This window comes from Amblyomma americanum, chromosome 5 (genome assembly GCF_052857255.1).
Source record: "Amblyomma americanum isolate KBUSLIRL-KWMA chromosome 5, ASM5285725v1, whole genome shotgun sequence".
Lineage (NCBI taxonomy): Eukaryota > Metazoa > Arthropoda > Arachnida > Ixodida > Ixodidae > Amblyomma > Amblyomma americanum.
Window position 1 is genome coordinate 60,246,941 of NC_135501.1, and position 144,179 is coordinate 60,391,119.

The 144,179-nt window shown below is 45.7% G+C and overlaps 2 protein-coding genes and 1 pseudogene across 2 annotated transcripts; 1 reads left to right on the forward strand and 2 right to left on the reverse strand.

Annotated features, from left to right (window-relative positions):
• The first annotated feature begins 30,770 nt into the window (after nucleotides 1–30,770).
• LOC144132485 (putative oxidoreductase YjmC) lies at nucleotides 30,771–80,931 on the forward strand. The gene is made up of 11 exons (XM_077664932.1): nucleotides 30,771–31,209; nucleotides 32,451–32,639; nucleotides 46,246–46,307; nucleotides 46,622–46,675; nucleotides 51,874–51,972; nucleotides 55,508–55,573; nucleotides 59,991–60,060; nucleotides 70,503–70,621; nucleotides 73,770–73,865; nucleotides 77,174–77,284; nucleotides 80,775–80,931. Exons 1-11 carry the CDS (start codon nucleotides 30,894–30,896, stop codon nucleotides 80,820–80,822), a joined length of 1,230 nt encoding a protein of 409 aa, XP_077521058.1. The 5' UTR covers nucleotides 30,771–30,893; the 3' UTR covers nucleotides 80,823–80,931.
• Nucleotides 80,932–81,488: 557 nt separating this feature from the next.
• Nucleotides 81,489–85,412, reverse strand: LOC144133911 (uncharacterized; annotated as a pseudogene).
• Nucleotides 85,413–97,024: 11,612 nt separating this feature from the next.
• Nucleotides 97,025–122,752, reverse strand: LOC144133912 (uncharacterized). The gene is made up of 8 exons (XM_077666968.1): nucleotides 122,633–122,752; nucleotides 120,013–120,288; nucleotides 115,599–115,844; nucleotides 109,911–110,135; nucleotides 106,761–107,135; nucleotides 101,812–102,134; nucleotides 100,418–100,772; nucleotides 97,025–97,331 (listed from the first exon to the last, which is right to left on the reverse strand). The coding sequence occupies exons 1-8, from the start codon at nucleotides 122,750–122,752 to the stop codon at nucleotides 97,098–97,100; spliced, it is 2,154 nt and encodes a 717-aa protein (XP_077523094.1). The 3' UTR covers nucleotides 97,025–97,097.
• Between the last annotated feature and the right edge of the window lie 21,427 nt (nucleotides 122,753–144,179).

Sequence of the window (144,179 nt, forward strand, 5' to 3'; positions counted from 1 at the left end):
AGAATATACCTACAAGTTTTGGGTAATTTGAAACTCCGAGGTTGGGAACAAAATTTCTCGAAACCAAGGAGTAACTAACGCAAAGAGGATATTTGCACGCCCATGTTTCACCTCATGAGGGCCAATATAAGACGAAGAACTTGTTGGTTGTGTATGTACACTCACCATCGCGGGAGTACTTGGCCTAGTGGAAGGCGCGAAGTGTATTAACCTCATTCAAACTCCTACAGAATACGTGTAAACATGCTTTATGTATCGTGGTAAAGCGAAAAATAGAATAAGTAAATTGAATTTCAAAACAATGAAAATTGCTTTCCGCGCTCGGAAAGACACTACAGAGATACAAAGAGATTTCTGCGGATATTAGAGAAAAAAACTACAGAGACGTGCTAGATAAACCAATGAGAGTTCCTGATCACCTCAAGTGAACCGGAACTAGGGTAGTATGCTGGAATCGTGCTGTTTAATCGAAAAAGGGGTATTCAAGGATAAAAACAAATAATTGACTGATTTTTTATTGTCACTTTATCGCAATATATGAGCAAAGGTAATCGCTAAAATGATTACAAAAATCTTTCATTGACTTCAGTGAATCAGAACAACAGGTGGGTTTTAGAAACACGTGCTCTAAAGCACACGGATATCAAATTGTTAATCAGATGACATATAAATGCTCAAAACGTTAGGCTTCCTTTACTCAGAAGTCAAGGCGTAATTACACATTAGCATCTATCCAAGCGCACCCGTGCGGCTGCAAAAGAAAGCTATACAGCTTTCACAGAAATTTCGCAGTATGTCATGTTAACTTTGTTAAGTGACTGCCCCAGACAGTCGGTCATCCCGTCTTCAAACCACGATTCAGGGCAAATTTTTTTTTTGCATACAAAGTTTCTTTTAAAGCTGTCTTTCTTTCCTTTGTAGCCATATGGCTGCGCTTTGATGAATGCGAAGAGTTACGGCTCCCTTATTACAAATCTGCTCTACATTAAGGGATTCTTCTAAACATTAGGTTAGTCCAAGGACGCAACCTTGATAGATTGCAAAAACATATTTTTTAACCTATCTTCGCGTGGGGTACAGGTCTGAGTTTAAAATTAAATTTTAAGAAGGACGTAGCGCATCTAGGGCGGCTTATCTATGGCGGATTTCGTCCACCTGTAGTCGCCAGGTACTTGGGCTGGCGACTTCCTCCACACGGCAATGTTATGCAAGCTAAGCAGCGCACGTGATACCCCTCCTTTCTTTCTCCACTTAGGAGCTCACACCTCTCTTCTTAGTTGTACAGCGCTCTGAGCTTCCTTCGCCCTTTTTCGTGCTCTTGACAGGCTGGCGCGTGCAGCCCATTTATTTATTTAGTGCATGGCACCGTCCTCAGCGTCTTCGCTGCTTTTGCATGTCGACTCGCTACAGCGCAGCGTTTGTTCACTCTTCACCGGAATTAGCAAATGTTCGCATTTCCGAACGAACGGATGAAACTTGAATATGAAGATTTAGAATGCACAGAGCATGCGGCTGCCGTATCGAACACGTAGCGCGAGAGGCGGCGGAGATGGTCGAGTGGTCTACGGTATCGGGGAAAACAAAGGTTCTCTGGTTGCGTCGCCGTTGGTTCCAGTCCTGCTCGGGAGTATAGTATGATCAATTTTTCAGCGAGCCCTCCTTGGCGGATTCACAGCGTGCAAAGTCAAAATCTGGTCACGTGACCGGCGTCACCGATGCACACTTGTCGCGTGCGCTCCCAGACACGCTTAGAGCGTGTAAGGGCAGCTGTTCCGGTCTCTGAGGAGCTGCGCTCGACTCAGCGTTACAAGCTCAGCCAGGAACCAGCGCCCAAGTAAAAACGGGGGGTGAAAGGGTGTCAGTAAGTTAGGTTGTCACCCAGGGTGGCGCAATCTCGCCGCAGGTATTAACTGCGTGCATCCGAGATAAATTCAGGCCTGTTGGAGAGGTAAAATTGATGGTGCAAGTTCAGTCAAACTCCGACTTTTTGAACTCGAAGGGGTTCGCGAAACAGTTCAACATTTCGTCTGTTCGATATAGAATAAATAATCAATAGATACGCTTCTATATAACCCATAAGCAAGGGCACACTGCAACCAGAGTTCTGACGCACTCCTTGCATCAACATGCCGCGCGCCGGTGCGCTGGCAGTGCACTATTCGCTAGGTGTTGCAAGGCCTAACTCACCTCGCATCGAAGTCGTAGTGGACGGATCTAAGGACCAATCATAATGGATCTATTCTTGCTACCAGTACACTGTAAATGTAATAATGTCTTATTTACAGTGAGGTACAGTTGGTTTCCGCAACGCCTTCAGCAGCGAAGCACACCAGGAGAGGGGCGCCGCTAAGCTTTGTTAGGTTGGCTTCGTCACAAGAAAGCAACTGTTAACTAAAAATACTTTCGATACAAAACTCAAGCTAACCATATGTTCACCTCGTCACACGGTTTCACATCCACAGCTCAGCTAGCAGCTGCCCAAGTTCGCGGAGGCGAAAATCCCCGCAAGTAAGAAGCCATCGATGAGCGCAGTTAGGACAAGGGCCTCTTAGAAGAGTGCGGCGCGCAGTTCGATATAATGTGCAATCGCAGAAATTAGATATGCTGCACGATTTTCCTGTACTTTTGCTCAGGATTTTCGAGACGATAATCTGGATGTTGTATGTAGCCAACAATTCGAAACATCTAGGCTCTTAATATACTACATCGGCATAATAGTGAAGAATCTTAGTAATATTCGATTTACTGATGCCATTCTCTTCGCATGAAATTGGATAACAAATACTCCACGTCAAAAATTACAACTTAATGTGGTTCTCCGCATTTTTACGGTGGAATTAATCATGGTCGCGACCCAGGCGTTAATTTTAGCGGGCTCTTTGCTAGACACCTCTATGTCTGAAAAAAGTAATGGCACGCTTTCAGTAAAAATGCTAATTTATAATTCCAGCTGTCAAAGGAGAGGTTTAATTGGAGATACATGGCAGAGACCTTTTCTCTGCAGTTGGTTTGGTCAGGCTAATGATGATGATGATGATGAAAATTCCAGCCGAAATCATTGTGTCTTCTTCAAAATAGTTGCCTTCGGAAGCGATTCAGACCCTAGACGTTCTTTCCACTCTTTACAGTAGTGCTGGCATGTAGAAGCCAAAATGGCTTTCAGCAGGCCGCTCGGAGTTGCCCTGTCTCGCTTCTTTCAATAGTGTTGAGTTTGCAGTGTGCCACTCCTTACTTTGACGATTTCTTTCTAGATCGTACTCAAAAATTTATGGTTTATCACCGGTGACACGTTTTCTAGAAAATCTGGACAATTTTCAATCCACTACAGAAGGTCACAGGACACATCCTACCTTTTGTCTTTTTGCACAAATATGAGGCTTTTGGGGCCTAGTTTTGCACATTTTTTTTTCTAATCGCAAATGGTCGGTCAAAACGTGATGAATGGTTGTGGGGTTCACATTCAGCTCATCTGCAATCGATCTGACGGTTAAACCACTGTCATGTCACTGGAGGTTTCTGATTCGCTCCATGTTGGCGCCAGTGCTTGACGGTGACGGTTTTCCTGACCGCGCGTCATCTTCAACGAATTGTCGGCCTTCTAAAAATGCTATGAACCATCAAAAGACGATTTTTATTATGCCTGCTGAAGTTTTCAAATGTTTTAGTTTTCCTAGATCGAAACAAAACTTGATCGTACAGCGTTGCTCGTTATTCAGTTCAATCATTACCGGAATGCACAAAAAGCATGACTTTCCGAAAATCGCAATCAAAATCCACAGGTTAACGTGACGAGGTTATCGTTTAACTGAAGGTATATGGGTAACCGACCTGAGATCCCAGGCTAGGAGATACGCCCTGCTGTTGCCAGATAAAATACCATGATAGCTGTCTCATTAATTCATTTGCACACTTCGTAGAAGTCCTCTTCTGTGAACTTCCTCTTAAATTCAGCAGTTGCAGTTGTAGATGGCGCCAGTACGGCCACCTCATTCTCCAAGCCACGCCATGCTCCCGAGAGTTAACGCCTAATGAGCTGCGCTCCCGCTGCTGCTTGCTATGAGGCAGAGCAGAGACGGTTTTATGTAGGATGTTAAATTTACGGTTGAATTCAGTAGCACAGATGGCCTGTCTCTTCAAGGACCTGTGAAATACCAAGCTGGCAGTCGAATATTGCACTTCTACACGCAGCAGAGAACCCACAATGGCGCGCAAAAGTTGGCGAGCCCTTTCGGGCGATTTTTTCATGCTTCCGCCCTCTCCCGCTTCACGTTCCAACGTATTTCTGTCCAGAGATGGTTTCAATCTTTCAGGCGTCACGCAGTTATCATGGCATTGGCCAATAAGCTGCGTTGCTCCAAAGTACGAGGGGTCAGAAAGATGCTCCACAGAGGAAATCCCGCACGCGTCGGATGGCGGTGGTAGTAGTAAACACTTATTATTATGTGCAAAGAGGTGTTTGGGCACAGGCAGATTCGCCCAGATGCTCACAAATCACGGTGTAGCTCCTATTCCGGAGTCCATAGGCGTCTAGCGTCGCTTGTGCCCTTGCGACCAAGGTCCATTGGGACTTTAGGTCACGGCATCTGAGCAGTGCCGCCTCCCAGGCTGCCGGTGGTGGGGCCGATTTGGTAGGTCTTGTAGAGGAGTGCCTATCTTTCACTGCGCAAAAAGTGAGGATAGCGAAAGGCGCGCTGAAATTAAAAGTTGGAGAACAGGGAAGTCAGCTTTTCCACTATGCATTAACAAAACTCTTGCTGGAGAATATTCGTGAAGCGGCGTCATTTAAGATCACAGGATAACCGAAACTTTATTAAGAGACCCTTTCAGAGCCATTTAAAAAGTAAAGACGTACATCAAATTTTGGTCCCATGTTGTCTTCTTTGAAATGTTGTGCAAGACATTACTATACATAAATCGCCATTGGTATTTACCTACCACCGCTGATTAAGTTGTTTATATGAATTTCTTCTCTCACCTCTTTTCTTTTCAACAGCCGGGTGGTGGCTATGTCTTCAGAGCTCATTACACGTCACGTGCGGCAGGTTTACTTTAGTGCTTTATTGAAATAAATTGACAAAGCAGCAATTATATAGCCCCATTTTCAAGCCTCAGGCGACCTATACTTCCCTATGACGTCATAGTAGTCGCTGGGCTGATGAAACCGAAATCGGTGAAAGAAGAAATATGATTATAGAATATTTAGAGGTTGTAGGCGAGCACCACGTAGTGATCTACGCATACTAAAGCCTTGCGCATTAATAAATATAGAAAACACACAACCAAGAATTTGGTGCTTATACTTTAATTTCTGATAAGAGCGGACAGGTAGGTAGGACCAGCAGCAATGCTTCATGTATTTCAGTGACAGTTACTGAGGCTTACTTATGTAGTCATCAGCTGTGCAGAGTCAATTTCCATCATTCAGAGATGTGCAATGAGCATTTTCCGCCTTCTCCAGGACGACGTTGCCCAAAAGCTGGGTGTTGAACCGCCGAAAAGGAAGTGACTACATCAGCGACGTTGAAATTCTGAGAAGAAGGCATTTTTAAGCAAATCAGTCGTTGTCAGCTTCCTCTAATTCACTAAAATGATGGACGAGAGGCTGTTTTTCACCCATACAACCGTATTGTCAAAGTTGGTACAGGCGTATGCTGAAACAGCAGCAATAAAAACATGTCAGTTTGGTTTATAGCAACAAAATGCAAATCTTTGACTATATACCATATATTCACTGCGCAAAACTACTCGCAACACTGTTGCAAAAGGATAATTTTCTTGAAAAAGCACCGGCACAAATTTAATAGACATTGGTTAGAGCTGTAAAACAACTATTTCTCTGATTTCTGGATTAAACAAAATTACTGGAAGAATTTGCTCTATTGAACTAACCAAAAGAATTCCGAATTTAGAAACTTTACATTAAAGAGAAGCTGAAGCACTTTTCGAAAAAAAAAATGAGTTCTCTACGTCATTTTATAGCTTTTAGTCCGCTCAAAAAGAATATCTCATTCGAAAAGAGAGGAAAAAAACGCAAAAAGTTGTTTTTTAGAAGAAAACGCGTCCCACCGGCTCAGGGCGCCGAGCGAACGCCGCTCCTGCCCGCGATTGGTCGGGACCGTCATGACGTCATCCACGGGGACCTCCGGCCGTCACCGACGGCGTTGCTGCGTAGCGCGTTGCTTCAGCTGGCTTTGAAGGACTACGTTCTGGAAATTATGGATAATTGAAGCAGTGTTTAACAGTTTGGACTTTCACCATACATGTTCGAGCCATCAGCAGCTTCAGAAAACGGCAGAACCAACGATGCCGCGGAGTGCACCGGCAGCGAAAGTCAAGCCGCGACATTTTCACGTGTTGGAAATCTCGACTGGATGGATGGGTGCATGACAGTTTTTATTTCCACCGGAAATGAAGACCTCTTACTACTCACCGCCCCCGGCAAGCAGGCCTGGAGGGCGGGGGCCGGAGCCTCCGTGACTAAAGGTTAACAAAGAGATTTTATCTCCTCGCGGCATCAGCCGCTAGGTGGATTGGCTTGTTCCTGCCGAGCGGGTTCTTCGCTGCGCAGCAGGGCTTCCCAGCTTTCTCTGCTGTCAATATCTTCGTCGACTCCGGGGTAGTCGGCGCATTCCCATATTCTCTGCATCCGGGTAACTGTGGAACCGCCGGACTGTCGGAACCTGAACGAGCGCAAACCTATTCCTCAAATCGTTGAAAACTACACAGACTAAACAGAAAACTGGTGCCACCGCCTGATAAGAAGATAAGTAATTGAGAAGCGACCGCATGGCAGCGCCTGCAAGCCGGAAATTTCGTTAACCCAGTATGGGCCTTTTACGTCCAACCATGGTAACACAAGAACCAAATCTCGGCTGATACGTATGTTTTGCGTAATTGCATGCGCGTGCATATCTTTTGTGTAGGTGCAAATGGCAATAAAAAAAAGTAAATTGCGTCGAAACGTTTTTGTGTACTGCTGCTGCATAAAACCTGGCCACCAACTTCTTGTAACGCCTCTAAACATGATCTAATTCAGATCACCGTCAAGCTTACACGAGTCACGAGAGGTAAAGCATTGGCTTGTTCATTTATTTATAGTTACTTGCCTAATTACTCCCGAACGCCTTTTAGAACTACAAAAGAATGCCAAACTGGATGAGTTGGAGTGGGTTCACTGCTGTACTGCAGCGCGAAGAGACGAGGTGACCGGGAGGAAGCTCCCATGTGCGCTTTCCTTCTGTCGCATGTTCGGGCTACTACTGTTCAACCATGACTCTTCTGCACTTAACACCGTACGTTGTTTTTTTTTTTGCATGCTGAACACACTTTTGAACAATAATTATGGCTGCGTTTCGGAGCTCGCAGTGCTGCTCATCAAAACTAGTGTGCTGCAAGATATATATGGTTGCTGCTGTTGCGTGTCGAGATAACTGGCCGCATTGCTTGTGGCAGATATATGCGTACCGCGGCTCGACAACTTTTCCGTTCTGACTCAAGGACAAATTTGCATGAATTCTGGCGCCATTGTTGATCGTCAGCCATGACCAAGCGCTCATGAATGCAAATGTTTGCTTTGCTCAAGTATACTAGGCTTATATAATCGGTTTTTTGTTCAGTTAGGTGCAGCTGCATGTGCTCCGCGCTGATGAAAGATTAAGAGAATTGCTTGTGCTGCCACGAGGTGCAAGCTGTCAGGAAAAAGCCGAAAGGCACACAGTGCGTAACGAGCTCAAAAGAGTTTAAGACTGTGTGCATCAAAGACAGTGCCGGAAGTGGCCTTAGCTCAGCATGGATGTGAACCAGCTGGAAAAGGCAAAGCGTTTACAAACAGGTAAGAAAGTAATATAACTAAAAGAGAAATATTGATGCACATAATTTGTGCAGGCAGCTTCGACATGCTGCGTACCTCCAGATTGTCTGGTTAACGTGGGAGAGGCTTGGGGAGAACAACCAACGGATTCTACCACGCTGTGTGCTGAGTGCTGTTCGAAAGAAGTACCATGCCAAACCTGGTTTATATACAGGCTTGAGGCATTACACGGAACGCCCGAACGAGAGAAAGTAAACGGTACTGGCAGAAGATTACATTGATCTGTGGTTCCGTAAAGCGCGGGCCGCAGCGAAGCAAGCGCAGCCGGACGGCCGGCCGACTCTCCGTGAATGGCGTCACTTCCGCCAGTTCTCCCTCTCTGCCGTCCCCCCACCCGGCGCTTCTCGAAGCGACGAGGGCGTGCCGGCGGAGGGTTTTTAAGAAGCGATTGCAGCTCTGTTCGCGGATAGAATCGGGAAAAAATTTACACACATGATTTTCAATGTCCTTTCTTCCCAACAAGAGCGTTTCATGCGATTTGAAAACCGTTTCAGCTTCCCTTTAATTAAATATTACTGCAGACAGCTTTCAGTAGAATTGATATTAATTGCTCTCAAAGAAGTCTATATTCATGTTATCGAGAAATCACACCGTCCTGCAAAACTGTGAAAATTACCGTGGAGGACTCCTGATAACGGTAATCCGGTGGCTTTGTAGCAGAACCCAGATAACAACGTATATTTGTATGCCCTTTAGGTGCAGCAGATACGAGCCGACTCTAATAAATAACTCCAACAACTATGACCTTCATTAGCTTTTCCTGTGTGTCCTGAATACCAGGTCGCAGCATGAAGTTCAAAGATGTCCAATCATGCTCAGTAACGGCAGGATTTGAATGCGCTAGCAAGCAGCTTACCTAACTAACGATTGCCTGGCTATTTTTCAAACAACTCCAAACTACTTTAGTCGGCCATTGAAAACGCCTTCTATTGCTCACTCTTAACTTCTGCTGAACCACCGCTACCACCGTCTAGTTCACACCGCCTCATTTTTCTTTTGTTGCTTTTATTCGCTACAAGGCCGTGTTTATGACACTCTTTAAGACAACCAAGGCATTCTTCGTTTTGTGCTGTTCATGTTGCCGTGACCACCATGCGACAAGGGGACGCGCGGAAGTTTTATAGGCGAGCGCGCGGTAGCTATCCACGACGTCAACGGAGACTGAGTTTGTATGCGTCATCCATCTTCTGTTCGCTTCCGCCCCTGCTGCTTCCTTGCCGCAGAGACTATGTAACCTCTCTCTATCAGGTAACACGGTACTCGTTGTGACTGTCAAGAGTGGAGCCTTGTTACATCTGCGCGAAATTTAATACGGCAAAGCAGGCCTGTGGCTGCCTGATCACGATGTCGCCAGATGTGCAGTCTTTGTCATAAGTACAGAGCTCAAGGGGTCTGATCCTGAGCCCTGCCGCGCTGCTCCTGTTGCATACTCCGGGACCTCATTCTCACGAACGCGAGATGAACTTAGCTGCTTAGCTGTCAACGCCAATAAACCAGTGGTTATGTGCCTTTTCCTTTTCTTTCGCGACTATCTCAGAGGGTTCACGAAGACGAATCGGAATACTCAATTTCCACAATCTCCAACATCTACACCGCATTCACCCAACATTATCGGCAGATGCATGATGCTGGTGTGGTGTTGTTTCTACATTCACACACGGCCAACCACTTTAAGCCGCCTAACGCGGTGCTGGAGCAGTCGGAGGTTATGCTGGTCAGCGGCACCCTGCAAGACCAAGAGGCGCTAGTCTTCATCGCCAACAGTGTTGACAGAGGCTGCAGTAGTCCAGGACTGAAGACACCACCTTCAATCCATTGCGTTCTTCTTTTATAGAATAAAATTTCATTCTCTTTCCCTCTCCCTTCCCTCTCTCTTCACATGTGGATATTGCAGGGTAGGAGGCTTATGTGCTTTCGCAACAAAAATTGCTTCTCCATAAAAGCTGCTTTCAAGACATTGCCATTACACTACTGTTCACACTGAATCTGCTGTCAAACGCAGCATAAGTGTGCCAATATATGTAAGCTTAAGAAAGAGCACCGAATAAGCATTGTGAGGCTCACTGCTTAGAGTGATGTATGTTGACGATAGCCTGCCGAAGTCAGCATGAAGTAGAACTTCTAACATCCCTAAGTCACGAAGTGTATAGCAGTCTGAAAACATGTTTTAAAGCAGTGTAGTTGTATTTTGATGTCATTATAAAGAATCAGCGGCATCTCCGTACTCAGAATCTCCTATAAACTTTATACTATTTCTTATAGGACCACTCAAGGACCTTTTTTTGAAAAATAGAAAAGCTAAAATAAGCACAAAATGTGTTATGCACATGTCATTAACGGCCAATTTAAAGGTTCTACCCCAAGTGCCTCCAACATTGGACAGGGTTTAGGTCCCTTAGCCTGCCTTAGGCAAAAGGTATTCAACGAACTTTTTGTTTGCATATTTACATGACATTGGACACCTCGGCAAGCTGTAATGTTACCTTTCATGTTACCCTCATGTATCCTTCACGCTATGAAATTTGTCACCCCATTTGTGAGACTATGCACTTCACCAATTTATTTAGCATCATTTCTCGCCGATGCACCTTAGTACGCTATTAATAACCACATTTTCTTTATTTTATTCTACCTTTTCCGTACCGCTCTCCATCGGAATTTATTTCTCATAATCTCTTTTTACACGCCGGCTAAATTCTCAGTCTTTCATTTAAGAGCTTCTATTCTTCTTTATCGACCATTTTTTTCTTGCTCAGTTAAAAGCTCCTTGCCCAAATAAACTAATACCCGGCTATGGCACTCACAAACGCAGCACAACAATTTAAAGCCTATTTTTATGGTGGTATCACTTTCTGTAGTGATACGGAGTCGGTAAGGCCTGACATCAGGGACACAATATACGCATGCTCCAAATTATTCACTAGATATTTTTATTTTAAATGTGGTAGACTCGACAGTGCGGTTTGTGCATCTGGATTCTATAGCATGGCGAGAATAATGTAGCCGATGCGCTCTATAGTTAAACGGTGAAGTAATTAAATTTAGCTTATCAACTTTATAATTTTGATTTCAGGGGCCAAGATTATATGGGAAAGTTGACGGCCAGCCAGACTGAAATTTTCTTAAATGGCAATCTGGTTCCAAATATTCACAAATTTATATATGGTTCGAAACTTCACAAATGCGCATTTTAATGCTCGTTGACTTGGCTTTGACGCATTACGCATCTATGAAATGTCGCTCGCATTTCTTACGCCGCAAATAATAAAGCTGTTTGCGTTTTTAATGTAGTAAAAAGATTTAAAGTGATTTCCGCAAAAATACTGCGTGCAGCGACGGCTTTTTTTTTTAATTTAATGTGTGAAACCCAACTCAACAATTTTAGAATTAGTATTTTTTATGTTCGATATTGTCACGAAGTGGTGAGTGCAGTCCGGAGAGCAGAAAGGCTGCAAAAATGGCGTCTAAACAAAACTCTTTATTTGGGCCGACTTGTGCCCACAGTGGACTGAATCATTCGGCGGCGGTGTAGCAACAAGCGTGCTCGGCGGTCATCGAACAGAATTGATGCCCGCCGCTGTCGGCCACACGTCAAGTTCTTTGACACTACTTCGAATATGCTGCGTCAAACAGGTGGCCCCGAAAGTATTTGCAAATTGTGGTCCAGGGTGTCCAATTTTGATGGCCGCTTTAGTGGCGCATATATACAAATTGAAAGTATAAATATCAAAAGAGGCGCTACGCGCCCACTGTTGTTATGTGTGGTCACATGGTAGCTGTTTTGGTCAATTTGGCCTTCATTGAAAATAGACGAGTCCTTGAGAAACGTAAGTAATAAGAGCTAACGCTCTTAAAAGCTCGGCAGAAAAACATCTGACTTTTCAATCACTTTTGTCCAATTCGGGGTCATGAATTCATCGCGTATGCTACGGCAGCTGGCGAAATTCAAACGACGCATTATCTCGACAAGATGGAGGTGGTCCTGAACAGAATTTTCTATTATCCATGTCTATACGTCATGTAGCCGCTGCTGTAGCGGGTGCCTGTACTGTTTCCAGAATGGAGTAAATTGAATTTATTCACCCATCTGATCTTAAATTAACCAGTCAATCTGACATATCTATATTGCACCTTAGTGCACGCTCCATGGGCAAAAAGCGTGACTAGTCCGATGAACTGTTGCCAGGACTTACATTCATGTTTAGAATCCTGATGATATCTAAAACATGGTGTAATTATGCATGTGACATCCTTACACTTCAAGGTTACCAACATTTATTTCAAAATCGCATCGGTAGACGTAGCGGTGACTTGGTACTTTACGTTGGCACAGAATTGCATTGTGAACTAATGACCAAATTTTCCGCAATAAATGTAAACTCTTCAGTGCAGACGATAAATACCTGCAAAGAAATCATCAGCGCTGTGTACCGACCTCGGTGTGCTAATCTGGAAGATTTTTTCACGTTTTTTTTTTTGACAACCTAATGAATTACGTTTCTCAGTATAGGTAATCTTTCACTCGAGACGGTGATTTTAACACTGATCTCATGAACGGAAGAAATAATTACGACTTCGGTGTTAGACTACTCTCAACCGGTTACAAAAATGTCATTACGACGTGTTAAACCTTCCCGTTCATCAACACTTGACCTTCTTATCACTTCTCTATACAGATATCCGGAGTGCGGGCACAATCGCATCCGAAAGAGGCGATCATTGCCGAGCTTTCGTTACCTTTCCCGGTCCGAAAAAAAAATATTTTTCCTGTGAGTTCACATATCAGCCTATTTCCGAAAGTACTTTGGAATCATTTAAGCTGGACGTTACTGCGTATAACTGGAAATTTGTATTCCATCAAACAAACTCTAACAGGGCTTATTCAGCCTTTCTTGAAGCTTTCCTTTTAATTATCTATATTAAACATTTCCCCCTTAAAGCTGCAAAGCGATTACGGAAAAGTAAGAAACCATGGGTGACCTCAAAACACATCAAACTTGTCAAAGAACTGAACAGACTCTATCAGGCCTTCTTGCGTTCGGGATGTCAATACAAGCTATGGAAATTTAAGAATGTACGAAACAGGCTAAATGCTATTCTTAAACACGCAAAAAATTCACGCAACGAAAACCTTTTCACTGAAATTTTAACTAAGAATCCACCTGCAGTATGGAATATTGTAAGTCATATTTTTGGTAGAAGGAAGATTGCTCCCCCCAAAACGATGCTTCAAATAGCGTAGAGTTGTGTGGCGTACAACTTGCAGATCACTTAAACCGGCATTTTGTTAATATTGCCCAGGCAGCTAATTTAAGCCCACCAATGATAAGCACAGTAAGCCTTAATCCCCCTCACAGTTTGTTTCTTGATCCCATGGACACTGATGTCCATCATACATTTATTAGCATAAAAAACAGTAAAGCGTTATATCCCAATAACATTCTTATGAGGCCAATAAAGTTTGTAATAGAATATATCGCTCCCGTTTTAGCCCACATTTTTTATTTAGCTCTGGAACCCAGCATTTTCATCAATGACATTAAAAAGGCTAGAATTACTGCAGTTCACAAGAGATGCAATATAACTGTCGCGAATAATTAATGGTCAATATCCATCCCTCCATTTTATCAGAATGGCTTGAAAAGGTTATATTTCATATATTTAATAACTTCCTTGAGAAAAAACAACATAATAGCCGCCTCCCAATATGGGTTTAGGAAGGGACGATCGAAAGAAATGGCACTGTTTCTATTTAAAGAACAGATAGTTCAAAGTATAGTTCTGGTCTCTTTACTCTTGGCCTGTTCATTGACTTCTGTAAAGCTTTTGACTCTGTCAACCATAATGTTTTGCAAGGTTAGTTACCACAGTATGAAATACGGGGTGGGTCCCTCAATTTAACTAAGTCCTACCTGAAAGACAGAGTCCACTCCGTCCGTATCCATATTGTTGAGTCATTACTGGTGCCCCTACAAAGCAGAATACCCCAAGGTAGTGTTTTAGGCCCACTATTACTTAATCTATATATTGTCAAGCGCCTTCTTAGAGCACCAAGGGAAGAGGAAGAAGATCAACGGTTGGACGAATAGGCAGACGAAAAAGAGGAGGAAGGGCAGAATGACGCTTGTAGGCTCTGCCGCGGTTCTGCCAAGGTAGATGTACACTGGTAGCGAAGGCTCCATAGACGCCCATTGGTCCAAAAAATGGCGGCTCGTGGGCACTCCAGCGCCCCCTGGATTTTGGGGGGCAAACTACGCAAACGTGACGTAGAATGACGTCACGCATACGTATGCTTTTGGCGCGAATTATAAAGCGGTCTTTCTGTAGAATCCGCGTTTTCGAGCCCGTACCTCTCGAAGGTTGCTGCCTTTCAGCGCGCCCCAACCTTTGCCAGTCAAATGTGCTCGAGTTCCTGCTAGTTATGGCCTTGTTAATGTGCTATTGGGAACGCAATGAAAGTGACTGGTAAAGGAGGGGCCGCATAGAAAGGCAGCAACACTTCCAGACACTGGCGAAGCATGCATGATTCGTAGTGCAAATACTGGTGCTAGTACTTTTGAGAGCTTTTGAGTACAGCAAGGTATGATGCAAGGTATGATGCACAAAGCACTGGCTCAAGTGCACAGTTCGCAATAGAGTGGACGGCAAGTATGGTTTTCATAGTTTCATATTCATTGTTTATTGCAGCAACCAAACAAATACAGTCACAAAGCACACCCTTGGCACACAAACAAAAAATACATGTCACAGGCAGCACAAGCAGTATTGTTTAAGATGGCTAATCATCTCAATAGTCACAGTGCAGAAGGAAAAAGCCCTGAAGTGCCACGAACGTTGTCAGTTAGGAAATTGAAAAGTATAGAAAACAATGCTACGACAGCTTCAATTGAAGCAAACATAACATGACATAAGTAGGCGCATCAACACAGACCATAGAGCACACTGGGATTATTCTTCACATTTAATTTCTTCAGCTGAAAGAATATAGCAGGTGCGTTTACATCTGCAAGGCAATGTTAAAGCCAGCTTTAGCACCCTCAAACGTGCTCAACGTAGGAGCAAATACCATACATTAAAAAAGACATGAAGCCAAGTACGCACGAACGGGTTACAGCTATGAAACACGAGCGAACAGCCCGGCGAAACCATATCGAAGCTATCGCGCATACCTAGAGCAGACGACACACCTGTGAAAGTCCAGCGGGAATCGGTGTAGCGTGACACCAATGGTACTATCCACGCTGTCGCAGTGTACCGCCTTGGTGTACCACGGAGCATCGTTTCTTCACATGCCGCAAGCTCATCTTGAAATGAAGCGCTAAGCGCTTCAAAAGAAGAGCGCGAAGCGTGCAAAGACGGAAAAAGACTTCGCACTGGCCGCACGCCGAAGGAAACGACAAAACCGAGAAAACTGCCGCAGCGGTGCAGCGGGGTGCAAATCTTACCGAACGGTGACAAAGAAGCGACGTGCAAGGACGACGAAAACTTCGCAAAAGGAGCATTTTGAGACCGGCGAGCTAAATTTATACGCTTTACCAGGCGCGCCATCGCAGACAGCTGGCGATAAGAAATCGCTTCGTAAGCTCCCGCCACTGTGGCCGGGTTAGCCGGGTATCGAAACAAGGCCTGCAAAGACGCGCTGTAATGCACCGCACACTCATGAATAGGGGGCAGGTCAAGAGTGTTGAAAAAATACAAAATTTGCCAGGTTTTAATAAAATGACTTACCTCTTTCACAAAACAAGATGCTAATATATTTTTTCTTTTCTATTGGCAGATTACATTCCAATTTTGTAGCTTTATTATTTCTTTATATGAGTGTTTTGCCCCCCATCCTCTGGTTGTGCTGCAGTCGTGCTAAACCACTTTTCGGCCCAGCCTTCGCCACCACTTTAAATCCGCCTTGGTTCTGCTTCGGCCGATCCCTCTGTAAATAAACCCCGTGTGTACTAAGCACGTAAGAAAATTAATTACGTAGTTCTTAATATTCAGTAAGCTAAATCGTTTATATATGCTGATGACAGTAGCATTCTTTAAATTTAAAGGCGAAGATCCAAAATGATTTAGCTTTGCACTGCAACCGAACGCTTTAATCACCATCAGGGTGGTCCCTGTCTAACTGAAGCAATCTTACTCTTACACGTGTCACACGTGCAGTCTAACCATGGTTAAGCTTGACTGCGTTTAAGGCTAACCGCAGTTACGGACATTCATACGATAAACCTAACTGCAGTTACTTTGCCAACCATGGTTACCGCAAACTGAGGTTGGCCACACCAGACAGGCCCACTAACTGACAAAATGGCGGCCCCCATGTCCGACGCAAGTAGCTCGCGTTCCTGCGAAACGTCCTCCCAAAAGCGTATTAACTGGTTTGTGGCTACCACACAGGCCTAAATATGCATTTTGGAAACAATTTCAGCGCATTGCGCTCAAATACGTGCAATTCGCGCATATACCGCGTTATGGCGGAAGCATGGAGCATGAGCCTGCCCGCGGGTGAAGGCCCATATACGCCGAAACAAGTTCGGCGGAAGCTGGAAAACCTAAATAAGCAGTACCGGTGAGTAGTATGCTCCTACTCGAGTAAAGAAATTATAAATTCTGTCACCCTCTGCGTACTGTGTTGGAACAGGCGCCCGAGAGATGCTTGCCGCACTGTTACCACTAGTACAATTTAAGCCTTGCCCGGCCGTCTCAACAACGCGCGGACGAGTTGAGAACGGAAGATGCACACCTTTTCTAGACTCAGTTTTCTTCCATTTACAGTGTTATTATCTCATTTCAAGGCATCTGTGTATGCTTCATTCCTTTATCGGCAGCCGCCAATTAACTCTGTGTAGTTAGCTCGATTTGAGCTCGTACGCGAAACTCTCGTGAAGGCGACGAGCGCGGTGCCCTTTCAGCCACAGATCCGGACAACGGAAAGACTGCGCCCCGCTTGTCTCTTGCCACCGTAATTTATGCATAGATGCAGGTGTCCTTAAAACTGATTGGACGATACGTATTCAGGTCAGGGCATCGGTGCGCCGGAGAAAAATGGTTGATTTCACGTAACGAAGGAGTAATTACAAATTGTGCCATTCCCCTTCTGTAAATATTTATGTACTCTTACAGGTATAAAAATGCGTATTAAAAATGCATGTCCTGATCAATTTCGCAATGCCTAATGTTTTTGCTCCGGACTCAAAAGGTAGGCGGGTGCCTCACTCCTTTCCAGTACTTACATGCAAGGCAGCCTCTTTGTTTTCAATACATTACCTCTCATAAAAATATAAACACCGCAAATGCACGTATTTGCATGCTGCATAATTTCATGCATTTATAAAAATTTTCTTTGCAGAAAGCTGAGGCGCTGTGGAACAACAGGGGCCAAGGGCATTGAAAGGCACTTTACTAGAGCCTCCATTCTTTTCTTGGCTCACTGCCAATAAATGACACGGACATTGTCTAAGAAAATTTGGAGGTAACCAGATGTTTTCATTATTATACTAGTACTGTTCATTGCGCAGCTAATGCTATAAGCTGAATATATATATATATATATATATATATATATATATATATATATATATATATATATATATATATATATATATATATATATATATATATATTTCTATGTAATATCAGAAAAGAGTACTATTCTGGAAAACATTGGAACAGTACTGTCAAAATTGCCGTTTGGGCGAGTTGGTGCGACATGATTCGAAAACGGCCAGCGCCGAAACAGACGGGGATACAAGAAAAAACACTGACGACAGGACGAGCGCTAAATAACAACTCTTTATTGTCGAAGAACACCCAGAACAATATATGCCAAAACACCACGTGACCGTCAAGGGGCCAAAGATTACAACCTAATCCACAGTCATCATGGGGCGGCCAACACTTGCATGAACCAGAAGGAAAAAACACAAAAAAATTTAAAAAGGCGTGAAACTTTATGAAGTGAACATATCAAAAACCACTTTAACCAGCAAAAACAAAGGAAAATACACGTGCCAAACAACATCGTGGCCAAAGGGCGGTGTCAAGAACACTTAAACAGCAACAACGAGCGAGCCTGAAAGTGCCCAAGCAAGCGAAGCAAAAGCAGTCAGAAATCTAAAATCAGATAAAACGTCATACAACTATACGGATGCCACAAACAACTAAAAACAAACGAAAAAACCTATAATGGAGCAAAAAAACTTGTCAACGCCAAGAAGGTAAGAGGTAAAAACAGTCTACAATGTAAAACACAATGTGGACCATTACCACTTATGAACCGCACCAAAAACCTGAGGAGAAGAATGAGCAGAGGCTAACATAAGAAAGCTTCATAAGCAAACGGGAAGTGGCAGGCGAACGTGAAAAATCAGGAATCTTTAGGCATCGTCAAGGAAGCGCATTTCTTTCTCCTGCTGTGAAATTGAGGGCGCGCTTACGCAACAGTCCCCTGCCTTAGAAATAAAGTAGGCCTCAATGACCTCCCTTTCTGTTTTGTTTTTTGATGTTGCTAAGAACCTTGTGTTCTCTAATATAGGTTTACACTTGTGGCGAGGCTGGTTTCAGGGGTCTGCTAGATTACTTCCAGACCCTCTATCTACGTTGAGGAAGTGCTCCCTGGCCCTGACATTAAAGCATCTTCCCGTCTGGCCTATGTACACACTACCGCACGTTAGGGGTATCTGATAGACAACCCCAGGCCGGCAGTGTGTGTACCGTTGCCCGTGTCTCGTAGTGCAGGTCGCCTGGCTTGCCTTGTTGTTCAAGACACATATTTTCGAAAGCTTGCACGTTGCGGAAAAGACGACCTGGGCGTTAAACCATCCTGCTATCTTTCTTACGTTGTGGGACATCTTGTGAAGGTACGGTATGATTGCAATGCGTTTCTTCTCTCGCTCCTTCCTAACCTGCCTCCCCTCTAACTTTATAACCATCGCCTCACATATATTAGCTACTAATGAAGGCGTGTACCCCGCAGAGTAGAGGCGCTCTACCTGGTTCTCAAAGCTTGATTTTGCCATGTGCACACAGCTCTTGGCTAACGACGCCTGAAGTGCACTTGTTACTATCATTCTTTTTACTTGCGTGCTGTCAAATGGTAGAAAACTCTTTCTAGACCTTGCGTCGTAATACAGGCAAACATGGTCGTAATTAAAAAGAAGCAACACGTCTAAAAACTAGATGCTGTTATTCACAGGCAATTTAATGGTGAAATTCAGACCACCAGACAAGGCTTCGAACAGTTCGGAGATACCACTAGCGGCCTCTGGCAAATGGTCAATGGCAGCTGTGTCCATAACCACAAGGTAGTCATCCACATACCTTTAAACTTTCACGACATGTTTATCCTTCACTTTTTTTATTAATATTTCTATCCATTGGAGCCAGATAAATATCGGACAATACCGGGGCAACTGACGACCAATACAAATCCCGGATTTCTGGGTCAAAAATCAAATCAAAAGCTCGCGCTTTTGAAGCAGTGCCAGCTAGATGGTTTTGCAAACAAAGTGGACGCTGCAAAAACCGGGTGCCTGGAAATATTTTTACAGGAAAGACGCACAAACCGGAATGCCCGCTTAGATCAATTGTCTCAGAAAAGGGTGCGTGGCAGGAGCATGTAGGACATTATCTAAGAGACAATTTCAAGAGCTTGCCGGGAGAAGATCCGTTCCAGATTCGCAGCTCATTTTAACCTGTGAATGATCTGAGAGCCGGCATAATGGGAGCGGCGACTGCCTTCTCGCTAGACGTTGAGGACTTGTTTTACTCTGTTCCGCATGATGGTCTCTACAACGCAGTTCGCCAGAGGACAGACGACACTGGATTCGTGGTATTTAAGAATACACCCGGCATAAGAGTGGACAGTTTGATGGAGCTCCTGAGCTTTTACCCCTCGTCCACTGTCGTTTATTTCAGTGGTCGATTTTTGACCCAGAAATCCGGGATTTGTATTGGCTCGTCAGTTGCCCCGGTATTGTGCGATATTTATCTGGCTGCAATGGATAGAAACATTCATAAGAAACTGAAGGATAAACATGTCGTGAAAGTTTACAGGTATGTGGATGACTACCTTATAGTCATGGACACAGCTGCCATTGACCATTTGCCGGAGTCCGCTGTTCGAAGCCTTGTCTGGTGGTGAATTTCACCATTGAATTGCCTGTGAATAACAGCATCCAGTTTTTAGACGTGATGCTTCTTTTTAATAAGGATGACCATGTTTGCTGGTATTACAACGTAAGGTCTAGAAAGAGTCCGCTACCATTTGACAGCGCGCACTCTAAGTTAGTAAAAGGAATGACGGTAACAAGCGCACTTCAGGCGGCGTTAGCCAAGACCTGTGTGCATATGGCAAAATCAACCTTTGAGAAGCAGGTACAGCGCCGCTACTCTGCCGGGTACACGCCTTCATTAGTAGCTAATATATGTGAGGCGATGGTTAAAAAGTTAAAGGAGGGGAGGAAGGTTAGGAAGGAGGGAGAGAAGAAACGCATTGCAATCATACCGTACCTTCACAAGATGTCCTACAACGTAAGAAAGATAGCAGGACGGTATAACGTCCAGGTCGTCTTTTCTGCACCGTGCATGCTTTCGAAGATATGTGTCTTGAACAACAAGGCAAGACAGGCGAAGTGCACTACGAGACACGGGCAACGGTACACGCACTGCCGGACTGGGGTTGTCTATGAGATACCCCTAACGTGCGGTAGTGTGTACATAGGCCAGACGGGAAGGTGCTTTCATGTCACGGCCAGGGAGCACTTCCTCAACGTAGATACAGGGTCTGAAAGTAATCTAGCAGACCACGGCAACCAGTCTCGCCACATGTGTAAACCTATATTAGAGAACACAAGGTTCTTAGCAACATCAAAAAACAAAACGGAAAGGGAGGTCATTGAGGCCTACTTTATTGCTAAGGCCGGGGACCGTTGCGTAAGCACGCCCTGAATTTCACTGCACGAGAAAGAAATGCGCTTCTTTGACCATGCCTAAAGATTCCTGATTTTGCATGTTCGCCTGCCACTTCCAGTTTGCTCATGAAGTTTTCTTATGTTAGCCTCTGCGCATTCTTCTCCTCAGGTTTTTGGTGCGGCTCATAAGTGGTAATTGTCCAAATTGTGTTTTTCATGTAGACTGTTTTTACCTCTTACCTTCTTTGCGTTGAAAAGTTTTTTTGCTCCATTATAGGTTTTTTCGTTTGTTTTTAGTTGTTTGTGGCATCCGTAATGTTGAATGACGTTTTATCTGAATTTAGATTTCTTACTCTGCTTTGGCTTCGCTTGCTTGGACCCTTTAAGGCTCGCTCGTTGTTGCTGTTTAAGTGTTCTTGACACCGCCCTTTGGCCACGATGTTGTTTGGCACGTGTGTTTTCCTTCGTTTTTGCTGGTTAAAGTGCTTTTTTATATGTTCACTTCATAAAGTTTCACCCCTTTTTCAATTTTTGTGGTTTTTTTCTTCTGGTTCATGCATGTGTTGGCCACCCCTTGATGACTGTGGATTAGGTTGTAATCTTTGACCCCCTTACTGTCACGTGGTATTTTGGCATATATTGTGCTGGGTGATCCTCGACAATAAAGTGGTTTTTGTCAGCGCTCGTCCTGTCGTGAGTGTTTTTTCTTATCCTGTCCTCGTCTGTTTCCGCGCTGGTCTTTTTAGAACAGTACTGTGCCTGTAAACGTCATTTTTTCTTTGTGATTGGTTTTGTGTATCTAACCGTTACCCGCAAGGTGGCAAGGAAAGTTGGTTATCCTCATACACATGCACGAATACTACACATTTGATTTAAAGAAAAGCATTCCTCATGCAAGGTGGGGTGGGAAGTGAACGCCCAATAGCTTCCTACACTATAATTAACACAAATAAAGAATGTACCAATGCCTCCAACGCACTGTGATGCCAAAGATGCATAATGTAGAGTGCCGCACCTGAAGACAAGAGCCTGGCCCTTGAATACAGAGAACGTTATCTGGGACTCGCTCAATGCTTGCGCTTTTTCTAAACTGGAACAATTTCTGTATTACACTCATTTACTTTCCTGAGTCCGGTTTTGACAACCGCCTTGATGACTGAGAACGGAAAGTCTGCTGCGAGCAACCTCTCGACTTGCTGTGTCAGGCTAGCGGCCTTGCGGTGGCAGCAGCTCTTTCGCCCTGCATCATGAAGGCGTCTCAACGCTACACCCTTCCTGGCCAGATTGGATTTGATTCTTGCTGAAACAGTGCATTCTCTGTTCGGTGTGAGAACATCAAGCCGATATGATGATTGTCCTTGAAAGTTAGATGTCAGCCGAGGAACCTAATAGTCTTGTCAATCAGGAATTTGATAGTAAAATTTAGCCCTCGAGAGCAGGCCTTAAAAACAGATAAAACACTTTGTTCTACACCTTCTACCGTATCTCCTGGGGAGACCGTTAAAAAGATTAAAAAATCATCAACATACCTGAACACATGGTCAGATGATCCCTGCTCAGGGCTTTTGGAAATGAGGTCAATTTTTGCTAAGAACAAGCAGCAAGGAGCAGGAGTGACGCTGAACCAGATATATATTCCTTTCTTTTCTACAAACATGCGAGCCTAATATCGACCAGCGTGGACTCCAAACAACAAGACAACCCCTCCAGAAACGCTTCTACACTCATGCCTATTTGGGTTTGAAACTGGACGTCCCCACTGAGTCCTGTTGCCTCACGCACTGCTGCAAACAATTCGTCCTGGGGGGATCGAGTAATAGACATCTTTTATATCCAACGAAAACGCCGTACTTGCTCCAAGAAGTCCCTCCTTTAATACTTCCACCATGTACCTTGAACTTCGGAGTGCGAATGGGTTCGCTGAAACCAAGGAGTTCAGATGACGGTGAAGGAAGCTGCTCACTGTTTTTCCACGATCCACTTTCCGTCACAATAGCTCTGAGCGGGCAGTCCACCTTATGGCTAGGTAGAACGTTTAGTGAGGCTAGTTGGTAGAGATGCATCATTTGTAAAACAGCGCTGACAATGTCGGACAAGAACAAGCAGGGCAGCCCTCGTCCCGTGTCCTTGTTTTTTTTTTGTTCGACGTTGCTCGCGCTGTTTTACATAAGATCCACCTTATGGGTCTTCGCCGCGAAGAACACTCGAAGTCGGCCGCTACCGCAACCTTCTGCAGGTTTAGCCAACCATTCTTGGTTGCACTTCTTCAAAAGGCTGACTGCTTTCTTTTTTGCTTGGGCAGGTTCGATTGAAGCCAGCCTGAAGTGTTTTTCTATTGCCCTGTTGGCTCTTTTGCCAAAGCGATCCGTTTTCTGAACAACGGAACCACCCTCCTTGTCTGACTGTAGCAGGTCAGCCCCTTTTTGACGCAAATGGTCTACCACTGGGTGAAAACATTCTTCTTTCCTTTCTGTGACCGGTACTTCAATGCACATCAGTCTACGCATTCCGAAAGGCATCAGGCCTTGTTCTCCCGAGGGCCATTACCTGCGACTGAACGAACCCAAGTAAGCTGCTTGTGCTTCTCGACACGCGGAGGTAGACTCTACTTAGGACCCTTTCTGAGGAGAACATCCAAGGCCGGTGGTAAAGTGGTGCCGCACTGGTGCAGTACGTAGCCATTCTGAGGAGGCGCCTTCTTTTCCTTAAAGGTGGGGGCGCATCATGCGCTAGTAAAACTCACTGAGGCATGCAGACATGCGGGGCTGATCCTCAAACTGTTGCATGTGACTACAAACTTGGTGTTCTGTGATACAGATACACCTCAGCCATTCTTTCAGATGTCTCACCTGTCTCCAATATTCCGATTTGAGGAATCTGCACCTGCGTCTCTTGTGACCAAGTAAGGGCCGCAGAAGGCCCAACAGCCCACTGGCCTCTTGCGGTGGGTAATCTCATTTTAGGCAGTGTGACAGGAACGAATCCTCGCACGAAATGTAGACGATAACAGAGACAGAAACGTCGGAACGGTCTTGCGAAGGCATAACAGTCAAAAAAGAGCCCAATGAAGTAGAGATGAGACGCAATAGCGTTAGCTCTGGGGCCAGTTGGTGAATGTTTAACTTGAAAAAAAAACGGACTGCCAGAGAAAACGCAACGATGTAACACAGGAAAAAAGTGATACACACGGACGAATGCTCGACTTGCAACAGCGTTTTATTGAAATAGACACTGCCGCACAATGGCTGGCCTGCGTGTTGTGATTGGGAATGAGGGAAGGAAGAAAAGCGAGTGCAAGGTCAAACATGTGAAAACCTTTTGTCGCGTGCAGTACTGGTGTTGTTTATTGCTTTCATCTGGCCTGCGGAAAAGTGGATATAGGCCATAGAGGCAGATGTTTTAACAGGCGACTGCAAGAAAACAACACATCATTTCGGGGAGTGGGCGAACGGAGTAGGCATTTGCCATCTCACTGTCGCAGCGGCGCTAAGTGCGAACAGCATTTGCCTCTGTTCAGTCGTGTGACAGTTCTGGGGAGGGGAAGGACCCGGTATGAGCGTAAACTCTTAGAAGCCTTTCACATCGGCAGAGAGAAAGAAAGCTGCGTTAGTCATACTTGCTTCTTTATTACGAAGAAGAAATGTGCATATCTAGAGGGCTGATAAAGGTTTACATGATTGCAAGTGACAGGAGGATGTCAAGATGCGCATGCGTCGGAAGGATTGTGTGGCAGTGTTCGTTTCAATAAAGCACAGCTGAAATTTCAGCGTCCATCCGTGTGTACCCTCTTTTCCTTGTGTTTTCGCTGGCACGCCGTTTCCTTCAAGTTTAGCAGATGGTCTGGGGGAGTAAATAAAAACCTTGCATGCGAAGTGCCATATTGCCTGTATTTAGCTGTCGCATTTTTATCAGAACGTATTGCTCTTAAGAGCAAAATACGGTGATTTTGCTGTCATATGTTTTTGTAACAAGCTGTGGTAAGCTGTAATGCGTACACACAGCGGCCCGAATCGCGTTTTTGACCAGAAAAATAAGCACCCGCCGTGGTGGCTCAGCGGTTAGTGCGCTCGGCTACTGATCCGGAGTACCAGCGTTCGAACCCGACCGCGGCCGCCGAGTTTCCATGGAGGCGAAACGCAAAGGCGCCCGTGTGCTGTACGAGGTCAGGGCACGTTAAATATCCCCAGTTGGTCGAAACTATTCCGGAGCCCTCCACTACGGTACCTATCTTTTCCTTTCTTCTATCAGTCCCTCCTTATCCCTTCCCTTACGGCGCGGTTAAGGTGTTTGCAGAGATGTGAGACAGATACTGCGCCGTTTCCTTTCCCAAGCAACAAATATTTATCATTACTAAAAATAAGGGCTGAACTGTGCACACATTACGACAGGTACTTCACGGCAATAGCAGTTGTCTTCTTTTCGTTTCTTTTTCGAATTAGGTGGTCTTCTTTCTGGCAATTGCGAGCTGAACATTACAGCCTGTTGAAAACAATTACAGACGGCTTTGGTTCACTTCGTTATTTGTTTGGTGAACAGCGGTGCAAGGGAATTGTCTGCTTGCCATTCACCGTTGCACTACGTATCGTCGGTACATACAGCGTAGTCCCAACAACACACGCCTCAAGGATAATTTCAGGTTGTTTAGAATTAAAGTTACTGCCATGACTCGAGCCTCGAAACGTAACTACTTCAATTCGGCTTTTCATAACAACCAACATTCCTCACGTCAAACTTGGTTAACTATCGATTGCCTTTTTGGACGGAACCCAAAACAATCCATTAGCGATTCATTTGCCAAATCCTTAAAAGACTTGCGCTCTGCGGCCGCTGAGCTTAATGCAATTTTCTCTCAGGTTTCCAGGAAGTTTCCTTTATCCCACTACGACGTTCCGCGGTCTTTATACTGCACAGGTTCTTCAGCTTTTCTCCCCTCTAATGCACCCCAGGATCTTCATAGCATAATCTTCATCTTGAATTCGAAGAAAGCTGGAGGTATTGACAATATCAGAATGAGTGACCTCCAACGTAAGTTTGTGAAAAATCAGTCGGTACTTCTTTGTATGTTGAACACTTTTATTACTGAATGTTTCATTCCACACAATTTAAAAGTTGCCATAGTTAAGCCATTACATAAAAGTGGCTCTTTAAAGGCTATTGAAAATTACGGGCCTATTTCAATTCTACCTGCGATTGCGCGGATTCTTGAAAAGCACCTATTCCGAGTAAATACCCTAATAATATCCTATCAGAGGCGCAGTTTGGTTTCATTGAAGGTAAAGGAACTGTTTTGCTATTAGAAAGTATTACTGATATTATTTACTCAAGGTTTGATAAATAACTATTTCGCATGTGGTTTGTTTTTGGAAGCTAGCAAAGCTTTGGATTGTGTTCGGCATGACTTTCTGCTAGAGAAACTTGATGTCATAGGATTTAGGGGTCCTTTTAATGATTTGCTGAAAGACTACTTTTCTAATGGGGTCATGTTGTTGAAATGAGCGGGCATCGAAGTTCTGAATCATTTTTGGCGGCAGGTGCTCCATGGGGCTCTGTTTTATCGTCTTTGCTTTTCAATTTATTAGTAAATGACTTATCAAATGCTGTAGCAAAATGTTACATTTTTCAATACGCCTATGACACGCTATTGTTGTCAACAAATGCTTCGCTGCCTCCGGCCATGGATGCTCTTAGAACAGATGTGATGCATGTTATGGACTGGTTCCTAAATAATTCTATTTCAATTATTCAACCTCATTAACCTCATTTGTATTCATAATACTCGTGAAAAGCTTTCCTTTGTTGAACTTTTTTTACATTCTTCGCATTGTCTTAATTGTTGTTGCATTCCTATTAATTTTTCAAATAGTGTCAAGTACCTCCGTATACTTTTTCACAGGGATCTGTCTTCTAACAGTCATCTTACCGTAGTATGTAACAAGCTTCGTGGTTTATCATGTGTACTATACAATGTTCGATATTTATTACCTTTTCAGACTCACAAGCTTATTGCACATGCTATTATTTATGGTATCCTCAGACATGGAGTCACTTTGTATTATCACTGCTCAAAGACATGGCGAATGAAATTAAATGCTATACTAAGGAACATCCTTCGTTCGATCCGTGGCATACAACACGGATGTTTCACCTGACTGCAATTTATTTTTGTTTTTACAGCTGCCCTCTTTTGCTGCCCGTTTCCATCACGTATTTATTAGTGCTCACTTTTGGGAGTGTGAATTTTTATTTGATTTGATTTGATTTGTGAGGGTTTAACGTCCCAAAGCGACTCAGGCTATAAGGGACGCCGTAGTGGAGGGCTCTGTAAATTTCGACCACCTGGGGTTCTTTAACGTGCACTGACAGCGCACAGTACACGGGCCTCTAAAATTTCGCTTCCATCGAAATTCGACCGCCGCGGACGGGATCGAACCCGCGTCTTTCGGTACAGCAGCTGAGTGCCATAACCACTGAGCTACCGCGGCGGCTAGTGTGAATTTTTGGTTCCTTTCATTTTTGTTCGTCCTTTGCGACTGCACCCCCGTTTTACGGTACCTCGCTGCTATACTCATTATGGCCACTTCCTCGTAATTCTTATATACTGAAAATTTTTAATTCTCTGCCTGATTCGATATTCTCAGTTTCTTCGCTGCCACAATTAAAGCATTTCTTAAAAACTCATATGTCGGTAACGTAAACTGTTTGTTCTTGTTTGCTTTCGGTATTAAGGTTTATGTTTGCTTGCTTTGTCACGCCTGTTTTTCAATACATTTGTCATTCACCGACTGCCGGGTACTGCCCTACAAGCCTACATGGCTTGGGCAGACGTGTATTAAAGATTGTAATTATTTTTTCTGAAAATAAAGGTGCTTATATTTATTATTATACAGAGCATCACATAAGATCGTAAACAAGCGGCAACGGTATAAAATTATGTGTACTTGCTTAACCCTAACCTTTACAACTCAGATTGGACATATTGAACCTTGTAGTACTTGTATATGCAGTTGCACAGCTGCCGGCCGTTTCGGTTGCACGAAGCTTTTTCTCATGCAAAATGTCCATCCGGTTCGTCACGGGCAGCGGCGGTGCACTTACTGTCCTCAGACGACATCATGCGCTTCAAACTTCGAGTGCTATTGCATTCTAGGTCTTCTGGCGAGATTTCTCGCAAGATTTTTGCGTGCTGCTAGACTGCGATACCTCCCCCCCTCCCCCCGTTAGTCTCTTGCACAGCAGTTAAGTCTGTTGACTTTGCGCACAGCGCGCATTTTGGGCAATAAGAGTGTCGTGTGCAAATTTGAGGAGTAACGGGGCGTTTCGAGCACTAAAATTGTCTTCCCTCCCCCTGGGCCGGTTTTTTTCTTATAGAGGGTATGGCAGCAGATGAAGCCAAAAAGACCACGCATACAGCCCGGACGCAATTCATGCGCGCATCCAGGCTTTGTGGTTGAAGCCGGCCCGGTGCCATAATGATAGCAGTGCCCCGCCGCGAGCCGGTCGGAGCGCCTTCTGGTTTCAAGAGCCCTGCACGAAACAAATGCAGTTGTGCCCCTTAATTAGTCGTAGGGTGTCTCGATGGGCCACGAGGCACGTGCGTTGCTGTACATCGCTTTAGGTGAGGCGACCAGCACAAGCTGGTGGCCAGAGATAGGGGAGCCGGCCACTGCACCCACAAGGTATGGGAGGGAGAGATGGAGGGGTGTTTATGAATGCTCGCGAACCCAAATAGCACGTGGTAGTTCAAGAACTCGAGCAGATATGACATGGAAAGTGGAGCCTACCTAGAAAGTTGTAGAAGAGGGGAAGGAAGCATGCTAAATATAGCTCTGAAAGACCGCATAGCGAACACTGCAACCTCGAGGGAGAACCTCCGCAATAAAATTGGGTGTTTCTAAAAGAGAAGCGCGAACATCCGCGCTCATCTCCTCATCGACGTTGAAATCGACCGCGCCAACGGGAACAGTAACCACGTGATCATCGTTCCAAACAGCAATGTGGCCAGCGGCGACGGAGGGGCGATCGACGTTGTGGTGTTGCGTCCTATGCACATTATTTTATTGATTTATTAACTCCTGTTGAAGGAGTTGCGGCAGAGGCGCGTTTACATCATTGCACAGAAAAGGCAAAAAAAAAAGAAACCAACTGTTGCAACAATACCAACAAACATTCGTACGTCGCTGTGAGGGTCTTAACATCATCACAGAAACAGTTTACTACAACACCAGAATCCCGCCATGTTGACAATACATCCGAAAAACACTGCAGCAGGCATAAATGGAAAAGGGTTCCACTCTCCAGGGGGACGTGCACACAAGCGGTACGTAAATACAGTACGGAGTTTCCGCCCCTTGCGTTACAACGTTGCTGGCGCTTGACAGGCGAGGTAAACAAGTCAGGTCAACTGCCTGTCTCGCAGGTGCCAAGATCTCAGTGCGGCAAGGTGAAGTTCTCGGCTACGTCACTACCTCTGTCTCTGTTGCGCGGCATAGCATGTTCGGCTCACCTCGCACTCGTTGGAGGTTAGCTCCTGGTTAGCAGATCACACCACGCACATCACGCTGACCATCAGTGCACGCATCACGCCGACGTGGTTAGCACATCGCGCGTGGTGTATCGTAAACGCCCCGAAAGACCTAACATCGAAAACGAGAAATGAAACCGGAAGAACCATAAATATTACTTCATGATATCGCCCCGCCTATGCGATTAGCTATCTTCCATGTTCATTAGATGCTACTGATCGTTTTCAAAGTATTTAAAGAATCAAGAAGCAGGAAAATATCATTTGGTGTTCTGGTAGCCACCCCATATCTCGACTGACCGTAAATGCTCCCTGTGTTTCATTTTATATTCGCCTTCCGAGCAGCCGAACGAAGTAATGCTAATAAAATTGTTTTATGCCGTTTCTTTTGCAATGTCAGGAGTTTTCATTAAAATGCGTGATTTTATGCGCAAAGCACGCGGGTAGCACTTAGCTACAGAACAGCTATTTCTATTTTCGGGCTGTTAGAATTCAGATCTTCTCGTGTGTGCATTCATAAGGCACTGCCACAATGTTCACCTGAAGTTGCAAGTTTGTGTCTTGTCCTGGTGTCTCACTGACTTTCCTTTGCATTTGTCCGGGTACTTTGGAGCCATCTTGCTCTTGATTTATTGGCCATTTGGTGTCCTCTTTTATCATGTGTCTCAAAGCAGTATTTATTCTACCGAAGGCCTCTTGCACCGCAACGTGGTCTTGTTGGCTCGCAAAGAATTTTTAACAAGGCTTCTCCACAGGTCTATAATGACTGTTTATGGTTCTGAAAGGCTAATTAAACGTTTCGGTGTGTAGGTTGATTGCTTACAGGAATAAGATTGACGCTTCCATTCTAGGGGGCCGCTTTAACATAGGATATAGCTTTCACAACAACATCCTGTATGTTTCACGGGCAGAGTCGTGAGGAAAATCCACTTTGCAGGTACCGTCTCAAGACAGCAGCCTGCAGGTAGTATAGGCAAACAGTTCGAATGTAAAAAAAATAGCAGTGAAAAGTAAAAAAAAGGTGGTGTTGCAACATCTTCTTGCAAGCTGTCGAGTGGCGGCATGCATTTCGCCGAGGATACTTCTCCGCGGAGAGGTTTTTATCTGCCTTTTATTGCTGATTCGCGTGCTCTATGTCGCCAGCAGGCAGAGGGGTGGTAACTTTGTGCTTCTGATTTTTTTTTTCACTCCCAGCGCATTTGCTGTGGGCTCCGACGTGAAGTATATCGCTGACATAGACATCGCAAGCTGGCGCGACATGATAAGCGGAGCGATCGACCCCATTCCAGCCAAGGCTGTTATCTTCCTTATCAGGAAGATAAGAGTGCTCCGCTGCGAAACAGATCGTAGAAAGCCCGTTCTTGGATGAGAGTAAAACTAGCGTCTGCTTTGAGAGAACATCGTCAAACCGAAGTACGAAAGAACAATGGAAAAAATAACGGATGGCTTAGGTTACATTCTCCTGCCTTTGCTTTGCTGCTCGCTGCGGTATGCGCCTACACATGTGCTTCGCCGGAGAGGAGAGCGAGCGTTCCGTTTAGGAGAGAGCGTGTACGCGCAAGCTGCTTGACTCGTGTGTGCCGAAGCAGGGCAGCAGATGTCGCCAGCGTCGCCGCCGCTGTGGTTATTGGGGCGCCTGTTGGGAGCGGCGCGACCGCCTTTCGTAGGACGTGGATTTCTGGTGCTGCAGGAGTCGCTCCCAGCGTCGCTCAGAGCTTATTCCTTGAGAATGGCGGCGACGTCAATGGCGCACCAAGACGCGGGCATCGTGGTGCCCAAGCAGGAGATGGAGGCCTTCATCGTCCGATGCATGCGCAAGGTGGGCACGGACCAGGAGCACGCCGAATCACTGGCCGAGGTCCTCGTCGCTGGCGACTACCGGGGCCACTTCAGCCACGGGCTGAATCGACTGCGTAAGGCATGCTTATCTCGTTCGTTTTATACATTAAACCAGGGCCGGGCAAGAAGTGTCGTAGGGTGCACGCTGATCTAGCATATTTTTTTGGATGGTCGCAGAAGGCAGTTGTTGGACGTTTCGAAAATATTGCTTTAAAACAAATGCCTGCTGCTCACCCGAGCTTGTGATATGAAATTTGAATGTCCCCGCTTCAGCGCGGGGCTCTGTAACAAATCCCGTGGGGCACCTAAAACGGCTCAGTCAGACGCAATCACTGGATGTGGGCGTGAGGCGGCGCACAAATATTGTTCGTTTAGTTCATTTCTGCACTTTGAAGGTTTCCTTTTACACTGAGAAAAAATTGTTCAGAACTCTGCGGTCCACACAGTTGAGAAATATATGATACACTTCATATGTGTTTATTAAGGTACGTTCGATGCACAAAGTTCATTGTCAGAAAAGGTACGGCGGACGTCCCTGTAGGCGCATACCCAAAGTCACGTCCCTGACATGCCTGTCTTTCTCGTAATTATTCTCGCAACGCGCCCATTCTCGCGAAGTGCATGAAATTTGTGTTTTGCGACTTTTGAGCAGATGAGAAGAGACGTTCACCCATTCGCCCATGGGTGCGGCTGTTTGTTGGCAGTTGGCGAGTGCTTTGAAGAAGAGTTTGTTAAAGTGGGTGCTACATCATTTCGATTGTATCTTTTTAATGCATCATAATAAACGTTCGTTGTGCAGTCGGGCATAATCCAAAAAGGCGCTGTATCGCCTGGGTGTTTCCCGGAATCTCACAAGCTTGTCATGTAGTGCGGCATGCTATCGTGTGCGCTGCATTTCGTGACTAATAGATTCACTCAAACAAGACAGTCTAGACAGTATTACCTGAAAAGGCAGTTCTCAAACACCATGGCATGTGCAATAAAGAGAAGCCCGCACTGCAGCAGACCGCGCCGCAACGATACCCCCGGCCGCCTACGGCAACCGCCAGTGCCACCTATATGTGTGTAATCACGGTGTTAGTCTTCAGCGACAGTGCGCCGTTCCTTGAATGTGCTGGAGGCCTGTCTTTCATGACTGCCTTGCCACCGAATGAACGGCAGTTTTTTCGAGGGAATGTAGCGTGCGCAGCAGAAATATAACTTCCGAAACTATCCCGTTCCACAGATGAGCTCGCATTATGATATTCTCTGCACTGCTGTGATTTTTTTCTGAAAGCACTCCAATCACCTGTTTTAATTTTCTTCTTTTCAACAGAAATGTACGTGACAGATATTCAAAAGGGAGTCTGCGAGCGCTCTGGTTCGCCGGTGATTGTCAATGAGCTGGCAGCCACAGCCCTTGTCGACGGCAAGAATGTTCTCGGTCCCGTCGTCGGCAAGTTCTGCATGGAGCTGGCCATGCGCAAGGCGCAGCAAGCTGGCATCGGATGGGTTGTTGCACGAGGTAATGAACTGCAGTCTTGGTTTCCATAGAGTCTGTGATAATCACATTCCATGGAAGCTTCAATTAGGGGTCAAACAGGTATTCAGTTTGCTATGCATGTGATTGTACTCGTATTGTTCAACTGCAATAACGCTACGCGCATGCAATCTGTGCATGACAGTGTGAGATCTGTCATATGAAGTAATCTATTGGAATCTTGCTCTCCAGAGTTTGTTAACTGCATTTCATAACTAAAATCTTATTGTGGGAGTGTACTCTAACTACATCTCAGAAATCATCCAACATGGCGTTCCTTATACAGCGTAACTGGCGAGGACTCATAAATAACTGCACTGACATAAAAGAGTTTTTCAACACACTGTCCCCGGTGACTGTATGCATACAGGAGACTAATATAAGTCATAAAGAAAAATATATTTTATACAAGTGTAATTTTTTAGTGTGACCGAGAGCAAGCGAGTAAATTGTGTGGAGGTGTCCCTATTGTCATCCAGACTGTTGTTGCAACCCGCGAGATCGAACTCAAAACCAAATACCAAGCCGTCACAGTCACCATCCTTCGTTTTTATAAGAATCACATTATGTATCATATATCTCGAGCCAGACCTAACAGTAACACTTCATGAATTAGAAACTCTTTTAGAACTGCTACCAGAGCCATATCGGCTAGTTGGCGAGTGTAATGCCCACTCCGTTTTTTGCGGAAGCGCAATCACTGATGCCAGGGGTCATATTTTCGAAGATCTTATGCTAAGTAATATTATTTGCCTCCTAAACACTGGCAAACGCTCGCACTGCTCTCCGAGCGCGTGAAAAATGAGTTCCATAGATCTGCCTTTTAGTTCACCCTTTGTTTTCAGCAATTTTAAATGGGATGTCATCGACAACTCATACGGCAGCGATCACCGCCCTGTATTAATAAGCCTAACATCCCCACCGCAGGCCATCCCAACAATACCACGACGTTGGAAGTTAAATTTAGCCGACTGGGCATTGCTTCGACAAAAGCCATCCTAGATAAAATAGGTTCAGATAATTTCAGCATAGACGAACCGACCGAATGTATCACAAAGTGTCGTCTGGAGTAGTAAAACAGAATCACAAAATTTGCTACACACAAAAATGCCGAAACGCAAAAAAGAAACAAAACAATGCCTGGGGAATTTTCCACAGTTACCCAACGCAGGAGAATTTCATAAACTTCAAAAAGTCCAGAACAAAAGCCCGATATATTCGCCGTAACGCCGAAAGAACTTGATGGCAAGGTTACGTGTTGTCTATAAACACCTCAACTACATTAAAACAAATGTCAGAAATGGTAAAAAAAAGATAAATGGCACCTACTCCCCATTCACAGATCCGTTTCTCTTAGCCCTTGTATACAGACAAGTATAGAAAAGGCAGACATTTGGGGTGAATATTTTTCTGCAGCCTCCACTCACTACACATAATCTTTCCTAAATACAAAAACACGGCTGAAAAACAAATATTGCCGACAAGTTGCGCAACAAATGGATCCTATAATAATTTACTTAGAGTTCAAGAAATTAATAAATTACAGGCCACCGTTACGCAAACAGCACCTGGCCCTGATGAAACACATCATCAAATGTTGGCTCATCTCTCTGAACCGGCTGTGGAGACACTATGAAGATTTTTTAATAAAGCTTGGTTATAAGGGAAAATTCCCGAAGCCTGGAAGAAGGCCATTATTGTTCCATTTTTAACACCCAGAAAACCACGTACCCTTCCTAGCAGCTATAAGTCCATAGCCCTGACTAGCTGTCTAGTAAAATAATTTGAAAGTGTAAAGTGTAAGACTAACGTTCCTGCTAGAAGGCTGGTATCTTCTGGATGTGCACCCAAGTGTTTTTAAAAAAGGCGTGCTCCACCGCCGACCTCCTGGTTTGTCTTGAAAATACTGTCTGTGAAGCTTTTATACACAGACAACACTGTCTTGCTGTCGTCTTCGATTTAGGCAAGCCATATGACATAACGTGGAGGATTCGGCTTATTGAGGACCTGGCTTAACTGGGCATCCGCGGCAGGATTTTGAACAAACTTTAATACTTTTTGTCTAACCATTCGTTTCATGCCCACCTAGGCTCAACCCTTTTTAGAAATTTTATTCAGGAAAACGGAGTGCCACAAGGATGTATTTTCAGCACAACAGTTTATATTGTAAAACTAAATTCTATCAGAAAAATAATTCCAAAGTCTGTTATGTATTCTGTCTACGTAGACGATCTCCAGATAGCTTGCACTTCCTCCAATCTTTGGTCAACATGCGAACGACAAATACAATTAACAATAATTAAACTGGCAACATGAGCAGACAGAAACAGCTTCAGTTTTTCGACACAGAAGTCGGTGGACATTCTTTTCTCACTCAGACGAGGCATGCGGACAGATCCCACCCTACATCTGAACTAAATTGAGTTACCCGTAAAAATTAACATAAATTTCTAGGTATAACACCTGACGGAAGGCTCACTTTCCTGTCTCACTTAAACGCGTTGAAAAAGAAACCCTCTCTATCTCTGAACATACTAAAAGTGCTGTCGAAAAAGCACTGGGGAGCCGATAGGACATGTCTGCTACAAATTTACTGCTCTGTGGTACGCTCCACCCGGGATTATGTATGTATAGTGTATGGGTCACCGAGACCATCGTAACTTAAACGACTGGATCTAGTACGTAGTTTAGGTTTTCGTCTCTCAACTGGTGCATACAGGACATCACCCATAAACAGTCTCTATGTAGAAACCAACGAACCATCATTTACTGAGAGATCCATGCTCACATGCTCGTACATTCTAAAAACCCGTCCACTGCATAAGCATCTGTGCTGCAGGTACTGGATAGGCTACATTCAGTTCTTTTGGTTCAGCTGAACTGCAGCCCTTCGGGGTGCAGTTGAGTTTATCAGCCAATAAAGTCAACCACTGGAATTGCTGACAGCTTTTTGCGGTAGAGAGACCCGCTGTGTCATGCTCTGGACCGCCTGGATCATCACCTATTCACAGAGGATAATATCCTCGCACCGTGGCTGCAGCAGTCGACTGCCTTCATGGCCTACTACACCATTCGTGAACGCGATTGGCTTGAATGACAAAATCTGACTCTGCTCCTCACCTTTTCTCTATTTCTCTTTGCAGTCCCCTCATCCCTCCTCCGCAGTGCAGGGTAGCCAACCGGAACGCCCTTCTCGTTAACATCCCTGCCTTCCTTCTTCCTCGTTATCTCTATATCTATGTCACCCTATCGAGACAAAGTGCCTTTCTAGAACACACTAACAACAAGCCGCAAGCAACCCGGCCACTCCTCTTGCGATTTCAATGGATGTGCGAGAACCTAGATGTTCTACACATATTGCCAAGCATTGCTGCAAAGCGAGGTCCATTGCCGTCATGGTTCAATTTTCCTGAAATCTGTGATTTCACTCATACGCAGTTCCATAAAAAACCAGTTCCGCAACAACACAAAATACCAGAATTCCTTACACTTGAAAAGTACAGTACTTTCACAGCTCTTTATACAGATGGTTTAAAAACAGATGCCTATGCTGGAAGCGCAGTGCTCCAAGGGAATTTGAATAAAATAGTAAGACTTCGACAGTGTGCCTACATCTTCACTGAGGAATGTTACGCCGTCTGTGTAGCCATAGAAATAATAGTAAATGAGAACCTCGCCAACAGTTTTAATCACACATACTCGCTAAGAGTGCTTACAACCCTTCATTCTAGAAATTCAATAACTGCGCTGCTTGGCGACCACATACACAACATTACAACAACCATAGCTCAAGGACAAAATATAAGACTGCGCTCGGTACCAAGTCATGCCGGCATAAAAGGCAACGAAAGAGCAGGTTTGTGAGTTGTTCAAGCTTGTAGCAAGCAAATTAAAAATGTAAATACGTCCATAAGGATTTCTTGAAGTTACCATATTGTAAAACAAGAAAACAACTCGCTGTCCGCTTGGAACAACCAAGTCAATAACAAACTGCACTTAATAAAACGAGTTCTAAGTGAATAGAAGTCACGTACGCACGAGAAATGTTTCAAGGAAGTTTTATCTGCCGTCTCCGTATAGGCTACTAACACATTACACACAACTTCCTGCTTACGAAAAAAGACAAACCACTTTGTACATGCGGAGATGAAGTTACAGTCCACCACATTTTAATTTCATGCTCGAAACCGGAAAACCTACGGAAAAATTGCTTTTCTCCGTTTTATAACCACTACATCCCTTTTCACTTAGCACTGCTCTTGGCGGTAATGCAATTGTGGGCATGTCTTGCGTTTTTACATTTCTAACACAAGCTGGTTTTCTTTTAAAACAATGGAAACCATGACCGAGTGCTGCACCCGATGCACCTCAGCCACTTTCTCATTCCTGAGGAAAAGGCTGAAAGTTTTATTTGATTGGTTGGGGGCCTCCAGGTCCTTGCCCAGCCAAGGATGGCTGCTGAGATACTCGACCTCCTTTAAAGCCTTTATTATTAGCCATATAAAAATATTATTTTGGCCTTCATTACTAGGTAGAAGGAAATAACCTTCTAAGCTTTCTGCACCAATATGTTTTCGCATATTTGCAACAATCTGCAGAAAACAATTTTCTTATAATTTGAGCTTGGCGCATGATAGCCTTAGCTGCTTATGCGCCATTAAACCCAACACAACACAACACATCTTGAATAGTGCTTCCGCGCTAAAACTGCTTCAAGCGCGTGTAATGTTTAAACACATCCTACCGCGGCGCTTTCCAAGCTCTCCAGGGCCTTCATGTTCTCCACACGGGGACCCTTTCTGCCAAATATACGCTTTAGGGGCGGGGTATAAGAAACCGTGGCTCGAGCGTCTACGGCCGCTCGTAGCACGTCAGCCGCATTAATCAAATTTCTAGTAGTTGGGGAGTGCTCATACTTTGCGGACAACGGTTCCGCCGGAGTATGGCTCTGAAATGTCGTCTCCGCACGAGCGTAGTCATCCGCGTCAACATCCGGCTACCTATGAATCAACAATGTGTTGCCACAAATCTGCATGCGTCTATTCTCGCCTGTTTTAGAGAGTGTCATCTAACGTTCCTGGACACATGTGGCAACGAAAGCAGAGAAGCTTTCATGCGCCCAGCTGCACTGTCTGCTATTTGGTGTTGCTTGTACGTACATGGCAGCAGAACAGTAGGTGAACCGACTGGGCAAGCGGCGCATACCACACCGTGGCCAGTAAGGCACTCTCAAATATCAGAAATCTCTGCCGTTTGTTCAGCAATTGTCATGCGCAGTAGGTTCTGCTTGCATTCGGATGCTTTGACGAGCCGGTGCACAGGCAGGCCATGATTGTCCTTGTAGGCGATCGGCGTGTGTTTCTCCGGCTTTTAGCGACAGTTTCAATGGTGTCTTTGTATTTTATGTCCGTGGCGGTGTTGGTGTGAAAGAGAGACGCTCCTTGCTCTCTGCGCTTGCTGGATGCATGAGTTGTTCAACTTCAGGGCCAAATTTGAAACGCCTCCACGCTCCCATAATCGAGCTATGTGGGCGCAGTTTTTCGATGTATGTGAGTCGAATTGTCATTGCCCTAATACATATTGTGGCGGAAGCACCGGAAGCGCTCTTAATAAACGAGCGTTCGGTAAATCTGTGGATATTATAAGTGCGCTCGCCTGTGTATGTGTATTAAACAGGTTTATGTGATGTTTCAAGGAAGTTCACCACTAATTTCTTACAATATGCTTTTTGAGTTATAAAGATGGCTTCTGCGGCAAAGTAATATTGGATTTGGCACACATGAGAAATGAAAGGAATAATCTTGCCGAGTTTGCTGTTGCCTATTACTCATAAAATTTTGACTATCTCAGTAAGGCAACGCCGGCGCGGTGCCCGAGTAGTTATGCCGCTCAGCTGCTGGCCCGAGAGACGCGGGTTTGATCCCTACCGCGGCGGTCGAATTTCGATGGAGGCGAAATTCTAGAGAACCCTGTACTGTTAGATGTCAGTGCCCGTTAAAGAACGCCAGATTGTTGAAATTTCCGGAGCCCTTCAATACGGCGGCCCTGATAGCCTGACTAGCTTTGGGACGTTAAATCTCCATATGCCGTAAACAATGCGGCAACTCGTTATAATTACAGATTTTTAGTCGGTGGCAAGTAAAAGCTATAATAGTTTTCAGAATTTCTAAAACGCAGTTATCCTCGGCACTGCGGCCCAACAAATTTTGACTTCATCGTGAAAAATACAGGCACTTTCTGAAAGCATTAAGGCAAACCAATCCCAGTAGTGCAAGAAACTACTCTAAATAACGAAATTTTCTGGAGCTGTGGCACCAATGAAATTCGCGTTTTTCTACAAGCGTTTATGGCTAATAATAACGACCAACTACGATACTCTAACCGCAGCGAAGTGTCTAATTGTAGCACTTAAAAAGGTAATTATCAAAACTTAGTTAAGCGGCTAACTAGACAACATTTGTTTAGAAGTCAGCGCGAAAATACGGACGAGGGACTGAGGAGAGGACACAAAAAGAGGTGGACATCTTTTTGTGTCCTCTCCTCAGTCCCTCATCCGTATATTTTCGCTGCATTCTAAACATGCATCACCAACTATCCCAGCATTGCTCTCTTAGACAACATCATTCACACGTCTTCTAATGCCCGCCGAAGCAGGTATTATTGTGCCACAGAAGCCGCCTTCATACCACAAAGAGCCTATATTTAAAAATTAGTGGCTGCCGTCCATGAACAACCGTGTATAGTGTAAGTTGTCAGCTTTCCTTGCCTCCTAGTGGGAACCTCAGATTATTCACGTTAATTTGGGAATAATACTTTTGACCCGAAACCTCTTCAGAAAAAGCTTCATTTGCATCGGCTTGGAAATTAAAATTGATTTTTCGCTTGTAGCTGCATAAAGAACACTCTCTTTTTCATATCCAGAATTTTGCCTGATGTACGCAGGGACCATGATCTTTCTTGCATGTAAAACAATAACGGATTTTGCTCTTCTGTTCAGTACTTTTTATGAGTCAACTGTTTTCTGTTGTTCTGGTGCTGTGTGCTTCGTACTCGGTCGTAGAAAATTGTGTGGGTTGCCTGTGTGTCCGCAATTGTAGAGTGAAAATTAGCGCATATGACAAGGGCGCTAATTGATCGGCGGTGCAAGGATTTGTAAACAATTCGAAAAGTGCATTAGAATGTGCAGATGGTAGAAGAACCCAGTGCTTGCTGGTGATCGCTGCACAATATTGTGGCTATTTATCGTGGAGCACTTTAATGAAGCTAACTTCAACGTTTGTTAAACTGAAATTTAAACGTTCAGAAAATTCACAAGCGAGTGGAAGCTTCTTGAGCTAACACAATCAAATTGCTCTGAAAAATAAATACCGCCACAGTTCTGGGAGCTGCATGGAGTGTTGTAAAATGCTTGAATGTTTACGGATATGTTTTTCTATTAATTTCTGGCTGTTGTATAGGGGTTGCGGCAGCATTTGCAGATTTACTTGAAGGCAGAAATTTGAGTCTGGCTTGAGTATGGTTCATGAGTAGGCCTATATAAGCGCAGAGCATATTGTCCTAAAAAAAGAATGCTTTCTCTCTTTTGGGTGGTAATCTAATCTTCCCTTTTTTTATACATCACGATAGAGGTTCGTCTATTTCCATCCTAGGGGCTGTTTTCTATTTGATCATGTGAAGAAGTGCGCCAGACTTAGTTAACACGTGGCACTACTTCCGTGCATGGTTCAACTGCAATGTATTTAGCCAGCTCGAAACTTTGTATAACCAGGATTTTCTAAATGATGCCTTCGCAGTGTTATCGCAGTAATAAAATCATTATAAATCTAATTTACTCTATTGGATCACCCCAACCCGAGCTTGCCTAGCCCATAACAATGTGGACTTCTATTTTTTTGGTCGCTCTTCAGCTGCTGTGAGCTCAATTTCAACGTGTGCAAAGTGACGTTTTTGACCTGATAGGAAATACGCTTCGCAGCTGCCGGCATGTGCACCGAATATAGGTGACCGATTGCAGGATGTATCATGCATGTGACATGAATACAGGCAGGAGTGTGAAAATGCGTTTTTATGTTATTAGCATTTATCTTCAAAAGGAACGGTTTGCTGCGCTCCACACTGCCTTTTATTGGATTTAATATAGTTCCCAGTGGTGGTATGCTTTTACTTCTTGCCAGTTTTCTCAATTTGTGACATATTATGGTCTCGGTGAAGAAACGTGAAATAGGCTGGAATCTTAAGATGCGCAGTGAAAAATATCGCCCATGTTTTTTTGGCAAAGAAACGTAAGCTGCAGTATGAAATATAAAAAGAGCAGTATCAGCTAATTCAAATCATTAGTTCAGAAACATTGTTTCTTGACTGTAATTTTAGCGAAGGAAGATTTTTACTTTATGTAACTTTGGTTGCTTTTCACTTCCTCGTCTACTGTGGTGGCTCAGTAGTTGTGGCGAATGGATCCTATGCAGATATATATGGGTCTAATGCTGGCTGCGGTGCAACATTTTGATGGAAAGAGAAAGCAAAAACACGAGGGCTGAGATTTTTCTGGTGTTTAAGAAAGCCTGAATTTTTAATTTGAAATCAGTCCGGTGCCTCCTGTGCAGCGTGCTTCAGTTTCCTCAGTAATGCCTTGCCGCTCAAGAATCTGGTAAAAGCATTTACGTACGGCAACTTTTTCATTCAGTAACCATTGGGTATAAATGCTTATTTTTTTTAATTAGGAACACAAGACGTAGGTAGACTGACTAAGGAAGTGTTTGACATGTATGCTAGTCTCACGCTCTTGAATGAGAAAGTCGAAAAGTTCAGAGTATTCAAGCGTATCTTTTGGCCGCAAACAAAGCGCTTAAACTCGAGAGTGAAATGATAAAAATTAAAATCGCCAATAAGGATCAATATTCCAGAATAAATAATGTTGAAATGAAAGGTGTCCCTTGCACAGGGGGAGAGCACTATGTTGCAATTGCGGCGTCGATTGGAGAGAAAATAAGCTGCCCTGTTGACATTGCCGACCTAGACATTGTTCATCGGGTGTCCGCTCAGTCAGCGCAGAACATCATTTCTCGCTTTATTTCCCGCGCTAAACGAAACGACTCTTGGGATAAAGCTCGTAAGTCACGGCTTGGCACCGGTACGTTAGATTTCCCAGGCGAAGTAAAGGAGCCAGTTTATGTAAATGACCACCTTACTGTGGAAAACAATAAACTTCTCAGTAAGGCACGAACACTGAAGAAAGAAAAGGGGTGGCTGTTTATCTGGACAAAAAAATGCCAAATTTTGTCACATAAGGCAGAGACAAGGCATGTTTTCCGCATTAAATATGAATCCGACCTTTCCATTTTTACTGGAGATAATGCATTTTTCTTCCAATCTCGTCCATGAATATGGCCTCATACTTTACGCCTTTAAATCTAAAATCTTATCTTTACCCTTCTTGCAGACCTTTCATTCATTTTAATGCGCGAAGTACACGAAAACATTCGGATGACTTTACTAACCTATTGTCATCCACTGAACAACAATTCCTAATCTGCCTTCTCACTTCTCAGTAAGGCACGAACACTGAAGAAAGAAAAGGGGTGGCTGTTTCTCTGGATGAAAAACTGCCAAATTTTGTCACGTAAGACAGATACCAGCCATGTTTTCAGCATTAAATCTGAATCCGACCTTTCTATTTTCACTTGAGATAATGCATTGAGACAAGCGAAACTTGGCTGTCTGCTGCCGACAAGACTTGTTTTCAGACAGCCAAGGATACCAACTTGGCTGTCAGATACTGCTATCGTAGCGATAGCGCACATGGTGGCACATCGATCTTTATTTCCTCTTGCTATCACTAACGTCGCCGACTTGATCTATCTCTAAATGTGAGAAATTGTGAATCTATATGGATCAGACCAGACGAAATTTTCTTTTCACTAGACACAAAAAATATAGTCATTGGCTGCATATACCGGTCAGCCTCGTCCCATGTCAAAGATTTCTGCTCAGCTCTACACTCAGTCTTAGGGGTATTGTCAATGGAACGCAGAAATGTTGTAATAATGGGTGACATCAATATTAACCCATTAGATCCCAACTGCTCCTCGCAAGTAGATTATACGGAAGCTTTAAATACTCATGGCATTGAAAATCTTATGAACATTCCCACACGCATTTCTGCTAATGGTTCAAGCTCCCTCATAGATCACGCTTTATCTAACCTAATCTCCGGCCCTGATGCAGCTGTCATAGAAGCAGATATAACTGATCACTAGCCTATTTTTATACAGTTGGATAACTGTGTTAATCATGTTAGGCATACTCAGTCCATTAAAAAAAAACTTTGAACTCTGCATTATTCCTTGAACCGGTTGCTGGTATTGACTGGTCAGGGATTAAGGCTCTTGAGGACGCTGATATTGCATTACATCAGATCTTTCGTATTATCTAAAATACTATCGATGATTGTTTTACAATATATAATGGCAATAAGAAATTTTCAACTCCAAATAATCCCGGGATGACTTCTAGCCTTTAAAGCAGCTTGAGAAAGAACGATAACCTCTATAGAAAACGCAAAAAGCGACCATTGAACTTACGGCTTTTAGCGCGTTGTAAGAAATATTCTAATGAATTAGGCTTGCTGCTTAAAACAGCGAAGAGAAAGTACTATGAAAGAGAAATCAATCGTGCCGAAATTAATGTTCAGAAGCAATGGAAACTTATTAATTCCTTCCTCAACAGAAACAAATGGAAAGCTTCCATATCAACAATTACTTCCTGTAAGGAAACATATGCCGATCCCTCAGACATTGCTGAAGCCTTTCGTGATTCATTTGCTCTAGCCTCAGAAGTTTTAAATACTGCCGGTAATAGAACATTAAAACGATTTCCCCATAGCATTTTCCTTTTCCCTGTCTCTAATAATAATTGGTTTTGGGGGGAAAGGAAATGGCGCAGTATCTGTCTCATATATCGTTGGACACCTGAACCGCGCCGTAAGGGAAGGGTAAAGGAGGGAGTGAAAGAAGAAAGGAAGAGAGAGGTGCTGTAGTGGAGGGCTCCGGAATAATTTCGACCACCTGGGGATCTTTAACGTGCACTGACATCGCACAGCACACGGGCGCCTTAGCGTTTTTCCTCCATAAAAACGCAGCCGCCGCGGTCGGGTTCGAACCCGGGAACTCCGGATCAGTAGTCGAGCGCCCTAACCACTGAGCCACCGCGGCGGGGATGAAATCGGCAAAATAATACGCGATCTGAAAGACGCCAGTCCAGGTCCCGATAATAAACAATTATCCCATATCAAGTTAATTGCGCATCTCATTTGCGATGTCGTCGCCCATATTGTTAACCTAGTCTTAAAATCAGGCGCTTTCCCTGCTGCGTCGAAAAAGGCAGAGGTAATTCCAGTCTTCAAAAAGGGAGATAAACAAATCATTTCTAATTACCGCCCAATTGCCATTTTATCATTATTCAGCAAAATATTGAAAACCCATTCTCACCCGAATAACCAACTACTTAACAAAATTTGACAGTTCGGTTTGAGAATGGGATTCTAAACCGAATTAGCTGTGATCGCTCTCACCGATAAAACTAAATCCTGCGTCCACACAGATAATTTTGCTGGTGCATTATTTATTGACCTTTCCAAAGCTTTTGATTCCCTCAACCATGCTATTTTATTCAATAAGCTTGGTGCTATCGGCATAACTGGTCCTGCACTTTCTCTAATCAGAAGCTATTTATTCAATAGAAAACAAGCCGTGCCCATCTCAGGAACATACTCCAAATTTTAGACTACTAACGTTGGAGTTCCGTAAGGTTCTCTTCTTGGCCTTCTATTTTTATTATTTATCAATGCCCTCCCAAGGTGACTTTATAATTCCAACTGTTTTCTTCATGCTGACGACACAACAATCTTAACCTCGGATTCACACATACATAAAGTGGTTGATAAACTTAGCATTCATGCACAGAATATATTCGATTGGTACAGAAATAATTTGCTGTCGATTAATGCATCCAAATCTAGCTTTATAGTTTTCAGGTCACCTCATAAAATTCTTTGCGAAAACCCTTCTGTTAACATAGGCTCAAACTCGATCCTTTCGGCTGATCCCGTATCCTTACTGGGTGTATTACTGAACAAACATAATAAATTTCAGACTCACATCACATTCACTTCCCGAAAAATGACATGTGGTATTAGAGTACTTATTAAAAGTTGCCTGTATTTTCATGTTCCCATTGTCATTTCCCTCTATTATTCGTTGCTCCACTTCCACATTAAGTATTGCATTTCATCTTGAAGAAACACTTATCATTCGCATTTATCTTCTTTGCAAATTATGCGAAATCAAGCAATCCGCATTATCACTTATAGTCACCTATATGCAAATACTCCTCGTCTGCTCCTATCACACAATAATTTATCTTTGTCCAAAATAATCGACTACAAATTATCTACCCTTACGTACAAATATATTAAAGAGCTACTTCCTTTTTCGCTAACTACCAGTGACCAAAATCCGCGTAGCAACGACACACGTTTTGCTAATCACAATAACTTCTTGCTCCCTAAACCTAACACTAATTATGGAAAATAAACAGTTCGTTTCTCTGCTACCACATTATGGAACTCATTACCAGTTGCCATTATGCAATATCATCAATTATCTGTGCGTTCAAATCAGCTCTTCGTCAGTTTTTACAATCCCCCTAATGGTATCTTTCATAATAAAATGGTACAAACTCTGTCATTTATATCCTTCTAAGATTTTTGTTTTGTGTTGTTCTGTACGCTATTAGGTGCGTAACCGTTTTTCATTCAAGCAAGTGTTTGCATTCTTTCTCGTATCTCACTCACTGCTCTTTGCCGGTGCCAACAACATTTTTCAGATATCTGAGGCCAGTATTTAAGAACGCTCACAATTCGCACGCAATCATGGATCGCTGACGCATTCGCCGCTCCGTGGTGTTCTCCAAGCGGATATTATTTGTGGTAGTTGTGTGAGTAACTGCAGACATGGAGCAGCGAATGTATCAGTGTTGTTTGAGTGCGTTTCACTTGTGGCTGTTCGGTGTACCGGTCTGTAACGTCTAATACTACTGTTCGCACAAACTTAATCACTAGGCAAACAGCAGCGCTGTAATAAATGGTTGGAATCGCCACTGGGTATAACGTTCCCAGTTATATGATTCCTAAGTTTCCGGACGGTGTTATCAGCAAAAACAAAATGAAGAAACGGAAGCAGAGAAATTGGTCTCCTTTTGCGTCTGATGCAATTACATGGCATGTGGCATTGTTTGCGCCCTAATGTTAGAAACTCATTTTATGATTAGCTTGTTATCAAAGTTTTCCTCTTTATAGCTGCAATATGTATGTGACGTAATCTGCAAACACAATGATCGTAACAGCTGCATGTCAATAGAGACAAAGTGCAAAACTCTCTTTTGCCACTTTTGGCTCCACAGTGATTAAAGTTTTTTTTCCTATTGAGCTTTCTGTGCGTATTTTAATGCTATATGTTTCCGCGTGTAGCATAGTACAATAGAATGATATTCCTTGTGCAGGGATATTTTTAAAAGGCTCTCTTAACCCCCGCAGGATCAAATCACTATGGCATTGCTGGCTTCTACAGTATGATGGCCGCTTCAAGAGGCATGATTGTAAGGAACATTTTCACCTTTCATTCTCCCTTTCTCCTAGAGCTGCCCATATTTCTTGCTTTTCTAATTTTCTACACAGTTTCATTCGAGATTTTGGTTCAAAAACCTTTACCCATATTTCTTGCTTTTCTAATTTTCTACACAGTTTCATTCGAGATTTTGGTTCAAATAACCTACTATACCTTGTGTTTTCTAGTCAGAATCAGTGTGTGTTGATGCTTACGGGGACTTTCAATGTCAATTTCAGTTCCGCACAACTGCCTAGATGTTAGGACCGAGTCCTATGGTTACATTGTACATTGTCTCTGTTTCAGGGCATGTCTTACACAAATGCGTCTCCACTGGTGGCTCCATCTGGCGGAAAGAAGGTCGGCTTATGGTATTTCTTTTTGCATGATCCTTGTAATTCTCTCTTTCAGACAAGTCTATATGTACCTTGTAATTTATTATTCTATGTGCGACATGGAAACTGACCTTTTCAAGAATAAATTTCTTGATTGGATGTTTGTGCGATTCATACAGTTGGTAACTCAGGGGCTGCTGTTTCTTACGAGATATAAGTGCGCGAGAAGGATTCTGCTGCATTTCTATGAATATCTTTCTCTGGCCTTGCATGTAGATTCATGTACAGTCTTTGTCAAAGTCTTAAGGCCAAATGGTTTTCGCTTCAGCAGCATAAAACATTACAGCACTATTAAAGACCAAATGACCTTGAAATGCTAGCAGAAGGTTTCTTGCGTCAGAGAAGCTCCCTGCTTCACTTGTGCAATGAAGGATGCGCTATTCGAAGATTTGCAGGAACATTCATTTCGCTGCAGCTGAACGCTTTGGCCTTAAGACTTTTGAACACGGCTGTTTTTATTCTAGATTTAACAATAGCATCATGCCAACGATTCATGATAACGCAGTTGTTTTTTTTTTTGCCTTTCTTATCGCCTGCTAGGTTCAAAACTAAACCACCAAGGCCTGCGATATTATAGAGTTTTAGATTCACGTACGTATAGGGTTCACGTACGCGAACGTGAGAAGTCTACGTAGCCTGCACGCAAGTCGTTAGAAACCAATATAGTTACACGTACGCGACGCACGCCGCGGTTTGGCTATGTTTGGCTGGTTTGGGGCTCTCTCAGTTCGAGATCTCGCGAGACCGTTGCTATGACGACGACCAACACTACTTCGTCAGGCTTAACTGCTGAAAAATCGCCCTTCTGTCTGAAAAACAAAAGCTATTTGTCGCTTGAAACCTTATGCGAGGGTAATAATGGGCAAATCGAAGGCGAATACAACAGTTTAGAACACGAAATCGCGTCGAGGGATTAGCGACGAAGCTGTTATCGCTGTGAAGCGGCGGGCAGGGCGCCGCCATGTTTGTCAACGCTACGTACGCAAGCAACGCAAAGACCGCAACGTAAAAATCCGAATCTCACGTACGTACGTGAGACTCGCGCATGCGCACTGGTCCCCCGTAAGAGCTCTACGTACGTGAAGCCTCTACGTACGTGAAACTAAAACTCTCTATTCAGTCGAGCACGTAAAATCGAACGCGGGTATTTTGAGATACTGGATATTTAGCACACAAAGGTTGTCTTCTAGAAATTTCTGTGTAAAAGTATACGAAGTCGTACAGCATATCTGAATTCAACTTCTCGGATCGTTCGATATATCAAACTGCACCCGCGCATCTGCCAGTTACGCTTCGCCTACGGGCACTCTTTGACCGCATTTTACGCCCGCGGACAGGTCAGCTTCATAGCCTTGGCCTCTTGCTGGTAGCGCTAGTGCTGTGAAATCGTGCGACGAAGTTAATATGGGGTGTGCTTCGGTCTCTTGTACTGATTTTATACGCCACATCATTGTCATGCGTTTGAGCCAAACTCACTGACCAAAGTCTATAGTCGGTCCCCTCTTGGCGTGCTTCGGTAGCGTCACTGCCTTAGGCTTCGCGAATAACCAACGGCACCCCAGTTTTGATATGCGATTATTCTATATATAGTGTACTTGTAACAGTACTAGACATCTTATGATTGGTAGTCTCTGGTTCTAAAGAAACGTCCGCTGCGGCTTCGTTGCGAAGCAGGTTAGGTTTACCAACTCATGGCGAGCGGTAGGCTGCCAGCATGCCAGCTGGCAGCGCCTCGTTGGGAGAAGCAGGCCACTAGCGTGGGTTCAATGTATTCTTGGTCTGATGCTACAGATTCTTTATTATGTAGAAGTACCAATATAAAGAAGTAGTTTCCTACCCTCTTCCAGTTCGATAAATTGAGGTTCCACTCTAGATGAACTTCCGGAAGCTCTTGTTAATTTTCAAATTTCTTTATGTGCTTCTTTTGTTGCAAATAAGATGAATCTGTGAACCTTTACTGGCATGCCGCCTTGCTGTGTGAATCCAAATACGTGGTTAAACTAATTTGTTATTGATCACTTAAATCTGTAGACAGCAAGTATGTGTCTATGCTTGTAACGGTCACTCTATGTTTTTATGTAAAGGAAAACACGGCATAAACATGAAGATGCAGTAACATCTTGATGTACAGATTTGAGATAGTGAGTGCGCCCATCGCATCGGTGCTGGAGATGAGGACCAGTACCGCCCCATAACTGTCAAATTCCTCAAGTACAAAACTCAACGCATGATTCTTCCTAATGAATCTAAGCTAAAAGACGTTACGAACCCCAAGGTTCATATTGAAAAAAAGTTTTCACCTTGGATCTGATCTGCCCGGAAATAACTACAAGATTTTTCTCGTGAAAAACCGTGATTCTAACAAAAAAGCCAGGTATTTCTTTTTACGAACTTATTTTCTGGAAGAAACAGCACCAATATGATGCTTTTAGGGAGAAGATCTGCTTATGCGCTCCGCAAAGCCGCGAACCACAAGCTACAAATCGGCAACAGGATAATAAAAAAGTTTTCTTTAATCGTAGCAAATTTTGCAAGAATTAACTATGAGCAGGACCAGCTTGCCTTCATCTACACTTGCGCTACAGAGGCCATCATCTGTACAGAAACGTGGTTAACTCCAGGTACCAACAGTTCAGAACTTCCGATTTTGAGCTAGTTTTCTATCTTTCGTAACGACAGAGCAGATAAAAGTAGTGAAGGAGTGGCGCTGTCGTGACTGCTGTAAGGAACGGCATGCATACAAGACATATCACTGAAGACAGTCCACATGAATCTTTCAAGGTTTCTTGTTCTTTGCTAAATTTTACGGTAACTATCGGTGCATGTTACACGCCGCTGTATTATTCCACTCAGTTCGTTCTGCAGTTAAACAACGTTTTAACACATGCGCAGAGCAAGTACGACCAATCTCCTACTATCGTTCGGAGACTTCTACTTTTCATGCATCAGTTTGTCACCTCTTTCACTTACTTATTTTTTTAGGCCCTTGGGGCTTCTGATTTTCTTGATTTGTGGCATTTATTTCAACTGACACCGCTTGTTTATTCCCCGACCAGGGCTGATGCCATTCTTGACTTTGTTTTATAACTCAACCTGAGCGCACCACTGTAAATGAGCTTGAATGTATCAGTGACTACCGTATTGTTTTCTGCTTGTTCCAATCAGCTACTCTGAAGGTATCTGTAACTAAAAAAGCTAATTTATGATTTTGGAACAGCAGACCTAAAAAGTATTAATAACTACCTCAAGAGCTACCGTTGTTCCTACTACTGTTATCCTCCCCCCCCCCCCCTAATGAGGGCTTTTGGGGGTGTTTTGAATGAACTAATAAATAAGCAAACAAACAAATAAATAATAAATAAATGATATTGCTTCCCGCATTACATAACCAATCACATTATTTGCCGATGACTGTCAAGTCCAGCAATCATGTCCAGCTTTCATGGTCAAAAGTTTTGAATATTAGAAAATTGTAATGCTCTGTTATGAGCATATTGAAGGGAATGGGTCCTTTGTTACGATGTATAGCAATATCTTTTTTACAGTTTTTCCATCGCTCGCATCGAACAGTTAAGGCTGCCATAGCAGAACAATAGGGAACGCTTTTGACGACAACAAAAAATTAATAGCAAAAAATACAAAACCTTAATTCCTACGGGAGATATGCGGACGTACATATTGTTATAGTGAAATCTTATAATATATGAATAAATGGCGTTAATAAATGCTTTCGCGTTAAAAATGCTTTTATCCAGTATTCTAAGGTATGTACCGCCTGATTTCTTATTTTCCGTGTTATGTTACAGTTTTGAGTTGTCTAAATTAGGTGGTGCGCTGAATGGCAAATGGCTATTAGGAGTTAGAAAAAAACTAACTTAATGGATTTCAGTACGCGCTGTAACGTTTGGCGAACACCTACATCATCAGGAACACTGAAATAGTCAGTTTAATCTTTCAAGTACATTACAGTGTATTTTCTCCTAATCTGCCGTGGAGTACTTATGTCAATCTCCTTCTAACAAATATAAAACTTAGGTTTTATTCACCGGTCACTTTGCAAAGCTAACAAAGCTACACGACTAATTGCTTATACCACACTAGTCAGACCGAAGCTTGAATGTGTGTCATTCATTTGGCGTCCTCATCAGTTTTACCTTATTACCAAATTAGAGACGCTACAAAACAGTGCCAGCAAATTTATTCCTCCTCAGTAATCGCGTTACTACAATATCACTGTAATAAAGAAGAACCTTAGCCTGCCAACGTTGGAAAGCAGACGTAAGACAACACGTCTTGCATTTTTTCATAAATTATAATTTAACTCCAGACCCTAGTCTGCGCCGCTACTTAGGCCTGCCATAAGTGCATTTAATAGACTTCCCGGCAATAAAAAGTCGAACCTGCATTTGCGCGAACAGACGCAGGAAGGTTTTCTTTTTTACACCTGACAATAAGACAACGGAATGCCCTCCCACGTTCTGTAGTTAGCGGTAATGACTGTGATAAATTTATTTCAGTACTGAGGTTTATGATGTACGGAAGTTTAACGTCCCAAAGCGACTCAGGCTATGAGCGACGCCATAATGAAGGGCCCCACGAATTTCGACCACTTGGGGTTCTTACCATGCACTCACACTGCCGAGTACTTGTGCGTCCAACGTTTTGCCTCCATCTAAATGCAACCGCCACGGCCAGACCCGAACTCGCGTTATTTGGGTGAGCAGCCGAGCGCCGTGACCACTGAGCCATCGCAGAGGCTTTTTGTATGTTGTATTTCTTAACTACATGCTTCAGTTCTGGTATATTTTATTCGTGGTGTTCTCATGGTTAAGTGCTTAAACCTCTTGTTATGATGTATTCTCGCATGCTCTTTAAACGCCGCTTTATTACTTTTTTAATTGGTTCATTGTTTCCCTGGAGTGACGTCCCCACCGCCCTTCAATGAAATGCCCCAAAGGCTCTTTGGGTAAAAAAAAATGAAATAAAGAAACTGCTGGAAATCCACCTTTTAGTCAGTAAGTACTTCCAAAGAACTGAAACAAAAGTTGTTCCAAAAACGTAGGAGATAGTCCGATGGCTACCCGAAAACAATCGTAATGTACTTCGCGAATTACTGGAAAGTGTGAAATATGGAGCTGAGAAATTGTGTATTTCGGTTTACAGAAATTCCTGGGTACAAACCCAATCAGTGTGGCTGCTCCTGGAAAGGATGGCGACTCATTCGTCCTTGACATGGCAACCTCTGCTGTGGCACTTGGCAAGGCAAGTAATATACTCGCTTGTATTTGTTATTCAAGTCCCGTATGCTGAACTGTGCAATGTATTAGTTCTAAACATTAATCTGCATTTTGAGAAATAATCTAGAGAATGGTGTCCTATGTGATATAGACCTCTTTTCATCTGCAAAACGACTACGTGTAGGACGAAACAAAGGTAGTGAGTTTCTCCTAAACAGCATTATTAGAAGTTCCAACAGGGGAATCTTAATTGCATGTGCAGCCTAGTGCTATAATTTGTTATTCTGGAAACGAGTCTTGTGATTTGGATGGTGAACGATATGCAACGTTTGTCGCTAAAGTTTCGAGACTAAGTCAATTTTAAAAAAAGTGAGTTTAACATTGAAATCATTTGTGCAGCACCCCTTAGAAATAGCCTCCCTTGCAGGCGATACCTGGCTTCCAACGCTTATTGAGGTCTTGAAAACAGTTGGAAAATGCAACTTTGGGCAGGGCTGTCAGCTCCTTTTTCGTGGCATTTTGACTGGCCTCCACGCTCCCCATCTAGGGACCTTTTAGGGCTCTCTTCACACGAGAAAACAGGAAAAAATCGCATGGGGAGAGATCAGGCCAGTATGGCGGATGGGAAAGTACAGTAATGCTGTGCTTGGCGAGAAATTTTGTCGCGCTGAGAGCAGTGTGCGGCCTTGCGTTATCGTGGAGAAGGCTCCATTGTACATATGCCCATAAGTCAGGGCGACGGCGTTGCAGTGCATCATGCATATATGGAGCACGCGGATATAAATATCCTTATTCACCGCCTGCCCTTGTGGGTCGAACTCGTGGAGTGGGACACCTCTGCCATCTGAAAAAAACTATCAGCATCGTCTTTGTTTTGGTCTTCTGTCGCCGCACCTCTCGACGCCGGAGAGCTTGTGGACCGCCATTCGGCGCTCTGCCTTTTTGAGGATCGTATTGAAAACACCATGTTTCGTTTTCAGCAATGATGCTGTCGACGAATGAAGCATCCTTCTCTGCCTCGGAGAGTTAATCAGCGCTCACTGAGCCCGCGTGTGCTTCTGGTCCTGTGTGAGGGAGTGCGGCACAAATCTGCCATTCTGCTTTTGTTTCCCCAAGTTCTCACGCAAACTTTTGGTGGCATGTTGTCTTATTAATGTCGAGAGCATCTGAAAGCATGCGGACTGTAATGGTGCGGTCTTGTTGTACAATTTCCTTGATCCGAGTCACGTTTATTTTCATTCCGTGAGGTTGAAGGGCGCCCCTGCCTTGTGTCGTCTTCCACCGGCGTTCAACTCGAAACGAACCTCTTGTGCCACTTGAAAACTCGCGCCCGCGATAATGTCTCTTTTCCGTAAGCGTCACAAAGGAGCTCATACGTCGGTGTGGCTGTCTTGCCAAGCTTCACATAGAATTTTATGTTTGCACGCTGTTCGAGGTGAACGTCAATCTCTCCACATTCACTCACAGTAGATTGCGCGAACGACTAGTGACAACATATATTTCTACTTATAGTGTAATCTAGCGGCTGCCACAGCAATTAGCATAAATAGCTCAGGTTAGCCCGAAGAGATGGTGCTACACAAACTCACCAACATTTGTTTTGGGGAATCATTTCTAGAGAAGAAAATAAATCAGTCTCGAAATTTTATGGAGAAAAGTTGTATATAAAATATTTTATAGCTGAACGCTTGTGCAGTTTGTAGACCTTACAACTTCATAGGCTGTAGCCCTAGTGAATGAGTGCACACAACTGCATAGCTTTCCTATTAATAATAATAATTGGTTTTGGGGGGAAAGGAAATGGCGCAGTATCTGTCTCATATATATTTGGACACCTGAAGCGCGCCGTAAGGGAAGGGATAAAGGAGGGAGCGAAAGAAGAAAGGAAGAGAGGGGTGCCGTAGTGGAAGGCTCCGGAATAATTTCGACCACCTGGAATCTTTAACGTGCGCTGACATCGCACAGCACACGGTGTCTTAGCGTTTGTCCTCCATAAAAACGCAGCCGCCGCGTTCGGGTTCGAACCCGGGAACTCCGGATCAGTAGTCGAGCGCCCTAACCACTGAGCCACCGCGGCGCGTAGCTTTCCTATTGCCATAATGATTTTTTGTGCTTGACACATTTTGTCAACCGTTTAAAATGGTTTACAGCTGAGTGAACCTGAATTTTCCGACTTTTGGGGCTACGTGGTAACCATTGTATGCTACGTGAAGAACACAGACGGAAGCATGCTATCATGATGTCCGGAATCACTCTGACTTCTTTGTTTAGTTTTTAAGGCGAAAGCGTTTGATGGCTCATCGTTCTCGGTCTGTGCGCGAAATCTCTCACACTATAGCTGTCAGTCAAATGACGTCAACTCGATAAGGAAAGAGTCCTTATGCACGGCGGCATTGGAACTATCATCCTACCCTTCCGCAGTCGAGCTTGTTAACAACTACACTACTTCCTGCCATTGCATATGTAATTCTCCTTGGCCGGCAGGCCTTCTAATTTTTCAATCTTTTTAGGTTGCCCCAACCTAATATATGTCTAGCGTAAGGTTAAGTCCGTTATACTTTGTGGCACTGGCAGGGACACTTTATATTTCGTTCATTTTATAGCCCCGCAATAATTTTTGCTCAGCGTAAGGACGCTGGAGACTGTTTGCCGAAAGGCGTCGAATCAGCCGGATACTTCCCAAACTCCCTCTAGTGTCGCCAAGATTTAAGATTCGCAAACAATTGTGTACTTAATTAACATCTTCACTACACATCAGTGACACAAGCAGCAACACCGCGACATAGGCTTTCGCCTCACCGCATTTTAGGTCAACAAAATGCCCTCTGAATTTTTCCTCTTAGAATAGTATTATTATGGTCTGATTACTATCCTGGGCACCTGTTCAGGGCAATAGGGCTTGTCTGCAGTTTCGCCAAGACAGCATAATGCATCTCATTGTGGCACGTTCTGTCCACATGTTCGGTCCATTTCGGCGGAAGTTTCGTCACCAGCTGACAGCTATTTGGATGCGGCTAAGGAAAGAAGCTTCCGAAAGATTCCCCGCAGTAGATGACTCCAACCAGTGAGATCAACCGAATTTAACGACATTGTGGTTCGCCACGTTTAGCTTGCTCTCAGCTGTGGCACGTGTGAGGCATTTGATCACGATGCCATAAGAGCAGGCCGATGCCATTCTTTGTGGTCCTCCTTTGCGCGGCATTGTTCAGCAGGTTTACTGAGTCGAATTCGACTACATCAACGCAGCAAACCTTAGCAGACTATTGAGCAAGGCCAGCTAGTGTTAAGGTATTGTACAACAGCTGCTCTCGTGGCCTGCAAACGGACAACAAGACTGTTCCAAAGTTGTGGCACACGACTAATGTATGCAATGACATCTACGTCGTGCATTTTTCTTGCCCCATGTTTCGGGGTTTACCGTGTCATAACTCCCCAGCGTAAGTCTTTTATACCCTATGAACATCAGCCACTCTAGTTTAGTCTTCAACTTCATTATTGTGTCCTTCACATCTAAGTACCTCTTGATGAGCTATTTTAACTGCTCACGCGTCTTGCTGCAGGTTGAGCTTCAGCACCGGAAAGCAGAACAGATTCCGTCTGGCTGGGCAATAAACGGCAGTGGGGAGGTGAGTTCATGCTCTTTGGTTACGAAGACGCGTTGAATAATCGGCTTGCCTCATAAGTTCTTTATTCTTCAAATAAAATTTTAAATTAGTGAAAGTACCCTCAATGATGAATCTTTCGAGAGGCAAAATTTCAGATATCTTCGACCTTTTACAGATTAATTAAACTCTGTAATAACTCTATAATATAAAATGTGCCCGGATCCCTATGTCAAGCCGTTTCCCGCTCCACGACCAACAAGACATCGCCACTCTGATTCACTAACTCCATTCACCACCAGAACTAAACTATTTAAATACTCCTTCTTCCCTCGCACCGTTACTGAATGGGTTGCTCTACCTTTAACAGCACTACGTGGCATAGAATCCATTGAAGAAATAGAAGACTTACGCTATCACACTTATTTGGCTTTGTGTTTCGAATTTTTTAATGTTCTTGTGTATTTTCATGTTGCATTGTATTGCCCCTCCTGCTAGGACCCAGAAGGGGCTGCAGTATTCTGTAACTAAAATAAATAAAATATAATGAAGTTATCGGCCGCATTTCTTCATTTACACTGCTTGATTGTTCAGAATTTTTTCAGTCCCTTTCAAATACAAAAACTGGTAGGCATGAAGATGCATTCAATGTAGTTTCACTGCTTATCAGATGTGGAACGTCTACTCTGCTGGCAAACAAAGTGGCTGTTTTTATGCTTTAATTGCAATGGTCCTTTGCTCATTAAACCACTGTTCGCGTTTTTCCTTTTTGTGACATCCCTCCTACAACGATGCCTATGGGTGGTTTGTTGTACCGTGATAAACAAAATAAAATAAAATAGAGTAGCGATCTAATCCACTGAGTTAACCTGCATTCTGCTGCGCGTATGTGCAGACAAATTTTAACTTGCTTGATTCTCGGAGAGCAAGGAAGCTCTACTAATAATTGTTATATTTGGCTGAACATACTTCTGGACCTTGCCTTTTATTTGTTTTCAGGTTCACTCATTTAACACGTGAGAACGCAGTCAGCGCATATTGTTCCAAGTGAACCGAACTTTTTCTTTCACCTAGAACTATATGCACTGCCTGCGTTCTCACAAGAACGAGATCGCAAACGAGCCCGCCAACACTAGGAAATGCATCAACTCCGCTATTGCCACAGTCCGACACGAATTCATATCTAAACTCAACGAGTGCACTTCCTAAACAGGAGATTCAAAAACGCCGTCAAGAACACCTTTCCAGAAGAAGACTAATAAGGACCATGGCACATACGGGACAGAAAACAGTAATGTGGCAATAGAATTGTCTGGGATTCAAAAAGAAAAAGCAAGCCTTCAACTTTTTATCGACACGTCGGAGACGACACCTGCTGTAATAGTGCAAGAAGCAAATACGGTCATCAGCATGAAGGGGTACAAAACTTCCCAAAACTAGCATAGCCTAGGAATACTTGTTCACAAGAAGTTTACCGCAAGGCTGCAAGAACCGCTAGCCGAAAATATCGAGTATGGTTACATTGAAATTCTTCCCAAGCAGAGAGAAAAACGCAGTTTGCACATACTAAACGTGTACAGTCGCCCCACAGACTCATGTCGTCAGATAGCACGCTATTTAAGAATTTTATCGAGAGGTCAGATAAGAACCACCTCCTCATAGCCGGTGATTTCAATGCGCTCTATCAAGCATGGCGACATCGCTTTAACTCCCCGAAAGGCCGGAGGATCCTTGAAATCGGTAGCAGAGAATGACTTGCTGTATCTTGCTCTATCCCCTGCAAACCACAAGAGTGGGCAATAGCGTCAGCACAGACACCTATCCAGATCTCACGCTTGTGAAAAACTGTCTGCAGGCCACCTGGTCTAACACTGGTGAGTCCCTGGGCTGCGATCACTTCACCGTCACCTGCGCGGTTCAGAAAGTCAAATGTCGGAAACCATTTTACAAGGTTAAAATATTGAAACGGGACAAGTAGAGAGAGGAAACAGCACATCACCCGGCGAAGGTATCAGATATTGAGGCCTGGAGAGCGCTGCAGATGTCGCCAGTCATCTGCGACAGTGAACACCACGGAGGAAACCCAAGCGGTTGACCCACACCTGTTACATGTGGGAAGCCAGGAGATTTCTTACAAGGAGGTGGAAGAGGCAAAATTTAAATCAGAAGCTGAAGATCAAGATTGCACAACTCACCAAGGAGGCAGATGACTACGCACATAAACTTGCTAACCTAAACTGGCTCAAGCTGTGCTATGAACTCAATGGTAGAATGGGAACGGCTAAAGCATGGGGACTCCTCAGATCCATTATTGAGCCGAACTCAAACAACGAAGAGCCAACAGACACGCTCTGTAAGGCTCTGCACACCTATCAAGGGGACAAAGAAGCCCTCATTGCAGACCTCACACGGAAATTCCTCCACCTGGGATCCTCCTGCCCTCTTTATGCGTACACCGCAATGGAGAGATGGACCAAGACGTAATGGATAACGTTCCAAGGGCATTTCACAGGGAGCGGTCTTGTATACGCTTCTCTTTAACCTGGCCATGCGTTGGCTACCAGAAAAGCTAGACCGCATCCAATGCATTGAGCACGCTATATACGGCGATGACATTACGATCTCGTGTTGCAGCGGTAATGAAGGAGATATTCAAGACCGCCTTCAAGAAGCAGCAGATGTTGTTTTGTGCCATCATGCGGCGAGCCATGGTTTAACGTGCTCTACAGAGAAATCCCAGTTTCTCCTGATCTACCGGGGCAAGAAACACAATAAGGCACTTTCACCGTCCACTCCCCCTGTTGCTATTACGGTCCAGGGAATGAGCATTCCAATCAAGAAAGAAATCAGTATCCTGGGAGCCATCGTACCCAGCGGCAACACTAACGCCACAATAATCAGACAGCTCCAAGCTTATTCCGAGCAAGTCCCTAGGAGACTACGCCGTGTAATCAAGAAAATAAATGGGCTAAAAGACAAGGAGCGCCTAAGATTAGGTCAGGCTTTCATTCTCTCTAAGATAACATACGCGACCCCGCACTTGCGGCTAAGCAAAAAGGAGAAATACCAACTTGATATTATTATTCGAAAGGCAATTAAGACAGCGCTTAGACTCCCGTTATGCACATCCACGAAGCCTCCACTACACCTGGGGACCCACAACACCATGAGGAAATAATAGAAGCCCACCGTGTCAACGAAATTGTCAGGTTCTCAACATCTAAGCCTGGCAAGAAAATATTACAGAAGCTAAGAATCCATCCACCCTGTGAAGTCGCCAACAAAATCGACATGCCCATGTAGACGTGATCAAACATCACTTATCACCTAGTACCAAAGCACATGGATAAGGAACAAGACAGAGTATGCAGACTAGCCAGAGTAAGACACGTCTCAAAACGTTGGGATGGAAGCAAGGACCCGATCTACGTCGATGCGGCTAGACATGCTAACCGGGTCGCGGCAATTGCAGCAATTTTACTCAGGGAGGATATAATCGCAAGCAGCCTTATCAAAGCGGTGGATACCACAACAGCTGAAGAAACAGCTATCGCACTAGCGATATCAAAGAACAGCAGGCTGCGGGTATGTCCGACTCACAAGGAGCGTTACGCAATTACCTTAGTCGTCGCGTTGGCGCTCCGGGTTTGAAAATTTTGGAAACGGTTAATCCTTCGAACGTCCAGATCTTCTGGACGCCAGGGCACCTGTTAACGACGAACAATGAGGCGGCCAGCACAGCTGCTCGAGCCCTCCTCCTCTGAGCATCTGTCACGCAGCGTCTCTCCGACACAGTTAACCCTTCACCCTTACTAAGCTACGCCGAAGTTGAGTACTGTAAGATCATAAGAAGGAAATATTCTCTCCCTCACAAAAACCTAAGCAAATTTGAAGAGCACGTAGTCAGGCGGGCGACTACAAACTAATACGCCGTCCAATTCATACTTTATGAGTAACAGGTCTCCAGACATACACGATTCGTCGCGCCCCTTATGTGGGGCAGTTGGGACACTAGAACACAATTTGGGAGTGTCAAGAAAACCCATACTTGGACAGAAATCCTTATCTGACATATGAGCGCTGGAGGCAACCCTTCATAACCGCAGTCCCCTTGACCAGAAATCTTTCCTTGAGAGGGACCGGATTATGATGGCGACCAATGGGTTCTCCTAGTGAACCCACCCGGTATTTACACTCCTGAAATATGTATTTCATCCCCCTCCTCGAGGTGAAAGTTAAGTTTTAGCAAATCACAGTATCTGTATTAAAAAGCACGAAACAGTTCGAAAACTCAATTGCAGCCAAATGCACGCAAATTGAAGCTCTCATGTTAACGCCTGGGCTAAGCTATGGTTTCTTGTTTTTACCATGACAGAGAAAACTGTTGAAACAGGTTGATGAAATCATGACAGGGTTCATTACATTGATGTTGTTCCTGCAGGTGACCAACAAGCCTGAAGAAGTCCTCAGTGATGGCGCCTTACTACCACTGGGTGGAACAATTGAGACTAGTGAGTTACTGTCCAGTTGGCATGCGAAACGTTCGCTCATCGCAAAAAAAGGGACACTACATTGCACATTGTTCGACTCCTTGTAGCATCTTGACTGCTGCCACTGGTTAGCATTGCACTGTGGCAAAGTTATCACCATCATCCGAGTTTTTTTTCGTTGCAGTACAAAGGTCGCCCTCATTGATCGTAACTTTTCACTGTCTTGGAAATGTATCACTTATTGACAATATTGTCACAGGCCAGACGGAGAACAGTCGTAGACGTAGAGGGGGACCGCAGAACGGCCGAGGTTTTTTAATCGCCCAGAACAGAGCCAGCTCGAGCGCGCCTCACGCGAACGCGACCACTTCGTCCTCGTCACGGCTTAGCGCGCAGGTAGCTCGAGCCAGGTCCGTGGCATTAGTCCCCCGAAAAAGAAGAGCATCGTCCCGATGCGAGGGTATGTACAAAGCAGAAAAAGAACAAAAAGAAACAAATTAAAACGCAGAACCCGAACACAGTTTAAAGTGGAGCGTCATCGCTCTCACGCGAGAAGTATGGCTTAAGTCGCATTACATGCACAATGTCAGTGCGTGGTTGCCGACGACCGGTAGCCACAGTTCCACGTGGAACAACCTCATAATCCACGTTTCCAACACGACGGAGCCCCTCATAAGGTCCGAAATATCGGTGCAGCAGTTTTTCAGACAATCCCTTTTGGCGGACAGGGGTCCACACCCACACACGGTCACCGATGTTGTAGGTAACCTCCCTGTGGCGCTGGTTGTAACGTCTGGAGTCCGTGTCTTGTTGAGCTGTGATGTGCAAACGAGCAAGCTGGCGAGCTTGCTCGGCTTGTTCGACAAAGGAGCCCGCATCTGGTGTCAAGTCATCATCCACGCACGGGAGCATGGCGTCCAGCATCATCCGCACTTCTCTGCCGTAGACTAGACGGAATGGTGTAAAGCGGGTTGTTTCTTGAGTCGCAGTGTTGTACGCGAATGTGATGTAGGGGAGTATTTGGTCCCAGGTTCTGTGCTCCACATCCACGTACATGGAAATCATGTCGGCCAGTGTTTTATTCAGGCGTTCTGTGAGCCCATTTGTTTGGGGATGGTATGCTGTCGTTGTTCAATGGCCGGTGTGACTCAGCTCAAAGATGTCGTGGACAAGCTGAGCTGTAAATGCCTTTCCTCGGTCTGTGATGACGACGGACGGAGCGCCGTGTCGAAGCACTATTGCACGCATAAAGAAGTGCGCAACTTCGAACGCTGTGCCTTGAGGGAGAGCCTGCGTTTCGGCGTAACGCGTCAGGTAATCGGTTGCAACAGCTATCCATCTGTTTCCTCCCGACGACAAGGGAAATGGTCCGAGGAGGTCCATGCCGACTTGTTCAAAGGGTATGTTAGGAGGCATGATAGGTTGCAACATGCCAGGCGGTTTCAGAGGCGGCGTCTTCCTACGCTGGCACTCACGGCAGGTCCGAATATATCGCTTCACACATGAGGCAAGGTTGGGCCAATAGTAGTTCTGCCGCACTCTGGCAAGTGTGCGCGTGAATCCAAGGTGCCCAGAGGTCGGCTCGTCGTGGCAGGCGAGGAGGATCTCGTGGCGGAGGGCGGCTGGTATAACCAGAAGGTAACTCTTACCACTGGAGGCGGAGTTTTTCTTATACAACACTCCGCCTCGAAGACATAGGGATGGCAGCCTACGAGCCAGGTGGGAGGGTATCGAGGGATGGTGACCTTCTAGATGCTCCATGAGCAGCTTCAACTCGTTGTCCGCACGTTGTTGTGCGATGATGTCGGACGACGTGACTGCACCAAGGAATGCTTCGTCTTCTGCGTTACCTTCGTAAGGTTGCACGGGTGAACGCGACAAGCTGTCAGCGTCGGTGTGTTTGCGACCAGACTTGTAGATGATCGTGAAGTCAAATTCCTGTAAGCGTAATGCCCAACGTGCTAGGCGGCCACATGGGTCCTTCAAGATTGTCAACCAGCACAATGAGTGGTGGTTAGTAATAACCTTGAACTGCCTGCCATACAGATAGGGGCGGAACTTTGTGATGGCCCATACTACGGCCAAACATTCCTTCTCAGTTGTAGAGTAGTTACACTCTGCACGGGAAAGTGCACGGCTAGCATAAGCGATTACTTTTTCGACACCGTTCGGACGCTGGACGAGAACCGCTCCAAGACCGACGTTGCTGGCGTCCGTGTGAATTTCAGTGGCGGCATCATCGTCAAAATGGGCTAGTACTGGTGGTGATTGTAGCCGACGTCGTAGATCGTCAAAAGCAGTTTGCTGCTCGGCACCCCACAAAAATGGCTCCTCATCTCGTGTCAAGCGCGTCAGACGTCGGTAGTACGAACAAAGGCCTAGAAATCGTCGGGCGGCTTTTTTATCAGTCTGAACCGGGAAGTCCGCGACGGTAGAAATTTTGTCAGGGTCTGGCCGGATGCCCTCGGAGCTGACGACATGCCCGAGAAACTTCAATTCAGTAAATCCAAAATGGCATTTTTGCGGCTTTAGAGTAAGATGAGCTGATCGGATGGCTTCTAACACCACTATGAGCCGCTGCAAATGTTCCGAAAACGTTGTTGAAAAAATGATTACATCATCCAGGCATACTAGACATGTTTGCCATTTAAGGCCGGTGAGCACGGTATCCATCATTCGCTGGAACGTTGCTGGAGCACAGCAGAGTCCGAAGGGGAGCACACGAAATTCATAGAGGCCGTCCGGGGTGACAAAGGCGGTTTTCTCCCAGTCCCTCTCATCAACTTCTATTTGCCAATATCCGCTGCGCAGATCTACCGAAGAAAAGTATTTTGCTTGGCGCAGTCTGTCGAGGGAATCATCTATACGAGGTAGTGGATAGACATCTTTTTTTGTTACGCTGTTAAGTTTTCTGAGACGACCAGGGACTATTCGATGGCTGGATTATGCCGTCATTGAGCATCTCCTTCACTTGCGTTTGGATGGCCTCCCGCTCTCGGGGAGATACGCGATAAGGCTGTTGATGTATTGGGCGCGCGCCATCGTGCGTGACTATCCGATGCTTAGTGATGGGCGTCTGACGTACCTTAGACGACGAGGTAAAGCAGTCCTTAAACTGCAGCAACAATTCTTGCAATTGCTGCCTTTCTGCGGGCGGGAGGCCCTCGTTTATGTGAACGGCGCGTACTGCCTCTTCGTCAACTTCACCAGGCGTGTCTTCTAGGCATGCGAAACACTCAGCCACCTCTTGGACGGGGTCGACGTGGGCGATGGCTGTGCCACCAAATAAATGGCGGTGTTCATTACTGAAATTGGTCACGAGGACTTCAGTGCGACCGTCAGATAGAAAGGCGAGCCCTCTTGCTACGCAAACACCCATGGTGAGCAAAAGAGAGACATTTGGCTCAACAACACGTTGTCCGCGATGTGGCGCGTCGCAAGTGACCCTAGCCAGAATACTCGCCCGTGGAGGCACCGTTACGGCATCGTCCGATATACGCAGTGCGGCTCTGCAATTCTCGGGGGCGGGTTTGGTGGCAGCGAGTTCAGTTGAAAGTGTAACCAATCGATTTCGAAGGTCTATAGTCGCACCATTTTCTCGAAGAAAGTCGAGACCGAGAATGACGTCTCGTGAGCATTCAGGCAAAATGAGGAACGTTGCCACGAACGTGCATCCGCGCACCGTAATTCTTGCCGTACACATTCCGAGCGGCGTAACCACGTGGCCACCAGCCGTACGTATCTGTGACCCTGCCCACGGCATCATAACTTTCTTCAGCACCTTAGCCATCCTACCGCTCATTATCGAGTAGTCCGCACCCGTATCCACTAGTGCGCTAACCTCCTTAGAGTCAATCAGCACGGGTATGTCAAGGGAGACCTTGGTCTTACCAGACCCAGTCGTCGGCGCCGTCTTCGTCGTCGTCGTCGTCGTCATCGGTATCGTGGTCGTCGATTCGGGAAGGGTCAGTCGGCGCGTCGGTGGAAGCTTGTCGGCAATACGGCGTTCGGCGGCCTCGCCTCCAAAGGTCGCCTGTTCTAGTTTTCCCGGTGCGGGCTCGAGGACCCACGCTGTGCACCAGGTCCATAACCGGACTGATGAGGCAACGGATGGCGAGGTGAGGGCGATCGGGACGTTCGGCGCGGAGGAGGTGGTGAACCACGCCGGCGGGTGACGTATTCGTCAAACTCCTGAGGCTGTTCGGCATGCCGCGGACAGGGACTACCTGCAGACAAGCCTCGCAATCCCAGAGGCCAATATGGACACCGCCGGAAGATGTGACCGGCCTCGCCACAATGGTAACACAGGGGACGTCGGTCTGGCGCACGCCAAATATCGGTCTTCCTCGGCGCCTGTCCTCGAGCTTGCCAGTAGGGAACCGGCTGCTCGGCGTGTACTGCGACTACCGAAGGGGCATACGGTGGCGCGCAGGGAACCGGCGCAGGACGGCGCAGCACGTCCGCATACGTCGCTGGCGGCCAAGCAGCTGGCTGTAGTGGCGGCTCTACTGGAGCGACGGGCGATCTGAGCGCCTGCTGAACTTCCTCCCGAATGGCGCTAGTCGGAGAGTCCACAGGAAAAATCCCCTGAAGTTTCTGCAGCTCCTCACGGACCACAGAACGCACGATGTCCCGAAGGGAGCTTGTATTGGCCCCCGAAGCAGCATCCAGGGGGTGTAGAGCCGAGATAGGGTTTAGCTGCCGGTCGTAGAAATTGTACCGTTGCTGGAGCGCCCTCTCCATGAGCACAGCCTCGGAGAGGAACTCGGCGACTGTTCTGGGCGGGCTTCGCACAAGACCGCAGAACAATTGCTCTTTCACGCCTCTCATCAGGTGTCTGAGCTTTTTCTCTTCCGTCATGGTCGGGTCCGCTCGGTTGCAGAGGCGCGTCACTTCCTCCACGTACATCGCTACGTTCTCGTTTGGTAGCTGAATGCGAGCAGTCAATTCACGCTCGGCCTGTTCACGGCGATCGCTGCTGGTGTAAGTCTCCAACAGCTGGCGACGAAAGTCCTGCCACGTCGTTAGACTCGTCTCGCGGTTTTCGTACCAGATCAGAGCGGCGTCTTCTAAGCTGAAGTAAACGTTCCGGATCTTAGCACTGTCGTCCCAGCCGTTGAAACGCGCAACGCGCTCGAACTGATCAAGCCAGTCTTGGGCGTCCTCCGAGTATCCGCCGTGAAAGGGCTTCGGGATCCGGGGATTTTGCAGGCTCACAAAAGAAGCAGGTATGAACGGGGCGCTGTCTGACCTTGCTGCCGTGGTCGTAGCCATGGGTGCGCTCTCTTGAGGCTGGAGTCCGAATTCTGGAGACAAGCCGCGGAGCCTGCGGCTGACACGATGGACGGGGGTTCGCACAAGAGGCACCGGGTTTGTGCTTCGGCTCTCCAAGGAAGGATGGAGCATCAGCCGAGAATACCCAGCACCTCCACCAGATGTCACAGGCCAGACGGAGAACAGTCGTAGACGTAGAGGGGGACCGCAGAACGGCCGAGGTTTTTTAAGGAAGGAAGGAAGGAAGGCCTCAGACGTTGCTGGCACATACCCACTACGGGGGAGTGGCCAAGACACAGGCGGTTAATTACTGGATACAGGAAATTTAATCGCCCAGAACAGAGCCAGCTCGAGCGCGCCTCACGCGAACGCGACCACTTCGTCCTCGTCACGGCTTAGCGCGCAGGTAGCTCGAGCCAGGTCCGTGGCAATATGATTCCAGTGTTCAAACAGCTGGTTGAAACACTAATTTCGTCTCACCCATAAATTCCAAGTGCATAAAGTAGATTAATGAATTGTTATAAGAATAACATAGAGAAATCACATAACTGTATGAATACAATTGCAAGTTTTTCTGATGTTTAAATAAAACAAGGTGAAGCGCTGTATGGTAGTATATATGCCAGCACGGTTATTACAAGAAAATAGCTAGGGTATAATATTTACTCCAGAAGTCAAGCCCAACTCTAGCCTTATGGCTGTTTTTCATTTATTCCGAACCGTTGCTTTTAGAACAATTTAGTGCCGCATCTTAGGCGTAAAAATGTGAAGAATTGTTTTTCTTCATTAAAAAAAGCATAAGTTTTTCATCAAAGCCAGCAAGGTCACTCCTTATGCGGCAATGAATGTAATAAAAGGGATGTACGTTCGCCTGTTGTAACGTCTGCGCAATAAAAAACAGTTTCATATTTCACTAGCTTCGAAAAGGCATTATGGCTTTTATCAGATCTTCGAATTTCGCAAACATATCAAACAACCTTAGATTTTATCCTGAATCATTTCATAAAGTTTCAATATAAATTTCATGGTAACTGACTCAACAGTTGCATCAAAGCAGGCGGCGTTCGTAGACTTGCCAACTTCATTAGGTTCAAGAACTTCCCTCCAACATAAAGCAGTTTAAATGCCAACTCCGAATTTTGTTAAAGGGACACTGAGGAGAACCCTATCAAAATTTTTTTGTTAGCAATATCTGACAGTTCGGCATTTCATGGCTTTGTTGCCGCTTGTCCGGGAGCGAAAGATGTATTTATTTCAAAGAAATTTGGATTCGAAGTTGAAAAAGTTTTTCCCGCCGCTCCGATTCAAACTCGAGAACTCTTATGACGACACGGAGAACACATATGGCGCCACAGAACGGAGTGACGCGAAACGTGACGTAAACGGAGACTCCGTGATTTCTGGCGGCTAGCGGTGTGGTCTAGCAGCTGCCGAAATGAAGGCTACCGCCGCCGCACGTTCAAGGCATCTATCGTGGGTCGCTACCGTCGCTTCGTTTACGTTTGCACCGGCGTCTTGCCAGCGTTACGATGGATCCCGTTCCCGAACACGACGACGTAGTTCTCGCAAAAACTCCGGAATGCATTTCAGCGACCTAAGCTCCACAGAGCTTGCGATGCTTTTGAGAGAGCACGGTTAGATTACGCGCCGGTGGGTGGTTTCCCCCTTCCTCAGAGAGCAGCCGTTGCAAACTAAATATCATAACCCCAGCGCGGGAGTCGCAGGGGGCCAGGGCAAGGTCGGCGCCTTGCGCCCATCGGAGGCTGGCCGGGGCTATGGGGCCAACGGATTGTGATTCCTTGAACGGCGCGGTTGCACGGTGCAGCAGGCGGCGTCGAGATCTCCCACGGTTGCAAGGGCCAAGTTATTTATTTATTCTTTTCCACAAAAAACGAATGGGTAATCGAGGGCGGTCGCGTTTAAAGTCAACGCCTTGAAACCAAAGCCGGCGCACGACGCTTCAACGGCTTCCGCTAGATCCAACGGGTCCACTGGATCTGGCTCTCTCGCCAACTTGCATGTACCTTCAGATATGTACTGTGAATGGATTAAAATAGCCGAGCTCGAAAAGAACAGCTCCGTCCAACTGCCGCAGCTATTGAATATAACGCGCACCTCGCCGCGGAGCCAAATCAGTCTGGCCGGGCCGGCGGAGGCTGGCGCACTCGGCGGGAAACAGATACATGCTCCAATCTCCCCGCCAGTGCGGTCAGAGTGCGCCGAAGCCGCCGAACGCGTCGGCGGTCAAGCGCAGTTGGTGTATAGAGGGTCTCGCTTTGACCGACGTGACTTCGCCTCGCCGCAGCATAAACGCGCCTTAACAGAGCCTGCGCTTAGCCGCTTAACCACCGTATTCGGCGGCGACATCCATGGGAGCCACTGAGGCCCCGCCCACTCACTGAATAAAAGAAGAGAAGTCCTGTGCCGAGGTTCGGAATCGAGCCAGGGCCTTCGGCGTTCCAGGCGGAGACGCTACCACTCCTCCACGACGGCTCAAGTTACAGACGTCAATAAAGGCGCATCTAGTGAATGCACTCTTCTGATGCAGAAATCTCCGCGCTTTCGCTAGGTATATCCTGGCCTAACAGAGCTAGGCCATCAGCAATTTTTCTGAAATGCGTTGTACCTTGTCTCCCGTCTCGAATAAACGATTTCCGTTAAGTAGTTTGAAGTTGACTGGCACAGCCGGGAATGTTTCGCCGGGCGAGCGTACGAAGAGCACAACTCTTTATACTGCTAACTGCCTTGTACGATCACCGACCATCGTGCCATCATAGTTTTTCATCGACCGTGGCGGTCATCTGACCAGCCTTAACAGGCTCTTTCAAAGGTTAACTAGCACTTGAAGCGGCACTTGGAGTTCCTCTGCTGTTCGGCGCTTGTAAATCGAGGCCCATCAAAAACAAAACTGCGAGGCACGCAAAACTCATAGACGCGAAGCGCCATAACAAATCGAAACTTTCCTGGCCACCTGTAGCGCCGCCAAGCATCGCTTTTCTTTACTTCCAACATTCAGGTTGTCTTTTGGCTGCCTTCCTTCTGTGATAAAAGTGCACTATTGGTTTTAAAACAAAACTTACTTCAATATTGATCTGCGCAACCTACTTTTGTCGGCCTCAGAGATTCGCGAATCTGTGTAGGATGGAAAATTCCTCCAAGGTGGCGTCTCTTGTCCTATGGCGTCACCACGCTTGTACTTTCGAGATTGGCCTGTGGTGGCGATACCTGTATTTTGGTTCGTTGTATTTTCTACCTTACAAGAGCTTTGTTTTCAGTAAGGGCGGTGCTTTTGTGATCAGTTTACAAGAGCTTTGTTTTCAGTAAGGGCGGTGCTTTTGTGATCAGTAGCTGGTATTCTATCGATACAAGCAAACTTCAATTTCTCCTCAGTGTCCCTTTAACATTGTCGGTAGATAATTACATCACATTCTTTAGAGCACCCTCACTCCGGTACAAAAAAAAAAGCGTCCTTGACTATACCAATTAGAAGTATTTAAGAAAAAAAACACCAGGAAACCGAAGCGGAAACTGCGTTTCGATCAAACTATGATGTCACGGCAGAGAGTCCTATGGCGTCATGAGTACAGTGACAAAGCAATTGTTGTGCACGTTGACAGGCCACGCTGGCGACTCTAAGTGAGGTCTCGAGTTATTATTTTCAGGAATGACCAAAAGCCAGCTCTAGATTGCAACCTGCAGCAAACGCAGAGCGATTATCAACGGCAGTGCGGCTTTTTGAAGTTTTGACATTTCTTTGCGCAGCAACAAAACACCGCACCGCTGCGAAATTTGGCAGACAGGTCCAGAAAGTAGTGGGGAATATACCGTAGACGTTTAATTTATGCCAGATCATGTAAAAAGTACGCCGGAGTTGGCCTTTAACTAGACCTGCAGCGAATTGCCTCTTGTTTATAAATATTCCGGGGCTGACTGGCTCTGTACCCTGTTTGCCGTGATTAACATGGTGCAGTCATGAAATATATGAGTGTGAACACAGGAGCGCATGGCAGGTACCCTCGCACGCTATTTGTGGCGACACGCGGCGGCTGCTGTTCGCACATGGTAGAAAGGGCTCTGCTGGGTTACCTGCTTCTGAAAAACTGAAGAACGCACCTTCCTTTCCACTTCCTTTCTGAAAGCTGCCGCCAGGTATCCCTACAAGAAGGACTCGAAGCTATCTGCCACGCGCTCCTGTATTCACGCTCCTAAATTTCATGACTGTACGGCCTTCATTGCCACCTACAGCTGAGCAAAGTGCACCTCACGAAAAACACCTCTTCCAGTGATCTGCTAGAGTTATGCTTTATGTCATCTGTTGCCACCCGAGCTTGGTCGGGTGGTCACAGCACATGGATGTTTTCGCATTTCCCCTCCATTGAAATGCGGCGGATTTGGTTCGGATTCAATCGAGCCAACTTGGGACCGGCAGCCGAAATCCAACGTCTTAAGCCACAAGGGCAGGTCGATCTTAAAACTGAACTATACTGTTGCGTAATGGTATCATAGCTGAAATTAAGAAAAATAGGCTTTGGCAGGGTATGCAGTGTGAAGATATTGTTTGTTGATGATATTCTACTTCAGATCAAGAAGAAATTGGCAGGCCTTGTGATGTGAAGAGAACGAAGAAATTGGCTATTGAGGGCAACGGATGGGATTGCAAGTGAAGCCAAACATAGCAGCGGCGGCAGAGAGTCAAGTGGAGAGATTATATAGTAAATATCTTGCGTGCATGGGGTAGCCGCAGCGTCAGAGGATAGGGTTATTAGGAGGCAAGTGAGAGTATTGTTTGCCCTTTATGGAGCTTATATGGACTAGTAATAAATGTGTTTTTTAATGTGTGATTTAATCTTCTGAAACGATGCTTAGGCTCTGAAGTAGGGAGTAGATGTGTGCCCAGAAATAACATGGGATGCCTACAGTTGTGAATTGTGCGCGTAAAACGTGCAGCACACAGTCATTTTTGTGTTTCGCCTTTATCGACATAGGGCCTCCTCGACCGCGATCGACGCCACGCCATTAGAATTAGCAGTCGAACGCCGAATCCGCTGAACCACCGAACAGTGCGACTAATGATGAATGAATGATGGTGTTCTAAGTATGCAGTGAAAGCGTGCACCATTTGCCCTGCTAGTACATTATATCCTTGCAGTGATGACTTCAGATTGTTTCATTATTATCGCACATTACAGGTGGCTACAAGGGCTATGGTCTGGCCATGATGGTTGATCTATTTTGTGGAGTGCTGAGTGGAGCCCATTATGGAAGCAACATTCGCTCCTGGCTGAATGTGACAGACCCAGCAGATCTGGTTCGTAGTTATGATTTTTTTAAACCTCTCGTAATAATCGTGCGCCGCACCTAGTGTTTGCGCGAGTGCAGTATTTCCGCTAGTATTTCCTCTCCAGGAGCTAATATGTGGGTGTTTTTGTGTTGCCACCTGGGTTTTCTTGTTCGCGTTTCATTCGTTGCTGATATTACACAAAAGGCAGTTAAATGCCGGCTCCCTTCCGCGACGGTTAGACCTCATGAGTCTACATGGTGGGTGTGTGCGAATTTCGGCGACTATATAGAGTTAATTCACAAATTTTACCGAATGAAACTAGTCTCTGAGTGCAGTTTTGACAAAAGTGTTATGGACTCGAAAGTCACTTACAGAGGGGACGCTTATACACCAAGCGAAATGCGCGCCAATGCTAGAATAAGTTACTGTGTCTGCGAGCAGTGCAAGTAGAGCCACCCGCCGCATTTGGCGTCGCTTATGGAGCACGGCATCGACCATCTTAACATACGCAAGCAGTTCCGAAACCTACTCGTGAATCAGCCGATTTAAAATTGTCAGCCACATCACAGAAAGAGTACCTGAATTTCATGCCAAGCGAAGTGCGGTAGCTTTCTGCACACATAACTACCTAAATCATAGTAGCTCAGTAGTGCAGTCGTTTTCATCGACGCATTGCTGAGAGGAAACTCGCTCTCAGGCGGCAAACGTTCAGCCGTAGTATTGTCTTCAAGCACTCCTCTAGCGAACAAACGACCTGTTTACTAACCAAGCACAAAAAAAAAGATCGGTCGATATCGAAATAAACTGAGCGGGAATGCTTAGCGCCCACACGGGGCTGTTAGAGGCGGGGTGAAGTGGACGGCGTTATAGGGCGACGGCCGCTGATAGGCGGAGACAAAGAAGCCTAAACTGCGTAAAGGACCCTATCAACGCGTGCTCTGAGCCGCTGTTAAATAGTCTTGGTATCATGGCGCAGGAAATACACTAACTACGAAAACTATCGCTCTATGGCAAATGGGGCTATGCAAGCAAGGCAACGGTAGAAACGGCAACGTGTTACAGTGTATGCCGTGCGGCTTCAAACATAAGACAATTAATCGGTCCTGCCGACAGAGCAGGAGGGCGTGGTCAAAATGTATTATTAGCTGATGCTTAAATTTGGAAAGAGGATCGTGATTACTTGACTACACACCACTGCTTGCAACAACAGCAGAAGCGCTGAACTGAGGAGCAGACGAACTTCACATGTAATAGTTTTCTGAGCCACGTCATCACGAACGCTATAGCCGGTCGACCATTGCGTACGTACCCAGCAATTCCGGACAAAAGAATTTTTGAGCGGCGAACCGTTTATGAACGCAATCTTTTTTTATAATGTACGATTCCACTACAACTATCAACATATCCACAGATCACCCGACCGCAGTCTCGATTTGTTTTCTATTCACATTTTTGCTGTCGTCAAAAGTATTCATCATTGGTTTTCTATGGCATGTTTTCTATGGCTGTTCGATGCGATTGATGGAAACACTTTGAGCGAAATATTTTGCTGCCTATCAAAATAATGTACCATTCCCTTCAATGTTTCTATAGAAGCATCTTACAATTTTTCAATTTTCAAAATTTTTGCCCGAGAAAGCTGGTCGTGGAAGCTCCAGCACTAGCGTGAAAGCAAGACGAAAACTAGCAGCACAAAATTGCTGGTACATAATTACATATGCTGCACAGTAGCTAATTCAGGGCACTTTAATGATTACTAGGCCTGTAACCCGCTTTCAAGAAAAACAAAACGGACACTCAAGAACATTGCGTAAGGGTTCCTTTAAAGCAATCACCAGTGCTTAATTTTGGGCAGCATTGTTATTGAATGCACCGTCAATGATATAGCGTAACTTGGAATTTGGCACTGGCTAAATAATTTTTCAACCCGACGATAAGTTTGTGCTTGAACAGAGGTTGAGCTGCAGAAAGTTGCGCTGCGCGCGCAGAACAGGGAAGTGGCAACCCTGAGCGGTTTGAGCACTCCGTTCTTTTACGAAGAATTATCCTGATCATTGAAGGATAAGAATTTTTATACATTTTTTTATTTTTTGTCGTAGCGAGAGCTCCCGGCAGACACACAGTTGGAGCCATGTAGTATGCCAAAAGCCAGAGGTTCCAAACTGTGTTCTGTTCAACGCTGAGATTCCTTGAAGTCATTTTGGGGGTTCCCTGCTCATATTAGTCTAGCAAAGCTCCAACTCAACCTTATCCTTTATCCACTTTATTGCTGGGCTAATTATAATACAATTCTTCTGTGAAGAGTGTTGGACTGTACGGGCAGCAGTTAGTGATACGGAAAAATTCTGGATAAGTTCATTGTTACAACAGGCAGTTGTTTATGAACATAATTTTGGCACATATTTTAAGACTCCACCATAACAACCAGTATATCAGCAGATCCTTCCTCGGGACGCTAGTCGTCTTCTAGTTTTTGTACAAAAACACGCTCTCTTAGCTGTCGACGGTAGTGTTGACAACTCGAGGAGAGCGCAGGACTAAATATAAAAGCAACATTTTGCTGTACATTGGAAGGTTGGACCACTTCCAACAATGTGTTCATTAAAGAATCTTACAAGATGCCATAGTTGTCTCAAAATATAAAATGGTGTCCAAGAAATCTGGACTTGTAACTGAATCGGGACACTTCTTGGTGTGCTATGTGTGCATACTTTCCTTTGCATACGTGCCAAGCACGAAAGGAGGCAAGCTGAAACTTTCGAGATTCCACATCACCCTTTGAAAGTTGTTGATGCTCTCCGAGGCTAAAAAAGATAAGAACTCCTACAATAATTCCCCATATTTGCATAGAGAGTAGTACATTTTTTCATCAACGTTGTCAGCAGACATGTTAAATGCGCCTTCATGTTGGCTTACAGCTCTCAAAGATTGCAATAACAGCGTGCTCGGCACATCGTTCTTCTCTCTTCACCCTTGCTACTTTATCTAGGAACCTTGATTAGAAGCATGTCTTCATTAAAAGCATTTATTGTGATTTGTCCACGCTCTTTTGTGGATTAAATTGAGTCACATTGCATTTTGCGATGGCATGTTTCGGCACCCCATATTGCAGATGTTTTGAGTTTTTAATTTGAAGCATAAAATGTGCGAAACAAGTTTTTTTTTACTTTTACAGGGACAATGCTTTGTTGCAATTAACCCAGCTGCATTTGCTCCTGGCTTTGAAGACAGAATGCAGGGCCTCATGAACATGGCGCGGTCACAGGAGCCCGTAAGTGGTGCATCATGTAATTGCAAAATACCACTGAGTTTCAATGAGACAAATAAAAATTAGGAGTGGTAGTGCAAGCAAATGTGCATGATAAAAATAGTGGTTCCAAAGTATTTCTTGAAGAAATTGGAAAATTCTTCAGTGGTTTACAGTTATACAAAATGATGTATAGTAGCGAGTAGAGTTCACTGTAATATCCGGTAGCATTTGGAGTGAACGCTCTGTTTTGCCAGTTATCATGAGAAAATCGCCTGCTACTTTCACTACATATCCTCGCCTTGATAGTTGTACTTGAGACTTTGTCAGAGAAATGTCGGATAGTGCAGGTGCTGCTGTTCTGTTTTCATTTTGGAGGACGTCATTTTCATCTTGGAGGACGTCAGAAAATTTGGATTCGCCCTTTGTAATCGCTAACCATGTGAGCGTTCTCTGCGTATTCATCTTGAGCAGCCTGCCGGATAGATTACTAGGCCGAAGTTCTCATGTGTGCTTAAAGCGCGCTTCCTCCTATTATGGCGGCAGGGTAACCATAGTTACTGGCTGAATTTTCATAATTGCTATTCAACTTGAACTGCATCGCTAGGGTGGAATTGGAATGTGGCGAATTGCCTCTTTTATCAGTAAGTCTAACGCAGCTGCAGTTAAACACTGTCGCATAATATATACTTAGCAAAAAGAGCGCCTCTTTGCAGACAGAACGACTAATGACACGCCGATATTACCAATCTAAGGGAGATTTATATTTGGTCGTTAATGTTGGTTAGTGTTTGCTGGCCTCGACCAGAAATGTCAGTTTTCAGAAAAAATGAGACCCGTGTGCTCTGCTTAGTCGTAAACATTACACTGCATGAGTTTGAAATTTGTGTTTTTTTACCAGAGAATTTCCCTCGTAAATTCGAGGTGGTATGTACCCGGTCGGGACAGACCTGCCTGATGTATCGTTTGCATCGGCAAAATGTCTGGTAAAATGATAGACTGAAAACTATCCCCTATGGCTTCCAGAAAATCGTGCGTTCGTTAAATGGCATACCATTTTACTTCACGACACCACTTGCGCAGAAACAAAGAAAGGTTTGATTCTTTATGATCATTATCGGCTCCAGTCATAGTATATGTGGCAAGATTTCCATATTCAAACTCCTTGTATCATCTTACGCGGTAAGCAATGTATTAATGATGGATTTGTTAACAATTGCAAGCAAAGCTATCTTTGGCTCTCATAAACGAATTCTATATGTTATGTCTTTTAGGATAAGACATAACATATAGAATGCGTGCGTGCGTGTGTGTGTGCGTGTGTGCGTGTAAGTTTTTATTGGCACAAATTACAAAAGTACTCGGACAGAACAGAGAAAGGGCAGATTTCCTTGACAAGGTTTCTGCCCTCGTACACATGTATGGATGTACATTCACACACACAAACCCACACGCGGACAAACACACACACTAACACCGTCTGCACATGTGTAAGAGCCGCACTTGTGTGAGAACCGCCCTGCTAAACTTGGCACCCTTTAATCTGAATACGGAGATGCGGTAAATAGAAACTGTGTTTCACATCTGTAGTTTCCTTGAACGACTCGTACATCGGGTAACTACCAACATTGCAATAAGCTAACTTCATGAAAAAAATTGAAGGTGCAACTGATATCCGCAACGCTCTCGGGTGCTATGCCAGCCGTAAAGCAGATGAGGCGAGTGCCGCCCCGCACGGAGGCCGCAGGTCTCTTCATTTTATTCACCTCAATGACCGGTTTCAAGGAGTATCCAATAATGGGTGCGCTAATATAACCATCATTAACAAATACAAATACTTGCTTTGAGATATAGGCGATTAAAGAATCTAAAAATCCAGATTGGAGCAAAATGGTGATGCTGTCCGTGGGCAGGTCTTTCTAGTCCAGAAAAGTTAAGGGAAAAATGAAAACTCAAAATTTTGTAATACGAGAGAGGCTGGGCAATCTGAAACGGACGTGCAGTGTGGTGACATATGCGGGTCGAATTAGCAATGTTTTGTGCCTGATTTAGAGAGCCATGAAAAATATTTCGGAGAAAACAGAAGCTTGCGACGCGGTGTTGTGCTGCAAGGATTTCAAGACAGGAATTTTATTTTCAGAGAAGCGCGAAGGATATACGAATATGCATAATTAGCGAAGAGAATGGCGCAGCTTTGATCTGATTAGAGTGCATTTCTTACGTATATTTGATGTGAGTTCTAGACGGAACTGGTGTACTCAAGTCTCGCTCGCAAATTACCCGTTCGAACAGTCAACTAAACCTTCGTTACGGTGGGACGCCAAATCATATTTATACACACACAGACACAGATCTCCGCGTGAATTCTCAGCAGAAATAAGTTGAGGTGAGGAGACGTCCGCCAATACAGTACTCAGCCATACTTGTTTTACTGCGGACGGTTCGCGCCGGTCGTCGTACAATCCAGATTTTACAATGCATTATTAGTATGAATATTCCTTCCGGCCCTCTCCAATTCGCTATCTTATGTGGTTCGCTGCACAAACGGAATACGCGTAATCTTCGCTTCCTTTTAGTCAGAAAAATGTATTCTAAGAGTGTAACTTTTTTAAAGGTCGTACACTATCAGAATGTCAAAAAATGTGCGCAACATACTCAAATATAGTATTCTTAATACCGCGCGGAAAAGGCACGGACGTGGAGAGTTGTCATGTGCCCCTTGCCAAAAAGACTGAGCAAAAGACTTGCTTTTCAACCGAAAAGCACAGCCTTTCCGGCACCCCTAAAAACCGAAAGGTGTCACAAAATGTCGACAAGGGTTCACCCTACATTACCGAGATTCAGAGCTCAAGGGCTGCCACAAGTGGTTTGCTACAAAAAAACAAGCCGCCGTTGCATGGCTACTTCTGGCAAAGACGGCACATACAAGCGCTCGTGCGTACATCTCTTCTCTGCGTCCACGTCTTTTCCGCTGTGTTTTAGACATCTGCAACCAAATTGTCCAAGCTTCTACATTGACTAATAGAATGCTAGTGACTTGTGCAGTTTTTAGGGAAGGAGTAGTAAAAAATTCGGCGAAATTTATCAGAGCGATAGTGTGAAGCTGTAACATCGCATGATTTGCTTAGGAATATGCTGCGCTACTCCGAGCAATATTTTTTTTCTGTAGTACTGTTAAGCAGAGCAAAGTGAACAATATTATGGAGTATAGTTTTTCATGCCAACTGGCTGCACATAAGTATTGAATCATATTTATGACTTTGAAAGTTTTCCTGTACCATGAAAACGTCAGTCATTGTATGTGAACTCGCACTCTGTATCCCTGCCCGCAGGCAAATCCAGATGTTCCAGTCCAGGTGCCAGGCGATCCAGAGAGGCGGCATATGGCCAAATGTGATGCCGAAGGTGGCATCCGCTATCATGTCAACCAGATACAGTTTGCGGTATGTGAGGCGATTCAAATGAGCATCATATCAGTGGCTGCTCCATGGGAGAAATAAAAAATGTAGTTCCATTTAGTAATCTAAGTTAAAGGTTGCGTTTTGCAGCATCGGAACTTGTCCTAAAGGAGCCCATCAACATAACCTTGTCATGTTGACTCACCCATATTAAGGTTTTCGCTGTTTTCATTGGCTTGAGAAAGCAATATGCAGACACTGCTGGTCTCACTATGCAATGTAATTTAAAAGCTACAGATATTATATACCGTACAAAAAAGAGTTGGGTCATCATATTTTGCTGAACCATTGGAAATATCTTGAACTGTTGTTAAGGTAGCAGTCTCTCCCTCTATTCCAGAGGTTCAGAGTTTTCGTACCTACTCATAGCTTCAGAGCTTGCAGGCAGCCCCTTTTTGTATTCTGATTTTGCATTCGCAACATACGAGCAGCAGTGGTATATATGTGATGCGGAGCGAGTGAGCTGCGGTCGCCGCTTTCAGTGTTGCATGGAACTAGTGCCCAAGCGCAGCCTTCATCTTTGCCGGTATAGAAGTGTGGACTAAACAGAGGGTGGTCGCCATTTTAGCGTACATGGAAGTCGGCCGAAGGTGCACACATCTCTAATCGGCTGATCCCCGCCTGCTCTGGCTTGCGCTGGTGAAAAATGTGCTGCATGCCGTGATGGTGCCCGTCAAATAATATAAATCCGCCTATAACCCCCCCCCCCCCCTCCTACCCCAAAAAAATCGTATACTGAGCACTGCTGTTTAGTATCTCTCGGTTGCCATGTCCTTGATACGAAATGAACGTGATGGCAAACGTTCTTGAGGAAGCAAGCCGCCGCGGTGGCTCAGTGGTTACGGCGCTCGGCTGCTGACCCGAGAGTCGCTGGTTCGATCCCGGCAGCGGCGGTCGAATTTCTATGGAGGCGAAATTCTGGAGGCCCGTGTACCGTGCGGCTTCAGTACACGTTAAGAACCCTAGGTGGTCGAGATTTCCGGAGCCCTTCATTACGGCGCCCCCTATAACCTGAGTCGCTTGTGGACGTTAAACCCCTATAAACCAAACCATAAACCGTTCTTGAGGAAGCCTACATTGTAGTTGCAACCATGAAAATGTTGTCGTTTGTTTGTGTAAATCACGGGTGAAAACGAAGAGAGAAGCGTAACTAGCACAATGCTGCTATGCACAGTCATGCGATTTGGAGAGCGATATTCCAATTTTGAGTCTTCATAAGTAAGAGGAAACTTCGTTGCATGTCTGTCTTCTAAAATGAATTTAATAGCTTCTCTTTTTGTGCACCAGAGGATGTTTCCATTTTTGTGTCTTCATATGCTAAATTTCATGAACTCTTCAGAGGCACAGTGGTGCGTGATTCAGAGCGTATTTTAGGGGCTCTGTGAAGAGGTCCTGAACTTCAGTTTGTTCTCGTTACGCTTTGTCTGCTGCCGCATTCACCAGGAAGCTTTCGTGTCGACCTGCACGTCTCAGCGATAAGTTACATCGTCGCAGCGTCCACAGATTTGAGACGAAAAGCACTCGCTCTTTACGATTGCTATACCGTCGACATTATCATAGAGGCGTCGACATGCTGAGGAAACAAGGGTGGCCGGGTTTGTTAGCGCTAGCGGTGAGGGTAGTTGTGGGAGGCGGGCTGCCGTGGGTAACAGTTCGCAGCCGGATGCAATGGAATGAAGGTGCATCCTCCGAGAGGAGCAGGTTGAGCGGAAATTTTTAGATGTACGAGTGTTTTAAGCTTCATGGTTACTCAGACGTACTATCGTCGACCTGGTCAGCTGCGCGCTTCTGCGCGTCAGCAGGCAGATTGCCTTAATGAGCAGTGGCAGGTAGGCAACCTATACCATGTCCCGCGGAGCAGCGAGTCTGAAGTTGCAATGAACTGCTGACGAGATGAGGTGGCTGGCTGTAGTAAAACACGCTTATACCGTTTGAACAAGAAGACGAAAATATCCCGCATTTAATTCCTTCTCCCATGTTACTCATTTCCACGAAAAACTTTCATAACTACGCCACTCGCAAGAAATCCTGCAGCTTCCAAGGCGTTCTTCTGATTAGCATAGGCCCCTGTTAAAGTGCGTACGCCAAGTGCTCAGTTTTTTCTTTGTGCGGACAACAGTGCGCAAAGCCTCGGTAAAGACCTAAAGATAAAGGGTATTCCTGAGTATGATTTAGAAACTTACCATCATCAGCCAAACTACGCCCACTGCAGGACAAAGGCCTCTCCTATACGTTTCGAATTAACCCGATCCTCTTTCAGCTGCAGCCACCCTATCCCCGTGAAACTTACAGTGAGCGTGTTTCTCTCCGACTTTTGATTTCTGTGCACTTTGACGTCATGGTCAGTATGCAAACTCGCTGTAGTCACAGCGGAAAGGCGCTTTCGCCGCTCCACAGACCACTGCAGGCGCCGCGGCATAGAGCCTTTCAATGATTCAAACACGACTGAACAGCGAATGCGTCACTATAGTCTGAATGCTCGTGACGTGTACTCAGCTCTGACATTGCAACCTATTAACACCAAACCTGCAAGAAAAGAGCGTTGCAAAATAATTATCTACCGTCTAAAATACACTGCCACATATGTTTTGCCAGTTTAATGATTCCCAATAGCGCGCGCATCGTTACTAGTAAGCCAAGGGAGAACAAGAATATTTCATGTCTATAGGAGGCGGAGAAAGACGAAAGTCGGGGAAGTAAACCAGTAGAATAACCGCTTTGCTACACTGCACGAGAAAAAGGGGTGAGATGATGAGAAGATGAAGCAGAAAAGAGAATCATCTTCCAAGAAGTATGGACATGTAGTTTCGCTTGCCTGAATCTTTGTTTGTAGTTAAGCTTAAGGCATTGCTATAAATAAATCACCTACGACTGCTGAATAATTGAATTACTGCTGAATAATCACTGTATTTCTTCTATCACTTTTTCCATTTCAGCTCCGGAGTGATGGTATATGTGACGTCGAATGTAATGTCAGGATATACTGCAGTATAACTGTTCCTTCTTCATTCATTGTCCATCCGGCGCTAGAGGCAGACCATCTTTGCCGTTGTAGGCAATTTGAACATGGAAGTAGCGATTATATCGCAGTTCTATTGTGTCCCACGGATTTACACCGGTTTTCCGAATCACAGCGGTTGCTAGTGCGTTGAAACCGAAACGGAGACAGGTAATAGAAGTAATTCGATATTAAATTATTCAGCGGCAATAGGTGACTACTAACTACTTCGTGATTCATGTACACTAATGGCTTATGTATCATTACAAACACGAAAATTGAGTACCAAAATGTGATGCCTATGATCCTTGAAAACCAGCCCAGAGCGCGCAAGTGGGGCAGGTTCACGCAGCAGCGGCGTTCCTTTAAATTGTTATCGGGACAGTTACCGTGGCTTACCTGACGTACTCATTAGCTGTGAAGCGATAATTGCAATTCCTTACACATGTGCGATAACGATTCTCCGCCTTCTTCCAGGACGACGTTGCCAAGAAGCTTGGCGTCGAACCCCCGAAAAGGAAGTGATGGTATAAGCCTTTCCCTCATCACGAGAAGAAATGGGAATAGAGGTGCCTTATTTTCGGCGAAGCTGGTAAAACACCAAAACAGAATAAAGGGCGAGGTTTGTCTAGGCTGTTACGTTTTACGTAGAATGACTTCACTTTCTTTTATTTGAGGTTTCAGAAGCAGCAGGCCCAAATTAAGCGCCATTAAAACTGAAAGCTCAAAACTTAATCGGTCAGTTTCAAAGCAACAGCAGATCCGATCATTTTTCAGTTGATTTTCAAATTTCATAGACTGTTTCTTGCGCGGCTGGGACCCTGGCATCAGGGCCAAGACAACTCCGCTTGCTCCGAACAAAGCCGCAGCTGTTAATAACATGGAAAGGAATAGCCCACGGGCGACTTGGTTATTGAAATCCCCAAAATATGCGTTGCTTCCTCCAGTCCCGTGCAGTCAGCACGCACGCCGGATTTCTCCGCCTGCCTATATCCGCCTATTCTGGTGTCTCTCTTTCGGGATGCACTGCTCGCGCAGCCAGCAAAGGCTCGAGCGGAGAAAGAGGCCGCCCACGTGACGACGCTGGAGCTTATCCTCCACTTTTTCCGCGGGCCGGAAGGGGAAGGTCCACCACGTGAACGAGTTCAGGAGAATGTGCGCCACCTGGGGGGGGGGGGGGGGGGGGGGGGCGGGGAATGTTTGTCTGCGGAAGCCTCTGCCAGCTGGCCCAACATTCACGTTGGGTCTATGAGAACCTGCTCGTCGGGTTGTGGCCAGTCTGCTAGTTCACATTGTGGCCTTTACGGCCATAAATGTTCGTGGAAAAACACTCCATCACCGCGGGTGGGTATCAAACTGCAGGCGAAGCAACAGGTCTGTTTCGCTGGCCACTGCATTAGACCACTACGTTATCGCCGCAGCCGATCATCCGGCGTGTTGAACTGCCTGTTGTTGTTGTTTTTCAAGTTGTTGTTGCCCTTGAAGCAACAGCACATACGCACGGTGGGAATTGGCCGAAGTTTAGTGCAGATCCAAGCAAGAGAAAAGTTCATATAGACTAATCTCAAACGGTTCATAAATAGCACCTGAGAAATCTGGGAAAGTGGATGACAAATTTTGAGAAATTTTGAGGACATTTGAACGGAGATCGAGGAAATAAACAACAAAACAAGCGATGTGGTCGTCTTCAGCAAATTCCATCTGTATGCATTGGATCTAAATCACACCGCTATCGCACTGCCTACTCAAACCGAGCCTCGTAGCGAAACCGAAGTTAAAACTCCAGTGCGAGTGCATATAATTAGCAACTGGCCCAACCATGCTAAACCGTCCGTCATTTTTTTTTCCACTTGCATGGAGACAACAGCCACACTGAACAGTGTCACTTAGCCTCAAATAGCCAGACCGCGCCCTGATATTCTGCCGTAACCTCTCAAGACGTCATTTCACTTCAGACTACGTGCACAAGAAAATTTTAAGAGGCACACGTATTAATTAAGCAAAGCCAGTCAAAAGGATACTACGGCGCCGCATAGACCTCCTCGACCAAAGTGCGCTATTCAGTGAACTGAGGATTAACTGAACAGAGCGGTTTCGTTTTCAATTCATCATGTTGCGCTTACAGAGGCTAGAAGTCTCATGAACACTTCAAGATCACACCTCGAATGTGACAGCCCTTTATCAAAGGCACGAAAATCATTATTGTAGTGCGTGATCTCAATGTTCTTTTAGTGTGCTGGCACTGAAACCCACATTAACGAAAAGGTCCGATTGTTGGTCTAGCTCTCCTGTTAGCATGCGTGTATGCCAGCTGCCACGGCGCGCAGGTCATGACGAGTCACAAGGTCAGGGGGCCAGGACGGCAGATAGATCTCCTGCTTTTCCGCTCATATTTTACGAGGTTAGTTCAGCAGCAGAAACGGTACGCCGTACACAGAAGACACACCATGAAGCGGGTCACACAAGCACTTCTTCTTCCCTTTAGTAAGCACACAAGCACTAGCGGCACAGTCTTCGTCGACTACTCAGGGACACAACGTCGTGTTGGCTTGGCGACTGCGTACCGTAACACTACACCCCACCGCCCACCCCCCCGCGGGAGAAGTCACAGACCCGGGGAGGCCACGGGGGTTGGGTGAGTGTGGTAGGGTTTAAGACAGGCGACGTGCACCAGCTGTGTGGAGGGGGCCACGGAAGGAGAGTGGGGATGCAGCGGCGTGAGTTCATAGGTCACATCGCTCAGTTGCCTCAAAACGCGGTAAGGACCGACGTAACGAGGGAGGAGCTTCGCACACAGTCCCACAAGGCATGCAGGGAGCCAGAGGAGTACCAGGGAGCCTGGAGGGTAATGAACGTAACGATGATGAAAGTCGTAACGACGTTTTTGAGCGGTCTGAGAAGCGTGGAGACGATCCCTAGCGATTTGGCGGGTGGCGTCAGCACGGGCAATAGCGTCACAAGCATAACTGCTAGTGGAAGGGTCAGAAGGCAGTAAGCTCTCAAAGAGTAGCAACGGGTCGCGGCCAAAAAGCATGTAGGAGGGGGAGTATCCGGTGTTATTATGGCAAGAGGAATTATAGGCGAACGTCACGAAGGGAAAACTGACGTCTCAGTCACGATGGTGGTCGGAGACATTCATGGACAGCATGTCCGTCAGGGTGCGGTTAAGTCGCTCAGTAAGGCCGTTAGTTTGGGGATGGTAGGCCGTGGTGAACTTGTGACGGGTGGAGCAGGAGCGGAGAAGGTCGTAGATCACTTTAGAAACAAAGAAAGGGCCACGGTCTTTAAGCAGATGACGTGTAGCGCCATGAAGCAAGACGACGTCATGGAGGAGAAAGTCGGCGACATCGGAGGCACAGTTGGTCGGGATAGCGCGCGTGATAGCGTACTGGGTAGTGTAATTGTCGCAACGGCAATCCACTTATTCCCGGAAGTTGATGTGAGAAAAGGCCCGAGCATATCGAGACCAACACGAAAAAATGGCTCAGTCGCAATGCCGATGAGCTGAAGCGGGCCACTAGGCAGGAGCGAGGGCGTTTTCCGGCGCTGACATTGATCACAGGCAGCAACGCAACCGCGGACAGAGCGGTAAAGGCCAGGCCAGAAGAACCGCAGGCGCACGCTGTCGTACGTGCGGGACACGCCGAGGTACCCTGCAGTAGGTGCGTCATGAAGCTGGGCAAGGACGAACGGCTGAGGAAACGGCGGGTGCCACAACCTTCTTCAAACGACGGCGAAAGGAGGAGCTCAAGAAAATTTGAGCGCCAGTGTCAATCAGAGCCATAACTGGTGCCCCGTCCACGCAGATATCGAGAAGGTTGCGGCGAGGAGCGGGGCTCAGGAGAGGATTTTCGGGCCGGGTCGTCAATGCAGCGTCACCTCCGGGAGCTGCATTGGTTAGTTTTGCGAATGAGAGCAAGGTAAGGGCGGAGTGGACGGGCGTCGAAGTTGCGGCGAACGGGAGAGACGGATCTGAGGTGAAGGCGAGCGGCTGTACCTGCGTGGGGTAGGAGTGTCGTTGGCGTGTGAAAACTCGGGACGGGGAGACATCTGGCGCGGTCCGTAGTCAGCACGACGATCGTAATCAGAACGAGGTCCGTAGTCCATACGACAATCTTAATTAGAGTTAGAGGGAGTTCGGGAAAACCAACGGCTGCGGCAGTGGCAGGAAATGTGGCCGACACGCGAGCAGGTGAAGCAGATAAGCCGGTCGTCTGAGGTTCTCCAGTCCGCAGGATTCCGGTAGCAATAACTTGGTGGGATGGCCGGAGTCGGTGAAGCAGCGGCAATCAATGGAGCTCTGGTTGGTGTACAGGGCGACGCAGAGGGTAGGCCAGAATTGAGACCCACGTTCGTGAACTCCTGGCGAACAACGGCCTGGATCAGAGCAATCGTAGCGTCAGGCGGCTGAGGGGTGAAGGCGATGGGTGTCATAGCCTCCAGTTCCCTCCGCACAATTCTGGTTAAGTTGGCAGGATGGGACGGCTGTTGCAGTGTTGGCAGGTCTTCGCAGGAGGATGTCGCCGCTGTGTTCGGAAGGCGGTCGAAACGGGGAGCAATGCGGCGGTGCTTGGCTTGCTCAAACTGCCGGCATACCTGAAGGACAGAGTCGACCGTTACGCAGTCTTTGCAGAGTAGCAAGTTAAAAGCGTCGTCGGCGATCCCCTTGAGGATTTGGCCACCTTGTCGGTCTCTGACATGGCGCTGTCTACCTTACGGCAAAGAGCGAGGACGTCCTGGATGTAAGAGATGTAAGACTCGGTCGATGACTGAGCTCGAGAAGCGACGTCTTTTTTAGCGGCGAGCTTGCGTCCAATTGGCTTGCCAAATAAGTAGCGGAGCTTCTGCTTGCAGGTGTCCCTAGAGGTAAGAGGTAAGTTCTTCGTCATGCGTCTCAAACCAGACGCGCGCCGTGCCCGCCAAGTATAAGATGACGTTTGCAAGCATGAGGGTCGCGTCCCATCGATTGTGCTTACTCACACGCTCATACATGGCTAGCCAATCTTCAACATCGACGTCATCGGTGCCACAAAAGGGGCCCGGGTCACGAGGCTGTGCCACGAAAACGGTCAGCGCTGGGGTTGACGCTGTGGCCGAAGGTGCATTGTCGGCATAGCGATGGATTCAACGTGACGACCGCTGCGGAGGTCCAGGGCGTGGTGTAATACCCAGCACCTCCACCAAATATTACGAGGTTAGTTCAGCAGCAGAAACGGTACTCCGTACACAGAATACACACCATGAAACGGGTCACAAAAGCACTTCTCCTTCCCCTTAGTAAGCACACAAGCACTAGCGGCAGCGTCTTCGTCTTCGTCGACTACTCAACGACACAGCGTCGTCTTCGCTTGGCGACTGCGTACCGTAACAATATCATCATCCTCAGCCTGACTACGCCCACGGCAAGGCGATGTTTTGTCCGGTATTATTTCACCCCACTTGGTGCACCTCTGTCTCTGGCACTTGGGCCTGCGCTGCGAGTGTGTTGTTACGTTCGGCATTACCTACGACGGGGTGTGCGAAGAACTCGTACTTGCGATGAAGCAGCTGTATCTTGAAGAACCACTGTATCTTGAAGCCACTGAATTAAAGGTAACGGAATACCCGGCGCGAACAACGGGCGCCTGTCAAGAGGCGCAGGCGTCCTTGAAAAGCGAATTTGCTGTGAGCCTCTAGGGAATCAAATAAGGGCCGTCAGAGGTTCCCTTAAATTGCCTCCGCGGCAATCCTACTTTGACAACTGAGATCTAGGCGACTGACTTTGTGTAGTGGCTGTTCCTGCTATGCTCGCGTTCACACACAGGCATATATGACAGCGTTTCTAATTTTCAGGCTGGGTACATGTCATCATGATCATCAGCCTGCATGTACGTATTTAAGGGCAAACTCATCTCCCATGTCTGTCCAATTAACCCTGTCGTTTGCCATCTGCGCCCTCTATATGCCAACAAACCTCTTAATGTCATCCGCCCATCTAACTTTCTGTCGCCTTGTAAGACGAGAAGCACGAATAAAACACACGGACGCCAAGAAAGACGAAGCACAAGCGCTAACTTCCAACTGGCGTTTATTAGAAAAATCGAAAGATATATAGATACATGAAAGGTGGGAAGACAAAAACTAACAACGACAGCAGCATACAAAAAATCATGTCACTCGATACCAGCTCAGATACATCATCTCCTTTTTTGAAAGGCCGATTGATGCGTGCTTACGCAGCCACTGCCCGTCCTATCAATCTCTAGCGCCCCCGATATCTCTCTTGTGACTTGCGAATGATTCCGGTCGATAATTACAGATTGTAGCAAATCCGGAGCACAATGGCCGTCACCCTCATATTCGCAGTCACGGCAAAAAATTGCCAAAGTGTCCCGCATTTGTTTCACATTCTCGGCATGTTCTCTGAAACGCTCGTTCACGCATCGTCCACTCTGACCGACGTAAAAACGGCCGCATGTCAGTGGTATCTTATAAACGGTGCCTTCAGTACAGCCAACATACCTGTTGGCATGTCCTATCCTGCAGACTGAATCTTTCTGTCGCCTTTTGCTACGGTTGCCTTCTATTGGCATCCACTCCGTTACCCTCAAGCACCATCGGTTATCTTGCGTTCGCATTACATGCACTGCCCACTTCTTTCTACTGATTTCTACTAAGATGTCATTTACACGCGTTTGTTGACTCACCCACTCTGCCCGCTTCCGGTCTCTTAACGTTACACCTATCATTTTTCTTTCCATATTCGCTGCGTTGCCCTTAACTAAGTTTAACCCTTTTCGTTAGCCTCCACGTTTTTGCCTTGTAGGTGAGTACTGGTAAGATACAGCTGTTGTATAGTTTTCTCTTGAGAGATATTGGTAAACGGCAATTTCATGCTTTGAGAGGACCTTCCTTATGCGCTCCACCCCATTCTTATTCTTTTAGTTATTTCTCCCTCATGAACCGGGTCAGTTGTCAGTACCTGCCCTAAGTATTTCTTTACCACTTCCGGCACCTCGCTACCATTCAACTGTTAACTGCTGCTCCATTGGTAGACTGTTGAACATTACTTTGGTTTTCTGTATGTTAATTTTTCGGCCCATTGTTCTGATCTGCTTGTCTAAGTCACTGATAATGCTTTGCAATTCACATCCTGACTGAATCAGCACGACAATGTCCTCAGCGAATCGAAGATTATTCAGGTATTCTCTATTAACTCTTATCCCTAACTGTTCCCAATTCAGACCTCCGAATACCTCTTGTAAACAGGCAGCGCATAGCATTGGCGAGATCATGTCTGCTTGCCTTACGCCCTTTCTCATAGCTCTGCCACAACGACAGCAACGCCGACACAGCCAGATTTTCTGCAGAAGTGGAGCCATGCCTCATCTGCATGCATTAGGAATGGTAATAAATATTGTGTCATGTAGCTACTATGCTTCATCCACACCATGGAGACACACCCTAGACACAGAATACACTTGATATGCCACTTTATTCACATAACCATATCATGAATAACAAAGCATAACGACGACAAACAGTGCAGAACCAAGAAAACGATCAAAAACAATGGCCACACAGTGGCAACGCACACAATTCGCATATTGCCTAACAACTCAAATCGACCGTCACGTTGAATGCAATAGGATTAGGAGGGTAATGAAGGAGAAACTTGGACTGCAGCGTCGGCGTCCCTGTGAAGACTATATTAGCTAAACGGTGTTAAGGGAAATTTTCCTCTTCACCTGCCACCTGTCAAACGCCTCTCGCTCCCTTCTCCATTTATAGGGAACAGGGGGGAGGCTCCAGACGCATATTGACGAAGCAAAAACGAAAATGACTAAGAAAATGACTCACACAACAGCAGGCCTAAGCGCAGATAATGAAGCCTCCGGAATAACTATGTGTGCAAACGTCGTGTCTGTAGTAGCTATTCTTGCTAGAACTGTTCCGGAAGAGCAACATTGGTCTCGCAAACCCCTTTGGCAGCTTTGTTTCAAACTGCCACCTGCCAATGCAATGGGGTATCGCTCAACCGCAGCATACTTCGGCGGTAATGGATCTCAACAATGTGACTGAGTATGCGTATTTGCGTAGTGGGACTTGGAAAAGAATTATAAAATTTATCGGATTGGGGAGTGAAAGAAAATGGGCTTATAACTGGTATAGAATGGTCATTGGAATGTAATCAGAACAGGAATAGATTGGCGAGTTAAAGACGAATGCTTTCGCATTTCCACTGCATCAATCCAATTGGTCACCCCTAATTTTTTTTTATGAGCTAGTCGGCCGAGTATGCAAAATGCTGTATGACGGCGTAATGCGAACCATTGAACGAAGGTTCCTATTGCTAACACAGAATTTCACTGGCCGTGGCAGAAACGCCATCATGGCGCGGAGACATCCCTGTCAGGCTAATAAAAAATGTTTCCCGCAAAGCTAAATGCTTGGTTTGCTTACTTGTAAACTGAGGAATACGGCTGCCGCGGCCTACTGTTTGCTGTCCAGATCTGACTAGCATCGGCAGGAAATTAGCACTGAGCGCTAGCCTTTGAAAGCCTACGTGCTATACTTCCGGACCTGCCTAGATGCCCTAAGTCCTGCTGCAACAAGGTAAGAAAATCCTGATTTGCCGTATCTTCTAAGTTTACGTTCACGACATATCTTCGAAGTTCGCTCTGGAATCATAGCATAATCACCTATGACAGCGACGTAGCGCATATAAATACTAGTGGTGAGAACAACGTAAACGTAAATGTTTTCCTGGTAATATTAGGCACTGGTTGCCATACACCGTCGAAAACCGGTGGTGGCGATTGCCTTGAGTACAACAACCCTCCTCTCTCACCCACTCGATACGCAAGGTATATGGTGGCATCTGCGGCGCAGTAGAACTCGTACCACATAACTCAGTGAATAGCTGATACGTCAGGGAACTTTCTATTTCTTCGAGATTCACGTTGTCTCTTGGCAACTACCTAACATTCCAGCAGAATATTTACGCTTGAACCTTCATAACGCGGATGTAGTCAGAAAAAAATATCGCTGAACCTTGTGCTCCGTAAAGGAACCCGATAGCTCTATAATTAGCCGCAGGCTGGAGGCCACACTTGTGGAGGTGAAAGCCAAAATCCTGTTCATTTACCTCCACAAGGGTGCTGTGACAGTGCGTTCCACGTTCTCGGAGGTCCACTATCTTCGGCGACATCTTCCCTTTGGGGAACTCCGGACGCCCTTGAACTGTGTGACTGCAATGTGCGTCTCGGAATGCCACTCCTGCGACATCTCCCCTTTGTGGGAACGGGGATGCGCTTGGACTGAGTGATTCACACAGTCATTGAATGCACTGCGCATTCCCGGAAGAAACGCGGGGCAAAAACCCTGGAATGCTGCAGTCCCTGGCGTTGAGAGGAGGGCGAAGGAGACGCTGCTTTCTGGAAAAAGGGATCGCCGAAATTGACGCCAACAAAAAAGAGAAAAAGCCAGGCAGTTGGAGACGAGCAAGGCAGGCGATGACATCGCTCGTAGTCGGTCCTCCGAACGTAAGCGAACAAGCCCTTGGGCAGAAGGGAAGCCTGAGCGAACGAACAAGGCCCACTCCGCAGACCCTCCTTTCCCTCTGACTTCGACGCCAACGCAGCAACGCGTAAGCTTGGGCATCCCAGCCTCTGCACAAGCATTTGCTAACGTGAAATTCTTAATTATACTTGTTTTGTTTTAACTGAGTCTAACTGTGTCTCTTTGTGTCTTCGTCCCGTGTGGACCCGCGAAGTATGTGAGGTCGTCACGGTGGACTCCAGCAGGCGGCTGATAATGGTGGTATCGGCTTCGTTTATGGAGCACACGGTCCAGCGACATTTTTCCACACTGTGCACTGCCACGATGATACCTGAACCTGTTGCACCACGGCGCAAGCGTGGTATAGATTCTATGGAAACTATAGCGCCTGCGGCGGAGCCGGCGGCGTCTATGCATGGCATCATACCAAGTGCAGCGCTATTTTTGACGTTTCACGTTGAAGCTTAACACCGGAGGTCCCTTTGGATCGTTGCGCAGTTTGTAATATTTGCGCGGCACATCAATATGCGGTATTTACTAACATTAAAGTTCGGAAAACTAGGAATAAAGAACAAAACATTGCAATAATGTCACGTAGTGGTGACTGCAGTCTGGCGAGCAGGAAGACAGCAAGAATGGCTTCCAGAGGAAAGTTTCTATTTATGCTGACTTCCGCCCACAAAGAACTAAATGACTTGGCCGCGGCGTAGCAGCAACCGTGCTCGGTGGTCGTCGAACAGGCTGCCCTCCGCTCTCGGCCGTGCTCAATTTAACTGTCATAGCGAACTTACCAGATACGTCTTTCGTCACAAACAAACGATAGAGCTGCGCGAAGACACCCTGGAAGAATGAAAAAAACAGTACAAACATTCACGGCATTACTGCCCTTTCAAAGAACCATCGACCCGAAGCTTTTAAACAAAAATAAGGCGACCAGAAAAAAACGAACCGTACAGAGATAAACGGCAATATCGTATTTGTGAAGCAACGGAATCCCCAAACTGCTAACCTGCAGTTAACGCGACCGGAATAGCGCACCACGTTGAGGAGCTTGGGCAGTGCGTGAAAAACTGATCCCGAGAGAGGTGCTCCCTTTGCTTCCTGTCGCAATTTTTAACGGCATCGAAATTGCGTGCTGTCATTTTATGACGCATACGCCGGCACACTCACGGCCGCTTAAATGCTGCGGAGGACATTCAGCCCAATTCTGGGGGCAGCGCCGCAAGGCTGAGCGATGAAGAAAATGTTCGCTCCTATCAGTATTTCTGTGAAATGCGTGGAAGACGCGGTGGGACTGAGGCGGTGGGTCAAGGCCCGTTCTTGTCTTCTTAGCTTCCTTATCTAAGAATTGCTTTTGAGGCTGTATTGTAAGCTAAGGCCGCGTGAAAGCTTTGCCCAGCAAAGGTAGAAGCAATTGTCGCAGTTTGTCAACGCATGAAAGCGGCGAGAACGGACGACTTCTTGCATTCAATTTAAGGGTGCGGTTTTCCCTTTATTTGCTGACTTTGCATCGAGGCTCGAACCCGCCGCGGTAGCTCAGTGGATAGGGCGCTCGGCTACGGCACCTATTTCTTCCTTTCTTCTTTCACTCCCTCTTTTATCCCTTTCCTTACGGAGCGGTTCATGTGTCCGCCGATATATGAGACAGATACTGCGTCATTTCCTTTCCCCAAAAACCAATTGCTATTATTATTAGCCAGGCTCGCTTCAAGCCCTGACCGACCCCCGAGTTTGGAGGGTGCAATTTCTAAAAACAAGGTAACAGTAAAAAATTGGAGAGGACACTTAAGCTCCACCTAAAGGGTATGACTCGATAGCGTGATGGGTTAGGCTTTCCTATCTGAGTAGTTTCTTACCTGAGTAACACCATTGAATGCATTTTTCATTTTTTAAGTTGTTTCAGCTATTTAATTGATCAATTACACTATAATTTCTTAATTATGATCGGCAAGCATTGACTTTTTATTGTGAGCATTTTAACATTTTTTAACCCCTTTTACATTTTTTTCTTTCTTTAAGCAACCAATCAATGAATTACGATTTCGTTAACTCGTCATCGCCTATCACACGCTGATCAGTCATACATCACTGGAAACATATATTGCTCTGATAAGGTTTTTTTTTCCGCAGCTCCGGACTATTTCCGACACGGGGTGCCGACTACTACTACGCTGACTAGTTCTCGACCGAACGAGCTATATACGCTATCGCGTTTAAAACAAGTTCACCTTTACACGACCAAATACGGTACATCTACTGAACTTATTTTACATGTTCTTTTAAAAAAACCTCTAATGGCGACCATATCCAACAATTCTCGACAAAAGCATTTTCTAACGGGAAAAAGTTTATGGGAGCAATTTGTTCAGTATAACAATCAATTTATCCGCAGATCTCCCGTCAGCAGCCTAAAATCTTCTGCTTTTAACGTTTCTGCCGTCGTCAAAAGCGTTTCTCATTGATTTTCTATCGATGTCTTAACTGCTTGATGCGAGAGATGGAACCACTATAAAAAAGATTTTGCTGCATATCGAAGGAATGTACCATTACTTTCAATATTTCTGTACGAGTACCTTATAGTTTTCACAAAACCAAAATTTTTGTCGAAGAATGTGGACTCGACAAACAATCATAAGCTTTGTCATTTGCTTTCTGGAGGGGCTGCAACCAAACAAACCAAACAAAACCAGTATGGCTTAATTGCCGATTTCAAAAGAATCTTAACTGAGGCACACACATGATGACCGGCTCAATTTTCTGTTTCTTTTTTTAATAGCGGACACGCAGAAGACGATATTTCTCAGGTCATAACCTCCTGATTAGTGTTACGTAGAAGGCGACGATGAGCGTGCAGTGCCGTGGGACGAAGCGCTCGAGAGGGGGATGGGTGGAGGGGCAAGGTGAACGGGCAAGAACGCGAGCTGCAAAATCTAATCCGATGCGCAGGAATGGCGCTGCTTGGATTCAAAACATTGTCCTGCACACCTTGTAGAGGAAGAGCGGAAAAAATTTATTTCTCTAACCAGGCCCGAGTGCTTGTTTAATTCGATGAAGTGAGGCTGCAATTTGGCCCCATGGGTTAACGAACAAGTATGAGAGGAGTGGGAAACTAGATGCAGCCACAGCATTGGGCGTATTGCAGCACCAGCCCGGCTGTACCAGGCATGGGGTGCAAAGGGGAGAGATGGACATTAATTGGAAGTAGTGCAGTGATAGGTGGGTAACGCAGTAATAATCTGTGTATTATCAGGCCAGGCGCTGGCAGAACTGGCATCGGAGGTGGTGAAAGCAGTTTATTATGTGGTGGTGTTTTTGGTCAGAAGCAGAACTTTACGTAAATGATTACTTGTAATGAAGAACCGGTTTGTGTAATTTTTATCAGTTTATTGCTTTTTTTGAGACAGTAGCGTTTCGGGTAATTCGGATATGGTGTCCCTCTAATTGATTATCGGCAATGAATGACTTCTTTGCAAACCGCAGCGGTGGCCAAGTGGTCATGGCGCTCGGCTGCTGACCCGAAAGACTCGGGTTCGATCCCGCAGCGACGGTCGAATTTCGACTGAGGCGAAATTCTAGAGGCCCGAGTACCGCGCGATGTCAGTGCACGTTAAAGAACCCTAGGGTGGTCGAACTTTTATGACGTTCCTCATAGCCTGAGTCACTTTGGGACGGTAAAGCCCCATAAACCATATACCAATTACTTTGTAAAAAAAGGCTACAGATGCGAAGCGTCCGTGACGATGTGATTCCCACAAATATTTCTGCCGTATTCGTTCCTGGTGTAGCTGGCGCTATCTATGGATGCTTCATGCAATCTGTCGTGCCCAGTTAATTCGTTGTAATAAAAAAAAACTGCTTTCCTTGAACGGTTAGAAACAGCGCAAAGATAGCGTTCGCGCTGAGATGGAATACTTTCAAGACTTGCGCTGTCTACCAACTGATTCATTTAGCTTCAAGGAGACCCATTTTATAGGAACAACCACCAACCATGCACAACACTCTACCGCGCGATGAAGGGATAAACACATATTTCTCCATGCAGTCATTGCTTATAACACCGTACGCCACAGTACTAGACAGCAAAAAAACAAATAAACAAGGAAATCGATATAAAACCGGATTACAACCTAGGATAAACACCGAATAGCCTATGTTGTTCAATGCAAAACCGTATATCTATTAGCCAGGCTGCGTCTAAAGAAAAAAAAGGAAAAAGGCGAAAACAAGGAACCAGTGTAGACAGTTACAGCCGTTCTTAGAAAAGCAGGGTCAAAAAAGAAAAAAAAAGCCATCGCAGTCAAAGGTTGTTCAAGATACATGAAAATCCCAGAAAGAACGGCAGCAATCACCTTCCACAAAATGAAGCAGCCTACACGTGTCTCTCCAGAAATCGCGGCTATTTTACAAGGAGTGAAATCGAGGGTCTGCTGGCACACTTCTCTCCCGCATTAGGAATAAAATTAATGTGAATAATCCCTCGCTCTAGTCTGTCTTCGGAGTATGCAAGAAACTTTGTTTTGTTGAAGAGCGGCTTACAACCGCAGCTGTTATAGCGGTATGCCAAGAAACTGCCGGATTTATTTTTTACGTTCAACTTCCGTTCTTAAGCCCCATCCTTATACCATCTTCTAGTTTGTCTGTTATGAACACTATTTCCGGTGAGGGGGATATTATAGATAAGTTTTCTCCTGAATTTTATGCATTTCGTGACGTGGTTTTAAGAGCACAATTCGTACTTTCGATCACCAATGATTGCATAGGCCTTGAAAGCTTGTACGGGGCAAAGAAAACTAGGCTGATGTATATTTATTATCACCTTCTTTGAATTGTGCGAAAGCCCATGGAAATACAATATAACCTGGCTGTTCGCTTCGTGCTTCGCTTTTCTGTCTCTGTTTTGTTGAGCAGGCTTTCACAAATGCTGGAATTAGATGCCCTGGGATAACCAGCACTAACTAGCGGAACTACTTGCCATCTAAGCTTTGAGTTCGGTGGCCAAGTGAAAATGATGAAAAGTAACGCAATTGTAATCTATTACGGCTCTGTAATTATTCAGTTACTTTTCTAAGGCGTAATTGACCACGAAGTAATTACTCAATGGAAGATGGAGTAATTATAATTTTAATCGGTTAATTTTTTGTGTAGCGCGTGAAAGACTGGTCACAAATGGCTAATTACCTCGCACTTCTTTTTTCAAAGTAGATTGGCTGCGAGTGAGGTGTGCGGAAGTGGTAGCAAGGAAGCGGCGGGGTGGGTATAAAGTGGTTTAGGCGTTTGCGTGCAATAGGATGCTCATTCTTAGAACTGCAACCATAGGACGTGAGCGCCTTTCTCTCCTTCCGTTTTCTGGTAACCGCACCAATTCTAGTACGTGCAGATGCGGGTGCTGGTGTAGGTAGGCATTCACAGTGCTCGAATATGTCATAGGATTATGCTGGTGAACAATTAAAGAAATGGACTCGCATAAACCAGGAGATACTGTTGGCGACATGGGCGAACGAAGCGCTCGCCTGCGGCGCCAACGGCAGCTTTCTGCACAGGCACACTAAGGTGGGAGAGCGGCCGAGCACCCAAGTGCCATACAGAGTGGCCCAGCGCTATTGTGTGCAAAACAGCGAAAGCAGGCGGGACGCGGAGACCGCTCCCTAGCACGAAAAGGAAAAGTGGCTTTTGGCGCAGGTTGCTGAAGCAGCGAAAGCAGTCAGCGAGACCATGCGCCCTGCCCAGCTCGAACAGCAATTAGCAACCAGGGGTCCAGGTCAATACCGGCGTTACACAGTCATATGGATAGACGCAGATGAACTAGCATGAGCATGTGCCGAACTTAGTTATTCCCCGTACACAATCTAGCACCTAAACAATGTTCAATCACCATGCCTTTGTCTTGCGGAGTAGGATCGAACTACAAAGCAGTGTTAGGCTTTAATGACTGTGCAGCGATCCCAGCCGAATTAGCCGAGACATATCCTTGAAGGAGAAGATGCAAAAATTATTGCTTTTTACTGCTTATACTGACTGCAATGTGACGGCTACTGGGCACTATAACGGCTCTGAGAACATGCTTGATAGCTTCATTTTCAAGCTTTGAGCGCTGCTTTGGTTCTCCCTTTTATATACGCCGATGCATGTGCTTGGTACAGCTCCAGCGTTGCTGGTTACCGAATCTAAAGAACAGGTGCTTCATCCCTCGTTCATCGATTGTGTCCCAGCCAATACTAGCGTATTTTCTCTCCGCCTGCCTTTTAGCACATCTTCTGCGACAATATCTTTTGGAGTGTGTATGTAGACATTAAACATAGCGCTTCAAGTGAAAATGCAGAACCCATGACCGCGCTGCAATAAAGAAAAAGCGAAGAACTGAAAGAACGGCTATTATTGTGTAACGCGAGATTGATCGATGCATGTTTCTGGCAGGGAATATTTTTTTATTCATTACTGTTCTCTCTGGCGGAGTGCACATGACGTTAATATGCGTTCAGCCGTCACGTCAATATGTTCGGACCACTCAGTGTAAAGCGTTGCAGTAACCATGCTGAACGTGGCTCCGTTTTCATTAGTGAAGTACAGGCTTCAGTAATGTGAAACATGACATTACTTCATGCTGATAAATAAGGATGATGCAGTGTTACACCATCGCTGTATAATTGGGAAACATGCCGTTAGCAGCTCAGCTGTAAAGTGAATACATTTCGGCGTGCAGAAAATACATGGTGTATGGTCTATGACAGATACCGTAGCGGAGAATAAGGGCGTTATATAATAAGACCGCGTGTAGAATCCACGGGGAATTTTGTTCAGGATTCCGAGTACATACACTTTACGCCACTTGGCAGTGATTTGTGTGTGGTGCATCATTCTGTATGCTTTGTGCTTATGAGCACATCCTCTAACTGCAACCAAAATACTTATACCGCAAATAAAACCTTCAATTCTGCGTCGATTCAATACGAGAACATTGCAACGCGACATTTCTCTCACGCGCACAGTACACGATGGCACCTGTGAACATATTCCGTAGTAACGCTAAAAGGGTTCCATATGAAACATGACGGCTCGCATCATGAAGCTCTCTCCTTTGCTCTATAAGTTAAAATAAACGGACATGGTGTTTTCTACACACAATATCATTTCTAAGTAAACAAATCGTAGTCCGAACAACGGGGTAAGGTTTTTACGTTGGACCGGAGAGAGGCACATTCAGGAACGATGTATGCCACACAGTCTTCTCTTGGACAGATCGCGCCACATTGACGTCAACGCCTAGTTTGTCAGGTACGTGCATTTGTCTTCGCGGTTCATGGGTGAACCGGGCGAACAGTGAAACGCCGCTGAGAAGGGCGCGAAATTGCGGGCGGCCGCGTTGCAGGCAGGAGACCAGCGGCGTCCGAAGTTGTCTTCTTGGCATAATGTGAGGCACGCGGTCATGAAGAAGATTTGCTCGTCGCTGTACGCTTCCATGCCTTTCAGACGCAACTCTTCAGAGCCGCTCGCTACCTGCGCGAGAAATGAGGTGCTGAAGGAATAGGAGCACCCGATTTCGGCGTCTGTGGTACGGCCCCCGGGGTTTGGAAACATGGCAACCCAGAAAATCTGAAATTACGGCGTACAAATCCAAGACATATACAGGTTGCTTAAATATCGTTAAAGCTCTTCGTGATGCAAAAGGCAGTCATATTTGGAATGGTGCAATGCACGGGATGGTAGTCAGAGCCAACAAAACAGCTGCCTGCTAACTGTTTCGCCAATTGCACTCAATGAAATACGAATGTCGAAGAACGAGCCGAAACTTGTAATCTTTTGCAAACGGTACAGTTTATGTTGTTTTACAGCGTTGTACCTGAGCTTCCGGCTTCCAGGACATCCTGTTATACACTGTGCAGCCTGAAGGCTACTCCGTAAAACGCCTGGATTACTGTACTGCATGAAGTGCAGTAGGCAACCTTATATTCTACAAGTACAGTCTTTTTCAAGCATTTAGAGCCCGAGGTTTGCTCCTAAGACGTGTAGCGTTGCTCTTGTACAGCATCCGCGAAACGTCTTGTTTCTGAAGAGCGAGGAGTTGAGTTTGTCTCAATTTCAGGAGATATGGTGGTACGCTGGTGATGCATAATTAGCTACGCAGCATAAAAGAGAAGCGTGCATGCATTTCACAAAAGGTTTTGTCTGCTGGACATCATTTTCTGAAGGGGCCTCAAATAAACCCATAGACATTCTTCTGGGGCAGTATTCAAGCTTGTAAATGCATGGGTGTAGTTTTTGTCCAGACGATGCCCGCGTTCGAAAAGTGAGCTAGTACTGAAGCCTATATACACTCTGTAAACGTTTACAAAAGACAACAAGTCCAGCATGATCTGTAGAAGTGACGTTGGCCCACTTCGCTATGATTGGCGTCCGCACAGGTCTACAGGATAAGTGCAGGTGCAGAGCGGGGCAGAATTATTTTCACACGGCTACGCGCCTGTGTACGTGTGTGGATGAGGGAAGAAAAGTGACGTGTACTGCATCTCTTGTAAAACTGAATACACTGAACTACGAAGCAGTTAAAACATACGAGCAGCGGCAAAGACGCGGAAGTGAACGACTGCAGCTCTTAGCAGCGGCTTGACAGTGAGAGCACTTTCCGCAGCGGCGCGTGTTTGCCGCTGCTAAGAACGGCAGCCGTTCACTTCGCCACGGTCAGCGAGCACGCTCCGTTTCCTCGAAACGCCGTTGAGAGCGCTGCAATATGGTAGAGCGCTGCAATATGGTAGTGCAATATTGTACCGCATATTTCGCGGGCTTTCTTTAGATGCCCGAAAAAGGACCCCGTAGGAGATACGATGCTACAATAAACTAGACCGGTTGTTTACAAACCTGCTCTGCAACCTAAAGTAACGCTCAAGGCACTGAAATGAATATTTGAAAATTTGCATAATTCATCGTAGGTGCTTAACGAATTCAGCGGAATATAAATACATTGTGAGGAGCGCCACATGATGGCAAAAATGTATCGCTGGTTGCAGCGGGCTGCGGTTTACCGCTGTTTTAAAATCCTTGCTTCAAGTTACGTGAAACACCATGTATAAACGTGTGAGATTGAGAAGGCCCGGAGCACGCTTTATTGGTTCAGAAGCGTGAATTGTTGGGCGACTTGGTACATGTTCACGTGAAAAAAACCATCGAGAAAAGACGCAAGACCAGAGGAAGACACATTAGTCTGTGTGTATCTTCCTGTGGTCTTGCGTCTTTTCTCGCTGGTTTTTTTCACGTGAACACGCGTTATTGCCACTCGCACAAATCGTTTTAACGAAGACGACATTAGGAGATGATGATGAATTGGACAAAGGAAGATAATTCATTAAAATAATTCCTTCTAAAAAAAAAAGACATTGAGTACTCCTTTATGTTTCCAATAAAAAAAACAATATTAGCGCCTGTGTCGTTAATGTCTATCCCATCCTGTGCTTGCGCTGTTTCTTGTGCTTGCGCTAGTAATGTTACACAAAGTAGCCCCTAGAAGTACCCTCACCAATATTTGCAACTTAAATCCAATAGGCTTAAATTGAATATTTGCTTTCATTTCAAAAATGTTAGCATTTGTACTGTAAATCTTTAAAATTGGAAGGTTTAGAATAAAAGTTTTAATTTACACCTTTTGCTTAATTTGAAATTCAAATAAAAATTTAAATTATTATTTAATTTCAGTATGTAGTGTATACTTCCTTAATGTGTGATATTTCGAACTGAATTCAGCTGAAATTTGCGAAAGCAAATAACCAAGCGTCATTCGGCTTCACCGACAGCTCACGAGGCTCCCAATAGCGCCTCTCGCCTGAAACATTTGCCGGGCATTAATAATTGCGATAATAATGCGTATTTCGGGGAGAACTGAGGTTGTGAGGAAAGCCTATGAGAGCTGCAGTGTTTATTAACCCTGGCTAAGGTTGCCTTTTCCTGACTGACAGTGATGCAGTAACTGTGTGCTGAAACCAGTAGGGGTTTTTATGAGTTGAGGATGAAGTGTGTGTGTGCGTGTGCGTGCGTGCGTGCGTGCGTGTGCGTGCGTGCGTGCGTGCGTGCGTGCGTGTGTGTGTGTGTGTGTGTGTGTGTGTGTGTGTGTGTGTGTGTGTGTGTGTGTGTGTGTGTGTGTGTGTGTGTGTGTGTGTGTGTGTGTGTGTGTGTGTGTGTGTGTGTGTGTGTGTGTGTGTGTGTGTGTGTGTGTGTGTGTGTGTGTGTGTGTGTGTGTGTGTGTGTGTGTGTGTAGTAGTAGTAGTAGTAGTAAGCGTTACAGCACACCTAACATGGCCCTCAAAGATCACGCACCCATTTTCCTTCCGACGTGCAACACGCTTACTCTACGCCCCTACCGCCATGACGGCAGATAGTGGAAGAAGGGAAAGGTATAATGACGTCAAATGCTCCGGTCATTATGTCCTGACCACTTAGGGATTGACATTCTGGCCAATCAGCATGGTGCGTTGCCATGCCGCGACCCGTGGCGCCATTCATTTCTGACCGCCAGTACTGCGCGTAGTCGTGACGCCATGTGTGGCTCTCCCTTCAACGCCGACGCCAGATATGCAGCAACCGTCACTTTTCACCTGCGCATAAGCGGCGTGTGCCACAGCCAGCGCCGGCAGGTAGGGGAACGCCTCGTCCTTCTCCTTTTCGTAAGAGCAATTGAGCGCCAGAGCCAGCCGGTCCCTGTCCGAGGCCACAAGCGATGCTCGGCTTGCCGCGGCCACCGTCTTCTTGCGAACGTCCATGAACCGCAGGAGGCGCGTGGCGTACTCGAAGCCCAAGCCACCGTAGACCATGGCCGCCGTGCCTCGCCGGTAGTAGACTGGCGATTCCAGTGCGGCAGTTGCTATGGTGACTGTCTTCAGCACCGCATTGTCAGCCGACAACGACGATGGGTCTACCCTGTAGAATCGGGTGGCTGCAATCTGCGGGTTGCTGCAAAGAGACCAGCCAACTTGTGCGCCAGTCACTTTCGCTGAATGCAGAACGTTCACTATGATATCGGGAGATTGACAGGTTTTGAAAGCCCTTGCCACAATAGCGCACAGCAAGTGATGAACATGTACATATGTTTTTAACAGAGTACCGGCTTGAAGCCGTGCAATAGGCGGCGCACACGACTTGTTGATGCGACCAACTCTCTGTTATACAGCGAGCAATCGCCGCCACACTCTTCCTTTAATTCTAATATGTCTTTCTCTTTTCTCGGCAAGCCATAGGTTTAGTTTTATGAGGTGTTAACGTCCCGAACCGACTCAGGCTATGAGGGACGCCATAGTGAAGGGTTCCAAAAATATCTGCCACCTGGGGTTCTTTAACGTGCACTGAGATCGTACAGAACGCAGTCCTCTGGGATATCGCCTCCATCGAAATTAGACCGCCGCAGCCGGGATCGAGCCCGCGTTTTTCGGATCTGCAGCCGAGCGCCGTAATCACTGAGTCAGTGCGGCGGCTCTCAGCGAACAATAAACAAAAACAACCGCTTAGTCTCACCATAGCACCAGCACGAGATGAATCAAGAGGAAGAACAATTTATGTTCAGAGAAGTATGACACAAGGTTCCTTAAAGGAACCGCTGAAGGTGGGTGTGATTGGAGAATTGTATGCCGGCTTCTAGCATGTCGACTCGTGGGGCATCGTGACTCACGCACACTAGCGCCTGCGTTCCTACCTACGGATACTCTTTGGATCACAGCAATTCGCATCTGCACACATAAAATACCTATTCCAAATCTGTATTATCATAATGTGAGAATTAGTTAAAGTGAATTCCTCTGCAATTCCTGTTAGCTGCAATGGAAATGTACGCCTTTCAGATATACCTTGAATTTCAGGAGCATTCATTGTTACAATAAATGTGATGGACTGCAATGTTTCACGACTTCTAGATGAAGCTAACAAAACAAGGGAGCCCACGGCATCTCATACTTTTGAACGGTTAAAATCAGCGCAATAAAAGTAGGTTCTGCGCTACCTTCCCAAGGCACGCGCCTGCTGCTCTCTGCTCGAGTGCCAGTGGCCGAAGAAGGCCCGCGTGACGTCCGGTTTCTTGCCATACAGCCGCCTGAAGTAGAGCTCGTTGAAGTTGGGCGGCAGGGGCCACACAACTGGGTGCGTCTCGAGCAGCGTGTAATATAGGGCGTCACGGAAAGCCGCGGCCAGGTTATGCGAAGAGCGCACTTTCTTCACCACCACAGAGTGCACCATGCTGAGGATGTCTTCGACGGCCTGCCTCTCCGTAGACCGTAGCCTGTCCGCGTGAATTGAGGCCAATAGGACGTCGTACGTGATGCTGACCTGCGAGTTTGCGAAGAGGGCGCAAGGTTTTCGGTTCGAATCGTACTTAACACATACCCAATCCCCCCTTGCCTTCCATACATTAAATCTTGACAAGTTACCGCTCTTCTTTAGCGCGGAAAAAGACGCATTTTCTGGGTGGTGTGCGTAAAATTATTACATAAACATTTGTTTCGTTGCAGCACCTCATAATTCAGCTAATAGACGTGTCTTTTTAACAGACTAATTAATTGTTATTTAATTAATTTATTAAAAACACTAGATGCTCTGCTTACGAAGAAATATCTGTGATCGGCAAATTTTGAGACTCGCACACAAATTACGAATAATAAAATTAGGGAGGGCAGTTAAGACTTGTTGTGTGCCCTGCATGCAAATGTATAGTCTGATCGACAGCTATGTTGCGACATTAAATATTCCTTCCTAACACACCTGATCATTAGCATACAAGCGTAAGGAAACGTATACACTAGGTTCACCTTTATCTGCGAAGAAGCAACGTGGCTTTGTGGCCAATGGGATGCGTGCTCTGGTCGCAGTCTGAAGGCCCTTGATTCAGTTCCCCGTCACTACCTTATCTTGCACTGCTGACCATCATGAGAGAACCTGGGGACATCACTGAGGAGCTCTGTGCCATCGACGGTGACGGACGCCTGCTTTCGCGCTCATGGAACATATAATGCTTTCGCAGTAATATTACGTGCAATCAGAAATGAAAAATAGCAGATCTAGCGAAAATGTTTTATGTGGTACTGTGTCACAAACGATTATTCTGCGGAAGAACTCGTCCCGCTTATCTTTCCGATCTGTAATATATATATATATATATATACTATATTTATAATATCACCAAGAATTGAAAAACATAACGGGATTTAATTTACGACGTTTTGGCTGTGGACCAGCTTTTTTCGAGTCTGGTCCTCCAGCCGAAACGTCGTTATATAAATCCGGTTGTTTTTCAATTTTTGGTAATTTTATAATATATTGACCAAATCAACTGCCAGAAATCAATTTTGGTATATATATATATATATATATATATATATATATATATATATATATATATATATATATATATATATATATATATATATATATATATATATATATATATATATATATATATATATATATAGTTGCTGGCGCCAACTGCCTTCGGCTATTCCTCAGAGCAGTGCCGATTTAGTCACTGGGCCGTCTTGGAGAAAACTGAACCGGCTAGACTGTGGCTGTCACTGAAGCATCAAAAACGTGTCATAACTTTTTAGAGGCTCGGAAAGCAGCCAATCTGCTCGGCACCGGCGAGAACTAAAGGTAAAGGCGGGCACCTATCGATAGTTCGGGCTCACTGGAGCAGTCATCACCGTCTGAACTAAATTCATACAAACCAAAATTATTTGTTCACACAAAACTAGTATCCTATTACAAAGCGAAACGGCGATGCTACCGACTGGCGAGAAAATCCCCTTCGGTACGAGACGAGGATGGCACCTTGAAAGCATTACTCGCCGTGATCACTCTTCGTTAACAGGTTTCACGGGAGGTTAAAAAACACTCCCTCAAGCGACTCACTAAAAAAAAATCCCATACTCAAATAAAAAAAATCAAAGTTCTGCAAAACAACGCAAGACGTTACTTAAGCAGCCCGCACCGTGAGAAAAGGTTATTTCACGCCATATTTAGTTCAAACTAAACCATTTGACTAGTCGTGGGATGGAAAGAGTTAAGCACGCGCGCACTAAAGTCAGCAACTGTGAAACTAGTTTTTAGGCATACAAGCATTGCATGCGTATCTATCTGCCTATCTGCTTAAGCACGCTGTGGTTTTTGCAGATCAAGCAGCAGGTCAAGAAATAGTTTGAAATATCGAATCAAGTTTCGCAGGCAGGTTTATTGTCTAAATACGAAGGGCAACATCACTCTTCTGGCAGTACAGAAAAATTTGCAATAAAACCAGTAACATTGTACGCAAGGCAAAAAAATTCACACACAAATCTCATTTGCACGCTACCAACGATGAACGCTTGGCACTGATGAAGGCAAGTTATCTTGTCGGAACTTTGGCTAAGGAACAAGAGGTACCACTCTCTTCTCCATTTTCATTGTGTTGTCAACAAACTCATTATCATGCCCTCTGTCTGCGTGGACATCGTCCTACTCTGGTTTATTTTTGAATGACAAAAATCATGCTGAATGTCATTCAATGTATCCTGTACACAGTTATTTCAAATTTTCAGCATAATTTCTATGAATTTATTTAACAAAAGGTTGTTTTCTATTCATCTGCCTAATAGCACCGTGTGAACACAAAATTTAAAACAATTTACAGATCTGGAGGTTGCCTTCTTCCTGCTTCTATGTCCTGTCAGTCTAGTGTAAATTGATGCCCTAAATCCGTGTTCGCTATTCTCCTAAGTACCAGCCGCGGTGGCTCAGTGGTTAGGGCGCTCGGCTACTGATCCGGAGTTCCCGGGTTCGAACCCGACCGCGGCGGCTGCGTTTTTATGGAGGCAAAACGCTAAGGCGCCCTTGTGCTGTGCGATGTCAGTGCACGTTAAAGATCACCAGGTGGTCGAAATTATTCCGGAGCCCTCCACTACGGCACCTTTATCTTCCTTTCTTCTTTCACTCCTTCCTTTATACCTTAACCTTACGGCGCGGTTCAGGTGTCCCACGATATATGAGACAGATATTGCGCCATTTCCCTTCCCCGAAAACCAATTATTAACTAATATTCTCCTCAGTATAGCATTTTTTAAAGCCTGCCAGTTGAAATCTGAGGAATTACTATGAATAGGGTCAAATTTCAAAACACATTCCACTAATTTTGTCGAGATAACTCTCAGAAGACGATGTAGATATTTTACACGAAAGTGACGCTTTATGCCCGCAATGGCCCAAATCTTTGTAGAGAGGGAGGCGATGTGGCTGCTCCATTTTAGAGGCTGCTCAAAGTGGATGCCCAGATATTTAACAATTCTCTCTATTTGCACGCCTTCGCTTTCGCATAGGTCACAGTCAGATGAGTGCGAAAATAAAGGTTAACAAAAAATAATCAATTAAAGTGTTTGTTAAAGACTGCCAGTTTGGCTTCGTGAAGGGTCATAAGGTTGCAAATTTGAGGCAGCTTCTCGACCATATTCATTAACATCTATCTCTAACTCTTGAACGCCTGTAAAATATTCACTGACTTTAAGTACAAGTGCTATAGAATTAGTGTATTATATCTGCGATTTAAGAGTAAGTAAGCGATACCCTAGAGTTTTAAACAGGTCCAGTCGATGTGCGCACTTTAGGCGACCAAATTTTGATGTGTAAATGTAAACATGCTGGAAGGAAAAGCCGTTTAGCATAGAACGCTGTTGGCGCAGTGGGCCCATCATCCAATGCGCTCTCTCCTCGCCCTGCAGTAGCGGTGAACGGCTAAGGCATGGCTAAGAGGCGTAACAACACCTGTTTTTTTTTACGTTCGAAAGCATTGTAATAATACTGGGACTGTAGTAAACCAGAGTTTTCGCGTCCAATTTTTTTCGACTTGCAGAAAAGCAATCCAGAAAACTACAGAAAACATAGGCCAAGATATGATGAGTTATTAATTTTCTTTGAGAAAAAAACTAAATTAAAATCAGCTGTTCCAGTTTTTTCCAGAAAACTTTAGCGCGCAAAAAAGTTTACTTCATTCGCGCACAAGTACGAATTTTTCCTAGCTCCAAACGCCTACTACTTTTTTTCGGTGCTTATGGTGCTCGGCTGCAGACCCGAAAGATGCGGGCTCGATCCCGGCCATGGAGGTTCAATTTCGATAGAGGCGAAATTGTAGAGTCCCGTGTATTGTGCGATGTCAGTGCATGTTAAAGAACCCCAGGTGGTCTCAGTTTCCGGAGTCCTTAACTACAGTGTCCCTCATGCCTTGAGACGCTTTGGGACATTAACCACCCATAAACCAAAACCAACCATAAACCGAACCATTATTATACTGAAACTGAAGTTCTACGAACGTTATATTTTTGAGCAATGTTTGCCACCTTTTCGCTTTGAAACTATAATTTCTCGCAGCTTTACAATACAAAAGTTCGCAGAGAGCTGGATAAAATGCAGGTTGAGAAAATTTTAGCCCTCTTTCAGCACATCCAAATATGTACTTGTATATATTGTAAGATGAGTTGGAAAAAATCTATTTGATTTCTTACATTAGAAAGGTCCACCCTTTTTGTTGACGCTCTTGTGAAACACATATATTAATTTCACTCAAAACTAAATATAGTCATAGGACCTTGATTATACAATGTTTATCTTTTTTTATAAAGGCCATTGTCGCAATCAATACCAAAATATATGAGAGAAAAATTAACCAACAAAAATTATGTAATTTATCATTCTTGTAAATTCAATATTATTATAGATGCTTTAAGCTGTTGTTTAGGCTTCTACTCTTCTCAGCGTGGTTTTCGCAAATCATTAAGTAACATAATATATGCTTCAAGTAAAAATCAATCTAGCCCACCTTGACATCAGGTACAAAATTTTGCGACAGCTGCAGACCTTATCGCCGCTGGCCTGCCCATGCACTCAGCAGGATATCAACTGCAACAGTGTCCTTCGTTGCTTTCCACTGCGCCTCACCTGGATGCTGCAAAGAAGAGCCTGAGAAATGTTGCCCCTTTCGCCGAAGGCCGCGCCGGTCGCCGCGAAGAGTGCGTTGCTGGTGAGCGAGCCGATCTGCTGGACCAACCACCAGATGGTGTGGTAGACCAGTTCAAGGGCCGACATGGAGTTAACCAGTCGGTTAATGGAGTGCAGGAGCTCGCGGGAGCTGACATTGACGGGAAACGTCTCGTTTATCCCCTCCAGCCCAGACCCGTACGCTTTGGACACCGCCGCCGCCCAGGCGTCACCGGTGAACTTAGGCGTGAAGGCGCCCAGGTCATCAAGTTTGCCCGCCACGGGCATCGGGGTTACGGTTCCCTGGGCCATGCTTAGTATTTCGAAGACGCTGGCCTGAAAGTTCAAGAGAATGAAAGAGGGGAGCTTAAGCGCGGTTTTCAAAGCGGGAAGTGTCTAACTTCGAAGCAGTGTGCAGCGTCACGCCTCCTGTTTTGGGGGCAGAAGACGAGACATTGCACGCCCTCGTAATTCAAACACTGCATGTCCTCTAAGGCGCCTTCAAGACACCCAAAACACTTTAGCCTCTGACATATCACCTTCCAATATTCAGCGAGTTATAACAAAGCAAATGGGTCTTATGAAACTATATGACCACTGCGCAAGAGAACACAAGTAAGGAGAGAGCACAGACATGGACCAAAGCGACCTATTCTTCGCATTAGCCGGGACCCAGTGCTTTCCCCCGAAGGTTGATTTTAGGAGTGGCTGATGAAAAGAAGGAATTGCAAAAGAAGCTCGCTAATGCATGCAGTACGTTTCATGAACAGACCCTTACTAATTTCATGAAAAAATCCGGTTTAACATTCAGGCGCTTCTGATCACACTGCAAGAAGAGTGTCGAAAAGTTAAGAATTAACAGGCACGCAAGCTGCGAGCTTAGGAGCATCGTGAAGTGATTTGCGAAATACGAACTTGGGTCAGTCAAAAGACTCAACGCCCATACCAGACCTTGCTACTATTCTGGAAGGTTAATTTTCCTACTAATAAACTTTAAGACGAAGTCATTTGGCGCTAACAGTATACCACATGCTTTCCTAAAGCGGTGTGCGGAAGTGCTGTCATATTGCCTTTGTGTTGTTTTTGTTGTATCACTTCATCAACTTTCTCTACCAAATGACTCGCCAAGGCTAAAGTAGTTCAGCTGTTCAATTCAGGGGACGGTTTGCATGTTGTAATTACAGACGTTTTTCTTTAGTATGCACTTGCCGCAGAATGCTTGTTATGAATAGGTCACCACATATAAAATCATATGGAATCAAAGAAATACTTTGTTAAATGTCAACGTGGTTCCCGCAACCATGTTTCAGCAACTATGCAAAGTTCTCTCCCTTAATCACGACTTTGCTTTAAGCATATATAGCGTGAACAGTTTCAAGAAAGTTTTTATGTTTATTGAAAACGTTGGGAAGTGTAACGCACTTATTTTTTCTAAATTGCCTACGATAAGCAGTAATTCCTAAAACCCTGGTTAATTGGCTTCGGGCATAATAAAACCACACCGCATATGTTCAGAGTGCATGCGTTAATCCTGATGAGCTACGTGTGTTGTCTCGTTCCGCTGAGGTCTGTGCTCGGGCCCTCGCTGATTTCCTTTATCTGAGTTGCATTGCTAAAATATGGACGGCGACGTCGATAAACTTAAGTGTTATAAAGGTATCCAGAGCAAAACTACACTCAATGAGAATCTGTTTAAACTCGGGGACTCGTGCGAACAACACGGCAAGCAAATTAACTTTAAGAAAACAATCTCTATGACAGCGACAAAAAAAAAGAAAACCTGTTGTCTCACTCCTATAATTTTCCAAACCCGCATATTTGTCACTCTCGTCTGTGAAGTGTCTAGGATTAACAATAAAAATGACCTCAATACGGAGGAGCGCAGTAATATTCTTTGTGCTGAAATATTTGCTGAAGTAGGATTCCTTTGCAGAAAAGTAAATCGTGCCCCGTTGAACTAGAGAGGGGAGCCTACCGATCGTTATGTCAACCAGTTCTGGAGTATGGATCTATTCAATGGGATCCTTATTTTGCTAAAAGCATGTCAAGCTGGACAGCGTTCAGCATCTCGCTGCCCGAATTATTTTATCCGATTTCAGATAACCTCCGCCACCGACACGTTAAACGACCAAAAATTTATACCCTTTCATGCGTCGCGACAGATCGCCAGACTAGTTGGTTAATTTAATGTATCAATCCAAAAACTGCCGTGGCACTTCTCAGCTATTGTGTATTGCACTATTTTGAAAGGAAATGATGATTCACTCTGATGCTGATAAACTGAGCCTTTGCTCAGTTTATAATATTGAAGTCGACGCTGCGGGGACGTAAGCTATTAGCGACTGATGACTGCTCGTCTACCAGCCTACAAAACGTTTCACAGCGCGACAGAGGTGTTTTAAGCTGAGCCTGTTCGGTAAGAACCTCAAGGACGCACCATATTTTTTAAACACAGATTTACGTACGCATAGCAAGGAACTTGCCGAGGTGAGGGGGAAAAAGCACCAAGGACGGACAGAGTAAAAGCAAATTAGGCAGTCGAAAACGAAACCTTATACTCTGAGGATCTGTAAGGGTTTATGAAAAACGGTGTAAGCGATAGTGAGAGAGCAGCGTTAGCGTTCATCTATGCAAAGCCCGGGCGCTCAGCATGGGCAGGATGACGTAATACACTTCTTAGTAAGTTGCTCGCGCGACTCCCATGTGAAAGTTAAATAAAAGTAAGGAAAAACAATTTTGCAAAGCAACCGTCTACCGTCTCTGCCCGGGATGCTACGGGTGATAACATGTTGCATCCACAAATAACACCATGCGTGCCTCAATATGCTAATTCCTATCGCCCTCTGTCAGAAATGAAAGCCAAAACGGCTTTTTATTTCGCGCGTGCCAGGAAGCCGGTGCCGCGGTTAGCGAGAGTTCAACGGAACCAAAAAAAAGCAGCACACTGCAGCTATCGCTGAGTAACGCGAATATGTGAGGCAGCTCTAGACTGGAATTCACCTGGATCGTGCGGCCACGGTGAATGTCGCGCGAGTGTCAACCCAACGACCTCATATTCCATGCCGCAAAAAACCGATGTGGTTTGCATTGCACCGCGTCGCCTGGGCTCACCTGCACAGACCCACTGTTTTGCCTGAGGAACTTCAGGTAGCCAGCGAGAGCCCCGGAGGAATCCCTGCCGCCGTCGTACACGACTTCGATGAACCTGTCTACGTACGCGGGGTACGTCTCATTGAGGCCGGCGTGCAGTCGACGCCAGAGAAGCACCAGTGGCTCCGGATGTATCACCACGATGCCCTTTATCACTTCCAGGCGGAACCAAAGCGGGACCAGCCACTATAGGGGGTGTGTGAAGGCAGTGTGTGAGGTTACGGCGTGTAAATCATGTGGTACGTATGTTGCATAGAAAGATCAGCGGTAATGTCGAGCACAAAAGTTCGACACCGGCGAACGTCGTTTCGACGCGAAAGTGAAGGAAAAAGCCGCGTTGAAACACTTCAATGCTTTTAGCGTAAGAACATAAAATATATCATGTACACAAAAACCCGCCGTCGCCCAAAAAGTGGCAACGTTACAAAAGTTGTCGTTGGTGAAAACGATGAGACGTCGACAAAGGCGGGAAGTCACTATTAGTCAGCAGTAGTACTTACAACTGCACCAAATACAAACGAATAGAATTGAGTTAATATGGTATTGGAATGAAATTGAAATGATTTTGCAACACTTGAACGTAAATTCCTTAAGTATGCCCGGAAACATTAAATTTCGTAAAATATTCAGGAACCAACACTGCTGCGCACCTGAGTCACTCATTGTAATAGTTCTCAAATAGTTTTTCTACACCAACAGGTGATAAAGCCTTTCACGAAGCATAATAATTTCGGTTCCTTTGTTGTGCATTCGTACTTCTATATGTACTTTAATTGACTCTATCGGTTGGGCGAGTTGGTTCAGTCCTAAAAGTGCGCACTTGCGCGAACGAGACACGGGTGAAGGTGGACCGACGAATATACGCTTTGTTCCGCCATTGCCATACGTAACCGAGCAGCCGCGCCGGCGGCCGGAAGGGCCCAACGGCAGCGCTGAGTCTCCAGCGCTTGCCATTGCTCCCCAGCTGCTACTGTAAACTGGCTGAGGTAAGCCTGCGCCCTCGGTCTCTTTCTTGAATTAGAAGTAGGCAGTATGTGCGGAAAACGATTTCGCGCCTGCGGAGCGCTGTCACACTGAGAGAGAGCGCTGGTTTACTACAGCCAGCTTACACTCGCAGGCGGGGAGCAGGGTCTAGCGCCGGAGACAGCAACGCCGCTGCTTGGCTGACAGTATGCTCCGGCCGCCGCCTGCGCGGCTGCTCGGTTACTTTTGGCAAAGATGGTTCTTCATTTTATGCGAGCTTAATGTCCCAAAGCGACTCAGGCTGTGAGGGACGCCGGAGTGAGGGGCTCCCGAAATTTCGACCAGCTGAGGCTGCTTAAGCAAAGATGGTACTATTGGGGTCGTGAGTGCCCAGGACGTGCAAGCGCCCGCAAAAAAAAAATGTATCGTTGGCGGCGCTATGTGTTTATATCGCTGTGAGCATTCCTGCTAGAAGGGGGCAGTCGCCTGAGAACGTCTCCGGAACGGTAATCTAACCTTTCGGCTTGTTACGCGCAGCACCGCTGCAGCGGTTCGCACCAAGAGGTTGCAGGTTGCAGGTTGACATTCTGTATCAGTCTTAGAACACGCAGGGAAGGGCGCCAGCTTATCGACTCATCGTGTTAGCTTCTCGTGTTAGGCGCTTCCAGGCGAGCACCCTTTGTCGGGCTAAATGGAAGGCCCACTCTCCGACTACAAGCTTACTCTGGTGAATCAGCGATTCATTTGAGCTAGCGGCGGCGCGTCCTGGGCAATTCTGTCCTCGATAGTGCATACCAAGCGTGTTCTTTGCCGGTCTGTGTCTTCATCCCACAAATACGTTCTCAATGCATCGAAGCACTTGGAACTCACAAGAAGGCGAAAGCGTGCGAATTGTTTTTGAAGAACGAGGCTGGCTAAATGCGGCGTTATGAAAACTACTTGCTCATGCGCGTTCGAGCTTTTTTTCAGGCCACTGAAGAAAACTTCTTTTAGGCTCCTGTGAATTCATTTTGTTTTGCTTGTTCTAACTAGCTCATGCGACCCCATTCTTCATCACTGGGTTCCAGCCAAGTGTGGTGTCGGGTGTCGTGCAGATTCAACCAGCCATAGAGAGGGAAGAATATAAGAGAAACAAAGCGGAAGGCGTTAGAACGGAGTAGTTTACCAGTGGTTAAATTTAAAGTGAAATTTGCCGTTATGACTAAAATGTATCGGACGATTTGATAAGTTATTTTACAATTACAGCGCGACAAACGCCACATAGAATAAAAGGGTCCATGCAGTACACAACAGAGCCCTGAACTTCTGTTTTTATCCTTGTATGTTCCTTCCTTCTATGTCCCATTCGTCGAGCTGTATCTATGGGGTATTGGATAGTCCATTATTCAAACAAGGTAATACGGTAAATGTACGTGGCCAAAAAAAAAAACTCCTCCAGACATATCTGTTAGCCATACACATTATATCGGTGCCCTAAAACGCTCGATAGGCAACCAGCAAATCTGAAACACAGGCTCATGTCAGAACTCAAGCTTTAATAAACAACTAAACCGATGCCTCAAAGAACTTGTAAATATGAACGCAAAAACCTCCCTCACTCCCCCCCCCCCCCCCCCACCGCCCGGAGCAGCAATATCAGATCAGTTGATCCGAATGTGACATACACCACCTCTAAAATACGGGGAGATTGTGCCTCTTAAATTTTCTGGGTGACGTTTTCAGAACGGTTGACTTATAATTATCATATAAATCACATAACAGCTTTCAAGTTTGATAGGAATGACACACATAAATAGATACTTTTGGTGTGGAAAGATCTTATTTACCTCCTTCCTATGTTTTATTCTTTTAAGTACTATTTTGTCTGGGGTAGTACTGCATACACGTATTTGCAGAAACTACAAAACGAAGAAAGACATTAAAAACATACATAACACACCTTAGTGTGAATCCTCTGCCCAAATTTCTGTCGCTATCGTATCGCTAGAGGGCAAACAAAATGTACAACTTGCTCTCTAGTTCTCAAACAGAAACTAGAAACTTCCCTGCTCTGCTATCTTAGTTGAGATGTTTCCGCACGACCACACAAGAAGATAAAAATTGGAAAGTTCCTTCTTGTAGGACTACTGATTCCTACTGTACTACTACTGTAAACTACTGTAAACTAGTGCAAACGTCTTGAAGTGTTAAATTAGTGCAAATATCGATATACATCTAAACTAGATTTCTAAAGCGATTTTTCAGTAATTTGTTTTTTTAACCGAAATTCTCACTTACTTCTTGATTCTCCAAAATCGCATGATCTTTTCTTCTGTTTCCCTCTACTTCATTGAGAATTCCCCCCCCCCCCCAAAAAAAAAAAAAATTGTAAGCTGCTGCACCATTTTGTATTATTACTGATTTCATGTTTTAACGCCGTCATTCGTGTTAGAGCAGCGATTACCTTATACAACTTGCCTTTCTCTGTACGTGTATCATTTTTTTCTCCTGGCTGGTTCTACTTGCAAATTTATTTTAGCGAAGGAAGGATCTAGTACTAGTAAAATCGCTTTCCAGGTTACTCTCCCATTTCCTGATTGACTGCAAAAATCATAAAGGTGCTGTTAGCTGGCTACATAATGTACTAATTAGTAGGAGGTGGTGGAAATCAACGAACCGAGTGGATTTAGAAAGACAGCTGCAGAGAGGGCTAGTCATCGTTTCTTTATGATGTTTCTGACAATATTATCTTCTCTGAACCCCGTTTTTTTTCTGTTAACACCCCAGCCCACTTCGCAATAAAGCAAGGGATGCTTGGCTCGTAACGCTAACAAGAAAACCAAAGCGAGGTTGCGTAGTGCGTAGAAAGAATGCTGCAGTGTCAGGAACAGATCTGTAGGCTGGGAATGGGAGCCATCGCTGGGTTCCCATTTGGAAAGAAGAGAACGCCGGGTCTGGCATCGCTTTAGCCTAATGTAAAGAGCGATAAAATAAAAAAAACAATTTAGTGGAATTGAAATGAAATTCGTGCATTGGTAATCTTCCCGAGGTTGTTCTGCGTGTTGGGCGTGAGGTGGCCGCGACGCAAAAGCGGGTGCTGTTTTTCTGCGTTGTATATAAAGCGTTTTTGCATGTTATATTACAATCTTCCCTCTTCAATGCTCCAGAGTCCATTAAGAGGGGCTACAGGGAATCATTTGCCGCTTTATGTAGAAGATTGTTCTACAGAGGTAAGTAAATTATGTGGCATGCAAGCCCTAGTTTATTTATTCATGAAACAAAGACGTCTAGCGATGCTGGCGACCTAAGCCGTCCTTAGCGGGAACTATGTTTCCCTGAAGTATAAATCTCATGTGGGTGTCACCTTTAGATTTATTTGCACTTCAGATATGCAGCGGCGGTTTGGCGGTATTTGTTTTGCGAACATTTTATAGCATCGATTTCATACATTCCTTAGTAGAATGCATCTCCAGTCAACAAGGCGCAGTTGCGCTTTCTGGACCAATTGAGGTGCCACTTCTGGGCCCCAAGTGGGACCCGGAAGCATAGCAATGTCGGAAATGACATCCCCAGCGCTTGCAAAAATGCGGAAGTAAAAATGACCGGTGTGACAACAATTTCCTAGAGAACTAGAATAAGTCGACAATTACACGCTACCCCATACAAGTACCGAATGCCACGTTCAGAACTTTCAGTGAAGCTTGGCGCAAACGCGCGCTGAAGGACACAGCCACATTGTCTTCCGTACGCAGAGGCATTGAGGTTTGTTAACCAAATGTGGTTAATAAGTCGCACTCAAGGACCACCTATCCAAGCGGACGTCACCTGTCATGAGCGCTTCGTTCGCTAATCGTTGCACCTAACATTTTCGTCACGAACCTTATAAAAGGGTGAAATGTGATATGTTTGAACTTGCTCTTATATGCAGTTCAGGCAAGAAGATTAGATAGTACATGCGAATATGCGCAACTAATTGTCAGTGTGCTTCCTTAACTACTCGTATCAATGCCGCCGCCATCCGTTTATAGGTTCACGCCGTAATTAACACCTCCCGTGTTCCCAACTTGGCGTCCAGTACAATTGCAGAGAACTTTACAAGTAGTGCGTTGTGTGATATAACAAGTGGGTTGTGGGATTCAACGAAGTAACATATATCCACTCTTTTTTATTCTGAACGAAGAGGTACAGCCGGCCAAATCTTTAGCTGGCGTGCGCGACGGCCGCTTTTTCTGCGCTCCTGCGCTTTGCGACAAAGCAAACTTGCGGAAAGCTCGATTTTAGGCACGGGCTTAGTGAGCCTGTGCTTAGATTTGATATTTTCGAAAGTTTGCTCCGCCATGAGCTGCAGGAGCACGGAAAAAGCGGCCGTCGCGCACGCCAGCTAAAGGTTTGGCCGGCTGTACAATGAGACCGACGAAAGCTCATAAAAAGCTCACCGCTTTTCGTGGGCGAATGCATCGCCTTTGCTAAAAGAAAACCTCCATAGCTGTTCTGCGCTTAATATTAGTAGCACCTCTCCCCCGTTTCAACAACTTTCGTCTCCTTCTTTTGTTCCATCTTTCGCGCTCGTTTAAATATGGAATTTCACCAACAAACCCACTTTGCCTCACTTGTGCCGTTTCAACTGTATGTCGCCATTGAAGATTTCTTGGGACGCCCTATGAATGTATAAGCATACACGCTGTGTAACGCGATAGTATAAACAACCTTGGTGCTGAGTACAACGAGTGCTTCCAGAAGATGCGTGTACGTGGCAGGTCCGTCTTCTGTCCCGAAGAAATTTGTCTCGTTGCGAAGGAACTCCTTGAAGGAACTGAGGCTGCCAGCGTCGTGACCGGGACGCGCGGTTAGGCACAGTCCCATCATATCAGCGGGCCGGATTTCCAGGGACGTGTCGCCACCCGCTGCGCTGGTGCTGAGCCGAGTCATCGCCAACAGGGAGTTGATGACCATCTGCGGGGCAGTGTGTGCAGGAAGCAGTGGTTACGAGTGTTAGCATCCGTGGGATTAGGCGCGTGCGTGCCTGTTGCCGTTCGCTGTTAAATCTTAGATCCAAGATAATGCGATCACAAAGGAATATCTAATCTTACAGGCCAAAAGATAACACGTTTATAGTTTCATTATCTTGAGCTGACTTGTGCAATGCTTCTTTACGTGTTTCAATTGGTGGCGCTTAGTAATCGATGAGCACCTACTGTGATATTCGACGCGGCAGCCACTGGCTACTGACCACAGGGTTGTGACGACTGCTTTCTCTGTTGAATCTTTTTCCCCGGGCCTATGGCGATAGGCAGTTCCCGTGCAGCGCCCTCCTCAGGGCGTTGTCTACCAACCAGAAACGGAAATTGACGTTACTTGCTTGTTATCAGCAGCCGGTACCCATCAAGGGTAATGAGGCAATCGATTTATTAAGCTAGGGAGTGGTCCCAATATGGGGTATGAGGCCATCAGTCGTTATAATTATTTCTTCTAGTGCATGCTTTCCTTCAATTACCTTTATTAGCGACAGTGGTGTCACGGCTAATAATTAACAAGCAGTGTCGTTGTATAGCCTCGTTTTTAGGTGCGGTGCTGACCGACTGCAAGTAGGTGAAAGGAATGTATACAGAAAGGAGTCACTGGACCGCAACGGCTTATTGGCTATGGCGTTCCACTGCTAAGCCCAAGGCCGCGCAAGAAATCCGGGACGCGCCCACCACGTTTCGGTAAAGTCGGAATGCAAAAATCACTCGTGTGCTGCCCCCATGACACGTGCAGGTTCAAGAAACTTGATTAGTCCAATGTAATTCACAGCGCTATAGTACCGCAACTGTCCTAGCTCATGGCCAGCTTTAGGGCGTTAAACCGAAAGCAATATAGCGTAGCATTCAATCTTTTGCACCCTTCACCATGAGCTGAAACTCCTGATGTGCCCCCCCCCCCCCCCCCCTATTGCAGGGATTCGGCCACCTTGCCTGGCCGAAAATATGGTGCCTATTCATTAGTGTGGAAGTTCACAAAAATAACCGAAACATAATATCGCCAAGCCCGCACCGCATAAGGTACAACGGCTTAATTACTGCGTGTATTTAGGGCGTGGCAGGTATCACGCCACGCCGTTCAACGAATGCCATCGAGCTACTTCCATCACATCGCGGTTAACCGCCTCGCACCTAGCGTGGCATTATTGGCTTCGGCAGCGAGCAGTGTGGGCGCGACGTCATGACAGTAAGTCAATGTCACTGTTGGAATGCATATCTTTCAGGGGTTCTTTGATTATATTTGAACTATATGAAAAAGTTCAGCAACTTAAACTCAGGACAGTACGACTGATTAGCTCTACATTGTTCACTGATTAATTAGGAGAACCATGAAACCACTCCACCTTTTTCAATGAACTCCGTTGACAGGCCCAGCCAACTGCCACTGAAGAAACAAATAGCCGCCGTAACTTATGGATTATTGCACGAATTCCTTCGCCGATGACATGGAGACTCCGGTAGACTGCCCGTACCTCCAAGTAGCAGTTTTGCTCATGTGTACACGCTAATCATTAATGTTCAAAAACATAAAGCACCCCTGTTTCGACCTACAAGCATATGTCGCTGTCCATCTCATTAAAAAAAAAAACCTCTGCCATAGATCAAATGCAAAGGAGTCCTGTTGCATGAAAACAAGGTCTCGAATTTGCACTCGCCTAGTTTGTTATATCTTTTACCCAATTGTTTGAATATTATCACTACTACGTTTTATTTTGCTATAAAATATAAAATATTTTATTTAAATTTACTCTTTATTTCAATCACAGGCATTTATTTTTGGTTTTGGGTACATATGAGAACATCAATTTGCTAACACCTTTACGCAACATGCAAAGAGCGCAAAATCACAAATTTGCTCCATGATGCGCACGGGAAGACTATTTTCGGAATCTTCAACTACTGTTCTAAACTACACACTTCAATTATCGGTACGGAACTTTTCACAAGCGACGCTCACCTGTATTTAAATAGTATTCCAGGTATATACAATGTAATTATTAACCCTCAACGCACATGAATTCAAACTTACTGGAAGGTTCCGTTTATAGATAGTAATTACGGTCGTCAAATCATTAAATGCACTGTATTAATCTTCCGATGTCGTTGCTGTGCCGAAAATGTTGTCCTATCCGCAAGGTCATTTACGGTTTATTGTTTATGGGGTTTAACGTACCAAAGCAACTCAGGCTTTCAGGGACGCAAACGTGAAGACCTCCGGAAATTTCGACCACGTGGGGTTCTTTAACATGCACCGACATCGCACAGTACACGAGCCTCTAGAACATCGCCTCCATCGAAATTCGACCGTCGCGGCCAGGATTCAGCCCAGGTCTTTCGGGTCAGCTCCAGAGCTCCATAACCGCTAAGCCGCCGCGGTTTTAGCTTCAATGTTTGTCAATGAAGCATTGCACATAAGCCATTTTTTTTTTGCAACGAATGCTGGAATAGCTATTGAGCAAGCAGTTTAGCACAGCAGATCTAGGGGGTACAACGGAAGCCGTGCCGCGCGGTACACGTTTTTTAGGTGGACACCAGCGCCACCTCACAGCGCGATTGAGGTGTTCATTGACACACTGAACCAGTTATGCACCTTTTCTTCCCAGATACCAGCGGAGCTTTTAGATTGCAAACAAGAACACTGGCAATTAGGCCGGCTTGCACGAAGCAAACAGACCGTCTATTTCTCTGTTTGGCCAATCGCTCCGCTGCATTTGAATGAAGGAAAGGCGTATAATTTGTTCGTTTTGTAGGTGGCCCGCTCAATTACGCCGTGAGGAAAAAAAATCGTCAGAGACACTTAAGAGTGCTTGTGGGAATGCGAAAGCATTACTCTCTCTGAGTGCCGTGTTTACCAGTAATGTTTTTCGCACGCATTAAAGTTCTTTTGAATCGTACGACCTAATTTTAGTGGATGGTGATTACACTCGCTTGTAAGACCGGGAATCGAGTTCTGTTTAGAATAATGCGGGAGACACCTTTCTCTTTGAGGAGGAACACCCACGCGCGTATGACGTCACCCAGAAATCCGTACGATGAATGTTTATGGTTTATGGAGGTTTAACGTCCCCAAGCGGCTCAGGCGATCAGGGACGCCGTAGTGAAGGGCTCCGGAAATTGCGACCACCTGAGGTTCCTCAACATGCACTGACATCGCTCTAGAATTTCTCCTCCATCGAAATTCGACCGCCGAGGCCGAGATCGAACCCTAGTCTTTCGGGTCAGCAGCTGAGCGCGATGACCACTCAGCCACCGCGGCGGCTCTACGATGAACGGTTACATCACCAATTTGATGCAAATATTTGGCAAGGCATATAATTGAAGGTGCCTATGTGATCGGTTCGAACCCGTGTTCAAACACTCACGCCAGCTCAGAGCTTCAGTTTTCAATTAGCGCTTGTCTGCGTTCTTGGTCACTGCGCGGTTGAGGTGTCCACCGACAAAAAGGAAAGTTGTGCGCTATTTCCTTTACTCAATCCTGGCGACGGTGTAGACTACAAAAAAGGCTAGACTGGAAACTAAACAGTCTTATTTGTTTCGTGCAAGCGCGCCCTCGAGTCGGTCAAGTGAGCAGGGAACGCTATCCAACCGAAGGCCGCAAGCGGAAGATGGCCGAGTATGCACATGAGTGTATACACACCGAAAGGGGCCTGTGAGTCGCTCAACCGGGCTGTCGCTTCTAACGGGCCTGGCACTCGAGACCTCTCGGCTGTTACTGACAATCAGCTTGCGCTGATTATTATGCTAAGTCGGTAACCTTCACAAATTTTGCTCTTGCTATTTTAAATGCAATGCGTATGTGTTTTGTATGAATATTTGCTTAATGACAGAGTTCTGCCTTTCTGCTTTAACGTCTGTGATCTTTTAGGTCAGTGCAATTTTAGTCCCATGTGAATGAAGTTCAGGCCCTGTGAAGATTACTGAAGGCTTACAGCATCGACGATTAGCATCCACCTTTGTACCAGAAGTTGCATAGAATGACTCTTTTCGACTTGGCTAATAAGGTCAGCGTTCTATAAAAACAATAAAAAACGTGAGCTGCATTACTAAACCTTCTCTTGCAAATCTTGAGTGCAAAAAAAAAAAAAACCAGAACGTGGCACCTGCTCTGTGAGTGACTTGATCACCGGGTACTTGGGATTCCACCCAGAGCAGACGAAAAGGCTGAAATCGTCGCACGGATCCAGGGTGCTGAGTCCGCTCCCGGTCAGGGCTGCCACGTGCTTCACACAGTCAGCGTTCGCGCACACTTTGAAAGGGAACGGCGTGGTTGCCTCCGCGCCGCTCCAGTACAACCTCCCAAGGGTGAGGAAGATGAGTGCAGCAATAACAGCGACGATGAGCGCTATGGTGGCAAACATCTTGAGGGGGAACGGCACCTGCATTTCGAGAGCGAGGGCAGGTTTGCGAACGCCAGAGGCCTCGATGCTCAGGCGTGCTAACGTCGTGGTACAGTAGTAGGTAGCAAAACTTAATACAGTTTTCCCAATTTGCCTCAATTTGAAAAAGCCGTATTAATAGCGGGGAACAGAAACAATATGCCCCGTGAGATTATTGAAGCAGTAAACAAAGCATCATTAAATGACAACTGCATTAGCAAGCCTTCTGTTTGTCTATCAGAAAAAGAACTTGCCTATCTGACACGAAATTCGAGGTATTAGCTGTGCAACCCTCCCACCATGTCTACTGGATTTTTTAGCCCTTTCGTCACATTTGACATTTTATAGTTAATCTGCATGTATAGCGTAGTTTTATCTTTTTGCCGTGTTACTTTTTGGCCTTTCAACTTGTTATGTTTTTATACCTTTTATCGTTTTTATCTCCATGTTTTTATCTCTGCGTGTTTATGGCGTGTTCCTTGTTGGCCATTCATCTTCGAATCTTTTTTTTTTATATTTTTAGTAAAGAGCTGTGTTGGTTTTTGCTTCCTTGTTTCCACTGCCCTTTCATTTAATTCCTGAATCATTGTACGATCAAAAGATGGTTTTGGTCTGCTTGTGCGTCATTGCCTCTGAGAGGTTACTGTATAAATAGGTTGCAATAATTCTTCCGAAATAAAGTTGGAAGTGCAGCGCTTCTGTCCTAGTCGGCCTCCTTGTTTCTTGTCCGTTGTTCTTTTGGCGCTGGTTCCTCTGAGATGTAACAGGTAGGTGCAAGAGAAGTGTGTGGCGTCTGCAGACACAGCGATGACTTAAGAAGGGCAGCGAGAGTGCGCAGCCGCTTTTTGTCTGGTGAGCGCTTTTCTGACTTATATTTGAGTAAGGCAACAACTTCACAGTGGTTTTAGGCTTTAGATATGCTCAGGCCTACCTCGTCATCGACGGCGACGTGACCCCGGTGCTGCTGCTGCAACCCCCATGCAATGATGGACCCCCCTGCGATCGGAGGCCTGAACGATACCCAACGTTACTGGAGAACGGCGGCAGAACTACAGTGGGAAATTCAATCTTCCTCCTATAGTTTCTCCCATTATGCTACTTCTATGTAGCGCAACAGGTTCTACTTATACTCGATGTCCGAGGCTCTCATTTCTTTATTTCAGTGCTATCTTTTTGTCTCGCAGATTGCTATACTGGTGTTAGTTGGACAGTATTCATTTCAAAGCGGATTGAATGAACACTACTTTGCATAGGTTCGTCGTTTTGAATTTCTATTTACGTGTTCTGTGCACATGGATCCGAACTAGCCGTTGGCTATGGGTCCGTAACGTTTTCTATTTTATTTTTAAATAAGAGAAATGTGAGATAAATTCAAATTTATTGGAATTGCATCGTCCTTACACGGGATTTTAAACGTTCGCTACGACTATGAATGTCGATCTCGTAAAACCTTGAACCAGGCGGAGCGTGTTACAAGAGCAAATGCAGAGGTTTTCGTAGCCTCGACTAAGAAACATTTAAAAGGCAGGGCGGACAGAGAGATTGGTGGTGGGAAAACGGATGGTGCGGTCTTCGAGAGTCAGGATTCTGAAGGTGACGGCAGAAAGCGCGGAGCATCGTCACGTAGTCGAGAAGGGCCGAGCTGGAGGATCAGGCAGTGGGGTTGAGCTTGCCGCCGAATCAATGAGCCAAAGACCATCTCTGCAGTAGTGCAGTGTAGCCCTTATTTGAATGTAGCACGAAGGAAATGAGGACCATAGGCGAAGATGTGGTGCGAACGGCACTGAATTTTGCTTTCAGGGAAGCCTTGAGTAAGCCGTGAAACCACTGATTTGTGCCGTTGGCGGTAGGGTGAGCGAGTAAACCCTAGTGCAGATTCTCGTGGTGCCAAACAGCCACATAATATTATTGAAGAAGGTGAACAACAGTCAGGGGTGACAAATAGGACGCCGTATCTTAACATTGTTCTGCGATCAATTCGCTTATAGCATGAGAAAAAAAACAACGCGCCGCAAGCAATCCTATCGGTTGTTTTGAGATGCAAGAATGTTCGTCAGACAATAGAGGTGTCCCAATACATCGTTGTGGACCTCACCAAACATTTTGATGGTGACGTAAAAAACGTAAGGACAAGAAGTATGCTCCAGATTTTAGGACTGCTGCGAAGCCAGGTCGCCGCCGGCCAAGGCACGGACGTCCTTGTTGAGTCTAGACAACACAAGATTGTGCGTGAAGCTAAAATTTTGGAATGAGGACAGTGGAGAGCGGCAAAAGGAAAGGAACCAAACGTTAAGGGGACCTAAGACTCAGCAGTACTTGACCATACGTCCCAAGTGATGCAAACCGCGCGAGCGGAAAACATGACTTCGCAGAGATGCTCTGATCCGGGGTCCTTCAGAGGAACAGAGATCTGCACGTAGTCTTGCGAGGCGGCAATGACGGCGAAGTCGATGCTAGCTGGCATCGTGGTGGACACGGTTGGAGACGCGAGGAAAAAAAAACGTTTAGTTTTGAAAAAGGCTGTGCATGTCCTTGCAGCATTTCATGCACGTTCTCCAACTCCAGCTATTCCACGCTGTCACAGGCTATAAGCCATTGCATCGTGATTTCCGTCCCGCGAGAAAGATGACCGTTTTCTCGTAGCGAGAATTTAATGCTACCTGACTTGATAACTGAAGTCAATGACGTAAGGCCTGTGACAACGTGGCAGGCATACGAGAAGATGCCGGCCTTCGAGAAGGTGCATGAACTTCCCAAAAGACAACTGCAGCCTTTTTTCAAACCTAAAGATCGTCACGACTTTTTTCTATGTGACGTAGTTGTAAAAGGGAGGATTCTTGGGCCAGTTGGTTCATGATACAAGACTGAAAACAACGCGAAAAACGGTACAAGATAGAGAGAAGCCACACACAAAGTACCGAACTTACAACTGATGGTATTTCATGCGAGAGAGCAATAAACAGGAAGTGCACATAAAAACAAAAAAACGCCATGATATAAGATTGATACTATTGCAGGTCAATATCTAAAAAGGCTATCTCTTTTCTCGATAAGCGAAGAGACGGCACGCTCAAGCACTTGTCACCTCTCGTGTGGATGACGAAAGCTTCGTATAGTTCCCGTTTTTGTTTGCTTGCGTACGTGCGCAAGAATTTGCTTTTGTTGAACTGGGGAGCGCATTTGCATGTTGTTACATGCTTGGCGAGTGTGATCCCTCTGCCTATACTGACATCATTAGCGTGCTCTCTTAATCTGTCCGCTGCTTAAATGAGAGATTAAGAAATCGAAATTCGACCGCCGCGGCCGGTGTCGAACCCACGTCTTTCTGGTCAGCAGCCGAGTGCCATAACCACTGAGCCATTTGGTATGTGGACGAAGGAGAGGATTCCAATGCCAACCAGTATACTCGGGGGTTGCCGAATATAGAGACATATAATCTTAGACATATTTGCTGTGAAGTAAACGTAATTAAAAAAGTACCCTCCGACGCACTGGTGGTAACCCCAGAAAGAAAACCCCGGCTCGCAAGCCATAAACTCTTTGAGGGCTCATTCCAGATTATTAGTTTCTCCTATTGCGTGCACATTAATAGTATCTCTACACCCCATTAAAAATAATTACACAGCGCTTAGTGCCGCTATTTTACTAGTAGTCGTTATAATGGTGTGGTCATTATTTTGGCTTTCCTGTCTCCAAAGATTCTCAGAATTATTTTTCACTGACAAAATTACTAATCGCTTTTTGTGTTTTTTGGGCTCGAGAGCCTCACCTCAACCTCAGTATTGGAGGTGGACGTGAGGCTGATTGAGGTCACCGGTGGCCTCAAGAAAAGTGAGGTGAAGGCGTCTGAGGAGACCTCAACCTGAAGTGATGAGGCTGAGCGAGGTCGGCAAATTTTTCTTGAGGTTGATATGAGGTCGATTTTTTCGGTCAAATACGGACCGCTGCTGCCGAAGCCCATTTCTTCCTGATTTCGACTAGAATGTCATTAACCCGCGGTCCCTCACTGACTGAGCTTTTTTCCTGTCTCTTAACGTTAAACCTGTAATCTTGGTTTCCAAAGCTCGCTGCGCTGTCTTTAACTTAAGCGGATCCATTTTCGTTAGGCTCCACATTTCTGCCCCATAGGAGAACACCGGTAAGACACAGCTGTTGTATATATTTCTCTTTCAGGAATATGATCAAATTTCTATTCATGATTTGAGAGAACCTTCCATGTGCTCTGAACCTCATTCTTATTCTTCTGGTTATTTCCCTCTCATGATCCGGATCAGCGGTCACTACCTGCCTTAAGTAGACATACTCCTTTACTACTTCCAGCACCTCGCTAACAATTGTGAACTGCTTTTCCTTTGCCAGACAGTTGGACATCACTTTGGTTGTCTGCATGCTAATTTTTAGGCCCAGCGTCATGCTCGGCCTGTTTAACTCATTGAGCAAGCAGTTCATCAACTGAGTGACTTAGCAAGGCAATGTCACGTCATCAGAGAATCGCGAATTACTTGGTTATTCTCCATTACCTCTTATCCCCAACTGTTCCCTTTCCATCCCTCGGAACGACTGCTGTAAACAGGCGGTGAATAGCGTTGAAGAGATCGTGTCTCCCTGCCCGACACCCTTCCTTATTCGAATTTTATTGCTGACTGCAAGAACGACTATATGTAGCTGGGCAGCCATCATATCTTCCAGCGTTTTCACATGAGAGACTTCTACACCTTGATTCCGCACTGCCTGCGTCACTTCTAAGGTTTCCACTGAGTCAAATGCTTTCTCGTAATCAATGAAGGGTATATAGGGCTGGTTATGTTGTACGAATTATTATATCACCTAACTGATAGTGTGGATATCGTCTACTGTGGAATATTCCTTACGAAATCCTGCCTGATCAGTTGGTTCACTGAAGTGTAAGGTTGCCCTGGGACTATTGGCAGTTACCTTAGTAAACACCTTGTAGGAAACGAAGAGTAAGCTGATCGGTCTATAATTTTTCAAGTCCTTGACGTCTCTTTTGTTGTGAATTAAGAAAACGCTGAACATTCTTCCAAGCTTCAGGTACGCTCGAGGTGATGATGCATTGCGTATACAGGGTGGCAAGCTTACCTAGCACAATCTCACCTCCGTCCTTCAATAGATATTGCTACCTGATCCTCACAAGCTGCTTTCACGCACTGCATTGCTCCTAAGGCAATGTGTTTAGAGCAAAAACAATTTTGCCTTCTATTGTAAATCCGTGCTTCATAGGCGACAACATGCAATGGAGGGTTCTCGTAAAGTTTGGACCAACGTTTGCTCGGTTAACGAGCAGCACTTGACCGAAATGGCACTCACCGGGTCAGCCTCAACTGGCGCCGTCTGTCTTACGTGGGGGAACCGTTGCTCTTCGCGGGTGGATTTTTGTTCTTCGCGGGTGGATTTTTGCTCTTCAAAGGTGGATTTTTGTTCCTCGCGGGTGGATTTTCGCTCTTCGGTCGAACTCTGCAGATGAAGCGGTTGGGACAAACTCAGACTGTGCTGCGATACCCGGCGCTGTGTTGGACCCTTGGAACGTCTTTCTGATGTCGTGGTAGAAATGGAACCAGGTGTCCAGCATGCAAAGAACGAACATTATCTTCAGCTCACAACGTCTCAATATCTTCTTTGTGATAGAGAGAACACATCAAGGTTTATCACTGCCCTCATAAATCAACAGCCCAGCGCTACCCTCACTTCATCAGTGACAAGCTTCTCGAAGATGAATATTAGCGAACTAGGTAACGGCAGCCAACATACATTAAAGTATTTACAGCAGTGTGGAAGCTAAGAAATCTAACTAATTTCTTCACTGAATTTATAGAATGTGTATTTTGTACTCAACCAGACGAAGGCACAAGAAACACGTAATAAAACCACAGAACTGCGTGGTCGCTCCCTCAGCTTTGTGTTGTCAATGAAATAGCTGCATGCGACTTGCTCTTGAGCTTAGCTCGTCTTCTCTGAAAACTCCCTAGTTCACTTCCTTTTTACTTGGCCTAGAAAATAGGTGGTCTCGATAGTTTGAGCACTACGGTTGAGAAACCCCATGATGCCTTAGATGGGTTCTCTCATGGAATTATGCGGAGGGCTCTTAGCAGGAAAGCCCATATATTCTGCGTGTCATCTACTATGGTGATGCGGAGAACTGCCCAATTATTACTTGGCTTGGCTAGTCTAAGGCCTATCACTTAATCCTGCCGCATAATCGTAGCTGCATGGCGACAATCTTGACGGTGCGGTGTTAAAATTAATTTTAGCGCGATAGCTAATAATCTCCATTGTCAACTGCAAAATTGTAACTAACGCGAGCGCATGCTTCGCGGCAACCCCAGCAGTGTGAGCACAAAAATCTGTTTGGCGGAAATCGCTGGGCTGTGAGATCACTTTTCCCATTGGTCGATGACAATGTGGCGACACAAGCTTTGTATCAATTACCGAGGAGCATGACGTAGCATCAAAAACGACTGCACGACTACTTACGTCACTCGACATCACACCAATAAGTGATGTCTGATGTGTGTGCCACGTGTGGGAGACGTCACGTGTGGGGGACGGCAGGAAGTAAGCTTTATCAAGTGTGCCATCGCCCGAGCGTCGAAGTGCCGACCCTACGTGACTGTGCATGCGGCATTCATTTTGGCTCAGTTATCATCAGCAAAAATGGCTTCATTTTTATTACTGTTTGTTTTACGTCCGTGATGGTTTGTCAGAAGGAACTTGAGGGAAAAAGAGATGATAGCGCTTCTTTTAGCGAGTATTACACAAGCTCAAAAAACAGATAGGGTTTATTTTCTCAATGCAACTAATTCACACAAGTCACTTTGTTGGGAAAGTGTAGTATATATATTAACAGGAGCACTATCCCATCAATTCAGGCAAAGAAGTAAGGAGGATAGCCAGCTCGCTGTCGTGGTGCGAGAACAAACACGTCGTTGCACTAATGGCGTGCGTAGGCCCCACCGACCCTCACAACTCTTTGAAGGCGCTCAGGGAAGGAGTCAAACAGGCTACTTGCAAGGTCAGGAAGAGCCTGGAGCGTGCTCCATTCGTCTTGAACCGCCGCCCAAAGGATATCTGGCGATAACTCGTGCAGCTACCTTTTAGCTAGTCGCTTTTTCATTAACACCCCATATATTTTCAATTATATTCAAATCTGCTCCCTTGGAAGGCCATGGCAGCTCCTGGATGCAGAGCTGTTCAAGCAGTTACCAAGCGCAGCGTGGTTGAGGCTGCTCGAAAAAATAACTGTCAAATAAGCAAAAAAACAAACAACTACCCTATTCTTCACCAGTTGCCTGCGGGAGAAAGGCTGCGTTAAAAAAACAGGGAGGGCGAGGCAGAAAAATAAATTCTACGGGGCCGTGACAGTCCGCTAGACACCCTAATACTGTAGAATGGGAACGGCCAGGCACTCTCGTTATCAGCCTCTTCGTCACCCACAGCACCACGCGTTGTCATTCCGGCGCTCCGGTGTTCCGTCATGTGTGCTAATCTTTTTTACTCGCAACTGTACCATCTACGAGTACACACACGAAAACGTTTGCACACACACACAAGCCACTGGCTTTTCTCGTAGTGGGCTATAGTAAAGATTTCGCCCTGATAATGCCTTACACATAATTGTGAAGAAAGAAGCACGCACGAAAATTACGTGTCTGTACTCCTTTAATGCTATCGCGACATAGCCTTAAGGCGAAGCTTAAGCGTTCTATAAATATTTTGATGCGTACAATTCATCACGGAAAGTGGCAGCGCAAAAGAAACGGGGACGAAGATGTAGAAACATGGACGACTGGATAAGCGCTTTAGTGTTCCCCGAAATTTTACTGTTCGTTTTTAATTTTTTTATTGAATTCCCGTCTCCGCATTGTCTGTTATTAGAGCCTTGATGGGATTAGGAAACGATTCCTTGAAGAATGACTACACACACACACACACACACACACACACACACACACACACACACACACACACACACACACACACACACACACACACACACACACACACACACACACACACACACACACACACACACACACACACACACACACACACACACACACACACACACACACACACACACACGCACACACACACACATATATATATATATATATATATATATATATATATATATATATATATATATATATATATATATATATATATATATATATATATATATATATATATATACATATATATATACTCCTTGTCGAAAGCATATATAATCATGGAATGCAATTCAGGAAGCGAGTAGAGCTTTCCAAGGCAGCTCATGGGTGGTATCCATACTCGGGTGTTATTAGGGTCTTAAAGCTGCTCAACGGGCCCCTGCCACTGCTCGCTCATGTTATTGTGGTCTTCGAGTTGGGCAACCAAGCCTCGTTTTGCGGTAGGGGGAGCCCCAACCATCAGCCTCTTTCCTGCTGCTAAATAACGAGCTCAGCCTCTTTCGAAACTTGGGTGCTGTGCGGGCCCTCGCATGGTTACGTTTTGCTTAATGCTCTGAATCCTTTGATGTTTTCGTTACTTCACATGCCATAGCCGTCGTACACTCTTCAGCGTCTTGATTAAAAAATTCGTGGCGCAGAACCAATGTATACAAAAAATAACGATGTGGACAATTTCGCACAAAAAAGACATCGCACAAAAGGCTTCCAGTTAGAACACGCATTGCAAGAGGCTGCGGCAACAGCCAAGCGGTGCCAGTCACTTGGAACCAGAACTTCTTTGGGCGAGCTCCGCAATTTCGAGTCCATCTCGTGGTTAACATTAGAGGAAGGGTTGTATTCTGCTGGTTACCATTTTGACGGACGCATTCGGAAGTTCTGATCGGAGAAGTCCGGCTTGTTGTTTCATGCTTAAAACAACATTGGGATCATGAATCCACGTTGTCTCCAAAGAGTAGAAATCCGAAACATAAGTGCGCACTTCACGGCATTCTTGCTTCTGCACACCACTGATGCATGAAAGAAGCGTCTTTTCTCACTCCGAACGCGTTTGAGAAAATATATGGGGCAGTGGTACAAATATAACAGCTTATTTATCATCCCGTCTGTTGGCCCGAAAATTTGGCAGCGTTTTTCTTTTCCCGTCAACCTTTTCTAACCTATGCCTGTCATACCTTCAGTGCTTCCTTTCATGGCAGGCATGGCCTACGTACCTGAAAAATAGCCTCCGCGTGCAGCCGATGACCGACGCCTCTGAGGAGCGCCAGGCTGAGCCGCAATAGTGGTCGGAGACGACGAGGCACCGGTGAGCGGTGGCTTACTGCTGGCAGCTGCGGACGCCAGAGATGCGTCCGGCAAATCTGCTGGGCCGATGGTGCTGGAGCGGCGCCGTTGTTCGTGTGACGAGCGCCGGCTGTCGATGGAGGAGCGGGATGATGATCGGCTACCGCGTTTTTTGTCCATAGAGGACCCGGAGTGCCTGCGAGGTTCAATGACGGCGTCCACTCGTTCGAGTTTCTTCTTTCTGAGCGGCGGCGTCTCGCGAATGGCTCGTGCTACACATCGTCTTCTTCTTCCAAACCATGGACACGAAACTCCTGCACATGTGAGAGGCAAATGCCAGCGTGCTCATACGCTTGAAGATCCAGCGTCACGACAGCTCAGACGCCGAGCAGCGAAGCTAGAAAGACATATCGAAGCATACACGCTATAGCTGGAGAAACAACAATGGGGTCAGATATGCGACAGTGTAAGCGGACAACTGGGAAGCAAGAAAACATGGCTCCTTCTCCGACACCTGCTAGATCCCACACAGACAAATTCCACCCAACGTGATCAACTTGCACAACTGATACACCAATACCACGGTACGGACGCAGAGCTGCTTGCCGACCTGCGCCACCGATACCTTAACACGTCGCACACAGACCCGCTTCTCGAGTACGAGGGACACCTCAACGACACCCTAGACGCGGACATCACGGACACCGAAGTTTTGTTCGCACTCGGCCGACTCCGTACCACTTAGCGGCAGGGACGGATGGAGTACCATAAGACACTCAGAAACCTAGACCCGACGTCAGTGATGGCACTGACAGACTTGTTGAATTCGTACTGGAGGGAAGGAGAGATCCCGCTAGTATGGAGGCACACCGGGGTACCAGGGTCACATTCATCCCGAAATCAGGCAAGAAAATCTCCATAGAAAACCTATGCCCCATATTCTTAATGTCGTGTGTGGCAAAGCTAATGGAGCACGTTATTCTCAACAGGCTACAAAGCTACGCGGAAGACCGCGACCTCATCCCACACACCAAGGCAGGATTCAGAGCGTATATCTTCATGCAAGACGTCATGCTCCAACTATCGAGGGACGTCCCAGACCCCGCCTACAGGAAAGGCACGAGGGTCGTCTTGTGTGTAGACGTAAAAAAGGCATTTGACAACGTTCTCGGCAACGAGAGAACGTTCAATTACGGTCGATCTTTCCTCTCGGAAGGAACGGCCGAGCTATCACTCGGAGGTCTAACATCAGATTTCATCCCCCTAGGTAGCAGGGGCACGCCGCAAAGGCTCGGTCCTCTGGCCCTTCCTATTCAACCTCTCCCTATTCACGCTACCACCCAAACAGGCCGCAATCGAGGGTCCACAACACAGCTTCCACGCGGGCGATATCACCTTGTGGATGTCCGCGGGGAGCGATGGCCAAATAGAGGAGACGCTGCAAGAGGCAGGGAATGCCATCGAGTCGCTTGCCTCGTGCGCGGGGCTCGAATTCCAAATCGGAATTGCTGGTGCCCAGATACAGACCGAGAGGCAGCCTCAGAGACCAGGCACCATCGCCTTCACTACACATAACTGTAGGAGGACACCCTATCAAGGAAGTACCCGCCCTAATAATTCTTGGGATGCTCATTCAGAGCAACCCAAAGCATAACGAAACAATACGAAAACTGACTGCTACGGTCAATCAAACCGCCGGCTCATGCGACGAATAACCAATAAAAGACGCGGCATGAGGGAGAACGACCTTTGCCGACTGATCCAGGCATTCGTCCTCAGTAGGTTCGTCTGCACTCTACCGTACCTGCCCCTATATCAAGCTGAGATGATCAAGATAGAATGCCTCATCGGTCAAGCTTACAAGACAGCGCTCAGTCTTCCTCACAACACGCCTACTGACCGATTGCTAGCCCTTGGCATACACAACGCACTACCCGAACTGTGCGAGGCCCACCTCGTCACCTCCCAATACGCACGTCTGACGCGATACAAGGTAGGCAGAGCCATCCTGCACCGTATAAAGATCAACGCCGAACCTCTAACCGAGGTCTCAGAACAACTCCTCCCCGAAGTGCACAGAATGCTCACTGTGAAACCCCTACTCTAGAACATGCACCCTAAGCACCACGAGAGATGGCGCAAGGCGAGAGCCCGCGCCTTACAGACAAATGCAAGGACTACCCCGCGGCCGCTTACGTGGACGCGGCGAATACGCAACACCGCACAAAGCGTACGTGACAGGCGCAGTGACCGGGACCGGTTCGCCCCTAACAGCCGCCACGATATACACCACCTCCTCCGAGACGGCGGAGGAAGCGGAAATTGCATTAGACATAGCCAAGGCCTCAGCTGACATCATATTCAGCGACTCAAAAGCAGCCATTCGCAACTTAGCGAGGGACCACGTCTCCCTCATCTCCCTCCAAATCCTCAGAAGCTCCCGCCACACCCCCGCAAGGAAGATGGAGCTGTTATGGGTTCCAGCCCACTGGAGCAACCCGGGAAACGAGGCAACCTACGATTACGGCTTAAGTTTCGACGGCCGGGCAGTGGGCTCCTCTGACCCGAGTTTCTCGAAGGATGGCCTGAACTCGTTTCATGACAAAACACACCACTTTCGCCATTAAGGACGCACCTTCCCTCCACCACATAAATATCTCACAAAGACCCAGGAGACCACCTGGCGTCGACTGCAAACCCATTCCCGCCCCAACCCGGCGGTAATTTCGCTCATGTACCCCGGACAATACTCCCCCCTCTGTAACAAGTGCGGCGACAGAGCCACACAAGACCACATCCTGTGGAACTGTCCGGAGGATCCGCCTTCCCTGGAGCTAGTTCAGCAGCAAGGGCAGCCCGACAAGACCATCTAAATCTTGTCCGCTATCATTGCAGCATCAAGAGCGTGGCCAGTATTTCATCGGTGTTGGAAGCAAGCGCCGGCAAGGAAGGCAGCCAGCGTGACGACAACAATACGCCGGTGACGTCACGTCCACCAGGGAAGCGCCTGCTACAAAAAGGGTCGCGTTTCCACCGAGGAATCACTTGGCAGCAGCAAGGGCAGCCCGACAAGACCATCTAAATCTTGTCCGCTATCATTGCAGCATCAAGAGCGTGGCCAGTATTTCATCGGTGTTGGAAGCAAGCGTCGGCAAGGAAGGCAGCCAGCGTGACGACAACAATACGCCGGTGACGTCACGTCCACCAGGGAAGCGCCTGCTACAAAAAGGGTCGCGTTTCCACCGAGGAATCACTTGACAGCAGCAAGGGCAGCCCGACAAGACCATCTAAATCTTGTCCGCTATCATTGCAGCATCAAGAGCGTGGCCAGTATTTCATCGGTGTTGGAAGCAAGCGTCGGCAAGGAAGGCAGCCAGCGTGACGACAACAATACGCCGGTGACGTCACGTCCACCAGGGAAGCGCCTGCTACAAAAAGGGTCGCGTTTCCACCGAGGAACCACTTGGCAGCAGCAAGGGCAGCCCGACAAGACCATCTAAATCTTGTCCGCTATCATTGCAGGTTAGAACGTTTTGCATACAGTGAAATTCCATTTCTGTCCTTTCTGCCCAAACTGCTGCCAACGCCGTTGCTTGTGTGCACTGTTTTGTTGCATTTGAGATGGGTGAATGTACTGAACTTAGGAAGGAAATGCGCGAATTTCAAGCAAAACTTGAACGGGATCTAAGAAAAGAGCTAAGGGAAGTAAAAGCAAGTCTCGAATTTTTCAACAAAGAATTCGAGGACAGCAAGAAAGAACGTGATGAGCTCACAAAAGTAAACAAAGAGCTCCAAGCGGCTAATGAAAAGCTATTAAAAGACTGCGAAGCGCTCAAAACGCAAGTTTTACAGCTCGAGGATCGAGTGACTTTCTCGGAGCAGTATTCAAGGAATCGGAACCTTGAGATTAAAGGGATACCTTTCTCTGAAGATGAAAACCTTCCTGATGCTCTTGATAAAATAGGGGAGGTTTTAAAGGAGCCTATTGCGAAAGGCGACATTGAAATTTGTCATCGCGTTCCTACAAAAAACCCCCACACTGTACCGAATATCGTTGTGCAGTTCAAAAGCCGTCCCAAGCGAGACGCTGTGCTCCAAAAAGCACGTAAAATGCGCTTGTCAACTAAGGACCTGGGTTTTTCACCGAGCTCGCCCCTTTTCATCAACGAGCATCTTTGTTCAGCGCTAAAGCGAGTACTTGGCATGGCTATTGAACAAAAGAAAGCAAACGGGTGGAAATTTGTCTGGACAAGCAATGGTAGGGTTCTTGCTAGGAAGGAAGAGTCGTCATCGATTCTGTACCTTCGCAATGCTCAGGACGTGGAAAAAATGGTTTAAGCGTCTTCACTTGTTTACATTTGGCATCTCGCCTGTAAAATGGCAGAGTCTCCATTCGACATAAACACCACGTTTAATACATCGAGAAAAATTGGCTTGAGTTCCTTTCATCTGAACATTAGATCAGCAAGGCATAAAGAAGATGAGCTTACTATCCTTCTAAATGAATTTGTTTTTGACTTCGACGTAATAATGTTGACAGAAACGTGGTATTCAACGGATACAGAGGTTTACAGGCGTGATGGATATAATAGTTTCTTCCTACACAGACCTAATAAACAAGGTGGGGGGATTGAAATCCTTAGCAAAAATAATCTAGAATGTGAAATAATTCCGGAACTGTCTCTGTTGACTGAAGATTTCGAATGCCTATGCTTGAAATCGAGAAACTACATTTACTGCGTGATCTACCGACCACCAAACGGTCATTTCAATAATTTCATTTCCCACATTGAATTGCTATTCAACTACGTGAATGTAAATGATTTGGAATTATTACTTGCGGGTGATTTCAACGTTGATGTGCTAAAATCTTGCCCTGCGCAGGAGACCTTTCTTTTGACAGTAGAAGCAAATGGTCATGCTATCTTTACTAAAACTGCAACACGTGTTACAATGTACGCAGAAACTTTGATAGAACTTTTTATCACTAACATTGATGCAAAAAAAGTAATATCAGGAGTTGTATGTAACGACATGAGCGACCACTTTCCCATATACCTTTTTGTTGAATGTGAAGATAAAAGAACGCATGCGCAAACTTCGACGACAGTAATTGTCCAGAACATCACCCCTGTAACCTTGGAATCTTTCTACTCGAGTCTTGTGAATGAAAACTGGGATGTTGTATTCCACTGTGACACTGCAGATGAGGCGTATGAAACATTCATATGCATTTTTAAGCGAATTTACTGTGAACATTTTAGAGAAATTATTTTAAAGCCACATCATAACAACCGAAAGCCCTGGATCAGCCGTGAATGTTTAAGACGAATAAAAAAGAAGGCTAGATTATATAAAAAGTTTGTCAAAACGAGGTCACTTTTAGATTTAAAAATATTTAAGCAATATAGAAATAAGCTGAATTCCTTCCTGAGAAATGAAAAGAGGCGTTTCTTGCAGCATCAGTTCCAACAGGAATCCTGTAAAGATAGTGCAGACGTATGGAAAAAACTAAACAAGTTGCTAAACAGAACACCATCGTCGCCAGTTATCAAAGATCTCGTTTTTCAGGGCCGCCGCATACATGGTAGAGAACTTGCCGAAGAATTTAAGAAATTTTTTAAAGATGTTGTCAGCAGTTCTCAAAACCCTCAATCTCTGAGCAGCACAATTCCTAGGAATAGCCGCAGCATTTATTTTGATCCGACAGATGAATGCGAGGTATGTAATATATACAACTCGTTGCAAAATAGCAAATCACGTGATATTGATGGCATACAAATTATTCCAGTTAAATATGTGCTGAACGTAATTGCCCCCCTAATGACTTATATATATAATCTGGCGTTATCAACAGGTTGCTTTCCCAAATTAATGCAGATCTCCAGAGTGATTGTACTTTTCAAGAGTGGCGATAAAAACGATATGTCCAACTATCGACCGATTTCTATTCTGCCGATTTTTTCTAAGGGCCTAGAAAGAGTAATTCATAAAAGACTCATGAACTTTTGCAATAAACTTAACCTCATTAATCCGTCACAGCATGGTTTCCGCCCAAACAGGTCTACTGAAACAGCCTTACTAATGCAAAAAGAGATAATCCTGGAGGCACTTGAAAATAGGGAGATGTGCATAGGTGTTTTTGTGGATTTCTCGAAGGCTTTTGATCGTCTAAACCATCAAATACTACTCAACAAGCTAGAAAAATATGGAATCTGTGGCACTGCAGCTTGTCTACTAAAGTCCTACCTACAGCATCGATATCAATGTGTAACAATAGATCAGCATGTTTCAACTCTTCAACCTATAACCACTGGAGTTCCACAAGGAAGCATTTTAGGACCGCTACTGTTTATTGTATACATAAACGACATAACAAATATCAGTAACCTTCCAAAATATGTTCTGTATGCAGACGATACCAGTCTCTTATTTAGTGGCAATAATATTCCATTGCTCATTTCAAACACAAACAGTGTGTTAGAAAAGTTGAAATCGTGGAGCGCAGCAAATTCCTTGATAATAAATAGTAAAAAAACAAAAGCGGTACTTTTTCATTACCGGCAGAGTGCCGTTACACCAGATCTTAGGCTAAAAATAGACAACTCTATTATACAGGTGGTTGACACAGTAAAAACACTTGGAATTTTCTTTAACAAGAACATGAGCTGGGACCCTCACATTAGCTTCTCTTTAACCAATTTATCAAAGTGCGTCGGAATTCTCGCGAAATTTCGCTCCTATCTACCCGTATCGATTAAATTAATAATATACAACACATTATTCATGTCGTATGTTAACTACTGTTTCCTTGTCTGGGGCTCTACTACTCAAACTAACCTGCACAAGATATACATGCTGCAAAAGAAAGCAGTACGTTATATAGCAAATGTTGACTACCTCGCACGTACCGAAGAACTGTCTAAGAGATTCAAAATCATACCCGCTCAAAAGCTATACGAATTTTTCTTAGCCATAAGATATAAAAAATCCATTTCTCACGGTGACAATTTCTTGACAGCATTGTCATCCCTCGAAACAAACTCAACGCCATACTCGTTTCGAAAACACGAACGTTGGACCATTCCCTTTTGCCGTACAGAACATGGTCGACAGATGATGCGTCATGCAGTTCCAAGGTTACTAAACAAATTCATCTTTGAACGCTTTTCTCTTGAAACATCTAGTACACAAACTCTAAGAAATCATTTTTTGTAAGCCACTGTATTCCCTTTGTGTGAAAAGTGTGACACGAATGACTTTTGCATCTATGTTAACACCAATGTATTGCGTATTAATGAACATGTACCAAGAGTTTATATCGATTGTTCTGAAATTCCTGTATTATATTCTGTTAGGTAGCGTGTGTGGATTTTGTACTTTTAAAAAAAAAAATTTTGCCCTTGCTGTACGCCATGTAGGGGGGCTCGGGCTCCCTCAAGCGAAAATCGTTCGCTTTTTGCCTGAGCCTGCCCACATCATAATGATGTAAATAAAACTGACTTGACTTGACTTGACTAACTTCCGAGCAGTGGGAGGCCGTGCTGCTCAGCTCCGACCCGGAGACGCAACTCTGGACAGTGGGGCGAGTCAACGAGGTCGCAGCCAGCCACGGGCTTACGGCCCTCTAGCGCGACCAAGACCTCACCTTAAAACACTTTCTGCGGGCGAATAAATGTTTTCGAATCCAATTTAATCAGCTGGTCTTCCGTTACCTTTTCATTTCAAGGCAGAACTCTTTGTACGATTTTCCAAACTGCCCATAGAGCCAGAGCCTGTATATTACAAGCTGGCATTTGGAACTCTGACACGGACAAAATTATGAACGTTTGCCGGGGTTAACCACATCTCTCACACCCAGCTATAAGGGTGTGGCAGCCATACCTTTCAACATTTTTAAGGAATGGTGGAATGAGTTATAGAGGCGAACAATGTACTCTCACGGGTGCAATTCCTGTTTGCTGTGTACCTTCGGAAGCAGCTGTTCTTACAAGTGTATCAACCATATTTAAAAATGAAACAAACGTGTGTGAATAAATTATTCAATTTTGAATTGGGTGCGTGCCCATTTGGCGTACGGTTCTTGTTTTCCTTCATCGCAACCCCATTCTTCCTCTTCTTACATGGGACAAACTCGTGGAACGCCTGCTTACCATCCTGGCGGCGAAATTTAAATCCCTCTCCCAGAACAATACGGACCCGGGCGTGGGTCGTTTAAATAATTTTTGTTTCTCTCTTCCTCTCCTTGGAGTGAGGATGTTAGAGGAGGTTTCGTTCTTAAGTTTCAATTTTCTTGTCGCAATGCCAGGATGCCGCACGAAGCAAGTGAGGACGGTTGGAAGGCGGCTCACGGCAGCTCTGACCCGCAATTCAAATGTGACCACACCCACACCGACCGACACGTCCACCTTCACTCACCTGTTCTTGACTAGTCTGTGTTTCTTGTTGTGACGTGTGACTCGTGCGCGTGTGCCAAGCTTTACGATATTATGATGCTAACACAAGGGGGAGTTGGTTGATGATATTTGGAACCGCATGTGTTACTTAGAACTACAAGAGGACAAAATTTCATACGACACAGGGCACAAGCCTAGAATTGGTATATAAGGCATACGTTCCCAGATCTGATGAATGGTAGGGCGTGCTAAGCGTATCATCACCGAGCGCAGACGCAAAAGTGCTGTGTGTGTGTGTGTGTGTGTGTGTGTGTGTGTGTGTGTGTGTGTGTGTGTGTGTGTGTGTGTGTGTGTGTGTGTGTGTGTGTGTGTGTGTGTGTGTGTGTGTGTGTGTGTGTGTGTGTTTTCATTAGCGAGATGCCCGGCTTCGTCGGGAATCGAGAGGAGAGTTTTAAAAGAAAAAAAAACATATTTGACTATGGCACATCTGACAATGCCTTATTCAAATACAGTTCATTTTGCCTCTTTCGAAGCAAGAGCTATTCATGGTACAGATTCCGCCATTGTTGGCGTGTAACACCACTCCGAAAACACGTCCCTCGCTCTGCCCCTGGGCGCAGCCGGTAGGTGACAGTCTGAAAACATGCGGTGGGTTCGATAGGCGTAGCACGCGCTGGGTAAGCTGGCTGAAAGCATCCGAAGGTCTGTCCCCACACGTCACGAAGAAAAAATAGCTCTGGTTAAACCCGGAGTGATGCGATAGCTACAGCTGGCCGAGTGGAATTTGCTCAGTTAGCCGCATCAATGGCAGAGTGGTTTCGGCGCTCAGCTGCTGACCCAAAAGACGCGGGTTCAATCCCGGCCGCTGCGGTCGAATTTCGATGGAGGCGAAATTCTAGAAGCCTGCGTACTATGCGATGTCAGTGCACGTTAAAGAACACCAGGTGGCCGAAATTTCTGGAGCCCTTCACTACGGCGCCTCTCATAGCCTGAGTCGCTTTGGGAGGTTAAACCCCCATAAACATAAAACAAACCAAACTTGCTCAGTTGAATTGCAAAGTCAGTCTTTCACCGCTCCGTTCCCCTGGGCCTTCCTTCTTCATCTTCGTCTCTGCAAGTGGATTCACTCTCTTCCCGCTTCACACCCACCACTTGACACGGCGCATGCGCACAGCTGTGGCCGCTCGGTTTCGCCGGCGCGCCGCGCCTCCGGCAGCAGTAGCTGCTCCGCAAAACGTGGCCGGTCACGTGATGAACCACGTGATCAGTCACGGCGCCGGGCCACCGGCAGCTGCTCTGCAACACGTGACCAATGGCGTGAAAGCGTGGCGGCGCTCCACCGCCACGGCGCCGCCATGCTAGGGTGTCTAGAAGGGGAAGTGTGAAAACCGGCTGGGAAGACCGGGCCCGATTTTCGTGAATGCCGCGCGGCGGCGCTGTTGTCAGGGGTGCTATAGTGTTCCTGTATATGCTCCCGCAAGGAGCAGAGTTACGCGACTGTTTTCCTCGCGCCGCTCTTGACGCCATTCGCCGAGCGGCCGTCACGTGATTCTGCTGACGACGTCTGTTCCATTTTGAAGTGGAGGAGCCGACTTCCCAGGCGCTACGCCGGTTCCTCGTCAGCCCCAGTACCCTCTCGACTGCCATCGTGATCGGACGCGTCCGGTGCGGTCGGCTGCGGTGTGTTCCCGCCTTTTCCATGCGCTCCAGTTGTATATATTTTGATAGTGTGCAGTGACGGCAGCCTCCAACTATGACGGGGTGCAGTACGCCAAACTGCAAGAACCGTACCGAAAGCGGCAAAGCTTTTTACGCAGTGAACAAGCTTTGCCTAGGCTATTTAACTATTTTATTTGTTAAGAATACCCTTAAGGTTCCACTGACAAGGATGTTAACACTTGAGGAGAGGGGAACAAAAATAGAATGAAATACTTGAAAGCAAAATTGGATATTCAGATAAGTTTTTTCCTTGAGTAAAAGCATGGAACAGTCCAAAACAAAGATATTTCAGAATGCAGAGAAGGTACATATAATTCAAGTAGGTCAAGAGAAAACGCAATAGTGCTTAGGGAAAAACGAGCAAATAATAGCACCACAAAGAGATACACATCATTTTTTCGAGATCCTTGGAAACTCGTATACCACAACTCAGCTGCAGTGACTTAAGGCAGGCTTCTCTAACTTTCGGATGTTAAAGAAGTACGGCACGTGATGTGTTTGGCTTGAAAAGATGACCATGGCATAGGAAAAATGCAGTGGAGGGCTAGAAGTCAGAGCATCAAATGGTACGTATATTTTGTGAAAGATATGCGTGCGAGTTTGCGATATCTGTGCCTTTGGTTGGTAAGATTTACTTGCTTGCAAAATGCATTGTTTTATACTGCCCGCATTCACATCGTATGCAGCGTGGTTTCACAAGCTTCGTGCAACATCGGTGGTTGCAACCCTATAGAATAATGTATTTCAATGTGGTTTTGCAGGGAGATGCATTACCAAACTTCTCTTCATTGCACAATTCACGCAGGTTTTTTATTTCCAAGCATTTCTGCGCCATTAATGTCTTTACTGCGAGCTATCGCTGTCAATCCGCGATCTTTCTGTCATGCTGTATGATATTTTCGGCAAATCAGATTATTTTTACGGCGTTTTTTACAACGAAGTATGATGGGCTTAGCATTGATCCCTGAGACAGTAAAAAGAAAAAAGGATGCCTGCAATCTGGTGCCGTTTCTAAGCTTTTAAAAAAAAGCGAGCTGCTCTACAACGCCAGCCCCGTCATTATCCCAGCGCCTGTGCGCTCGAGGAGCTGCTTTCCCGCACAGCTTGGAACAAAATGGCGGACCTTCGCGCAACTCTGCTCCCTGCGGGAGCATATACAGGAACACTAGGGTGCTATACTGTGCTGTGGAACATACGGGGAACATTGCATGTAGAAGATGAAGTATTTAATCTTTTAAAAGATATATATATATATATATATATATATATATATATATATATATATATATATATATATATATATATATATATATATAAAGGTACCAGAGTGCTTATAAAATGGGGAAAAATGTATCAGGGCCTACAGAGATACAGCGGGGGCTTAGGCAAGGATGTCCTCTGTCTCCTTTGTTGTTCATGTTGTGCCTGCAAGGGGTAGAGACAAAGCTAGAGGGGAGCGGACTAGTCTTCAACCTTTCTTTTTTCGAGCAAGGGGAATGGATTAAACAGTCTTCACCAGCACTAATATACGCGGATCATATACTGCTAATGGCTGACAACAAGGAAGACTTGCAGAAGTTGATAGACATAAGTTGTACAGAGGGAGATAGATTAGGTTTTAAGTTTAGTACGGAAAAAATCTGCAGTCATGATATTTAATGAAGAGGGCGGCGAGCATAGAATACAGGGGTTCACGCTAAAAGTAGTGAATGAGTACAAGTATCTTGGGGTGTGGATCAATAACAGTGTTGAGTATCTCACACAGCATGAAAAATATGTAATGAATAAAGCTGGTAGGAATGCAGCAGTCATGAAAAATAGGGCACTGTTGAATTACAATAGGTATGAAGTGGTAAGACGGATCCGGAGAGGGGTGATGGTTCCCAGCCTGACTTTCGGTAATGCGTCCTGTGCATGAGACAAGATGTTCAAACAAGGTTAGAAATCAAACAACGCGGCGTAGGGAGGCTAGCTTAGGGAGCACATGGCAACACACCAAATCAGGGACTACAGGGCGATATGGGATGGGCGTCGTTCGAGAGCAGAGAAACTAGCAGTAAGATAGCATTTGGGGAGCGATTGAGAAAAATGGGGGAAAAGCAGTGGCCTAGGAAAGTTTTCAGATACCTGTATATGAGGAATGTTACACGAAATGGAGAAAGTGAACTAGAAAATTGACAAGCAAATATCTGGACAGCAGTAGGGGAGCAAATCAGCAATGAACGGTTAAGGAAAAGGTTAAAGAAACAGAGAGCTCTGTGGAAAACAGGGATGCTGACTAAATCGGCACTGGGAACATACAGGGTTTTTAAGCAGGAAATTGACAAAGAAAATATCTATGATAATTGTAGAGGAAGCTCTTTATTTCTTGAGGCCAGGACGGGAGTTTTCGGACTATGATATGTAGAGTCAGGTACCACGAGTTAGACACGTTGTGAGTTGCGTACGGAGAGGAGGAGGAAACGGCTGAACACTTGATACTTTTCTATAAAGGGCTTCACCCTACAGTCGAAAGCGGCGGGGCTGATTTATCCTAGGCATTGGGGTTTATGTACAGTGAAGGGAAAGTAGATTTTAAGCGAGAAGAAGTAACCAATCGAAGCTTATCTGATTGGTGGCTAAAGTCAAGACAAGAGCAAAACTTCATAAAGTGGCTTGAGCCACCGCCCCATCCATCCATGCATTCATGCATACATCCATCTATCCATCCATCCATCCATCGATCCATCCATTCATGCATGCATCCATCCATCCATCCATCCATCCATCCATCCATCCATCCATCCATCCATCCATCCATCCATCCATCCACCCATCCATCCATCCATCCATCCATCCATCCATCCATCCATCCATCCATCCACCCACCCACCCACCCACCCACCCACCCACCCATGCATCCATCCATCCATCCATCCACCCACCCACCCACCCATGCATCCATCCATCCATCCATCCATCCATCCATCCATCCATCCATCCATCCATCCATCCATCCATCCATCCATCCATCCATCCATCCATCCCGCTCGTCTCGTTCGGGCGCAGTTGGGACGTGAGGGCACGCAAGATTCACGCGGTGAGCGCGAACAACGCAGCGCACATCCAAAGCGCGTTCACCACGAAGCTTGCGGCTTGCTGCCCGTTCGTTCGGCGCGGAAGCTATGCTGGCGTTCGTGGCATCGGGCTTGTCGAGAACGATGTGCCGACGAGCTACGACTGCAACTCGAGTGCCGCGTTTCGGCAAGGCACCTGGCAGCGCTTCTACATGGTATGCCGCCCCATGCGTCCGTCTCACCTTACGTAGCAGAGCGATTTGTCTAAAGGGCAAGGCGTCGCGCCGAACGGGCGATGGCTTCCGTGTACTCCCTGGCAGTGCTGAAACACGCTGTCGAGTATTACTCTCAAAGGCGAAACTTAAGCGTCCTCGAATGTTGAATATTGTTCCTCCTTTCATTTTTTTTATCACGACTGCTTTAAGATCAGTATGATGTACGATTCCTAGACTGTATATTAATTGTTTAGTTTTAATTATTTTTAATGATTATTTTTTGCATTTTACATTTTTTATATTCCTCTCTTATTATCAGTATGATATACAATTTACATTCTGTTGGACACTCTTTCCACTCGGGTTTTTCCCTGACGACGACGACGACACGAAAATTTCCTTGGACGGTACAGGTATACAGCTTCTCTGTAAAAAAAAAAATGGCCGTCTCGTAGCACCGCTATGCCAGGGTATACATAGCGGGAGGTACGTTTCCACAAGCACTCGCCGGAGTCTCATCTGACAATTCTGGAAATGGCAAACGCAAAGTGTCATACATTGGAATGCTCACTAGTGTCAAGTCCTTTTGGTGCCTCAGTCTGTCGCACACATCACACATGTATCCAAACAGATTGTTCACAAAGTCTGCTTCAAATGTCCGGATTGCAGATGCACTTTCGGAAACTCGAGTGGTGTGATCAATCACACGACGGGCCTTCACATCCTCTTCGGTTAGTTGCCGTTGACTGACGCCTTCCATAGGCTCCATCTCGGCGGCTATGCGCCATCTATTACGCTCGACAGTCTGGCATCTTCGTTTGGCAAGCCGTCCCCCTCCTTCTCTTCGGGCGTTTCTGCTGCTCTCTTCGCATTCTGACGCTCCTTTTCTCTTTGTTGATTGCCCAACTGCCAGGCGGCAACCTGAGGATCCGAATAGTTATCTTTCTCTTGTTCATACCGCCATTTAGCAGCGGCTGGACTCTCTGTACATCCATAAGAAACGTTGTGATACCGCCTTTTATACCCAATTCTGCGCATGCGACGCGCGATTCGGGTAATAGAGCGACGAGGCGGCGAAGAAGCGCGCGGCACACCTGTGGGGTCTCTTTGGTTACCATGGTATCGGCGCATACGCATAATTTCGCAACAGCGTGATGTCACGTGCAACTTTGACGGTCGGAAGAGTTAATGTTTTCATGTCTATACCGGCGTTTAGCCGCGGCTGGACTCTCCTGTGCCTCCATATCAAGCGTT

Bases quoted from the DNA above. Each gene is read 5' to 3' on its own strand.
- LOC144132485 (XM_077664932.1), top strand. From the start codon at position 30,894: ATGTCGCCAGCGTCGCCGCCGCTGTGGTTATTGGGGCGCCTGTTGGGA. The intron at 60,061-70,502 runs GTGAGTTACTGT...CGCACATTACAG, and splicing joins GGGTGGAACAATTGAGACTA to GTGGCTACAAGGGCTATGGT. The intron at 70,622-73,769 runs GTTCGTAGTTAT...TTACTTTTACAG, and splicing joins TGACAGACCCAGCAGATCTG to GGACAATGCTTTGTTGCAAT.
- LOC144133912 (XM_077666968.1), bottom strand. From the start codon at position 122,752: ATGCCAGCTAGCATCGACTTCGCCGTCATTGCCGCCTCGCAAGACTAC. The intron at 120,289-122,632 runs GTTTGCATCACT...CTCGAAATGCAG, and splicing joins TCATGTTTTCCGCTCGCGCG to GTGCCGTTCCCCCTCAAGAT. The intron at 100,773-101,811 runs GTAGCGCAGAAC...GTCTCTTTGCAG, and splicing joins CAGGCGCGTGCCTTGGGAAG to CAACCCGCAGATTGCAGCCA.